The sequence below is a fragment of the Piliocolobus tephrosceles genome, chromosome 17 (assembly GCF_002776525.5).
Source record: "Piliocolobus tephrosceles isolate RC106 chromosome 17, ASM277652v3, whole genome shotgun sequence".
Taxonomy (NCBI): domain Eukaryota; kingdom Metazoa; phylum Chordata; class Mammalia; order Primates; family Cercopithecidae; genus Piliocolobus; species Piliocolobus tephrosceles.
Genome location: NC_045450.1, coordinates 36,210,302 through 36,354,480, shown reverse-complemented (window position 1 = coordinate 36,354,480; position 144,179 = coordinate 36,210,302).

Genomic DNA, 144,179 nt, shown 5'->3' with positions numbered 1-144,179 from the left:
ACAACTGCTGCCTCCAGGGTTCAAGCAATTCTCCTGCCTCAGCCTCCCAAGAAGCTGGGATTACAGGTGCCTGCCACCACACCCAACTAATTTTTGTACTTTTAATAGAAACGGCATTTTGCCATGTTGGCTAGGCTGGTCTTGAACTCCTGACCTCAAGTGATCCACCTGCCTCAGCCTCTCAAGATTACAGGCATGAGCCACCATACCCGGCCCAATACTTAACAGAGAAAATCTCACTAAAATGCTGACATGATGGATATGTTAACTAATTTGATTGTTATAATCATTAAACAATTATGTGTATGGAATCACATTGTATACCTTGAATACATACAATCTCTAATTGTCAATTAAATGTTTTTAAATTTTTAAAAATTGTTCATAATAGTCAAGGGAAGGACCATAGGTTCAAGCTTTTGCTAATTGACCCATGCTGTGCATACGAGATGCATTTTTTTATTCTTAATACTTTTAAATAATGTTTAAAATCTTTGTAATCAATCTGGTGATAAAATATTTTAGTCTATCTCACTTGAAGACTTTATGTTCTGAAACACAAGAAAGTGTAAAAATCGCAGTAATAATCACTTCTTTACCTTTACCTGTACTTCATAAATCTCAGATGACTTTGTCCTATTATTAAAGTTGGTTTAATATATTAATGTTATAATAATAGTAGTGCATATATATAGTTACTTTTTTAATAGATGGGAAAGATGAAATTTGAGATGTTACATGACTTTTCTGGAATCATGGTTAATAACAACAATTAATGATATTTAAGATTAATTATGCCTTTATGATGCAATAAATCTGGTCCATCATACTTTGTGTCATTGAGTCATAGCAACCACATTATACAGATGAGAAAAGTGAAGCTCAGTGGTGGAATGACTTTTCCAAGGTCACAGTGCGAGGGTGGAGTCATGACTTCAACCCTGGCAGATTCTAGAATCTGCTCGTTTAAGCAGCACTGATTAACCCCACTGGAAGAGGGGCAAACCAGTATTACCTACAGAACCAGAACCAAGGCCTAGGAATCAACACCAAACATACACTTGGAACTTTGTTCTTTGCCTGGTCTTATCACAGGGGCATCTTAAAAGAGCCTCTCCAAGCAGCTCTAAGGCTAGGGTGGGACTTGTAAGGCTAGGCAGTGGAGGAAAGAATGGCATGGTTCACTGGTCAGCCTTCTCTCAATTACAAGCAATTTTAACTTTCCCTCAAATCTGTAATTATAGGATGATTGCAAACTCAATATATAGATTGATGATTTTGAAGCATGCATGTACACAATTCTGACAATAATTGACAAAAATGTAAAAGGTATACCTTAAAAATGTTTAAAATGCACTTCTTAATTTTTGTGCAAGGAGGTCTTCAAACATGATTCTAAGCATAGAAGGCTTCAGGAAAAAGAGACTCTGTACATAAGCGTGTGTAGATGAAAGCTGTCTTTCCTTTTAAACTCTGGTTGCCTAAAACATCCATTTGTGTTGCAAAAATAAATACAGACATGACAGAGAAGCATTGGCAGAGAACTCTCTCATATTTAGTGAATCCTGAAAACACTGTCCCCACTCCAAACTAGTGACTGAGTTCTTGTTTTCCCACCCCCAAGTTTAGATGCTGGAGGTGGTGTTTTTTGTTTTTTGTTTTCTTTTTCTTTTCCTTTATTCTGACTGGAAGAAAAACACATTACCTGATGGCTCTTCATTGAGACTCTCCTCTGACTGAGATATATTCTGGATGATATAGGCTAGGCTTTCCCAGAGGCAGTAGAATGCCCTAGATAGCCACTCATAGTCCCTTAATTTTATTTGAATTTTGAGCTGGAAGGCAACTTAGAAGGAATTGAAATCTAACACCCTTTACCCCCTTTTTATTCAAACAGATAAGGAAACTGTAGTCCACAGAGGTTTGAAAACTTGCCCAAAACACGCATTTCATTGCAGTGAATCTCAGATCTGAGATTCCAACTGATATGGTTTGGCTCTGTGTCCCCACTCAAATCTCATCTTGAATTGTGATCCTCATAATCCTCTTGTGTCTGGGGAGAGACATGGTGGGAGGTGATTGGATCATGGGGGCAGTTTTCTTCATGCTGTTCTTGTGATAGTGAATGAACTCCATGAAATCTGATGGTTTTATAAGTGTTGGACACTTCCTCCTTCACATACTCTCTCTCCTGCTGCCATGTTAGACGTGCCTACTTCCCCTTCTACCATGATTGTAAGTTTCCTGAGGCCTCCCCAGACATGCAGAACTGTGAGTCAATTAAACCTCTTTCCTTTATAAATTACTCAGTCTCAGGGAAGTTCTTTATAGCAGTGTGAAAATGAACTAATACACAGACTCAGCTCTTAACTTGCCTTTTTGTTCTTCCGCAATAAAATTCAAGCCGCCCAGTGCCCAGGCAGAGTCTCCATACTGCCAACATCTAGAAAAGAAAGGATGAAGGTGCGTGAAAGGTCAAGTCTTCTGAGATTTAGCTAGACAGAGAGGCAGCACCTAGCTACCTGATGTTGTCTTATACATCCCCTCATTGGTCTGCAGCTGCAGATGTACAGATTCTATTAATTTACCAGTTCAAGAACAAACAAGTCTTTGCCAGTGTAGAAAAGAGGCTCATGGTAACCCAAGCACATCTAGAAAACAACAAAAGCCATATCTGGTGGAGCACCATCCATCCATAGTGCACCCCGGTGCATCTGAGGTCTTATGCCCAAAATGAATGTAAACTCGGGCTGAGGTTGGGGACAACTTCTGGGCATCTTACCCAACAGAAAAATCAGGAGCAATTGGAAACAGGGTGGGGAAAGGGTGCGTGCTTTTGTTGTTTTGTTTTTGTTTTGTTTTTTCCTCTTTTCAAAGGATCAAAAGCCAACAATCTGACACTTGTAAAAGTGTCAGCCCAAATCAGGAAGGCTCCTTGGATGACAGGATAGCTCACCCAGAAGCTCAGCATGTATCAGAAACCGAGATTCAACACCACGCTTTCTTTCTCTTCCTTCCAACAGCCTCTGTTGCTCGTGGCAGATTTAATGGTGTGATTTACAGCACTGAGAGACCTTTGTCAGGGCCAGTAAAATGACAAACAATAAATATATGGAGCAGTATGTTAACAGCCTCCACACAATACCTTGTCAGTTACAGCTTGATAGCGATACATTTTAATTTTGTCTTTCATAAAAATCTTGGCATGTATGCCTCATTTGAACACAGGCTTCCAAGTCAAGTGTGTCATCCAAGCATGCAGTTTATCACCCTCTATATTTTCTGTCCTTTTCATTTAATGTCATTCCTATGGCAACAGACATCGCCCTGGAAATCATTTTCAAAACAGCTTATTTGTTGAAAGGGATTGGGTGAGGCTAAAATATGTGTTTGGCTGGGAAGAATGTCAGAGTGTGAATATGGCTTAGTTACATTAATCATATTCTTTGAGGACTTTGTGTAATCAGATACTTGAAGAAGGTGTATTGTGGGGTGGAATTTGACATCCCCCCCCCCCCAGCTTTTTACGGTTTTGCATTTCATAAGGATAGAAATAAGAGAGGCAAACTTGCAGTTCACTCCATGGAAAAAGATCTACGCTTGTTTCTAACATGGCACAGTATGTCCATTTAGGGAATAAGATTGGTGGATTGTAGCCCTAATAAGACTGAACCGCCGTTACTATGAAGCTGATTATGTGAACCTGAATTTATTCGTTCAACATATCTTTAATGAGCATCTAGTTTGAAATGAATATTGCCTGAGAAAAGAGTGGTGAAAAAAATAGGCAAAACCTCTGCTCCCATGGAGTTTTACAGATTTTATTATTTATTTATCCATTCATTCATTATTATTGTCATTTTAGAGATGAAGTCTTACTCTGTCGGCCAGGTTGGAATGTCACAGGGCAAGCATAGCTCACTGCAGCCTCAAACTCCTGAGCTCAGGGCAAGTCTCCTGCCTAAGTCTCCTGAGTAGCTGGAACTACAGGTGTGTTCCACCACCTAGTTAAGGACAGATTTTAAATAAGCAAACTAATACATTGTTCAAGCTGGGTTCTCCAGTAACAGGATCTGACACGGGGGTTCTTGTGAAGATGTTTTATTGAAGACCCAATAAACAAGTTGTATGGGGGGCTTGTAAGTTGGTGTAGAGAGCAGAACCAGACAGAGGAAGAGGCCAAGCAAAGTTGAGTCTAGCCGCTGTCTGATCTCAGCAGGAGCTATGGAGTGCAAATGGCCCCACCAAGCTGACCCACCTTGGGACATTGTACGAGTGAGTCATTGGTTGTACGCTACCTTGTGGTGTGTGCCATCACAGCCTCCTAGCCATCCCTTGGTGAGGCAGCTCCTATTGACCAAGAGTAATGCTTGGAAGAAAGGTGTAGATGTTGGCCATTGGCCATCAAAACTCATGTCAGCTGGGGAGTGGGCATGCCAGCTGGACAAGGGAGTCAGGGCACATAGTTCCTACTACATGCATACATGCAGTATTTTAAATCAGGAATAATGCTATGAATAAAATAAAAGACAGTGGTCAATAGTAGGTGGACATGTCATGAAATGCTTTTCTAAAGAGAGAATATCGAAACTGAAGCCAGCCATATGAAGATCTGGGGCAACTGTTAAAGCAGATAAAACAAAAGTCCAAATAACCTATGAGTGGGCTCTTTCAAAGGATGGCAAGCTCAGGATATTTGAGGAACAGAAAGTAGGCTCAGGTGGTTAAAGTGCCATGAGCAATGGATGGGGTGATAGAGGAGAAAGTCAAAGAAACAAGTTAGGAACAGATTATATAGCATATAGAAGGCCATGAGAAGGGCATTGTATTTTATTGTAAGGTCTATAGAGAGCTCACTATACTCTTAAGACAGGCAGCATCACATACTGGAATCTAGAAATTAAACCACCTGCCCACATTCAGCTCCTCCCACTCTGCTAAGTGCCCTGAGAAGCAAAAGTCATGAGTATATGTTGCAGGCACAAGATCCTCCCTGTTTCAGTGAGGAGATAGGTCTTGCTAGATGGAAACTCACAAACGAAGCAGTACTTCCATGAATATGAGTATCAGCTACACATCTGACTGTCCGTGGCTTAAGAAAATACCCAATTATTGGTTCACAAAGCAGCCCACTAAAGCTTCTGGTTTTTTTTGAGATGGAGTATCACTCTGTCGCCCAGGCTGGAGTGCAGTGGTGTGATCTTGGCTCACTGCAAACTCTACCTCCCGGGTTCATGCCATTCTCCTGCCTCAGCCTCCTGGGTAGCTGGGGCTACAGGCGCCTGCCACCACACCCGGCTAATTTTTTGTATTTTTAGTAGAGACGGGGTTTCACCGTGTTAGCCAGGATGATCTCTAAAGCTTTCTTGACCTATATGATGAATGACCGGATGACATGCAGCTTTGACAGAAATCTCAAACCTTTTCATCACGCATTATTCCTATATTTGGTATTTCAGGAACACACTTTCACCAAATTAGAACCTAATGCAGTCTTTCATAAAGGCTACATTCTGCATAATAGATAGCCTTATAGAGCCTCACTACCCAAACTGTGGTCTGCAGACCTTGACCATGGGCATGACCATGACATGGGAGGTTAGGAAAGCAGAACAACACACTCTGCCCCAGACCTATCCAACCAGAATCTTCATTTGACAAGGTCCCCCCAGGTGATTTGTATGCCCATTAAAGTTTGATAAGCTCTGATGCAGAACATTGTTTCTACAGGAAAACGTGTCCTGAGGTACAATAACTCACCGATTAACAAAACAAATACTTGAGACATACAACCAAGGTGTAAACTGGCCTCTACCAAAAATATTTAAAAGTTGAACATTATAATATAATTTTAAAAGAACAAAACATGTAAATCCTTTTCACAGCACTGTCAATTGCGTGGACACCAGGAAGGTGCTTGGGAGTCCAAGATAATTCAGGAGAGACCCTCAATATAAACAGATTTGAAGGGCAAGGTGCAGGGGCTCATGCCTGTAATCCCAGAATTTTGGAAGTCCAAGGCAGTTGAATCACATGAGGCCAGGAGTTCAAGACCAGCCTGACCAACATGGCACAACATTGTCTCTGCTGAAAAAAAAAAAATAATAATAATAACAAAATTAGCCAGGTGTGGAGTTGCACACCTATAATCTCAGCTACTTGGGAGGCTGAGGCAGGAGAACTGCTTGAACCTGGGAGGAGGAGGTTGCAGTGAGCCGAGATCACACCACTGCACTTCAGCCTGGGGAAAAGAGAGAGACTCTGTCTCAAAAATAAATAAATAAAGAGACTTGAAGAAGAAAACAGTAAGGAATATAGCGCTGATGGATGGTACACAGAAAAGGAGAAATCAGCATTAGTCAAAGTGTGTCTTAAAATATTATTCCTAGAAAGTACAAGAACAGTCACTTTTCAAAAGAAGACGTATATGTGGCCAATGTGCCTGTGAAAAAAGCTCAAGATCACTGATCATTAGAGAAATGCAACTCAAAACTACAATGAGATACCATCTCACACAAGTCAGAATGGCTTCTTAAAAAGTTAAAAAAAAAAAAAAAAAAGAAAAAACAGATGCTGACAAGGTTGCCAAGCAAGCGGAATGCTTATACACCATTGGTGGGAGGATAAATTAATTCAACCTTTGTGGAAAGCAGTGTGGGTGATTCCTTAAAGAGCTAAAAACATAATTACCAATTGACCCAGCAATCCCATTACTGGGTATATACCCAAAGAAATATAAATCATTCTACCCTAAAGACACATGCCTGCATATGTTCATTGTGGCACCGTTTACAATAGCAAAGACATAGAATCAACCTGAATGTCCATCAGTGACAGATTGGATTAAAAAATGTGGTACATGTACACTATGGAATACTATGTAGCCATAAAAAAGAATGAGATCACATCCTTTGCAGGAACATGGATGGAGTGCAGCCTATTATCTTTAGTAAACTAACATAGGAACAGAAAACCAAATACCTTGTGTTCTCACTTACAAGTGGGAGCTAAATGATGAGAACAAATGAGCAAAAGGAAGGAACAACAGACACTAGGGCCTAGGGTGGAGAGTGGGAGGAAGGAGAGGATCAGAAAAAATAACTGTTGAGTGCTAGGCTCAGTACCTGGTGACAAAATGATCTGTATGGTAAACACCCATGACTTGAGTTTAGCTATGTAACAAACCTGTACATGTACCCCTGAACCTAAAGGAAAAGTTTTAAAAAATAGTAATAAAAATATATATACTGCTATGAGGCAAGACTTCCAGAATGGTGGGAATCCAAAAATCTCCTTCTTTATAAAAGCAATGAGAATACTGTCAAAATTGTTAAAATCAATAGTTTTAAGACCTCTGGAACTTAATCAAAGGCTTACAACAATCCAAGGAGTATTTATCCAAAGAAATACTAGTTCTACAAAATGCTAATAGATATTACCCCAAAGATGATACCATAGTAAAATTAGGAGCATTGGATTAAACAAAGTTACAGGTTTCTCTTCTGTAGGATCTTTTAGAGCCTTTAGTACACTAAATATTCATTGCATAGTCTGCAATTTTTTTCCAAACTTAATTGACCACAGATCCTTTTTATTGTGAGATATTCTATGGATCTATGTCCTGAGAAATACACTTTGGAACATACTAGGTGCAACTTTGAGGTTAGATCTATGGAAAGATGAAGAGTTCTAGGCACAAGAAGGAGTAAACATAATGAAAGGCAGGCATGAGAGTCCCCTGGAAACCTGGATATTTTTCTGGAATGTGGTTAGGAGAGAAGCTGGTTAAGAAGAAAAGTGGTCAAATGTTGGAGTCTTTGCAGGTTAAACAGAATGATTCAGAAGAACAGTTTCTTAAAACAAGTTACACTCAGCTAGGCATGGTGGCTCACATCTGTAATTCCAGCACTTTGGGAGGCTGAAGCAGGAGGATTGTTCTAGGCCAGGAGTTTGAAACCAGTCTGGACAACATAGTGAGACCCTATCTCTACAAGAAAATTTTTAAAAAATTAAAAATTAGCCAACTGTGGTGGCATATGCCTGTAGTCCCAGCTACTAAGGAGGCTGAGGCAGGGGTGGGGAGTGGGGGAGGGCTCATTTGAGTCCAGAAGTTCAAGGCTGCAGTGAGCCATGATCATGCCACTGCACTCCAGCCTGAGCAACAGAGAGACACCCTGTCTCAAAAAAGCAAAAACAAATAAACAAAAAAAGTTACACAAAGCACACACCATAAAAGACTGACTAATTTGACGTCATTAAGATTTAAATTTCCATAGAACAAAAAAGTTCTGTTCAACCGAGTGAAGAGACAACCCATAGCCTATGAGAAGATATTTGCAAAACACAAACAGCAAGGAGACTATGCAGAATGTACAAAGAGCAAAGGGTACTAACTGGTGATAAACAGAGAAAGAAACTGAAATAATCAATAGATATGCAAACCGATGCTCAACTTCCAGAATGATCAGGAAGTACAAATCAAGCTAAAACTATAATGAATTTAATAAAAATTCTAATTTCTACCACTACCAAATGCTCATAAAGAAACTGAGCACGCAACTCTCATATATTCTGAGAGGGCTTCACAAACTTTTTACTCACATTTCTGACACCAAAAATATGAGTGGATCGTCCTCACACCAACCAGTGTGCCAACTCTCTGGACATCAACCGGGTATCCTACAATTCAGGTCAATTCTGACACTACCTGGAGCTAGCGTCAGATTTCCCCAATTTGAGAGCTCAGTTCCACAAGACCACCCTCACTTCAGATGCCAGTTTCAAATACTGAGTACTCAGGGTAGCTACACTTCAGTTCAACCTTGCAACAAAGCTAGGGGTTGCCATAACCTCCTCCCTTCAGGTATAGTAACTTGCAAGAGTGGCTCACAGAACTCAAGGAAGCACTTGACTTATCATTACCAGTTTGTTACAACCGTTACTGATAACATAATTGTTACCAGTGTGTTCTTGTTACAACACAGGAACAGCCAAATGAAAGAGCTGCACAGGGAATGTATGGGTGGGGAAGGGTGCGTGGAGCTTCCATGTCGTCTCTGAGGTTACCACCCTGAGTAACCTCAACACCTGAATGTGTCCACCACCCCTGAATCTCTCTGAACCCCTTTGTATAGGGGTCTCTTATGGAGATTCCATTACAGAATCAAGATTTATTAAATCATTGGCCATTGGTGATTATCTGTGTCTCTAGCCCCTGCCCCCTCCCTGGAGGTCAGGAGGTGAGGATGAAAGTGCCACGCCTCTAATCATGGTTAGGTCTTCTGGAGATCAACCCTCAACCTAAAGCTATCTGAGGTCCACCAGCCACCCCAGTCATTTAACTGGCACTCAAAGACACTCATCACTCAAGAGATTTCCAAGACTTTTTAGAACTGTGTGTCAGGAACAAGGCACTAAGACCAATGTTTTAAAATTATATCATGGGATAAACTGATACAGGTTGAATATCCCTTATTTGAAATCGCTGGGACCAGAACTGTTGGGATTTTGGATTTTTTTTTTTTTTTTTTGGCGGGGGAGATTTTCAAATGTTTGCATTATATTTTCCAGTTGAGCATTCAAAATACAAAAGCCCAAAATGTTAAATGTATCAATGAGCATTTCTTTGTATCAATGAGCATTTCTCTTGAGCATCGAAACTTTCAAGACGTTTTGAATTTTGGAGCACTTCTGATTTCAGATTTTTGGATTTGGAGTGCTCAATCTGTATAAACATTTTGGAGGGCAATTTGAAAAAGTTTAGAAAATTTGGAGATGCGTGTACACCCTAGAGAAACTCCTACTTATGTGCACAAGGAAATAAGTTAAAGAATGTTACAGCACTGTTTGTGGAAACAACCTAAATGGCAATTAATAGAATAGATGAATATATCGTTGTTTAGTCATATAATGAAATATTACATAGTAGTTAAATAAATTGGGGCTATATGACTCAACATTGATAAGTCTATAAAACACATTAAAAAAGTGTGATACCAATTACAATAAAATTTTCTAAAGCACAAAATTATATTGAATATTGCTTATAGGAGCCTTTACAGATGCTAACAGTACGAAAACAGACATGGAAGTAATGCATACAAATTCAACATGACGGTAACCTCTAGAGAGGAAGAGAAGGGAATGGGAATGAATAGGGATACACAGAAGCTTCAGCTATCTGCAAACAGAAGAAATATCTGAAGCAAGTATATTTTTAAATGTTTAAATTCTACCTAGATATGTATGGATAAATAGGTGTTTACAATATTATTCTCTCTTTTTTCTGTACAAAATACTTTCTTTTTCTTTCTTTCTTTTTTTTTTTTTTGTGTGTGGCAGGGTCTCACATTGTCACCCAGGCTGGAGTGCAGTGGCCAGTGGCACAATCTCGGCTCACTGCCACTTGGCTTCTTGCGGGCTCAAGCGATATCCTGCCTCAGACCCCTGAGTAGCTGTTACTACAGGCATGCCACCACGCTTGGCTAATCTTATTTTTATTTTATTTTTTATTTTTTATTTTTAGTAGAGACAGGGTTTCATCATGTTGCCCAGGCTGGTCTCCAACTCCTAAGCTCAAGCGATCCACCCACCTCAGTCTCCCAAATTGCTGGGATTACATGCATGAGCCACTGTGCCCAGCCTGTACCTCATATTTTCTATTTTAAGGCAACTCTGAGCAAAGATGCACCCTTTTTATTTTTATTTTTTTGTAGAGACAGGGTCTCACCTTGTTGCACAGGCTGATCTCAAACTCGCAGGCTTACATGATCCACCCACCTCAGCCTCCCAAAGTTCTGGGATTATAGGCATGAGCCACTGCACCCAGTCAAGATGTACTCTTGAATAAGGAATCATTTTTAGTTCTTGAACAGAGAAGAGAAATGTCTGGAAGACTGGGAGAAACACTTCTTGCATGTGCAGTGAGGAAAGAATCACCACTGTGAGATTAGATCCAACTTTGTTGAGAAGCCGAGACAGGGTACATGCTGAGTCTGGCAGAGGCGATGCTGCAGGGAACAGGAGGAAGAACAGGGCCATAGAACAGGCCATGGATGCCGCACACCTGAACTGTTGACTTCGGAGCCTGCTTGGGGAAGGCAGAACAGAGCCGTGCTCAAGAGCCTGGGTTGGGCAGTCAGCTAGTCCTGGGTTTGATTTCCCCATTCATCTCCAGTTAGCCTTCTTGGGTTATACTTTTTTTCATTCTCTCCGTCTGTTCAGTGCAAGCAAGCATGATGCTTCTGTCATAGGATTGATATGAGGATTAAATGAAATAATCCAGGCAAAATACTTATCACAATGCCTGGCATGTAATAAGCATATAATATATGGTAGATGTCATATAATAGTGCCACTCAGGGCCTGTCAAGGAAACTGAAACCAAGGCCAGGCATGGTGGCTCACACTTTTAATCCCAGCACTTTGGGAGGCTGATGTAGGAAGATTGCTTGAGTCCAGGAGGTGGAGACTGCCCTGGGCAATGTAGTCAGACCCTGTCTCTAAAAAAACAAAAAAGGAAGAAAAGAAAAGGATTTAAAACAAAATAAGAAACCTGAAAGTACTCCCATGATTTCAAACAGTGGCAACTTCATACAAGGGACTGGTTTTGTGGGTAACTCTTTTCCAAGGGAAAAGAGCCTGATTGGCCTAGATTGTATCATGTGACTTCCCAGGGTCATGTGATAGGCATTCCTTCCAGGATCACACAGTGGGACAGGTCAGACCCCAGCAACATACATCCACTGCCCCTGCTTAACACTTAGTTTGAATGTCAGTTTAAATCTCAGTTGAAAGGTCTGGGGGAAAGCACAGAAGATGAGTGAAGCAGCTTAGAGATCAGCAACTGGCAAGATGCTCCAGAGGCAACATGGAAAGGAGGCTGCGTTCATTTCCTTGGGATGCCTAGACAAAGGACCACACATTGGGTGATTTAAAACAACAGAAATGTGTTCTTCCATGTTTCTGGAGGCTGGAAGTTCAAAATCAGGGAGGCAGCAGGATTGGTTTCCTCTGAGGGCTTTGAGGGAGAATTTGTCCCATGCTCGTCTGCTGGCTTCCGCATATGGTTGGCAATTTTTGGTATTCCTTGGCATGTGGAGCTGGGGACCCCAATCCCTGGGACCAGTACCAGTCTGTGGCCTGTTAGGAACCGGGCCACACAACAGGAGGTGAGCAGTGGGCAAGTGAGCATTACTACCTGAGCTCCACCTCCCATCAGATCAGCAGCAGCATTGCATTCCCATAGGAGCTTGAACCCTACTGTGAACTGTGCATGCGAGGGATCTAGGCTGTGCTCTCCTTATGAGAATCTAATGCCTGATGATCTGAGGTGGAACAGTTTCACCCTGAAATCATTCTCCCATCCCAAACCTGACTGTGGAAAAATTGTCTTCCATGAAACCGATCCCGGTGCCAAAAATGTTGGGGACCCCTGATGTAGAGGTATCATTCCAGACTCTGCCGCCATGTTCACATGGCCTTCTCCTGCATCTCTGTCTTCTCTTAGAAGCCCACCAGTTACAACGGACTAGGGCCCACCCTACTCCAATATGACCTCATCTTAGCTAATTACATCTACAAAGACTCTGTTTCCAAATAAGGTGACATTCACAGGTACTGAGGGTTAGGACTTGAACATATCTTTCAGGGGTGCAAAATTCAATCCACAACAGATATGGTCTCAATGAGGAGCTGAGGTCATGCAGGATGGGCTAGAACACTGGCCGATCCTGTGTTCTAGTAGAAGTCAGGACCAGGGAAAGAAGGACCCTAGGGGAAAGCTGCAGCCACAGATTCTTCCAGTCACTGCCATAGTTGCCACTAGAGTCAGACAGGGAAATACCCTTTCTCCCTTCCTCTTGTTCTTCAATCTCTCACCAGTGTCTCTTAAGGGCCAGAACAGCCAGAAAGCAACTGACATGAGAGATTGGGAAACTTCTCCTGCAAAAGTTAGCTGTCCTTTCCCCCCATGTTCAAAGCATAAACCCCAAGGATAGAGAATACTCCGTTGTGGTTGCTCTAAGCCTGTCAAGGCTGTGTGGAACTAGTTACCCTAACTGGAATAAGAGGTGGGGCTGGGTTTGAAGTGGCAACTAAGAAATAGCCAGTAAAAGATAACAAAAGAGACATGATCTGTGCCCATGGAGATGTTAGACTAGTTGAAGAGTGTATTCGTCTGTTCTCACACTGCTATAAAGAAATACTTGAGGCTGGGTAATTTATAAAAAAAAAAAAAAAGAGTTTTAATTGGATCATGGTTTTGCAGCCTGTACAAGAAGCATGGTGGTATCTGCTTCTGGGAGGCCTCAGAGAGCTTATACTCATGGCAGAAGGCAAAGTGGGGGCAGACCATCTTACATGGCGGAAGCAGGACCAAGAGAGAGCAAGGAGGTGCCACACACTTTTAAATGACCAGATCTCACAAGAACTTACTATCTCAAAGACAGTACCAAGGAGGATGGTGTTACACCATTCATGAGAAACCACCTCCATGATCCAATAACCTCCCACCAGGCCCCACCTCCAATACTGTCCCCAATGAGGAAGTATAAGTCAACATGAGATTTGGTGGGGACACAGATCCAAACAATATCAAAGAGAGAGAGATTATATAAAAATAATTTTAATTTTGAAGTTAAATGTGCTGTGAATTTAAAAAGTAGACTAAGTAAAGGAAAATAGCCAAGGCTCCAGAGTTAAACTGGGGGATTCAAGAAAGCCTTCCTTGAATGGGTGAAATTTAAACTGAGGGTTAAGCAGGGGCAGTGGACACATGTTGCTGGGGTCTGACCTGTCTCACTGTGTGATCCTAGAAGGAATGACACAAACTAGGTCAATCAGACTCTTTTGCCCTAGAAGTGAAGTTCAAATCAGGCACATGGGAAGAGGCAGCAGGGGTTGCTGAGTTCTTAGATGGCAATGCCGTAGGTCTGTCCTAGGAACCTCTTCAGAGGAGCTGTGGCAGGTTATACTTCCCAAAGATTGCTCTGACCATATCTTCCATCTCACCTGCTCTCCTTACAATGTGACTTTTGACTTGCTGCCGATGAGATGTGCCTCCTCCACCTGAATCTAAGTGACCTCATGATTATGGTACGCATGATGCTCTCTGACTTCAGAGGCTCAATCATAAAAGGGCATACAATATCTGGCCAGGTTTGGTGGCTCATGTGTGTAATCCCAGCACTTTGGGAGGCTGAGGAAGGCAAATCACCTGAGGTCAGGAGTTGGAGATCAGCCTGGCCAATATAGTGAAACCCCATCTCTACTAAAAATACAAAACTTTTTAGGCATGGTGGCATGTGCCTGTAGTCCCAGCTACTCAGGAGGCTGAGGCAGGAGAATAGCTTAAACCCAGGAGGTGGAGGTTGTAGTGAGCCGAGATTGTGCCATTGCACTCCAGCCTAGGTGACAAAGCAAGACTCTGTCAAAAAAAAAAAAAAAAAAAAGGCTCTACAATATCCATCCAGTTCTCCAGGAATACTTATTCTTGGAGCCCAGCCAGCATGGAATCCATTGGCTCTTGTTCTATGACCTTCTAGATTCCAGGCTCATAGCAATGAGGCCAGTAGGAAAAGCTTCATCACAGTGTGAAGAAGCCTAAGAGCCAAGATCTCAGTTCCAGCTGCATTCAAGCTCCCAGCAAGCCAGCACCAACTTACCAGCCATGTGAGGGAGCCATATTGAAAGTGGATCCTTCAGCCCCAGCCAGACCATGCCAGCCAATGCTACATGGAACTGAGACTTTATTCTCTCTGATCCCTGTCCACATTGAATAGTCATAAATGAAATAAATGATTGCTGTTCTTTTACACCATCAAATTTGATTACCCAGCAATAGACACTAGAACAGCAGTCCGGATTCTCCTTTTTTCTATGACCCAGGTCTTCAGCTCTTTTCATTTTTATAAACTGTCATCCTGTTGATCAATTTATTCTTAACAAAATTAAATGAAGCTTGTTTCCTTTTCTTACGATCAAAGAACCTTGATATGTAGCCCTTGCAAAGAACAAAAAGAGAAACTTCAGACTGAGAAGAAACCATCACCTGCAGACTTGTTCAGGAAAGAGCCCGGAACCTTAAGAGGAATTGGGACAGTTAGTGAGGCTGAAGTGCATGGAATGAAGGGGACTGAGGCTCAAAGTGAGGTTGGAGAAGGAGGGACATTAGTATGAACTGATTAGTATGTCCCAAGCCACCAAAAGTACTTAATACATACTCTCTCATTCATCTGCACCTCAGTAAGAAGAGATAAGTCCTATTTTTAAGTGCAACCTCTGCTTCCATTTAAGGGAAAATAAAATTGAGGGTCAGGGATTACTGTCTGACTCAGCTGTTCCTCTGATGCCTGTATTTCTACCACATCTCCCCCATGGCCCAGTAGACAACTTATGACATAGAGAGAAGAGTATGAGGAAAGCAATAGTGAGAAATTCATGAATGGATAAGCAGACCAGTTGGAAAAACCCAATAATAGTAAGAAGCCGTAAACCTCAGCTTACCTCCCCACCAAAAAATTAGAGCCAAACATAGAACACGACAGTCATTAAGGCAAAGGAGAAAGAACACTAGCTTTGAAATCATATGGATGCACTTCCCTGAGAATCCATTTTCTCATCTCTAAAATGCAAGTGCTAATACCCAAATTTCTGTCACAAGATTTGAAGATGATACTTGTAAATTGGATAGCACTTACTAGTTATCAAAATGTCACAAATAATCTTAAGTATTAAAAATAATTATAGTAACACATAAGGTTGCATAGACAGAGGCCAAAAAACATAGAGGACAAGAAAAAAAAAAGGGGAAAAAAAGTAAGGGCACATGGTAAGATGGGAGAAAAAGACAAAAGAAAGAACAAACTATTGTTAGGAGAGAGCAGGAGAGGCAAGGACAAAGAAAATCAGGTCTCGGGCTGGATGATTGTAAAGTCTCCCTGCAGAAAGCTACACTACAGCCTGAAGCAACTCCTGGTGCCACCACCCCTGCACAAGAGGCAGCAGTCCCATGCAGTCAAGCCCTGTGACCTTGCCAAGCAGCAAACGTCCATGTTCAGAGGTTAGGAGTATCTGAAACTCCCATGAAACTGTCTCCCAAATCATCCCATGATCCCTTTGCAAAGACAAAAGGCAGCCAGATCACCCTTACGTGAATCTCCTTAATTCCGTACTCTCATCAAGCTTACTGGATTCTTGGTGATTTTGGGGCTCCACATCCTGGGACACCCACTCTTTGACATTCATTAGGAAGGGACCTGCAGAAAGAAACTGAGGGAGGGAATGGAGGGCTGCCAGCCAAGGGCAGAGAGCAGAATGGCCTACACTAGGGACCGTCACACCAAGTTGCCATGTCTGCCCAGCATCTGAGGAAAGAAACTTGCTTTCAAGCCATATCACCCTCAAGTGTGGCACATAACAGGTGAAAGGAATTACAGCAGCTTTCCAAAGTCTTTCAAGGTGTGGCCAGCTTTGCTTGCACTCGGGTGCAAAGTTTCTGGACAAGGGAGGAAAGTGGATCAAAGGGAATTTCCTAAAAGGGAAGTAGATTGACATTGAGAAGATGCAGAAGAGAAATAACCCCAGAGACATCTCTCTCTTTTTTTCTTTTTTTTTTTTTTCTCTTTGGTTCCTTGCCGTCATCCTATCCTTGGTGGCCTTATTGAAAATTCCTACCCTCCCGCCCTCCAGCTCACCATACCCACATCAGGGCGGGGCAGCTTTTCATGAAGAAAAATAGAGGTTGCAATGTTTGGCATATTAATTCAGAGCATATGGCGAAAAATATTGTTTGCTATGGCTTGTGGGCTTATGATATTTAATTTAAAATAGATTTTCCTAAATAAAAAGAGACTTTATACAGATGGCCATTAAAAGCAAACCGTTTTGCTGCTCGGCATTGTTAAAATATAATGTTTTGAAAGCATTTTATAGTACCTAGGCCCTTTGGCAAGGATGCAGGACTCCGTGAAGATGGAGGCTTGGCGCAGTAACAAGACGGTCCAGATGCAATTGTCACAAGCCCTGTCCTGAGGGCCATTTTTCTTTCCATAAGTTTGATTTTCTTTGGTATAGAAATCTTTCTTCTTGCATCCTTAATTTTATTCAAATCTGAGAAAGCACGACTCTTGAGATCCGCTGGCTGAAATGATGGCAGCAAATGCTTTATGATGTCATTTCTCGTTAAATATGAACAGATTGTTTCCACAGCAAACATCTAGCAAGCACAAGGCCAGGTGTTTTCCTATTCTCCATGTCTCCTTTCAGTGTTAGTGGAGTATAGTGGGATTTTTTTCTTTTCTCTCTCTCTCACTCTCTCTCTCTGTGTGTATCCTTTTAACAATTAGGTAAGGTTAAGGGCCACCGCACAAAGGGTTCCCTGATATTTGAAGGGCATTGAGATTCTTGTACAAGTAAAGAGAGTATGGGTAGTAGTTTCCATGCTTTGGGAAGTAATGAAAGTTGCAAAATAAAAATAACTTCTGATTCATCTCACTGAGGACTTTATCATGAATGATGTCAATCCATCATGTTTTCTTCAGCTGATTCATTTTAAGCTTCAGAGGATGGAAGCAGACCTAACAGGCGGGCTCCCTGATTCCTTTAACTGTGCAAACACAACAGCAAACGACAAGGAGAGGAAACTCTGGTGTTCACTTACGGGCCACTGCTCAGGGTAGAACATTCTCAACAGCCCTGGCTTACCTCTTCTTCCTCTCCCCTTGCTATGGGCAACAGACAATGTTCTCAGCTGCAAAATGATCGGAAGAGAGTAATCAGGGTCAAATCTGTTGAGTTTGTTTTTATGATGCAATGTCAGTCGCTGAAGACTTGTTGAAAAAGCTGATACTTGAGAAATTGTTTTGCATTAGTTTGGGATAGAAAAGAAAGCTGATAGCAGTTTCTAGATTGTCAGTAATCCTTTCTTATGAGTGGCCAAAGAGAAACAGCCTACTTCCTGATTGGGGCTCTGAGAAATGTTGAGGTACAAAAACAATTGTTCCCAATGCACTCCCATCTGTAATTAGGAATGCACCAACCATGGCCTGGTTTGTTTTTCTAGTTCAGTAACTTTTAACAACACTTGTAATCAGTTTGGTTTTAAAAGTGGGGGAGAAGGGGACGGGAAAGAACTACATTACACTTAGCCCAGGCAGCACTCCTAGAGAAACGTTCAGCACCAGACACACCTTGCTACTCCGGTGACTTTCTGCGTCTTTGTTTGCAGGGATATAAACAGAGCTTAGGCGAGCCCACAGAAAGAATCTGCAATCCCGTGGGGCAACTTTATAGGGGAAGCTGTCTCCTTTGTCCCTGGAGTGAGGGATCAGGTTTGCAGGAGGCTAAAGGACTGCAACCTTGCATTTGGGGGCAGTTATTTACCTGGTTTGCACCTGGATATCTGTAGCTCAAATGAGCATGAACCTGCCAGAACTTGAAAGAGTCAGAAGATGTACCTGGCAGAATTAACAAAACTAGAAAACGCTTTTACTGAAGCAGGCAAGACCCCTACTGAGACCTTTGCAATTCGACTTCAGAAAATTCTTCAGAGGGGTTATCAATTAGCACAGGTTGGGGTGAGCCAGGAAGGTAAATATTGATTTGTCAAGTTTCTAGCTCAGTGGTTGTGTTTGAATGAACTCATGGAGAATGACCCCTCTTAACCAGAAATTAAAATTAAAGAAAAAAAGATGTAAGGCTTTTTGCTTATTAAAATGGACATTTATTTTTCTTTTAATAAAAGCAGTACATGTTCGTTATAGACAAATTAGGAAATATGACTAATAAAAAATAAAAAATAAGAAGTATCCATTATGTCAGCATTCCACATTAGCTGTTGTTAACTGTGGCATATAACATTTCAAACTTGAAAAATAGCTATTCAATTTTTAACAGAAGTCAGGGCCATAGTGTGCACACTATTTTGTAATATACCCTTGATGCTTCGGAGTCTTTATTCTGGCTGTTATTTGAAATTGATAACTTTGCATTGACATCTTTTTGCTTTCTGTTTTTTTATATTTTTTTGAGACAGAGTTTCACTCTGTCAGCCAGGCTGGAATGCATTGGTGCAATCTCGGCTCACTGCAACCTCCGCCTCCCAGGTTCAAGCGATTCTCCTGCCTCAACCTCTTGAGTAGCTGGGATTCCAGGTGCCTGCCACCATGGCCGGCTAATTTTTGTATTTTTAGTAGAGGATGGGGTTTCACCATGTTGGCCAGGCTGGTCTTGAACTCCTGACCTCAAGTGGTTCACCTGCCTGGGCCTCCCAAAATTCTGGGATTACAGGCATGAGCCACTGCGCCTGGCCTGACATCGTTTTTAATGACAGCCTCGTATTCTATCTCATGGATATATGAAGGCTTAATTAATCAATCTTTCATTCTTAGACATTCAGACTACTTCCACCTTGTGTGTGTACTGAAAACTGCTTCAGCAAACCACCTTCTGGGTGAATATTTGCGTTAAAGTGTTATTATTTTTGCGGTTATTTAAACAGACTAACTTAGGGATGCTTTAGAAATTTTTCTGAGAACTAAGATGAAGACAGAGAACTGGCATGAAAGAGTAAATTCTAACTATGTCTGAATAGAAGACATGAATAGAGTTATGTAACAGGTGTGACTGAACTAAGTAGCGAAGTAGAGTGTGTTAAAAGAAATTCTGTAAAAAATACCAGGCATTTAACTAAATTGTACAGGACTGCCAATGACCTGTTAGAAATCTGCCATCTCTCATTTCTATGCCTGCTATTCTAGGAGCCTCTGTTTTTGTAACACATAAACGCATGTGGCATCTTCCTGGGTTATTTGGACCAAGTACTGTAATTCCTTAAGATCAGCAGACTGTTTTGGGGATGATTAAAAAAAAAACAAACTGGTTCAAATGGTAATATAGAACTGGGGATGATGTCAAAATGATAGTGGTGGAAGGAAAAATGCTAGGACGGATCAGGTCCAAAGTTGTCCTTAGTGAACCAAAAATATATGATTTGATAAAAATAATCTTAAACTCTGCTTTCGACGAGGGTGTTTACAATAGGCGTGGACAACAGTTAAGAATCTTAGAAGACAGCCTCATGGATGGAGGACCAATATACCCCTCCCCCAGGTCTATTCAGGAAAGACTTGGTTATGGGATCAGAGCCCTCCCAAAGGCCATGTGCAGCCTCAGAATTCTCCTCCATCCAGGGCTCCAGCCAGCCAGTAACAACCTATTGGCAATGACTCATGAGGTGGCACTCAGTTTTTATCCCTGGCATAGTGGCTTCCTTATCTACAAACAAGGGATGTGTTGAAGGGAGGGGAAGGAAAGTGAAAAACTGATTCCCAGATGGATCAAGATAAGAGGCAGAAGGGTGGTCTGCTGAAAAAGCTGGAGATCTATCCTGGTGGCACAATCCCAAGGAGATCTGTGGGGTTTTTTTTTCTATGCAATTTAGAATTGTAATCCCTAGATTTTCCTGATATGTTTAATCATACCCCTAAGGCTACGCACAAGCACTGCAATACATTAGCAAGAAGACCTCGTAAAAGCAAAAGCCACCAACTGACAGTCAAATCATTACTCTATACACAGAAGGCACTGTCACTGTCACCATCTGGCCCGTCAGCAATGAGGGCACTTTGATAGGTCTGACTGGGCGCTCCAGGAGAAGCCTAGTGCCAGGCTACTTCCTCTTCGGAGAGCCCGAGATTTTAGGGTTGAGTCACTCTCTAAGCCAGCTTTGACAAATCCCTTGCAAACTTTATCCAGAAACTGCAATAGTGTTATAGACCTCATCCATAGACGTGGGAAAGATAGAGAAGGACCATGACATGTTAAGAGACACACACTCGCTACTTTGAACCAGAAGCTAACTCAAAAGGCAGGAAAACTAGGTTTCTGACATTCAAAGGCATCAGGCTCAAGCAGACAGAACACAGAACCTTGTTCTAAAAGAAAAACTGAGTCCTCCTACTCTGGAGTTTGCAGTGTAGAATTCTTCAGATAAAAGTCCACAGATATGGCTTATTGGACCCAATCATTTTTTGTAAACTTTCAAAATCTGCTGCCAATTTTAAAATTTGGTTGGTCTCACATAAAAACCCAGATTACTGTTTTCCCCTCAACATAAAATAAAGTAAAAAACAGTGTAGCATTGGCTACAATCAGCTGGAGCTGAGTAGCAGCCACACTCTTTATTTTATCTTTGATTTAATTTTGTTAAAAACAGGTTCTTCCTATGTTGCTCAGGCTGGGCTCAAGTGATCCTCTTGCCTCAGCCTCCTACATAGTTGAGATTATAGGTGCACACCATCACGCCTGGTACCACCCTCCTTTAGAAGGGGCCTGTACACTCTAGCTCCACTGCAGTCTTCACCTCTCTCTAGTGGTCATTTATTCCCATTGTCCTAATTACCTAACTGGTCCCTGGAGGTACCATAGTTTACAACTTCTATTGTAATTCCAATTTATCATTTGCTTTTATTATGTAAATATGGTATTTCCCAAATGTTTAAATAAGTAGTAGAGATTAAAGTGATTTCCAATAATTCATTGCCTGGTTTCACACTCTAAGGTGGAGTCGTATTCTCCAGAAATCACTAGAAGCAGATTTAGTGTTAATCCCTCTGCCTCTATCTGGATATTAGGCCTTGAAGAGTCACTTCTGTGGGCCTCAAAGAATCTCATGGTTCCTCTTAAGGTCTGGCAGTCATTCCCTATGGCAGGGTATAACCATACTTCCTGGTCCCTTTATGATTATGAGGGACCACATGATAACTTATGGTCAAAAAATGTTGACTAGAAATGCCATGTGTCACTTCTGGGCTAAAGGTTTAATGTTAGGTATGCGATGCCTAAAGCTCCCTCTCTCCCTCCATCACAGCAACCAGCAACATTCAGGATGGTGGCTGCTCCATCAGCCCAGGTTCAGGATGGACAAGGATGAGAATAGCCTCCAAACCCATAGGGGCATGAACCTCAGGATTACAGGTGGCCCACGCTGTAATCTCAGCATTTAGGGAAGCAGAGGCGGAAAGATTGCTTTAGGACAGGAGTCTGAGACCAGCCTCGGCAACAAAGCAAGACTTCATCTCTATGAAAAACAAAAAACAAAAAAATTAGCCAGACACAGCGGCATATACCTGTAGTCCCAACTACTTGGGAGGCTGAGGAGGTTGTTATTTTAACCCACAGGTCAGGAAATTTTTGCTGTAAAGGTGTAGATAGTAAATGTTTTAGGCTTTGTGAGGCATATCTCCATTACATATTCTTTTAAATAAAAAACTTTTAAATATAAAAATAACTCGTAATTTGGAAGCCATACCAAAATGGGTTGCAGGCCAGATTTGCCCATGAGCCCCAATTGCCTGGTTCATATTAAGTCAATGGTATTTTGGGATGGTTTGTTACTGTGTTCTATCCTTCCTTACGCACATGGACTTCATACCGCTTCCTGGGAATTGGGTTTGATGGATGCAAGAACTTCCAGAACAGGACCTGTGACTGAATAGGATGCTTTCCAGTTATTGCCGAATTGTGTCCTTTTTCTTTCTTTATTCTTCCCCAACTTCCTAAACCCCTACACAATAGAGGTACGACTTTTATAACAACAGCACAAAATAATCCATGCCCACAAAACTAGTGTTATCCTCTTTATGGGATGGTATCTAATCTTCTCCAGTGTGATGATAAAGATATAGATATAAAAGAAGATGTAGATAAAGAGATACAGAGAAAGATATAGATACAGGTTTAGATATAACTAAAGATATTTGCACCCTGTCCTTTTTCCACTGAAATTATGTTCTTAACTTTTTCTCTTATGATAAATTAATTTAAACATGATTTTTAAAATTGAATATTATCATATTGAAGAAATATTTATCTTTTTGGTGGACATATACATTGTTTCAAATTATACCTTTATATAATTATTCATATAAATTGTCCACATATAAGTTGTTTATATATATAAGTATATAAACGTCTAAATACAGAAATTGTTTAATTATATAACCAATTATGTAATTGTTTCTAATTATACCATTCATTTATGAACAAATATTAACTGAATGCCTAGTATGTACCACATTCTATTCGAGGGGCTGGGGACAAAGAGACAAGACAGACAGAAGCCTCTGCCTTCCTGGAACTTAAATTCTACAGAGGGAGACATACAAATAACTTAGAAGGAAGTATCATGTATTACAATTTCAGATGGTGGCCGGGCGCGGTGGCTCAAGCCTGTAATCCCAGCACTTTGGGAGGCCGAGACGGGTGGATCACGAGGTCAGAAGATCGAGACCATCCTGGCTAACATGGTGAAACCCCATCTCTACTAAAAAATACAAAAAACTAACTGGGCGAGGTGGCGGGCGCCTGTAGTCCCAGCTACTCGGGAGGCTGAGGCAGGAGAATGGCATAAACCCAGGAGGCGGAGTTTGCAGTGAGCTAAGATCCGCCACTGCACTCCAGCCTGGGGGACAGAGCGAGACTCCGACTCAAAAAAAAAAAAAAAAAAAAAAAAAAAATTCAGATGGTACTATGTGATAGGAAGAAAGTAAAGCAGGTAAAAGGAGAGGCAGTAGATAGGTAGCAATTTCATATAGGGTTATTAGGGACAGGATCTCTGAGTAAGTGACACTGAATGATGAAAGGGAAAAGTTTTACAATCTGATGGAACACTAAGTGCCTAGGTCCTGAGGCAGGGACAAGCTTATCTGTGCTGGGATCGGAATGTCCAATATGACTGGAGATAATAAGGAGAAAGGAGGTGAAAGATGACTGCTTGCTGCCAGGCTACATAGGACGTCATAGCCCATGAGGAGTTTGCATTGGATGAAAAGACATAGGAGAATTTGCAAGCAGAACTGTGAGTAACGTCATCTGATTGTGCTTAAAAAACAACAACAAAAAAAGATCAGGTACAGTGGCTCACACCTGTAATCCCAGCGTTTGGGAGACTGAGATGGGAGGTTTGCTCAAAGCCAGGAGTTCGAGACCACCCTAGGCAGCAAAGTAAGACCTTGTCTCTTCAAAAAATTAAAAACTTAGCTGGGTGCAGTGGCATGCACCTGTAGTCCTTGCTACTTGGGGGGCCAAGGTGGGAGGATCACATGAGCACAGGAGGTCGAGGTTGCAGTGAGCTATGATCCTGCCACTGCACTCCAGCCTGGGTGACACAGAGAGACCCTGTCTCTAAATAAATAAATAAATAATAAATGAATAAAACCAAAACCAAAACCAAAAGACCACTCTGGCTGCTGACTGGAGAATTGAGAATAGGCAGGGGAAGATTAATGATGGAAAGTAGAAATGTGGAAGTTTAGAAATCTGCTAGGGAGTGATCATGGAGAATTAAACATGTAACAGACAAGAGTGTCCTCCCAGGGCAGGAGTTTCCAAGCATTTTTCTCTTGTTCACCCTAAAAGGATTTGAAAAAATCATGAGCTCCTTTCCACATTTTTAAGTTGAAATCTAACCTTTGCCAATCTAGGTCTAAGTAGTTACAAAGTTCTTCTTCTTATAAATGTGGACATTTTAAAATAAACCCCTTTCAATATACTCAATCAAATCTACATACTGTAACATATTAAATGCTATCTAATGCCTGCATTGATTTTAAAAGTACATTAACATGCTCTTCGATAAGTCAATTTTTTTCATTCTCTTTTATCTTTTCATTTGTATTTTCATTCTGCTTTCCATTATATTTTCTCCACCGATTTTTATCCAAATGTAATATATTTTAATATTTGAATGTCTTTTATTGATTATCTTGGCATAATTATCTGCATCAAAAATATGTGTGGAAATGGAAATTTGTTTTTTTTTAATTTTAATGGCTATAAAGCTCTAACTACTAATTGTTTCTGATTGAATTATAATTATACTTACTAACACACAATTGGTCAAAATAACGTAATCACATTACAAATGCTGTTTAATAATGATTAGACATTTAAAATGGGTTTTATTGGAAATGTATCTCTTCAAGAGGCTTATGAGGCTTTATTCCTCTTGGATGATTTTTAGTTACTGCTACATGCCCAGTATCAATTTTTTTTGTTTTTTGTTTGTTTTTGTTTTGTTTTGTTTTGAAATAGTCTCCTTCTGTCACTCAGGCTGGAGTGCAGTGGTGGAATCAAAGCGTCACTGCAGCATGGCATTCCTGGGCTCAAGCGATCCTCCTGCCTCAGCCTCCTGATTAGATGGGATTACAGGTGCATGCCACCACACCCGGCTAGTTTGCTAATTTTTTGTACAGATAGGGTCTTGCTTTTTTGCCCAGGCGGGTCTCAAACTCCTGGCCTCAAGTGATCCTGATGCCTCAGCCTCCCAAAGTGCTGCAGTTACAGCATGAGACACTGCTCTGGCCCAGTTCTACTTCTATTTTTGTTTTTATCGATAATAAGTGTTGCTGAGGACATGTATTCACAAAAATATGAGAAAACTTCTTTACAAAAATATGTAAATAGAATGAAAGGAGTATTTTGCAGCAAAATCTGACAATTTGAACTCCTGCGTTATATGCCAAAATGTGACAAGCGAATCTATCTTCAAAATATGCTCTACTGATGTATCCATTCATTCAGTTCTTCCTTCAGTTTGGTTGAGCACAAGGAGTTGGAAACGACATAAAGGATGTCTCTATGTCCTTAGATGCCTTCCTTTTCATCCCTTCACCAAGGAACAGTAGGGGTTTTCCACTGCAGGGCAAGGTGCCCTAGTCCACTAAGGGATGGCAGCAGTTTTTCTGTTGTGATGGGTAAGAAAGGTCACAGAGGCTGGGTGCGATGGCTCACTCCTGTAATCCCAGCACTTTGGGAGGCCAAGGTGGGCAGATCTCAAGGTCAGGAGTTCGAGACCAGCCTGACCAACATGGTGAAACCCTGTCTCTACTAAAAATACAAAAATTAGCTGAGCATGGTGGCGGGCACTTGTAGTCCCAGCTACTCAGGAGACTGAGGCAGGAGAATCGCTTGAACCTGGGAGGCGGAAGTTGCAGTGAGCCAAGATCCAGCCCGGGTGACAGAGCGAGGCTCAGTCAAAAAAAAAAAAAAAAAAAAAAGGTCACAGAAAGCAAAAGACCAGAGGAGAGGGAAAGCACCAAGGCTAGCCATGAGCTCATGAGCTCAGCAGCCTTCTGGGGCAGAGTGTCCGGGGAAAGAGAAGAGGGGAGCTGCGGATATGGAAATGGATTGCCTTAAATTAATTGTTCCAGGCCGGGCACAGTGGCTCATGCCTGTAATCCCAGCACTTTGGGAGGCTGAGGTGGGCGGATCACGAGGTCAGGAGATCGAGACCATCTGGCTAACATGGTGAAACCCTGTCTCTACTAAAAATACAAAAAAATAAATTAGCCGGGCATGGTGGTGGGTGCCTGTAGTCCCAGCTACTCAGGAAGCTGAGGCAGAAGAATGGCGTGAACCCAGGAGGCAGAGCTTGCAGTGAGTTGAGATCCCGCTACTGCACTCCAGCCTGGGTGACAGAGTGAGACTCGTCTAGAAAAAAAAAAAAAAAAAAATTAATTGTTCCTCATACCCCTGGGAAAACATTTAGGTAGCCAAACAGATGCAAAAATTCTAGTTTCAAGTCCACTGATGTAGGTTTTATCAATGAGAGTGGTGAGAGGACTTGGAGCACAGGACTTGAGGGTGGAGTGGATATGGGGTATAAATGAGATAAAAGGATTCCAAGATGTTACCTAAGTGTAGTACAATAAGAGATCTGTATAAGGGAATTGATGATGCAATAACAAATAAAATTTTAATCATACTGGGCATGGTGGCTCCTGCTGTAATCCCAGCAATTTGGGAGGCCAAGGCGGGTGGATCACCAGAGGTCAGAAGTTCGAGACCAGCTTGTCCAACGTGATGAAACTCCATCTCTACTAAAAATTCAAAAAATAATAATAATAATTAGCCAGGCGTGGTGGCAGGTGCCTGTAATCCCAGCTACTCAGGAGGCTGAGCAGGTGAATTGCTGGAACCCAGGAGCCAGAGGTTGCAGTGAGATGAGATCGTGCCATTGCACTCCAGCTTGAGTAAGAGAATGAGAATCCATCTCAAAAAAATACAAAATAAAATAAAATAATAATCTCAGTGACTTATGAAATAAATGCTTATTGCTTATTTAGGCAAAGCCTCCTCTGAGCTTGGGCTGACTCTGGGAGGTCACTGCAAAAGGGGAAAAGAGAGGTGCTTCCAGCTGAGACTTCCTTGTCTGGTGGTGACCCAGAGCTAGTCATCTCATCCGAAGCCAGCTACATAAGGGTCTGGGATGTGGGGGACCACGTGAGCATCTGTGAACACTATGTGTCACCCACACTAGGTTTTGGCATATAAAACCAGATGAGACCGGGCACAGTGGCTCACACCTGTAATCCCAACACTTTGGGAGGCTAAAGTAGACAGATCACCTGAGGTCAGGGGTTCGAGATCACCCTGGCCAACATGGTGAAACCCTTTCTCCACTAAAAATACAAAATTAGCCAGGTGTGGTGGCACACCCCTGTAATCCCAGCTACTTGGGAGGCTGAGGCAGGAGAATCACTTGAAACCGCGAGGCAGAGATTGCAGTGAGCCGAGATCACACCATTACACTCCAGCCTGGGCAAAAAGAGTGAAAATCCATCTCAAAATAAAAAAATAAATAAAATAAAACCAGATGAATCATGTTTTTGGTTGGGAAGACAGTGTCGTATAGGTTTATTCAAACCAGAGTTTTGAAAACATGATGATTTTCATCTAGGGAAAAAATGGTCCAGACCAGTGGAGAAAAATACAAAAAATAAGGCCAGTGGGAAAAGACTTTCCCTACCAAATATCAAAATGTATTAAAAATCTAAAATAGTTTAAATGGGCAAGTTCAAATAAACAAATGAGAAAACCCTTAAATCAACCTTTTGTATGGATGAATTCTTAGTGTATGGTGAGAAGCAGCCTCACAGGGCACCTGTGCCTCTGTTTATACCATTACTAAAATAAATTACAGGTGGATTAAATGGAAAACAAAATTATTGGTTGAAAAAAGATCCTGATTTAAATAATCACCTATAAGTCTTTCTTTTCTTAAAATAAAATGTAGGTGATTATTTTAAACTGGGCAAGGAATTCCTTAGCATAAAAGCAATGGAAGAAATAAAATAAAAGACGAATAATATATCTGAGAAGTAAAACATCTGAGACTTTTAAAAACTGCTAGTTAGTAAGCAATATAAATGAATTAAAAGGCAAACAATAAACTCAAAAGGATGATTAAATAACTGCCAAGTAATTAATAACCTTAATTTAAATAACTCTTTCAAACTTGTGATGCCACTCACATGCCAATTTTCAAAGGCAAAAGATAATTCACACTAAAAATACAAATAACTAAGAAAGAAGATGGCATGCAATTAAAATGATACTTTTGTCCACCAAATTATCAGCTATGTTAAGGTGTTAGGGGTCAATATTGGCAAGTTTTTAATGACAGCAATAATAATATAGCCTGCTGGAAGAAGTGTGAATTGGTACAACCTCCCTGGAAAGCAATTTGTAATATGTAATCAATACTGAGACTTTAAAATGTCCACACCAATGTTCTGTAACTGGAAGATCCAAGTGCTGTAAGTTTTGCTGTATGTAATCCATGCCTCAATTTAAAGGAGGGAAAAAAGTTTGTAACATTTACATTCCAACTAAAATCATTAAAAACTTCATCCCTTTTAACCTAATCCCTCCACTCCGATGACTTATTCTAAAGAAATAATAAAATACATAGATGAAATTGGTGCATAAAGATGTTCACTACAGTGTAACTTACAAGAGTGAAACTCAGAAACAGCACCAATATACTATAAAATGGAAAAGTGAATTTTGAAATATGGTAATTATTTAAAAGGTATTATAAGCACTCATTAAATATGACGTTTTCTAAGAATATTTTAGTAATCTAAAATAAAATAATTATAATATATTTCATAATCTAGAATAGAAAAACTTCAGAGGATTTAGTCTGGCCCCATTTTAGATATATCCTTATAGTAATACATATGTCCAGGGAAAAAAATTGATAAACATGTTAAAATGTTAATAGTTTTCTGAGCAATTTTTATCTGCCTTCTTTCTCAGCCTTGTCCAATTTTTAATAAGCAGAATGTTACTAATACAAGGCCGGGCGTGGTGGCTCACAGCTGTAATCCCAGCACTTTGAGAGGCCAAGGCAAACAGATCACCTGACGTCAGGAGTTCAAGACCAGCCTGGCCAACATGGGGAAACCTATCTCTACTAAAAATACAAAAATCAGCCGGTGTGGTGGTGTGCACCTATAATCTCAGCTACTTGGGAGACTGAACCAGGAGAATCACTTGAATCCTAGAGGCAGAGGCTGCAATAACCTGAGATTATGCCATTGCACTCGAACCTGGGCAAGAAGAGCGAAACTCTGTCTCAAAAAAAAAAAAAAAAAAAAAAAAATTACTAACATGAATAGAAAAATAATTAAGTTTATATTTTAAATGTAGTCACAGGAAGAACTCCTACTCTGAAACCACAGTCCTCTGACCTTTGGAAGAATTTCAACTTTGGCCAAACTCACAAAATCATTAGGAGACCGGGTTTTATCTCCCAAACTCCAATAACCACACATCCAATATTTGGGAAGTTAGGAATAAGACCACGAGAAAATTAAGGCTATCTCTAAAGTCTCATTATATCCAATTAAAGACATTTAGCTGCAAGTAACAAAAAACCTAGACATCTAGGTTATCCACCTTAATATCTCAAGAATTTACAGACAGCCCCTCCAGAGCTAATTCAGCAGCTGAGCAACGTCAGAGCATGGATAGAATTCTCTGGAAATCTCTTAAACTTTCTCTTATGCTCCCAAGATGGTTACAATGGCTCCAGACATCATGGTTCCTTCAAGTAGGGGAGTGGAGCGTAGGTACAAGGCACTGTCCACATAAGTTTCTGTCTTTTCGTTTTGGAAGGAAAACTTTCCCTGAAAAGTTGGATTTCTCCTTCTATCGGTTTATTTCCAGTGAAAAAAGAACTTTTGCCAAGAAAAAATCACATGGCCACAGGACTTGGAACAATCATGTTTCATTCCCTTAAGCTGGACCTCAAATAAAATCAAAGTGTGTTGCCAAGAAGAATGTGGAGATGGTGCTATTTGTAAGCAATATTTAGAGTGTGTCATATTTGCCTTCTCAGTCTTCTCTTGCAGCCTCAGGTCAGTGGAAGCCTGAAGGGCATTGGAAGTCATTAAAGCAGAGTGGTTACAGACAGAGGTTGAAAAAGATATTCCTGCAAGTTAACTGCCCATGATGATGGAGTAATTTCTACCTGATCAAAATGACAAACTTTCTCCTGTAAGACAAACAAAACCCAGCCAGTTTTTCTGTTTTTTTCCTTGCCTGTAGTGTTTCAGAAGGTGGGTTGAGTTTCAAGATCCCACTGCTGTAAAACACACTGGTGATCAGTCATGGTGATAACCACCCCAGAAATTGACCTGTAACACACAAACCAACGTTTTCTGTGTTCTTGCAAATGAAAAAGTTAGTTATGGTTACCAGTAAGAAAAGGCTTATTGTAGCTAAGTCTTCCAAATTCAACGATGCTTGGGACCTCCATTATTCCTCTTGTCTTGGTATTTACCACTTTCAGTTAACTTTTCTGATGTCCAGTGTCCTAATACTGTTCCCTGGATCTACTCTTCTGGAAAAGCACCCTATTTAGAAACATCCCCTCATGTTACTTCAAATATTCCTGTTTTGTTTCCTTAATTCCTTGGCTTGTACTGTTCACAGCTAACGGAAATTGACAAACAAATCCATGGAAAATTTATTCTTACCTAAAATATATCCTAGCAGTATCTTATCATGAACTTCTTAGTGAGAGTCTACCTTAACCCCCTAAGAGTCAATCTGATAGAAAAGTTTTAGGACAAATGCCTTGAAATTTAAAAAGTCTCTAACATTCATGTAAAAAACTGCCCCTACTCTCAATTTGTAAGTTCCACTTGAATTACACCTATAGAGTTACAGACAGATAGACACTACATATTCCAAAACTCATACATAATGTGAACTCAAGTACATGTACAAATGAACTTTTAAAATAATAACCATCTAAAGATTTTAGTGAAATATGCAATGTTATCACTCATCCCAGTTACCAGCTAGAATAAGTTAGACTCAATGCTCACATTAACTGATAACACATAATGATGCATTTCCAGATCAACATAGTTTCATGCTCAAAGATTGACAAGGAATGTAATGAAAGAATATTGCCCTGAACATCAGGATTTAGGGACTAGTCCTCTTTCTTCTCTGAATTCAATTGGATTTCGAGCAAGGCCTTTCCCCCTCTCTGGGCCTTAGTTTCTTGTGGTATAAAATGATGGATCGGATCAGATAATCTTAGAACCACTTCTTACTATGAAAAAAAAACAAAAAAAAAAAAAAACCCTAAGACTTCTTTCAGATTCTCCTGCATAAAAATGTTTGCAAACAGAAAAAAAAAAAAAAAAAAATTGCCCTCCTTTTGTTACAACTTGGTCAGCTTTTCACCCATCTACCTGAAAAATAATAATATTTGGGATAGCGATGTTTACTGAACACACACTATATGCTAGGCACTAAACAGCCTTTGTGTATTATATACTTTAGTCTTTAAAGTCAGCATTTTTACTCCCATTTTGCAAATAAAGGAGTGAAAAGAGGAAACTTTGATGGCTAAACCCAGCCTCTTAACCATCACACCATCCTGCATCCATGTGAATTTAGTAGCATTCAAGCAGTATTTAAAACGACATATGAGCTTAATTGTAAGAAAGAATGAGATTCAAGGTTCCCTTTATTTCTGTCTAAAATTAAGCACGCATTTCAGGAAAGTGTTGTTTGTTGTATGTTTTTGGATGCAGTGTTCGGCTCTCCTGGGAAAATGGCATCTTCTTAATAAAGGGACAGATAAGAGAATCATCTGTTAAATGTAATCATAGAAAGACATTTTATGATTGTGCCTGTTATGATTTGGCTTCCCATGCATTGTTGTCATTCAATTCCATAAACATTCCTTTGTTCAGGAGATGACAGCACCTACTCTAAAGGTATTGTTAATATGCTGAGTAAAAACAAACTTACCCTTTGCAAGCTATGGTTTTACTTTGAAATCTCTGTAATTAACACATTCACATTTCAGGCACCGGGTATTATTGAGTTCAAAGAAACAAAGATGTATTTCATTTTTTTTTCTACAGATGATTCATCAGTTCCACTCCTTCCGCCTACAGATGTCTAAACTTCAGTTTTCTGTGAAGCTACAAAGCATGAACTGGCATCTACACATTGAGTCAGAGGACGCCAAGTGTTAAACTGTAATACCGCCAACAGTTCGGTGTCAAGCCTCTTAACCTACTTTCCGGTGTAGGCGTCATTAACAATGCTCTTTGCCCTTGGGCACTAAAAGGAAAAGACTCTGGTAACCCTACACCAGCGGTTCCACTTAAGTAACTACCTGATGCATAGTTATCTTTCCAGGCTATCCGGTGAAGGGAGTGGAAACATTTGCTTCTGGGTCCCTGCCTGGCAAGCTGGTTAACGCTTGTCAAAGCAACAGCTCACTGTTTCCGATGCTCAGTCTCTGACCCGTACTTGAATTTTTACACCCGTGATAACCAGATAATACCCTGGTTTGTGTTTGCTGGGCCACAAGACAGCACAGACATCATTGTGTCCACTTAAAACACATACACATGAAATAGTGCATTTAAGAGGAAACACTGACATGCCTTGGCTAACTTTCTAGATGCATCTGCACTAATTTGAAATATCACCCCTCGCAATCTCCAGGTGATGAGTTTAGAAACTCTGTCATCAATGTTTTCTTTATTTGTTCAAGTAAATATATTAAGTATTCAAATATTCACTATGGATCTGCTTAAAGAGCTACTGTATACATTTTTTTTTAATGTATTAAGATTGCCCCTGGCGATCAACTTGAGTCTTGACCAGTAGGGCTAGCTAATTAGGTTGAATGTTCCAGATAAATGCAAGTCCCTGCAGAGAGAGATAATTCAAGCCATTCCCTATTTTATAACGAACACTGTAAAAAGTGATTTCTTCATTAGGAGAAGAAGGGGCTGCTGCAAGGCAGTGGAAACCTGCAGGAAGTTCTCCTCCAGTTTTGCAAAGGGAATATTTTCAACAGGCATGTCCTCAACATTTAAAAATGTCCCTTGGGTACTAAGTAGGCCAACTTTTGGAAACCAGCAATTTTTCAATTCCAGATCACAAGTGACATTTTACAAGAGGCACAAAAAGAGAAAAAAGAGGAAGAAAGTCTCATCTGCTTGTGTATAAATGAGTTCTGTGTATAATCACATGCTCATATATAACTCTGACCTGAGCTCTCAGCCAGGAAATATCTGCGGCCACCATTAAACATGATATGGCCCATCTTGTCCATGGCTCTGCTGGTTCTGAGCAGCACACGGTACATTTTTGTCCCAGAGTGAAAACAGGAAAGTTCACCTTTATTTGCTGGCTTTGAGTTGACTTTGGACACCCGGTCACACTAGGCTGACAACCTTCTGATGTGTGATACTCTTAGAACTTTTCACAGATCAGGATGCCCTGAGCGTCTCTGCTTGTGCCAGACTTCCATGAATTTTGCTGAAGACAACAATGCTGCACCCTAGCCTTATATATCCCTCTGGGGACATGGTGGCATGTAGTGATCTACTCTAAGCAACCAGGTATATCCCAAGATGCTCTTGTGCACATTCCAAAGCTTCAAGTTACTTCTCCTCCTCGCTGGATAAAAGAACAGTTCAGTTCAGTCCATAAGTCTAAGGTAATCAATGTCTCATTCTGAGAGGCAGCATGACAATCTTTCTGTTATCCATTTTAAGTAAGCTTTTATTTATGCCCACCCTACATTGCTTGCAGTTAATGTCTCATTAAGCATAGAGCCAGGGAAGTTGGTTGCCCACTGACCATCTTCTGCCACATTAGGAAAGCATGCAGAATCAGAGCACAGATTACCTTCAGCAAGTTGCAACCATCTTCAAGCCTTAGCATCTACTGCATCAGCCCTGATTCCCTTGCTTAAATTTGAAGAATCTCTGTCATCTGGTCTCAAGATACTTAATCTATGCTATATAGCAAGTGATCACTTACATTAAACCCATGGCTGCTCTCCATGCTTTTCTTTTTTTCTTCTACTCTTCTTTTTCTTCTTCTTTTTTTCTTTTTTTTTAGAGAGAGACAAGGTTTCACTCTGTCACCCAAGCTAGAGTGCAGTAGGGTGCAATGGTGTAACCACAGCTCACTACAATCTTGAACTCCTGGGCTCAAGCAATCCTCCAGCCTCAGCCTCCCAAGTACCTGAGACTATAATTGTGCACCACCAGCTAATTTTTTTCTTTAGTGCAGATGGGAATCTCTCTATGTTGCCCAGGCTCATCTTGAACTCCTGGGCTCAAGCGACCCTTTTGCCTTGGCTTCCCAAAGTGCTGGGATTCCAGGTATGAGCCACTATGCTGGGCCTCTGCTTTTCTTAATATCCTAAACTTGTCATAACTATTTCTACCTCCATTACTTTCCTCTCACACTGCTTCTGGTCCTTGCTGTCAAGTGACTTCATGCTCATATCCACTGATAATTACATTTTATTGCACGTTGGATATGTGCCGAGTACAATTCTAGTCCCTTTGCATATGGTATAATGCCTTACCCTTATAATGCCCAAGAAAGGTAAGTATTTTTATCCCTCTTACACCAAACAAGAAACTGAGGCTCAGAGAGTGCTGTGGATGCTGAGGTGCCACCCCAAGCACTACTCCCTTTTCAGGACCAAGACACTCATTTTCTCATATTCCTTGCTGCTGCGGGTGTTGGCTGCAAACAGCTCACACTTTCAACCCTCCCCAGGAATTAGAAGGGAAGGGCTTTTCCTCCTCAGTGATAGCCCAAATCTTATGACTCACTGGTGCCGGGCTATGAAGGTTCAGTCCTCTTGCCTAGTTCAGGACATTGGTGAAAAACCATGACAGCTCCAGAGCTCCCCGTGGATCAACTAAGGACTCAAGCGTCACCTCATTGAGGTTCAGCTTCTCTTTCTGCCCAGTGATGCTTCACTCTCCCCTCATAGACATTGCTCCTGGGAGCACTTCTAGTAAGTTCCCCCGATACAGCTCCCACACACAGATTTCAAAACCTCAGAGTCTATTTCCTAGAGAAACCAACTTGAGAAGGAAGATGGCTGTATTTGCCCAAAATAAAGAACAAGTCTGTAGTGGAGCTGGGGCTTGAGCACATCTATCTCTAGCCCGTTCAAAGACTGTGGTATTTTCTCTTTACTGCTCTTCTTCCATTCAAAGCTTACCCATCTTTTCCATCTCAGACAGGTGTGTTTTGTTTGTTTCATGTCACTCTAAAAACAGATGGTCAGCATTTTAGAAATCAGCAGATTTCAGCTGGGCATGGTGGCTCATGCCCATAATCCTAAGACTTTGGGGGGCTGAGGTGGGTGGATTGCTTGAGGCCAGGAGTTTGAGACCAGCCTGGGCAACATTGCAAGAACCTGTCTCTATAAAAAAATACAAAAATTAGCTGGGCATGGTGGTGTGCACCTGTAGTCCCAGGTACTCGGGAGGCTGAGGTGGAAGGATCGTTTGAGCCCAGGAGGTCAAAGGCTGCAGGGAGCTGTGATGAAGCCACTATACTCCAGCAACCTAGGCAACAGAGTGAGACCTTGTCTCAAAAGAAAATAAACCCTAAAACTTTTTAAAAAGAAATAAAAACGTGCAGATTTCACAAAAAAATACAGACTTCCTACTTCATTTTGAAAATCAGAATAGCCAGTCTCACTGGTTGTCCTCTGTCGCATGAGCACAGCGGCTGCAGTGGGAGAGCGGTGGGCACTTTAGACACTTGGCATTTGCTGCTGCGTGCGCCATCCCTGGGCAATCCCTGCCACGGAGCCTAGGGACAATTGCCATTGATCATGTTGCTAGTCTGTTTTTCTTTTTTTTTTAATGAACAGTTCTCTATATTCATGTATCTACCAAAAAATGGAAAAATTAAAGAGACCTAAAAGAACAAATATTTCAAGAATAAATGGGGGAAAGTTCTTGGGGATGGGGAAGAATGAAGCTTGATTTTACCTATTAATGTATAACAGAGTGGATGAATTACAAAAATACATCATACATTCGCCACTTCCCTATTTTATGCTGTCTGCTTGGCACCCATGGAAATTAAAGTTTTGGATTCTTGATCTATGGGCAAAATCAAGGAATGATATTCCTCATCAGATGTTGCTTGCAGTCTAGCAGAAACAGCCCCAGATTCCCAGAATGAAGGGCAAAGAACACAAGGGAGGGAGAGAGGGGTTTTGTCCATTTCTGCCATGAAATGATCCTAAGGACAAACCTTGAAACCTGCTAAAGTTCATGTGCTTCTGTTAAACGAGTGCTACATTGGATAATCTCAAAGGTTCAGTCCAGGTGTAAAATGCTATGACCTAATATTCATTTGCTGGTTGCTTCATATGATTAAGTTTATCAGAGTCATAAACATATGTGGGCATAGTTGATATCAGATTTATTGATTAAATGATGGTTTTCCAGAGCTCCAAGTTAGAATGTTGTTCACAAAAAGGAAAACTAATGCACACCACAGATGTCTATATAACAAGGAGGAAAAAAAAACAAAAAAACAAAAAAAAAACAGAGCTATGCTAGAAATAGCGGGAGCTGCATACAGCCTGAAAGAAAAGTAACCACAGGTCACAAATGGAAACTGTCGTAACAATTCTGGGGAAAAACAGTCAAAATGAGTTTCCTCAAGCTCTAGTTTCTCATGAACAGAAGAGCCCCTTGGACATCGTCTGGAGGGAATTGAAACTCACTGCTCTGGAAAACCGATTCATCAGGAGAGAAAGTCATAGCTTTCAACTTGAGATATCCCTCCCACCTTCTGCTCCCTACTTTGTTTCAGAAACTTTTTCCAGAAAGGGTTGGAGGATGTCTAAGATTGATATGAATCACCCAGAGTTGGATAAGCTTCCAGTGCTTCTTCAATTCCTTGCAAATTTCCTGGCATCATTGTTTTAAAAGATTGTTCTTGAATTATTTCTTCAATTGTCTTCTTGGTTTAGGTTTATGCCGCACTGCACCCTTTGTGGTATGTTCCTCAAAAACTCCAGTCACCTGACAGCCTCGGTCAGTAATTTCCCTGAAGCCTTGAAGAAGTGTGGAGGGGTGCCATATTGCACCACAGAGCCTTTTGCCATCTTGCTGCCCTCCTATACCTTTTGGGTGTCAGCATATTCCAAAAGCCTATATTCCCACCCATGTCCTTCTCTGGCACGCATCTGAGAAGAGTAGCTTGGACCCATCGCCTTAATTGCTTCTCTTTGGGGAATGGACCATCCAAGTTGATCTGCCTGGAATTCCCAAGTGCCTTGAGTTCTAATGCACAACAATGTGTCCATCCTGCTGCACTTAAATATTGTTGCAGGTCTTCCCAAGTACCTAGCACCCCAAATATGGCACCTACATATCTTTTCTGCCTTACACTTGTATTTGATTCTTAGTCTAAAATAGTAAAGCTGAATGAAATTATTAATGATTACTTAGTTGAACTTGCTTATTTCATAGCTAGGGAAACTGAGGGCCAACACAAATTCAATTCCTCTCTCTAGTTCTTGAAGTTCAGCTATGTCTATCAGTAATTAACTTTTTTAAAAGCTCCTTGCTGCACATGGAGAACTATTGGCTTTGCTTATCTCCCAAACCATATATACTCTGTGGTATGGGTGATAGAAAGAATTTCTCAAGACAGTTTTAACCGTACCTCATTTTTGCCCTACGCTTTTTGATATTAGAGCTTAACGCCCATATAATGTGGAACTCCACTATATATAATATGTGCTATGGGGAACACCTTGAAGGGGTAACCAATGTGCCTGGGGACCAGTAAGTACAAAGCAAAGACGTTTAATACATGGCAGAAAATTCGTAGAGCTCTAGGGTCTTTAGCATGGATGCGTCATGGGGCAGGGGGTTTGTGCAGTGTGGGAGGTGGACAGATGGGAGCTGGTGCTGCCTTCCATGGCAGGAAGGAATTTTAAATTTTGGTCCTGTCGGTGATGAACAGTCACTGAGGAGGTCTAGGGAGAGGGCAACTTGGTAAATTTTTGCTTTTTACTTCCACAGGAAGGTGGAAGACCACTTGCAGAGGGATAATACTGGAATACTGGAAGTCAGGAAGACATTTATGAGATCCTTGCAATGATCCACGTGACAGAGGATGAGAGGATGTCAGGGTAGTGGCTGGAGAAGGAAGATGAGGGAATAGATGGGGACCTGTTTAGGGAACAGAACTGGCAGGACTTGAGGAACAACTGGGCACGGCCAGTGATTAACAAAAACTAGGGTAGTTAAAATGTCTGTGTCCTAAAAAGTCACTTAGTTGGTAATCATCATTCAAATTATACTAGCTTGAGTATCATTTTAATATTTAGACTCCAAATTAAAGTAATAGTACCATGCTTTTTGCTCCAAATGCTACAATACACCTTGGCCAAATTTAAACACAAATTAGTAGATGGTGCTTCCGTTAATTCTTTAGTCCTCAACTTAATCACACATAAAAATTTCCAATGGTTTCAAAATCCAAGAGTGAGTAAGGTCTAAGCCTTTTAGAGAGTTAATTTTATTGCTATTTCCCCTTATTCATGAGGCTGATTTTAAACATAGCCTTTGGATATGCTGTAAGTTGGTAATAATGCCACAAAAATATTTAGACCAATTGCTTGAGAATAAGAGTCAACAAATAACAACATGCTTGTGTCTGATTTGAGTGAATATCAGTCAATGTTTTTGATAAACTAAATAGTACATTGAAGTTGCAAAATTCAAAGGCCTATGCAGTCCAGACCAATAACATATAAAGTGGAAAAGTTTAAGTAAGTTCACATTGTGCATTTGTGTGGTGAGGATTACAGGAAAATAAAGGACCTACGCCGTGTCTAAAAAAAAAAAAAAGTTCCTACCATTCTCTAGTCTTTCACTACTAGGCAGAAAGGCTGGTCCAAGGCCACTAGATATTCCAGGGGTTTTTTAAAGAAGAGGTAACTATCTGGCTAATAAAAAAAAAACAAATCTGGTCCAAACAAACCATGTTTGTGGACACAGCCCATGAACCACCAGTATGTAGACCCTTGCTATTCAAAGGGTCTATAAAAATAAATTCAGTAGAAAATGCTTTTCAAGTAAGAAAAAATGTTTCATTCCAAATCCAGGAGGGATTAAAAATGCTTCAGACAAACAAGCTAAATGACAATAAAATGTATTTACTGCTATAGTCGCTGGCTTACCAGGGACCATATAATCTAGGGACCAGCAGCATCAGCATCACCTGGGAACTTGCTAGAAATGCAGAATCTGAAGCCTCCTCCTAGACTTGCTTAATCAGAACCTACATTTTTAACAAGGTCCCTGGTGACTGATATCCATGCTAGAGTCTGAGCAGTGTCGACCTGAATAAGCTCGTGCACAGAGCCTAGATTGCATACTTTCTTCCTCTATATCCCAGAGCAGACAGGCAGAATAATTTTCTGTTACCAAAGCAGAGCATGGGTTGTGTTTTGGAGAAGAGGGAGGTAGTATCCTGCTCCAACAGAGCCCCATTTGAGTTGACTCAAGGGAGCCCTACAAAATGTCTTCTGAAGTCCACAGGTCCATGGGTAGCATAATAAACGTGTCTTATGTAGGGACGGAACTAGGTTGAGGCCAGTAAGATACTTGCCCAAGGTGCAAATTTTACAGAGGTACTAATATATCTAGTAATCAAGATCAATAATACTTTAATGCAATAATTTTTTAATTAAAATTAATGCAAAGAAACCCAATACACAAAATATCATAATTTTCCAACTCGCCTCATCCTAGTTCTAGCTCAGCTTCTGTTCATGCCAATGTAAGTATTTCTGTAATCCATTGTCTCCTATTCATACTTGTCCCTCAAAAGCCACTGAACAAGAAGTAAAATTTCAAAGCTATAAAAATAATTTTAACAAAAAATGCTTTTCAAGTTGGAAAAAAATGCTTCATGCCAACTCTAGGAGGGTCCAAGATGCTTCAGCCAAACAGGCTAAAAGACAATAAAATGTATTTACTACTATAATTTCTGGTTTTGCAGGGAACCAGCCCGTCTCCATGTTTTGTCCCTATTATCTGCTTAAGGGACAGATAGTAAGGGACATTATCCAAATGCCAAACCAAAAGTCGGAGTTACTATTAAGGAATGAAACACGCCTTTACTGTGCTTGATATTCCAGTGACTTCGGAGGATGAGAGAGGTTTGAAATGGGGCTTTGGCAAGCCAGTTGAGATGAAAATAGCTGGGAAGCTGCCTCTGTGTGTCTCTTTTACACATAAACTTCCCTTTCAGGTCTAGAACCTGGAAGTGCCCTAGGGTACAGGAAAGAAGAAACTCAGTTGAGAATGAATGAATCACCGTTAGGCGTGTTTCAGTTCCTGTCTGGGGAGTACCAGCTGCAGATACCAAGAAAGTACTGACTTTTCTTGCCGACTCTGTGCAGGCTGGAACGGAGAAGGAAGAGCTGACAAAGTGTGCCCTGGACCGCAGCTCTGGGGAGGCAATGCCTTGATATCCCCGAGGCATTTATGTCTGCATCATTTATGCAGAACATTTCTAGGTTCTTCCGTTGCTAATTGGCTTCATGAGGGAGCAAATGAGGTCGTCAGATGAAACAGACGAGCTTTGTAGGAAAATAGATGCGGTATCAGAGTCTATCTCAACCATTCACCTGAGTGTCTGCACTATTCCAGCCATCAATGTCTTCATCCTTGCAGGACTGGTATGAGATCATGCCTACGAAATGCTTTAATCTGTGACCTAGGAGGGAACTTGAAACCCAAGAGGCAAAAAGCATCCTTCTCAACCAACGTGTAAGATTTCCAACTGACAGGAGTCCTCTGTGTTATTCCTGGTACTTACCAGTAACTTACATTTGCATAGTGCATTTAAAGTTTCAAAGCACTTTCCCTTAAAATCATTATACTGTGTCATTCCAACATTCCAATAAGTTAGGCAGGGCAAGAATTATTATTACCGTTTTTAAATGTGAAAACGTAGCAATTATTAGAAAAAGGACTCTGGCTGAGTCCAACTAATGTTTCAAATCTTTTGCCCCCTGTGTTTTGCAAATATTTAAACAACAAATATTTGTTGAATATAGACTTCAGGGACCCAGATGAAAAGTTCAGGGCCAGGCGCAGTGGCTCACGCCTGTAATCTGAGCACTTAGGGAGGCCGAGACGGGCGGATCACGAGGTCAGGAGATCGAGACCATCCTGGCTAACACGGCGAAACCCCGTCTCTACTAAAAAATACAAAAAACTAGCCAGGCGAGGTGGCGGGCGCCTGTAGTCCCAGCTCCTTGGGAGGCTGAGGCAGGAGAATGGTGCAAACCCGGGAGACGGAGCTTGCAGTGAGCTGAGATCCGGCCACTGCACCCCAGCCTGGGCGACAGAGAGAGACTCCATCTCAAAAAAAAGAAAAGTTCAAAATACTGATGACCCCTCATTCTAGATCCCAAAACTTCATTTTGTTGTGTTTTTTCTTCTGATGACAGGTTATTAAGGTGCTCAAGGTGACAGGACTTGTCTTTATAGATCCTGAAATCTCACCCAGTATCAAGAAGTGTGCTAACATAGCAGGAACCAGGGTTTGCCTTCTGGCTGATACTGTAAAAAATAATAATTGATCTATGGTTATTAGATGTTTGCATGCAATAGATGTTTGCTCATGTTTCCATGAATAAAATGAAATGGAGAATGGGCTTATTTTCATGTCAGTTGTAATCTTGTGTTAACACCCAACCCAAAACACATGACTTTCTATAGCCACCACCACTGTAGTCCATTTGAGGGGCGTCTGTCCTGAGTTGGCCAGGATCACCTCCCTTCTGCCTGGGCAGTCGGAGCTTTGGGAGTTCATCTTTCACAAACACTTTAGAAATACTGAAGCCATTCTATGGGTCAGTGCTGAATTTAAGGAGCTACATATCAACTTGAATCAGACTGATTACAACTCCTCTGAACCTAATTGGCAAAACCTAACTGCATTCATGTTTTATTAAAAGCAACTTTCATTACACAGGCAGTGCTGTCAGAAAAATAAATTACATCTGCAAGTACTTAGGTATAAAATTTTGCAGATAACTTCCAGTTGTCGGTAATTTTATATTAGAAACTGTTTTTCCAATACATGCTAAAACTTTGTTCATCAGTATTAAACACACTTTACCTACCACTCTTGGAATATTTATGGGACTTGTAATATAACTTTTTTTCTTCTTCTTCTTTAGAGATTTAGTAAACTGTTTGCTGCCAACTTTAATTTTGGCAGCCTCCCTAGGCCCTTTGGAAACTATAGATTGGTTTGTGTTTTACATTCCACTGCTTACCATTCCCCCTCCTACAATAGATTCCGATCCATTTAAAAAAAAAAAAATAGTGGTAAGTGTTGGCTGCAAAACACTTGCAAATACAACAAATGACTCATATAAACTTAGAGATGGGGAAAATTATAAAGAAGACCTAATTCACTCTCTACCACTGAATAAAATGTTTATATCCCCGCTTTAGGAAGTTTTTGTTGACTGTCCCTATAGGAGTCCCCCAAAATTCTGTTTTCCTAGTAGTACCCCTAATTTACAACAGTGCAGTCAGGTTATATTTGTCACCACAACCAGATTCCAAAATAGACCTTTGTATTACTTCAGGATGCTTTTGCTAGCAACAAGCATTGACTAGTAGTAGCTTAAGAAAGCAGAACTTTTGGCTAGGGGCAGTGGCTCCCACTTGTAATCCCTGTACTTTGGGAGGTCGAGGTGGGAGAATCACTTAAGGCCAGGAGTTTGAGACAAGCTTGGGCAACATAGCAAAACCTCGTCTCTACAAACAAACAAACAAACAAACAAACAAAAAAGAAAAGAAAAGAAAAAATTTAAGTAGCCAGGCATGGTGGCATGTGCCTCTAGTCCTAGCTACTAAGAAGGCTGAGGTGAGAGGATTGCTTGAACCTGGGAGTTCAAGGCTGAAGTGACATAATTAAGTCAGTGCACTTCAACCTGGGTAACAGAGCAAGACCTTGTGTCTAAAACAAATAAGTAAATAATTTTTAAAAATAAATTGAAAACAAAACTTTTTATTTTGAAGTGATTTAAGCTATCAGAGCACTGCTAGCATTGTACGGAGAATCCCATATACCATTTATCTGGCATCTTGTAACATTAACATCTTACATAACCAAGGTCCATTTGTCAAATATGAGAAATTGACATAAGTACAATACTATTAACTAATTTACAGGGTTCATTTGGAGTTTTTTTCCAGATTTTCCTCTCATGTCATTTTCTGTTCCAGGATTCAGTTCAAGATCCTACATTACACTTCATTTTCCTCATTTTCTTTTCCAATCTGTTATGGCAACTTAGTATTTCCTTGTTTTTTATGACCTGGAAACTTTTGAAGAGTACTGGCCAATTGCTTTGTATAATGGTCCCTAATTTGAGACTATATAGTCTTCTTCCATGACTAGACTAGGGTTATCCTTTATGGGAAGAATGCCATCAAGGCAAAGTGCTATATACCTGCAGGCATGTGATGATGTCTCATCACCCCTGATGTTAACCTGGATCACTTGGATTAGGTAGTGACTGCCAGCTTGCTCCACTGTAAAACTGCTGTTTTCTCTTTGCAATTAATACATCTATGTGGGGAGAGATATTTAATGAGAAATATCCCACTTCTCATTAAACTTTTGCTCACTAATTTTAACATCCATCAGCGGATCTTACTTGCAGTAATTATCACTGAGGTATTCCTATGGTGATTTTCTTTTTCTTGCTTCTGTCTGTCTATTAATTGGAATTTTTCTGTAAGGAAAAGGTGTCTTTTCTGCTCTATCTTTTTATTTATTTGACTATTTGCTTATCAGTAGAGACACAAGGATATTTATTCTTTAGGTTATAGCAATCATATCATTATTTATTTTGTTGCTGAAATTTTCTCCAATCATGTAGATCATTGGGAACTTTTTCAGGTTGGCTCCTGTGCCCTCCTGCTTTTTTTGTTCTTGTTTTGAGGCAGGGTCTCACTCTGTCACCCAGGCTGGAATGCAGTGGCACAATCAATCACAGCTCACTGCAGCCTCAACCTCCCAGGCTCAAGCAATCCTCCCACCTCAGCCTCCTGAGTAGCTGAGACCACAGGTGCATACCATTACACCTGGCTAATTTTTTTTAAAATGTTTTTTACAGTTAGGGGTCTCACTATGTTACCCAAGCTGGTCTCAAACTCCTGGGCTCAAGGCATCCTCCTGCCTAGGCCTCTCAAAGTACTGGGATTACAAGCATGAGTTACCATGCCTGGTCTCCTCTGCCCTTTTAACATGCACATTACTTTTTTTTCTTTCAAAGTACTTCCTTTTGCAAAAAATTTAACTGAAAAATAATAATTATATATATTGATGGGGTACAATGTGACATATTGATATAAGTATACATTATGGAATGACTAAATCAAGCTAATTTACATATCCACCAGCTTGTCTTTTGTGGTGATGAGAACATTTAAATCTACTCTCCTAGCAATTTTGAAATACACAATATAATATTAATAACTATGGATCACCATGCTGTGTAATAGATCACTAGAACTTAGTCTTCCTGTCTGACTCATTGCTTTATAGCACCACAATATGCCCCAGGCTCATCTTGATTCTTTTTGCCCTAGCCCAGGAATCAATCACTTTTCCAAAGAACCTTGGTTTATTTTATTGGAGAATGATATTTAAGTGCTAGGAGTGCTGCTTGATACTGGGACATTACCGTTTTTATGCCTTCTAAGGAGATAGAGTTAGGAAATGTAAACCTATATATAAACACTAGCCCATGTGTACACACATATTTATGTTTACTTTGTTATTGAACTATCTGCATATATATACATATATATACACACATATATATTTAAAATCATGAGTTTATACTAACAGCTCTGACTCTAAATCTCCACCACAGGGTTTAGTCTAGCTTTCTTCACTTCCTCATTTGTATTATAATTTCTTCCTCCGACCATGGGAAACCTGTTTCTCATTATCTACAATATATTTACTGTTTGTCCAGTGCTACTCTACATATAGTTTCGGAATTACTAACCCTTCCCCTGTGAAAAACACATTTGCCAACTGAGTACAATGTGTGTGGTTCCTCTTGCCTTTAGCCTGATAGTATCCAGTGAGAACACTGTATTCCAAAGTGACTTAGATCAGTTCCTTCGTCTCCACTGCCTTCAATGTGGTTATTATTCATTTGTAACAGTTCGATTCATTGTCACAGGCTGAAATTCATCTTGGGTTCTTCTCCATCCTGGTTGACTTTTTCAAAAATTTATATAAAGTAAGATTCATTTTTTTGTAGTTACAGTTCTATGAGTGTTGACAAATGCATAGAATTGTGCATTCATCACCCTCATTTATGAAATGAGGGAGATCATTTCAATCACCCTCGTGCTGTTGCCTATGTTTTCAAACCCATCTCCTCATCCCACCACCCCTGGCTATCACTCATCTCTTTTCAGCTTCCATAGTTTTGCTTTTTCCAGAATGTCATTAAATTGAATCATACGATAAGTAGCCCTTGGGGTGATCTAGCTTCTTTCTCTTAGCAAAATGCATTTAAGATGTATTTACATTATGTTAGTAAAGTTTGTTCCTTTTCATTGCTAAGTAGTATTCTACTGAACGGATTTTCTAATCATTTTCTAGTTGAAGGATGTTGGGTTTTTTCTCTTGTGTCTCATGCATTCGATGTCATATCTCAATACTTTTTGCATAAGCCAAGATTACCCAACTTTTCTCATATATTGTCTTCTAGAAGTTGTATACTTTTATGTTTTACATTTAGGTATATGATGATCAATTTTGAGTTAATTTTTGTATAAGTCATGAGGTATAGGTCAATGTTGATTATTATTGTCATTATTATAACTAATATTATTTCATATTTGAATATTCAATTGTTCCAGGCCCATTTGTTGAAGAAAAACATTCTTTCTTTATTGAATTGCCTTTGCCTTTTTGTCAAAAATCAGTCAAGTCTATTTGTGTGGATCTATTTCCAGACTTTCTATTCTGTATCAATAATCTATTGAATAATCCTTTCTCTCTTGGTTACTATAGTTTTATGAAAAGTCTTAAAATTGGGTAATGTGAGTCCCCCAAGTTTGTTCTCCTTTCATAAAATTACTTTGAGTATTCCAGATTATTTGCACCACTAAATTTTCTTATATAGCAAGATCTATAGTAGGCGAGGTTGCTGGTTCCAGGTTTGATATAGTGGTTCTATGACGTCATCAATGGTCCAGGTTCTACCTGACCTTCCTCCTGTATGTTTTCACTGCTTCCCTAAGCTTGGAAGTAAAAATATAGTTTATTATTATATTTTGTCACAGTTCTAAGCATCTCCTGTTTACATTCAAGGCAGGAAAAAGGAGCTATGTGTTGAGAAGTTCTCCTTTTTTTTACATTGGGTAAAATATTGTATTAAAGCTTTCATGACCAACTCTAAGAGCAAAAGGAAAACAGAATGAGGTTGTACCAGCTTAAATCAGTGCTTCTCAGCTAGAGGTGAGTTTGCCTCCCAGAGACATTTTTGATTGTCCATACTTAGGCTGATGCTATGCATGTATAGTGGGTAGAAGCCAGGGATGCTTCTAAACATCTTACAATGCATAAGGTAGTCCCCTGCAATAAAGAATTACCTAGGCCAAATTAGTGCCAGGGTTGGGAAACCCCCACTCAGATTGATTATGTCCCTTGCAAGTCTTTCTTGGGGCTGGGGACATTGACTCTCAAACCACAGAAGGTGAGAGCAAGGAAGACAGGGGCATAGCAAACAACTAGTTGATCTACCTTAGACAGTTGCCCACTTTGAGCCAGAGTCACAAAAAGAGTATGGGGATGGGTATATAATTATCAAAAAATTAAACTCTTGTCATCTGTATCCCAGCGTGGTGATGATCGGGACTACCAACAAACCTGATGAAAATGCTAAAGAGTATGGTGAAACCCTAATCCAGTGGGAAAAAAGTCAGCTCTCAGTGGTGGAGAATGAGAGGTGAAAAATCCAACCCAGGAAGCCCAACGAGGTGATTTCCCAGAGGAGAAGGGACCCACAAAAAGCATGCTGTGGTTCAAACCTAGGGGTGGCAGATGGGAAAAGAATAAGTTCTGTCTTTAACAGCATCTTCTGCACTGAATAGCAGAACATTAAGATAATAAAACTATTCTCGAGTCAGCTTAGTCTAAGAAGAGGCATTCAGAATGCTGGAAACCACAATGGCAGAACCACTTCCCTTGGGTTTATCTGTGACTGTTCATGCATGTGTGTGAGTGTGTGTGTGCACGTGTGTGTGTGTGTGTGTAGAAAAGACAGTGGGATAAAGACAGAGGACAGAAAGATGATTAAGAGTGCTTGCTCTGCCTCAGACCTGGGTACCAGCCCTCGATCCGCCATGTCTCAGCATAGTGAACCTGATCACCTCAACAGGACTCATGGAATCTCTACTTACTTACCTCCAAAACGAGAGTAATTTATGGACTCACTATATAGTTAGCCATGAGGGTTAAATTCTTGCAAAGTGTGAAACACAGTCTTCTGACTACGGCAACCGCTAACCAAATGTTAGCTGGTCTATTATATGATTATATCCAAAAAAATGTTCATGTGGGTTTTGTTGTAGTTCTCAGTAGTGAATGTGGAAAATAATTTACTGACTGTCTCAGTAGCAGAAGTATTGCAATCACTGGAGAAGACTTATTCCATTTTTCTCCAAGAGCTTCCAAGGGGACCTGACTGCGAGCGCATGGAAACCCCAGGACAGAGACCCAGGTCCCCTGTGGTCATGTCTACCTCAGGACCAAATAGCCTATGTTCTCAAATAACTGCATGCAGCCCCACATAGTAACTGTAGCACTTTGAGCAGAGAATGACATCAAGAATACTGCTTGAGACAGAATTCTCAAGATACATGTGCAGTTTAGCATGGGGATCAGGCGAAGGGGCAGGGTTTCAGAGGCAGCAGATCAGGGAAAGTCAAAACCCATCCCCCTCCTTTTTCCCATATCCAAGCCCTCCCTGGACTCTCTAGATTTGACTTAAATCCACTCACTTCTTCTTGTAGCCTCTGCAAAACCCTCTGCCAGCTCACTAATGCACCAAAATCTGTATTTGTTTCTTAGAGCTGCTTTAACAAAGTGCAACAAACTGGGTGTCTTAGTAAATAAAAATGTGCTGTCTAAAGTTCTGAAGGCCAGAAGTCCATGATCGAGGTATAGGCAGGGCTATCTTCTCTTTGATGGTACTAGAGCTAAGGGAGGATGTGTCCCAGACTCCTTTTCTACCTTCTGGCAGTTTTTTGGCTTGTAAGCAAAAAATAATAAATAAATAAATAAATAAATAAATAAATAAATAAATAAATAAAAATAAAAAATAAAAGCATAACTGCAATCATCACATGGCATTATTTCTGTGTGCCACCATACCAAAATCTGTGTCAGAGTTTTCCAGAAAAAAGAACCAATGGGGCCAGGCACAGTGGCTCAAGCCTGTAATCCCAGCACTTTGGGAGGTCGAGGTGGGTGGAGTGCCTGAGGTCAGGAGTTCGTGACCAGTCTGGCCAACATGGTGAAACCCCATCTCTACTAAAAATACAAAAACAATTTGCCAGGTATGCTGGCGTGCACCTGTACTCCCAGCTACTAAGGAGGCTGAGGCAGGAGAATTGCTTCAACCAGGGAGGTGGAGATTACAGCGAGCCGAGATCGCGCCACTGCACTCCAGCCTGGGCGACAGAGTGAGACTCCATCTCGGAAAGAAAAAAAAAAAGAAAAAGAAAAAAAGGGCCAATGGGAAATATATTTTAAAAAAATTTTTTTCTTTCCTTCTCTCTCTCTGTCTTCCTCTCTTCATATATATAAAATTATAAATATATATGTAACCATATATAATTTATATATGTAATTATATATAATTATAACTCATATATATGTATATACATATATGAGTTATGTATGTATACATATATATGAGTTATAATTATATATAAATTATAATTATATATCTGCATTATTTCTCTCTATATATGTAACATGAGGAATGAATATATTTAATTATATATACATATGTATTATACACATACATATGATGCACATATGGGTACTATATATACATATATAATTATATATTCACCTCATATATTTACATATAAATATATAGATGTATATAGATAGATATTCATATACAAATTGGTGAAGGCAGCCATTGCTACTAAAGTCTCTTCATGCAAGTGGCCTACCTGAAACACTGAGGCTTCGAGGAGTTCCATGCATCATCCCCATCATAGGCTTGTGTGAGGGGACCCTTCCCTCATGGCTTCCTATCTCTCCATTTTATTAGGGTTTGACATCAGTGACTCCATTTTGATGCTGATAACTTTCACAATATATACAAAATACACATATTATATATAATATGGATAAGTACATATATGGGTGTGTGTGTGTTGTGAGTGTGTGTGTGTTGTGGGTGTGTGTGTATAATGTTTGGGTTCAGGACATACTACCCCAAATATGAGTATAGGAGACCAGATATGCCACCCCAAAATATATTTGCTTCGCATATTTGGAACTGGTTTTTCTGAAAAACTTCAGACACAAGAGTAGCTCTGAAAAGCTGTTTTTTTAATAAAAGAAATTTACATCTATAAAGAAAATATGCATTAGTATCTGTATCAGAAAGAGCAGCTCCATTACAACTTTTATTACCCGAAAGACTTACCTGCATAACAAGACAAATTGTATTCACTATACTTTCCTCCTCTCGCCCTTCCGTAAACTTGTCTCTGCCGCCCCTCAGAAGCCAAAGCCCCTATTCCTTTCTATAGCTCGGGATATTAAATAAGCTTCAATCATCTGGCCTCTCCTGGAGTCTCATATATTTGTGGGACTCCTGTGCTCACATACGTAATAAATATGGTTTTGTTCCTGTTGATCTGTCTTGTGTCCATTTAAGTTGTAGCTCAGCCAGGGAACCTAGAAAAGTAGAGGGAACCATTTTCCCTCCTCCACAATACATGCATACATAGTAAATACATACCTACATATATTACCTACTCAAACTTAGAGAGAGAGAGAGATTTTAAGGAATTGGCTCATGTGACTGTAGGGGCTGGCGAGTCTGAAATCCACAGGGCAGACTAGCAGGTTAGAAACTCAGGTAAGAGTTGATGGCATAATTTTGAGTCTAAAATTCTCAGAGCAGCAGGCTGGAAACTCAGGCAGGCTTTCACTGTTGTAGTCTTAAATAGATTTAGTCCCCACTGGTCTGCCCTTATCTTTTCTTGCCTTCTTCAATCCATTCCCCACATGGCAGTCACGGTGAGTTTAAAATGCAAATAGGGTCATGTGACATTTCTTCTTAGAATACTTCAGTGAATCCCTTATTGATTGTAGAATAAATTACAAACTCCTAATGGCCTGAAAGGGAGGGCCTCAATTTGTGCAGAATAGTTCTGGTTTCAAAGTGTTATTCTGGTTTTCAATAGCACCTTCTTCCCTCAGACATGTCCCGGGAAGATGATAAACCATATGATCAGCCTACCTCGGCCTGGAGTGGCCTGATGCCTGCAGAATCTCCAGCCAATCTCATGCCAGTGTCCCCTTCTACTCCTCACTCAGACCACGCTGATCTGTCAGTCCCTCACTCCACCAGCCTCCCTCCACTCTTGAAGCCTTTGCCTAGGCCATTGCCTCTGCTGGGGACTCTCTTCCTTCCAAGCTTCCTATACTTGTTAATTTCAAATATTTCTTGGATCTCAGCACCATTGTTACTATTACCCCAACCCTTTTCTAGAGAGATCTCCCTGAGTGTATTAGAATTCTCAGAAGACACAGAACCAAAAGAAAGGCTGTGTATATACAGTCATGTGCCACTTAGCAATGGGGGATACATTCTGAAAAATGTGTTTTTAGGTGATTTTGGGGCTGTGCAAACATCCTAGAGTGCACCTACCCACACTTAGATGGTATAGCCCATGACACACCTAGGCTCTATGGTACGGCCTATTACTCCCAGGCTGTGAACTTGTACAGCATGGGACTGTACTGAATACTGTAGGCAGTTCTAACACAATGGTAAGTGTCTGTGTGTCAAAACATATCTAAACATGGAAAATACACAGTAAAGACAGAATAGTGTAATCTTATGAGACCACCATTGTATATGCAATTCATCATTAACCAAAACATCATTAGGCAGCCCATGACTATCCACGGCTTACTCAATTATGGAGGTGAAGAAATCAGTTCCAAGATCTGTAGTCAGCAAACTGGAGATTTAGGAGAGCTGATGTATAGCTAAAGTCTGAAAGCTGACAAGCTTGAGACCCAAAAAGGGCCAAAGTTTCAGTCTGAGTCTGAAATCTGGAAAAGACGTAAGTCCCAGCTCAAGCAGTCAGGCAGAAGGGGTTCCCTCTCACTCAGCCTTTTGGTTCTATTCAGGTTTTCAATTGTTTGGATGAGATGTGCCCACAATGGGGATGGCAACCTGCTTTACTCAGTCTACTGATTCAAATGTCAGTCTCATCCAGAAACACTCTCACAGACACACACAATAGTGTTTGGCCAAATATCTGGGCACCCCATGGCTCAGTCAAGTTAAAATATAAAAATTAACCATCATACTCAGCTTTTCAACCGTGTTTGTATGAGCCAGTAGCAGAAGGAAGAAGTGAATATGAAGTCAAGGTTGCTGGCCTGAGATATCAGAGGGCATGCAATTGGAAAAACCCAGAAATAAGCCAATGCAGCACAACATTGTGAGTAAAATGAAACTGAAAGCTCTTGACTCAGATACACTGGCTGGTTTCTTTTCTTCCCTGTAGTCATTGGTTACTGTCTCAGTTGAACTTTTAAGGATTGGGTGATGACCCACGGAAATGAGGGATATATGGGGTCTGTTTTTGACCATCTTCCTCCATACATTTCCATGTGTGGCTTGTTTCTGCATGATTGATTTATTGACTGGGAGGTGTCTGCAGGTGTGATGTTTCTGTCTCTTTCCTGCCAGCCTTCTCCCCTCCCCTCCCTTCTCCTCCACTCTTACCCCTCTCTCTACTGCCCTTCTCTCCATCTCTACTCTTTCTTTTCTCTTTCATTTTCTCTTTTCCATTTTAATTATTTAATGCATTCAGGCAAAGCTCCAGGAGACTAAAACAAGAGGGTCAGATTTCTCTAAATCTTACACCAGAAAACTAGACTCGGTCCTCTTCGGCACTCTGCTTTTCCCAGGTCCTGGCAATTTTCTTTTGAAGCCTCTTTCTTACTGCCTGATGTCCTTGCCCTTCCTTACTTGATTCCAATGACAGCTTACAAGTAGCACCCTGGTTTCCAGCACCCTACCATCAACTTCCCCCCTCCCCAACTCCTCTACTCCTCCAACAGAGGTGAACACTCTCAGCAAACTGATCTCTTCCCTTTGATGCAATTGACAAAATGCAGAAATAAGCCTATATAGCACAACGCTGTGAGTAAAATGAAAATTGAAAGCTCTTGACTCTCTTTCTTTCTCAAGAGCCTACTGTGACTCCCTTTTGCCCAACCCATCAGGTCTGAATGTTTCTACTTTGATTTCAAAGTTTTCTATGTTCTATTCACCACCCGCCTTGTCAGCATGAGCCCCCACCAGAGCAGGGCATGAGGCATCTGCTGAGGTCTAAGCTCCTCAAGCTATTCTTCTCCAGCCTCCATCCTATCTCCAGGCCTCTACATACCCTTCAGGAACCCTTTCCCCCTGCTCTTCCACTCAGTCACATCTTCTGCGGCCACAATGACACGTCAGCTGAAGAATGATCTGGAGATGCTCATCTCTCCTTGTCCTGGCCTCTGTGTCTATGTAGCAGTCTTGGGTTCTCTTATCTCATCAAATAATAGATTGCCACTCTTTGAAGGTAGCAGTTGTAACTTTGGGTTTAGTTTATCACTGTGTCTGGCACTCATAACATAGTGCCAAATGCAGATACATAATCATTGTATATATTTATGGGGTACATGTGATATTTTGAAATATGTGTATACTGTGTAATGGGAGCCAAAGGTGGAGCAGCCCCAGCTCCCTTACTCATCCCCGGAGTGGAAATTGACAGGTCTCAGTGCACACTCTTCCACAGGGCTCTCTCCTGCCACTTGGAGGGAAGCAGAGCTCACCCACCGAGGACTCCACGGGTCTCTTTCCATCCTGAGAAACATGCATTTTCTGAGTCGTGGAGCTGTGACGCAGCAGGATTACACATGTGCTGCTGTGAAACCTGAAATCAGAGCCAGGCGGGACCTCCCCTGAGAAAGGCTGCCTATAAATCGTAAAACCCTTAAATGAATAGCTTAGGGGCACAGGGTTGCCTTGGGTTGGGGTTAATTGGGCCGAGTACAAAGAGTTTTATGTTCATAACTTACTATCCATTTACTCTTCCTGATTTTCTGAAAGTTATTTTGCTCTGGGGCAAATTTATATTTGCTTTTCTGACAATGATGAGTTTGAAGCTGAACCCTTTTCAGCTGTTGGGAACTTGTAAGTTGCTCAGTATCTACCAGATTTTCTCTTTCATGCATCCATTTTGGATAAGAAGAGAGGAAGGGTTTTGTTTATTTAAGTTCTCCTTCTCTACGCAGAAAATTGCTTCAAACTAATCTGTGCTTTGCTCTTTTAATGCCCTGAAAACATTTTTCGTTTTTGATTATTTATTCCCTAGTATATCCTAGGTTAACACTCTAGCCTCTGTTTCTCAGTATTAAGCTGGGGGCTGAAGCCCAGACTATGTTCAGTTAGACTTGAGCCCACATACCTGGTCTGTCACTATTCACTTCGTGACTTGATTCCAGCCATTTAATCTCACTGAGCCTCAGTTTCTTCACATGCAGGTTGGTTCCAACTATAAGTCACGGCTTTTGTGTAGAATTTAATGAAATAATATTGTATGCACAAGGTGCTACTGTATTCCGGGCAAATAGTTAATGCACTAATGCTACCGTAGAATACTGACTGGAATAGTGGTTAAGAATGCAGGCTCTGAAGCTAGACTTCCCAGGGGTTCAAATCCCAGTTCTATTTTGGACAAATTAGGTTAAACTCCCTGTATCTCAGGTTCCTGGATTGTAAATGGGAGCCCATAATTATACTGTTACATTGGATTTTTGTGAGGATTAAATGAGCTGATACGTGGGAAACGCTTAGAGTCCTTTCTGGCATGTAGCACACTATCAAAAAAAAGTGTTAGTTGTTAAGATTACAGTAGTCACAAGACTTCCCATCTGTGAAGCTGTTGCTTTCCAAATAACCTGCTCATCATCAAATCACCTTTTCTTCTGAAATGAAACACACCCAACCCATCATTCTGATCACTCCAGTTTTCTCTCCTTCAGCAAGGGTAGCTTGCCTGAGCACCTGCAAATGGATTGGTAGAAGGCAGCATAGAATAAAATCCTATGAAATGTCAAAATGTGGCCGGGCTCTGTGGCTCAAGCCTGTAATCCCAGCACTTTGAGAGGCCGAGACGGGCGGATCACGAGGTCAGGAGATCGAGACCATCCTGGCTAACACCGTGAAACCCCGTCTCTACTAAAAAATACAAAAAACTAGCCGGGTGAGGTGGCGGGCGCCTGTAGTCCCAGCTACTCCGGAGGCTGAGGCAGGAGAATGGCATAAACCCGGGAGGCGGAGCTTGCAGTGAGCTGAGATCCGGCCACTGCACTCCAGCCCGGGCAACAGAGCAAGACTCCGTCTCAAAAAAAAAAAAAAAAAAGAAATGTCAAAATGTGAACAACAAGAAGCTGCAGGAAACACCATTCACTGCTTTACAGGGAGGGTGACCCACACATAGTCAATTTGGACTGGATTAAAAACGATGGGAACACCACTGTCCCCTCCGGATACAGCTAGAATTTCTTATTTGCAACTGAGAAAACCGACTGATCAAATCCACAAAAGGAGATTCATAGAGATTTCATAGAGAGAAACAAAATGGAGACACCACAACACCCTAGGAGAAACACTGAAGTACTCCTGACTTGCCAAGTCCTGATTCCCATTCATATCTCCTTCTGGGAGACATCCTTGGATCCTTTCAAAAGTATCTCTGGTATACTTGGGCTGTTCTGAGCAGATTTCTGTTCCTTGTAGGCAAAGAGGCTTGATGAAGCCAATCTTGATGGACACGTTGGATGGGACTATGTTGCCATCTCTTAAATCCCTGCAAGGTCTTACAGCTCCTCAGAAACCACATGTTCAATGAACGGTGGACTCTAGCCCCATCACGCACGTGCACACTCACAAAGATAATAAAGCCAAGTTTACATGTGGAAGAACATATTGAGAATTTTCTCTACCAAGAATCACATATAAGGGATTCTTTTTTCTCACTTTCTCAGGCTGATGCACCTCTAAATGTTCTCGTTAGCTCTAGCTCTGATATCGTCATGATGGAGGTGGTGAGCAAGCCCCTTCTTCCAACCAAAAAAAATTTTAAAAGACCGAGAGAGGAAATCCATGAGGGGACAACTTAAGAAACAATACAAAATACACTAGTTTACAAACACTTGATTTTTTGGAGCTCTTCCTTCATTCCTCAAAACCAGAAAGTGACATTTGTCAGAGAAAGACCCTGGGATGGCAGAGTCCCAAATCAGCTCCTCCCATGAGTCACACCCCAGAACTGACAAAAGAAGGGGTCATGACACAGCAGATAGAGCACTGGTCTGGGTGTCGGACCACCTGGCTTCAGGGTGGGAGTCCCCACTCTCTCACTGTGGACCCTTGGGAAAATCACTTCTCCTCTCAGACTTCAGTTTCTCTCTCGCTAAAATGGGGAGGTTGGGTTTTCACACCAACCTGTGCCTCACAGCCACCTCAAAGCTCCCCCCATACCTCATGTCTCAAGAGCTCTGGAGTCTGTAGGAACTGGGGGCTCATGTAATTTATAAAGACTTCTCTACTTTTTTGCCTTGTCCTAAAACAATTGGCTCACATGAGACTTTGTCCAGTCACCAGGGACTTGGAGATTCTCAGTGTGAGTTGAAGTGAGGTAAAATGTACTATCTAAGAGGCTAACAGTAGCTTTACTTTCTGCTGAGAGTCTAACTTTTCCCTTGCCTTATTCCTCAGAAACACATGATTGAAATTGAATTTTGATTTTTAATAAATGCATCATTTCTCAATATATAATTAATTGTTAATGATGGCATGAAATTTAGAAAATCATGGATTCTGATTCTAAATCCTAACTGCAGCCCTTTGGGTTATTTACTTGGGAAGTGATTCCGCGTCCCCAAACCCCAGTTTCCTTGTGGGTACAATTGGGAGAGTTTGGACACATGCTCCCGAGCGTTAAGGCAGATAATTCATACAAAGCATTTATTCCTCTGACTTGCACAACATTAAAGCTCAGGGCATGTCAGCCACTATTACACTCTTCTTCTGATACTGATAGAGTCCCACGCTGACCCCACCGTGGCCTTTTAATAAGACCGCCAGAGGCTATTTGGTGTGGGACCCTTCCTTTTACTGGAAAGTGAATACCTTTTCATGACCCAGAAACAACCATCACACACTCCCAAGACCCGTGATTTGGGTCATGGGAAGAGACACTGAAACTACTGCATTGTTTATCTCCAAGGCCTTATGCAATGTTTTTCCCACTATTTTTAAGCTCCCCAGCCTTGCCTTTCCCCTACTTCAACTCCCTAACGCTCAGCCCCTTGTTCAGTTCAGCTATTTCAGTTTTGGGTTGAATGGTCTAGACAGGAACCAAAAAATGCACAGTCTGCATACGGGTCCCCCTGTGGGCCCCACAATTTTTCCAAAAAGAGTATAGGGACATGGGGCTGATTGACAGAGAAACTTTAATTTGATGAACTAATCCATCTAACACACACACCACGGAACCTGGCACACCATAGTGCTCCATAAATTGTGAAAATACAGTGTTATGTTTATCTGTAGACTTTAAATCCTTTGGCTTTTATTTGCTTGACCTTCTTCTATTATTAAGAGAATATCCTGGAACCATGGCCAATAGCTCAGCTACCTTGGAGCAAAATAGGAAAGACAGACAGTTCAGTCTGATTTGGGTGGACTTCTCTGACCCTTGACACATTTTGTTACAAACCTCCCCAGTAGTTTGCTGTAGCTGCACAACACACAAACACAAAACCTCAGTGGCATAGAGCAATAGGCACTTACTTAGTTCACATGCCCGTGAGCAGCTGATCTCATCCTCCCTGTGGCGTCAGTGAGCTAGTCTGGGCATGTCTTTCTCATAGTCATGGGGGACACACCAGAGTACACTTACACAAACAAGCACATGAACACATTTCAAGTCCCTGCTACATCCCGTCTGCTAAGATTCCATTGGCAGACACAAGTCAGGTGATGATACTCAAGATCCAAAATGAAGTATATTTCTCTCATGGAAGTGTAAGAGAAGGAGCAACTATTTCTGAAAAGGAATTCTTTAATCCACTACATCACTCCAAATTCCATTAATTCCCACAGTACTCCAATATGCACTTCTGACATTCTCATATGTGATGCATGTTGGGTAGGTACAGAAAGGGGGAAATGGTCCTTTTCTGTTCCCAGACCAGCTGGAAGGAAGTCCCTCTCTCTACCTCCTCCATGCTGCCATTTTGTATTCATTCTGCAGGCAGCTGCTTCATAATCTCTGGCAGTTGCATATATAGACATCTTGTATCTTTTGTTAAGCTGAGAAAGTCAACCAAAGCTTCTACTTATTTTGGGTCTTAGAGAGCCCTGGAGTGGCTTTCAAGGCGTTGCTAACTTTATCTCTCCTTGGAAGATTCCCCAACAATGACAATCCCCCATTGCCAGAAGCCTGGGTCCCGTTCCTGTGGTCTTGTTGCATCCTCTGCACTCTTCCATTAGGGCATTTCTGATACAGTCACTATTATGGTTGGCTCATCAGGTCGTGTGATCAGTGTTTCTAAAAGGATGAACAGTATTCTTCTGAATCAGAATTTTCTGGGGTACTTGATATAATTCCGGTTCCCAGGCCTCACCATCAAAGGTCAAATATAAAACATTTAACAACTGGGGGGAATGATACCAATGAGGCAGAACGTCACTTGCAGCCATAAGGGACTTCAGAACACTCAGCTCTGCAAAATATTACTCTTTCATTCACTGGGGATTTGCAAGGAGTCCTGGGTTAGGGTCAGGACAGTTAGTCGGATTAGGAGGTAGACAAATGTCAGAGGGACTGTGACATTTGGTATTTACCAACAAATAAAGAAGTATTTTAATATTTCAATAATCAGTTCATCTGTCCTGATATGTTCCACTTGAACCATCTCTGATTAGTCTTATTAGTCAAACTTTCTGGGGGTGAGGTTCAGGAATCTGTATTTTCAGCAAGTTTCAAATTTTGTTCAGCCTGAGGAGTAATTACTTATCTACTTATCTTGAGCAATGTTTTGTTTTTAAGTTTGATAGACACCAAAAAATTACAGATATAATAAAGATAAACCTCTTTGCATTAACTACTAGAAACCTCATAGCAAAAAGTATGACTTGCTTATCTTTAGCAAGTGGCCTACCTGGTAGTATTTTGCTGAGGTCATGAACCTGGTTCTGACCAAGGAGCTGTGAGTGGTTAGTATGCTACCTCTGAACGAAAGCATTTAATTGCTGATTTGAGACCCTCCAGAGCTCTCTTCCCCTCTGAAAGCAACACTTGAGAAGGTGGTTCCTCCATCATCCTGAGTTCTGGTACAGGCCTGTGAGAAAAAGAACCCCTAACCACCCCTCAGTGGCCACAGGCATCGATTAGAAATACACTTTTGTTGTGTTAAATCACTGAGATCTCAGGGTTCTTTGTTACTACAGCAAAACTTAACCCAATTGAACTGATAACCTAATTGAAATTTAGGGTTCAGACACAATGTTGCCTTTCTTCAGAGCCCTTAGCCACTGCTTAATATATCATAATAATCCTTAATTACCATCCACTGCACAGATAAGGTCAAATATAAGAAGACACACAAAAGTGCTTTGTAATCTATAAACATTTTACAAACATTTTGGAAAAGCAAGTGATTCTGCCAAACTTAATGATATTGATCTTGTCCCCTCAATAAGGCTAAGGTCTTTAGAAGAAGAGATTCTGTCCTTGAGGACTTTGAGAGCTTAGATATTTCTAGGATATACCTACCATGTTATAGGACTCCTGACAAGTTCTTAAAGAATTCTTCCCAGTCATGTGGAACTGTAAGTCCAATTAAACCTCTTTTCGTTCAAAAACAAAAAAAAAAAGGATTCTTATAGAATTGCATTTAATGGGTGACACAGAAAATCAAGAAAATAGCTTTGTGACACAGAGTCCCTTTTTTTATTGGTTCTCATAATAATGGGAATTCTCCTGTTAAATTTTTAGAAACAAATTGCTTCCCTTTATGTGGGACAAAAAATGGGAGCTTTCTAGCAGCCAATGTTTAGCTCCTGAGGAAGGTATGAGAGGACGGATGGAGGTCAGAATGGACTGTCCCTGACCCCAGGGACGAGAGATGGAGTAAATCATGAATATGATCACTACTGAAGCTGAGAAAGAGCCTATTAATGTCATGTAATGAATTTCAAAAAAGATACAGTTGCACTTAGGGTATTTAAACCTTGGAGGTTTAAACTAAATCATACTTGTCACATGCACACAGTGTCACTAATGAGCTTATGTAAATATTTAATCTTCTCTATTTGCATTACTCAGCCCAGCCTACCTCACCAGTCCCTTCTCCCAGCCTTCTCTAACACCATCATCCAGCCTCCTGGAACTTTGGTTTTTGTAATTTGCCATGCACTTTATGCCTCTGGCCATAACATGTATGTTTCGCTCTGTCTGAACTTCAATCTTGCATATTTCCTTTTCTACCTACCAAAAACCTACACATCCTTCAAGGCTCAGTTCAAATACATCCTCCTCTTTGGGAAACTTTGCCTGAACCATTTACAACTCCCCTACCCTAGCAGAATTTTATTTTCCTCCTCTATGCCCCTATTACCTTGCGATCATTCCATAATTCTGGGTATCCCCTCTATTTATTCAACAAATACTTATGAAATCTTGCTGGGTGCCAGTCCTGGGGCCAGGTGCTGAGTGTACAGAAGTGAATAAAAATTCTCATTATTTGTAACTGTGAGTTCATGGACAGCAAGTGTCTTATCTATTTTTTTTTTTTTTAACTTCCAAGGATAATGTGTTTCTAGTCCTAAATAAATAATAAATACAGAATGTGTTCTCCTTATATCTCTTTAATGGGTGACACAGAGGTTCATGAAAATAGCTTTGTGACACAGAATCCCCTTTTAGTCCACATTCTACTTCTGCCTATATCCATCAGGGCTGTTTCAGCTGGAAGTAACAGAAATGAAATTCACACCACTTTAGCTACAAAAGGGAAAATACTGGCTCATGGATTCCAGTAAAGATTGACCATTCAAGCTGGGGGAAGGTCAAAGAAGGTGACCAATTTTAGGAACAATAACAGTAACAAATAGCGAATGCTATTCAGAATCTCTGTGTTTTACCTTTCTGTTTCTCTTTGCCTCTTCTGTTAATTTTCACTGTCTGCAGCCTGGTTTTCTTGGCATGGCAGGAAACATGGTCTTCAAGAACATCCAGGTTTTAAGTCTTACAGCTCCAACCACTGAGGACAGACTGCTGATTTCTCCTGCTTACAGTCTGCAAAGTTCAAGGGAAGAATTCCAATTAGTTCAGCACCAACTATTTGCCAATCCTGGAGCTACCCAGTGTTACCAGGAGATTAGAGGATGATGATTGGATAGGTTGTCTCAGATGTCCAACCCCAAACCACCAACAAACAAAGGCTTTGGGGGTAATGTAGCGCCATCAGTTTCTCAAAAGCAAAGGAAAATGGTAAACAGATTGTCACACTTTTCTGTCACTGATTCCGTCAATCAGTTAACATTCGTTGCATACATATTATGCTTAATGCATCATGCTAGGATGGACTGAGAAAAAGAAACAAATAATAGGCAATTACTTATCTGGTCATCTGGTAGGAGACACTAGACAGGGATTGTGGCATAGTGGTTAGAAACTTGGAGTCTAAAGCCAAAACACCAGGATGAAAATCCCAGCTATATGATTTATGTGGCTGTGACCTTGCGCCTCTCTGATCACAGTGTCCTTCTCTGTAAAATGGGGATAAGGCTCACATCGTCTCAGGTACCAGTTGTGAGACTCAGTGAACCACACATGAAGTATGTAATGTAGTGCCTGACATGGAGTGAATACTCAGTGAGATGTTCACTATTCATTTGTGCATTCTCATACATCAGGACAGAAGGAATTATGTTTCAGAAGGAAGATACATAGAGCTCAAGATTCAACAGAACTCCAACCATTAACACTGACAATGGGGTCCAGAGAGGAAGAAGAATTTGGTTTAACCTTAGCAGATAAGCAGCATTTTAATACAACAGAAGATAAATGGCATTTAAAAATAATGGACAGGCCGGTCGCGATGGCTCATGCCTGTAATCCCAGCACCTTGGGAGGCTGAGGTGGGTGGATCACAAGGTCAGGAGATCGAGACCATCCTGGCTAACACGGTGAAACCCTGTCTCTACTGAAAACACACACACACACACACACACACACACACACACACACACACACAAAGAAAGAAAAAATTAGCCGGTCATGGTGACAGGCGCCTGTAGTCCCAGTTACTTGGGAAGCTGAGGCAGGAGAACGGGGTGAACCTAGGAGGCAGAGGTTGCAGTGAGCAGAGATTGCGCCACGCCACCGTACTCTAGCTTGGGCAACAGAGCGAGACTCCCTCTCAAAAAAAAGAAAAAAAAAAAAAGAATGATGGACAATTCAGGAAGAGGGAACAGCATGGACTAAAATAAGGGGATGTGAAATGAGCAGAAGATCCAGAATTTCTGATTTGTGCAGGGTTTCTAGAGCCTACAATTCACAGATGTGTAGGGTAGGAGGTGTGGCTGTCAAGGAAGCTTGAATTGGGACTGTGAAGGGGCTGAATGCCACATTAAGGGAGTTGGACTTTATCTCATAGATGGTGGGGAGCCATTGAAGTTTCTGGAGCTGAGAACTGAGTGACAAGATCTAATGCACATTAATCATTGAGTGTAGACTTACTAGAGCTTTAGTGGCCAGAAACATAAATTAGAATTCCCTTTTAATCCTCCCTTTTTGCCCCATTTTTTGTTAGAGAAATAGTTCTCTTTCATTAGAAAACAGAATCATATGGACTATTATCAATGTCAACCAGTACTCGGTCCCAGTATTGAGCAGAATAGGAGATATGGGGACTGTGGCAAATTAGAGGCCATGTACCCCTCAAAAGGGAAAACTGCTTCTCAGCTTCATTCAATATTTACCAAGTAGGACTGCAGGCCCAATGTTAATAAATATTATGATGATTCTAGAAAAGTGTAAAATCCATGTTTTTATGTAAAATATCTATTTTCGTTTTGTTTTTCTTGTTGTCTCAATAACAACTTTTAAACTCAAGTATGTCTGTGGACTTAATTTGTCCTCAGGGCCACCAGTTTGAGATCGCTGGATTCCAGTTAATTCAGAACATGTATTAATCTGGATACCTAGACACCTTTACTCTGTGATCATTCCACATTTTCTGTTGAAGGACTCAGAAATAAAAACAAAGAAAGAGAATGCCATGGGCAAGAAGTATTCCCAGTTAATCAAAGAAGATATTTTAAAAGCTGAAATTTTCTAATGTAAAATAAATAAATAAAAACAAAAACAAACTAAAACAAATGAACAAAAAAGGTACAGAGGGAGTTCTATGAGAGCCATGGGTGGGTTATTCACAGTTAGATTCGTATGCTAGGAGTAAGGTTTTAAATTCTAGCTGACATTTTTCACCAAAACTACTTGATAAAGGCTAATATCTAGTACAATGGAAAGAATTTAGGCTTTGCAGTTGGAAAATCTGCAAATTTCTAATTTGACAAGAAGATAGAGCAGCTTGTATCACTTATCTATTGCTAAATAATACATAACAAACAATTACAAGATATTAGCATTATATAACAACAAGCATTTATAGCTTGTGTATTTACAGGGTTCAGCTGATCTTGGTTGGCTTTGTTCATTTATTTTCAGGTTTACTTCTTTCCGTATCTCTCACCCTCCTCTTTACACTGGCAGCCTAGCCTGCCTTTATTTTTCTCATGGTGATGGGAGAGCTGCAGGAGAGGAGGGAGAGACATATAAGCCCTCTTGAAGCTGTGGCTCACACCCGGCAAACCACTGCCTTTGAAAAAAATTACCCAAAGTAAGTTGCTTGGCAGAGGGCCTGGACATATAGAGGTGTGAACAATTTTTGCAATCTACATCACAAAACAAAACTGAAGATGGCTTAGAGTCAACCAAATTAGAATGGGGAAATAAATCAGGTTGCAGTCTCAAAGTGAAACACATTACAGCAGTAAAGAAAATGAATGCACCACAGCATCATTCAGCAATATGGATGAATCTTACAAACCTATGATTGTGAAAAGACAGGCAAATTCAAATAAATAAATACAATATGCATCTATTCCTGTAACATTCAAAAAGAAGCAAAACTAAACAGTATTGTTTATGAAAACTCATATAGGTAGTAAAATCATAAAATAAAGGAAGAAAATGGCTACCAGAAAAGTCAAAACAGTGCCTCTATCTATTCCAGGTGTCCTGATTAGAAAGGAGAACCCAGGGCAGATGCAGATACCTATATCTTGACCTGACAGTAATTCAGGCAGTGACTTCACAGTTATTTGTTAAACCGTGCTTTCATATTTTAGGCATTTTTCTGTATGGGTGTTATAGTTTACCACAGTTGGATTTTTAAAGTTCAGATCTAAATCAAAATGCAAAAATAAAAGTTATGGGTAAAAACATCCAATTTTGCTATTTAACCCTGATGTGCTGGGAGGGGGTACATCACCTCTGAACATCTGTTTTGTCTTTGGTGACAGTAGAATGATAATAGTCTCACTTGAGCTTATTCCAAGGGGTAAATAAAAAGATGCCTAGAAGAGAATTTTTTTTGATACTGGTAAACTAGATGCAAAGGTGGAAAATACTGGTATTTGACATGTAGATGAGAGGAAGACTTTAGTTCTGAATTCTGTTTCCTAGTAATGCTCTTGGCATTTTCTCTTGTTTGTTTCAAGGAGAGAAAGAAGGTAGTGGAAGAACTCAAACCCAAGCCTATGTGATTCCCAAGGAACTAACTCAAGTGGAAGGAGGGTCTGGATATGCATAAAGCATCCAAGTCTCTAAATGTGAGCCACATTGCTCTCTCTGCCTCAAGCCTGTGTGGGAGCCCCCTGGTAAAATTGGGATTCAACTGAATACCCAGTACTTGAGTGATTTCCTGAGATCACAGCCTCTACCACCCCTATGTGAGGAAGATGGGGCTGGGAAGCTCCTAACTGTGAAAGTCAGACCCATCGCAGTGGTTATTTACACTGGGACTCGCAGCGTGACTCTGGGGTCCTTAAGCTGATGCAGGAGAGGAGCTTGGCGCAAACAGCCACATGACACTGGGCTTCTTTCCATTCTGCCTGTCAGATGGACCTAGGTCCCAGTGGGAGGTCTACTCCCAGAGCAAATGGTTATCTTTAAACCCATCCTTCACCCTCTTATCAGTGGAGGAATGTGGGAAGACTGCAGGCATTAGCTGTGTAGGCATTTGGGATTTTGTGCGGGTAAGTGTGTGGGAATGGGAGGCTTATAGGCCTTCAACACATTCGCAAATCAAATGAGTGTAATCTGCCCCAGCAGAGGTCCCTGAAAGAAAGTGTAACCTTCTCAGACTGCACAGATACCGCAAACAAGAACTAATATTTTTGTGTCCTTGCTTTGTGCAAACCCTGTCTTAACAGACTCACGTGAACAATCTCACTGAATCTTCACCCAACACTTTTTAGTCAGTAGTAGCCAGGTACTATTGTTACCCCTTTTTAACAGAAAAATGAGCCAGGAGGAATTGACATAGAAGCCTGAGGTCACACAGGTAGATGGCAGATTATGGATCTGACAGGTGTATCCATGCTGTGGACAGCCTTGGTTTGAGCAGCAATGAGAGGGGGAACACGGAGAAGTTGGAAATGGGTACAGAACGATGACTGTCGCCAACTTTCCAGGCCTTTATTTAGTGGCTTTACTATTGTATAGGCATCACACACATACACACAGACAGACACAGACACAAACACAGACACATTTCCAAATTTAAGTAGAAAACCCATTCCAAAACCAACTATACAGAAGTGATTCTTTGATTCTCCCACTGTTTCAGATCATTGGCTCCAATATTTACTGTCTTTGGTGCATAAAATAGAGAAATTGAGATATAGAATTTGCTGTCAACCAAGGTTATGCATTATTTTCCAGCCCATTTTGGGTCCATGAGTTATATGTCATCTGCTTTCAAGGGTTCCCTTTCTTGCTAGAAAGGGAGTTTTTGGAATAATCATTTAGAGCAGGTAGGACCCCACCCCTACCCCCAAGCTCATGCGGGCTGCAAAGCCTTCTTTCCCACCCCTCACCCTCCCCACCACAGCTGCGGGGGCCTGGTCCTCTCTGCTTTATAGAGAAAGGGAATTCCAAGGAGAACCTCGGCTGGTTTATTTTTAATTGTTGACCTCCAAGGCCTTCTGTTTGCATCTGTTTATTAAATTGCGAGCTCAGCTGTGAAATGCCCTTTATGGTGTTGTTTTATTGGTGGACCATTCAGGGACCCAGCGCCACACAAACAGGATAAATATTTTTCTTTGCAGCACACACCCCACGTTGGGGGCCACGGAACAAGGGAAGCGAGGATCTCGTTTGTTTACGAGCTCCGATTCATTCATTACTTGGCGAGGAGCTGTGAAATGTAAACCTCACATTCCGAAGGACAATCGCAGGGCCAGCTTGAACTCATTTGGAGGTGTGATGTTCCACTCCAAAGGAGGCTGTTAATTTTATTGACCAAATTTGGAAAGTGGGAGCTCCAAAATTAAATAGAGCCTTTGGAAAAGAAATGAACGTTTAGGTTTCTGAAAGACCTAGAGAATGGTTCATGGTCTTGTTTTTTGGTTTCTTTTCCCTGTAGGAAACTTCAGAGGCCAGTGCTGTTTAGAAAGCATGAAGTGAAATTGCTGTCCGCCTCATCTTCTAGTTTTAAAAGATTTTATTTCTCTATGAGAGGTTTGTTCGTATTAATTATAGCAACCTCCGTAGCGCATTTAGCACTCTGCTTTAAACATATATCATCGGTAGTAATTCACATAGTTATTATCCGAAGCTCACATCATTATTGACCTCGTATTATAGTTTGGAAAACGAAGCTCAATGCAGAGAAACCTTTGCCTGGAGCCCTACAGCTAGTGTGGACAGAGAGAAAACTGAAAACTAGGTCTACCCTGACAGGAGAACCTGGGTTCCTTAACCACCCTACTCTCCTGCCTCTCTCTCTGCCGTTCTTATGTAACGAAAAATTTGACTTTCCCAGTGCTTTAGAGAGAACTAAAGTTTCCAACAGTTACTAAGCAGCTCCGGGCTGCAGATACCCCCTGCTTTGATGAGCACAGAACAAAAAAAGCCTGACTTACTGAAAGATTTCAAAAGACATGCAGTGTCTTCACTGCCACTGTGCCCCCAACCATATAGGGTCCTCAAGGAAAAAAGACATTTAACTCCAAAAGTCTCCTTTGGGGTTCCCAGACCTCCGTTTTACTCTCTTTATGCCTGGAACGAAAGAGTAAAATCAAACCCAGTGCGGCAGATTCACGCGCTCAGTTTGAGATGGCACAGCTCATTCGGGACTTAAGGGGGGTGTTTACCCAAAGCTAACCTTGAACTGGGCCACAGAATCAGTGGGTTCATGTCAATATTTGGACTTTAAGAAGGGCTGGTTTATAACTGTTCAGAATTGTCTCTGAATTGGGCTTTGAATCACACATTTGCCATGTTCTTCCAAGGCCTTGTTCTTTTCTGAGGGGCAAAGGCTGTTTGGCGAGATTTTCTTTAGAAGGGTTGCTGGGGGCAATGACAGAAAAGGAGCGCAAATTCAGAATATCACAATGTGATATGGAAAAAAATGTAAACCATGTTACAAAAGCTCTGTCATCAAGAAATGTTATTGTTGTTTGAATGGTAGGAACCATCTGGGTCTCTCTTAATGACCGAGGGCCCCTCTGGGGTACAGATGCTTCTTTTGTTATTGGTGTGATCTTGTAAATAGTTAAAATATTTACCAAGGCACCTCTGAGCTGGAGCTATCCCATTTTATTATTTATACCTTTTCAGAGGGACAAAAATGGAGGTGTCCACTAAACGTGATGGATTAGGCTTATAAACAGCCATTATGGCCGTCAAACCTCACATGTCAGCTCCCCCTTTGTGTCTGCGCATTTCTAAGCTAACCAGTGATCCATGCATAAGATAGAAGGTTAAGAATGCGCAGAGAAAAGGAGTGTTGACTCCAAGCAAGATGTATCTTCTGCTGATTAGAAATACAGCTGTAGAAAGTGAGGGGGATGCTGGGCAAGAGGCGAGAAAAAGGGACTTGTGTGTGCATGAGTGTGTGTGTATGCATGTGTGTGCGTGTGCGAGCGCGTGCGTGTGTTTGCAGGCAGAAGGGAGAGAACTGCGGAGGTGCAGAAGTCACTGCAACCTGACACGCTGCATTTCAGTTCTCACAATCTGAGGATGAAAACCTGCAAGGCCTCTACCTGCCAGCATCCTTCAGCTGTTTCCTTAACTGACTGCAGCTGGCTTTTGTTTTCCCAAGATAAAAATCAGGAAATGCAAAAATTAAATGGGATTTGAGAGGAAAAAGGATGGGCCCTGGGTAAGAAGAAAAAGAGCGAGCCAGCAGGTACCAAGACTTGTTGACAGAGGGATATCCCATCTTGTCGTAATTAAGTTTTAAAAAATCTTAAAATAGGGTGAGGCGAGTGGCAACCCATGTGGCAGGTGATCCTGTGCAATGCCTAGGAGCTAAACTGGAGTGACTTATTCACAGAAGTGAGATTTGAAAATCCTAGATAAAGTTAGATGGAAGGGAACAGGAGGTATTTTTAAATCAAACTACTTTATAATTCATAAAACCATGCATTGTCAATCCAATTAATGAAAGGAACCAAAGTAACTTGTCTTGCAGGTAAAGAAGTGAATGTAAATTATGTTATTTTTGGCCATGATGGCTGCACATGTGTTGGAAAAAGTTTCTGTCAAAAACTGGCTTCCATTATATTTTTACCCTTAAGTCCCAGTTCCTTTAATCTCTGAGAGTTTGTCTCTGATTTCCTGCCATGCCACAAACTCCAGCCTACAAATTCATCCCTCACTCTCTCTCAAAGAGAAGCTGTGGAATTAATAGGCAAAGGAGCTCATGCTTTTGAAAAGATCAGGCGCGGAGTGGCTGAAATATCATCTAGCCACTCTAAATGTAGATTGGAATTTTAATTTTGGTAAAGTATTTCCTAGCCATCTCCTCTAGAAATCTAAATAAGAAATGATGACCTCATTTATGTATGTATTTATTTATATAGTTATTTATTCACTGTGGGACTTGGATCAAAACTTACTGATGTAACAAACAGAAAATTATATTTATCTGCCGTTTTGCAAAGAAAGGAGAAAAGAACATTTGGAAAACACAAAGACCTAAGCAAACTTCCTCTTTTGTCTCAGGGGGCTGTTCCATCCTAAAAGTCTCTCTTGGGGTCTCTGGTCACCTTAAAGCATCTCCTAAAGAAAGCCCCTCCTCTAGCCCCTCTGCCTTCAGGCTGGTGTCTGCCACATTAGTATGCTGGTGCACCAACTAATTTGCCTCTATAAATGCTGGGATCTGAATCACACCACTGTTGTGGCCAGAGACTAAATTTCTCTCATCACTCTCTTTGAAGGAAAAGAAAGAAAGAAAAAGAAACACACATACACACACACACACTCACACACACACATTTTCTAAACAACATTCTTACTCAAGCTACACTCACTGACATTACAAGCCCAGTGGATCATGATCTGGCTCATTAAGAAGCACGGTCTATGAAATGAACACTCAATAAATCTCCCATAAGACAGTAATTTTACTTTTTGTTCACAATTATAAGTAATAATAATAATTCTTATCAGCCCACCCTCACATAACAAACACAAAAGCCTAACGAGGCTCACTTGATGGCCCCTTTGGCAAATTCTAAAAAGCAACCACAGGCGTATGCCTTATAGCTGATTCCTCCTCCACTTAATCTCTCCCATTCATGCATGAATTCGAATTTTCTGTAACTCAGAATATGTTAATTAAGCAAGAAGAACTTGGAAACTTAAACTGTTATACCAGGCAGTTTGGCTAAATATTGTATATGTTTATACAAAAATGAATGGCATATATGTTGTGCATCACATAGCTCATAGGACCCTCAGATGTATAGAAGCCACTAATTGAATTGCTCCCGTGGCCCCTGCTCTCCTAACACACACACACACACACACACAAAACTATATTGAAGCCTAAAAAAACCACAACACCTTCAGAAGGCATATTTTTCTGTCCTCTTAGCCACAGGCAGCTACTTTAAGAATGGCTGTCACTATTTTCATAAGAAACAGGAAAGACTTGAGTTCCCATTGACACCCCTTTCTCTTTCCATCTGCTCTGAAGTTCTCAAATATTTCTGAGAAGAGCCTTTCTGCTTGCTTGTCTGTTTGGTTTGAGACAGGGTCTCCCTCTGTCACCCAGGCTGGAGTGCAGTGGCAGGATCATGGCTCACTGCAACCTTGACCTCCAGGGATCAAACAACCTCCAACCTCAGCCTCCTAAGTACCTGGAACTACAGGCATGAACCACTATGCCACCACACAGAGCTTATTTATTTATTTATTTATTTATTTATGTAGCTACAGGGTTTCACCATGTACCCCAGGCTGGTCTTGAACTCCTGAGCTCAAGCAATTCTCCCATCTCTGCCTCCCAAAATGTTAGAGCTACAGATGTGAGCCACCATGCCAGGTAAGAAGAGCCATCTCTAGAAGCCCGTCTGGCCTCTGTCTACTTCAGGGATGCTGGGCATCTGACCAAATCACCAGTTTAAAAAGAAAAATCCTCAGATAGGATTGTCAGATTTTGTAGATAAAAATATGGGATGCCCCAGTTCAACTTGAATTTCAGGTAACCAAATATAATATTTAGCGTATACTTCTCTAACTCCACTACCCTGAGAAAGCCCGAGCGTGGTGACTCCAGGAGAGTGACTCACCCTGGCATCTTATTTCTTACTTTGTGATTTTAATTAACAAAGAAAGTGCTGAGTGACACCACAGATGTCCAGGTTTCTCAATGAGACACAACAGCTCTCTGAGGAAGGTGTCTCAATGTGGGGCAGGAAGACAGAAGCAGACCATTGGAAGCTGCCCCCAGCAACAAACCAGAGCTCACACCTAGTTTCAAGTATTGCTCACAGCCCAATGAGGTCAGACTTTTATTATCTCCATTTTATAGATAAGAAAACTGAGGTACAGTTTCCAAAGCCAGGCAGCTATAGCACAGAGATTTTGCCCCACAGAGTCTGGCTTGAGAGTCTACACTTAAAATACAAATAATACCAAGCCAGAACATAAACAACTTAATTTTCCAAAGGACCTAAACTGCACACGTATGCTACAATGGAAATGGCTGCAGCATCATTGCCTGCACCCGCCCCTGCCTCTCCCCGTGAGCTGTGAGTGCCTGGACCATGCTCGACCAGCCCAGTGAGGAATCCCGTCCTGGAAACATGGTGGGGAGAAACATGCCTGAACCCCAGAGAGGAATTGGACAATGCGGGGGGTGAAGGGGGGTGCCCTCTTATGCCCCCACCAGAGTCCTCCCCACCGCCCACCTCATTTCTCCCAACCTACAGGGGCAGAGAGCAATGAAAAATATTGAGAATGCAGGCTTAAATGAGGAACTCTGGCAAAAAAAATCTTTTTTCTAATTTAAAGACCACCCAGGTGTGTGCTGGTCTGTCCCCATTTTAGGGTCTTTGCCTCTTGCTTTTCAGCAAGAAAAGAAACAGATGTGATCCCCATTCATCCCTAATGGAGACAGAAGGGGAGGGAGGACCCGGGCAGTGGGGGGTGGGGGGAGCGCAGGGCTCGAGGCTGTCTCTGGCCTGGAAATTCTGTCTTATAGGAAGGGGACAGTAACTTCCACAGGGTTTAAGCCTGCCTGTATCTGTCACCTGTCAGCTCAAAGTCCAACACCTAGTAGGCAATCAGTATGCATCTGTTCAATCACCTTAAAATTAAATAATGCAATCAAAAGTCTTGGTGGTGCCCAGGGCATGGGCTGGTGACTGGCCTGGCCTTGGGACTTCGAGCCTGACCACAGGAGTCTCACTTGGTTGGAGTCACCAGTTGGTGGGTTGGGGGTGGGGTGCTGGCTTCCCCTCACTCCCACCCTGGACTGGGTCAGCTCTGAGTGTCCTGAACAATTATCCCCAAAGGGGAAAAAAAGTCCTGTTCAACAAATCCTCAACTTTTGTCTCCTCTGGGGCTGCAGACCGTGGTACCTCTTATTCAGCCCTCCCTCTCCCCCATCCTGTGCCTGGGACTCTCTGTGGTTATGAGTCAATGATCAGACAGGAAAAGGGCACGCTTACTATAGGGGAGGAGGATTCAGCAGGGCTCTGGGCTTTGATGCCGGTTCTTTTACATCCTGAATGCATGAAAGGCTATGGGAGGGAGAGGAAGAAATATAAAAGCAGAAAGGAAGAAAATGTTATTAAAAGAAAGTTGAAGGGGAAAAGAAGTGCCTGGCTTGAAATGTTGTTAAGTATCATCGACAAATATCTCCGGGAGACAAAAGCTAGTTAAAAACTGAGTTGAGATAAGCCATCTCCTTCAGTGACTCATCTTCCTAGCGAATAATGGCAAAGAGGCGGTGTTTAGGAGGGAACTGATGTGCAAATAGCAGTGTCCCTGAAGCTGGGGTTAATTACAGGAAGGACTTCCAGGGTAATTGTGGATACATAACACTGGCAGCAGAGCCTTGCGTCACAGGCTAGGAAGGCAGCTCTCCGCCATTTGAAAAGGGTCCCCAGACACTGTCCCAGAGGCAGGGGGCTGGCCGCCTCCCCGAATGGGTTCTTCAGAGAAGCCTCATGCCCGGGGCCGTGTTGCTTTGTGGGCTGACCCGGCGTCCCTACCACCCTAGTCTGAGAATGCTCCCGCTCACTCCAGCCCCTGAAAATGTATCTGTAAACAAACCAAAAATAAAATGTTCTTTGCCATGCTGTTGGAAATTAACAACTTCAGTCCAAGGATTGGCAAGCAGCACCTCCAAACCATCAGGTAAGTCAAGTCTGGCTGTGGAAAATGAAGATTATTATCTTGGAGAAACCATTTTTGTGCCAGGAGGTACCTCAAGCAGCTCTGCCTTGCATCATGCCTCCCGGCCTGCTTTTTTTTTTTTTTTTTTTTTTTGAGATGGAGTCTCACTCTGTCACCCAGGCTGGAGTGCAGTGGTACGATCTCAGTTCACTGCAACCTCTGCCTCCCGGGACCAAGTCCCTCCTGTAGCTGTAACTACAGGCGTATGCCACCACGCCCAGCTATATAAAAATTTTTTTGTATTTTTAGTAGAAACAGGGTTTCACCATGTTGGCCAGGCTGGTCCCGATCTCTTGACCTCGTGATCCACCCGCCTCAGCCTTCCAAAGGACTGGGATTACAGGCGTGAGCCACCGTGCCCAGCCACATCATGCCCCCTTTAAGAGATGAAATCATGCATTATATCCATACGGGCAAGCACAACTTGTGATAATTGAAACTCACCCCATTCTGGGCAGGTTTGCAATGGGGACAAGATACCTGAATTAGAAGGAGGAGGCTGGGAAGCACTGAGAACTGTCCATTGAAAGGAAGAAGAAGGCTACGTGAAAAAACACCCACCAGCCAGCTCCCTGTGCAGTGGCTCTCTGATACACACTGATAAAATTTCAAAGGCTGCTGAAAGAGCTCAGCCTCCTCTGCTCCTCCTCAGAAAGATAAGGGTGGGGGCTTTTTCCAACTCTCCACAAGCATCTTTTGACAATTCCGCAAAGGCAGTTCCTCAGTGCGGGGCATAAAGCAGATTCTGAGATCAAAGGGCTGCAGCTGGTAAAAACAGAGAGAAGATGCAGAGGAAGTGGCCAGAGTGCTAAGATCAGCCACCAACCTCCTGATCCAGGCCTCAGTTTCCCCACCTATGAAATGATGGGCTAATCAAGATGATGTCTCAGCCCTCACAACTGATTTTCTGAAACTTGGGAGCTCCTCAAACAGGTGATCTGGCCCTGAGGGCAGGGACCTATTTCACAGTCTCCTTTCTCTCTCCTACCACCTTGAATAATGCCTTTACCATAGTAAGAACTTAATAAATAAATATTTTGAATGGATCCATGCATGTGTGATGGGGTGACCTCTGTGGCTCTTTCTTTGTGTTTTAAAATGAAAGATTTATGGGCCAGTATTTGGGGAGGTGGTACTTCTCTTTCTTTCAGTCTTACAGAGTTGCTTCCAAAGACGAAATAAGAATGAATGACTGTAACAGCTAATATTTTTTGTGCTCAAGCACATTGCATACTTATTCTATCTCGAAACTTTCCTGTGTGGAGTGGTTGCTATCATCCTCATGCCACAGGTGAGTAAATGAAGACACAGAAAGACTAAGGGAGGAGACATTCCGCAGTGTGTCAGACCTAGCTCCTTTTGATGAAGAGTCCTTGTGTTTAAGCATCTTCCTTGACTGCAGGGAGTCTTGCTGTGACCCTACCACTGGCTTGCTGAGTGCCTTGGGTAAGTCAGTGTCCCTACCCAGTTAAAAAGTGCCCCTCTTGGCCAGGCACGGTGGCTCACTCCTGTAGTCCCAACACTTTGGGAGGCCAAGGTGGGCGGATCATGAGGTCAGGAGTTCAACACCAGCCTGGCCAACATGGTGAAACCCCATCTCTACTAAGAATACAAAAATTAGCTGAGCATGGTTGTGGGGGCTTGTAATCCCAGCTGCTCAGGAGGCTGAGGCAGGAGAATCGCTTGAGCCCAGGAGGCGGAGGCTACAGTGAGCTGAGATGGTGCCATTGCACTCCAGCCTGAGTGACATAGCAAGACTCCGTCTCCAAAAAAAAAAAAAGTGCCTCTCTTGAGCTAGTGGATATCCCTGCTTCCTTCCCAGACTGGCATTTCAGACTTCTTTGTTCACCCCTCAGTTCTCAGCTCAAATGGGCCCTCCTTAGGAAACTCTTCAATTCTGCCATGCCCCATCCACTTCCAAGTAAGGCAGACCCTTATTGTAGACTGCCCTTTTCACTTATCTGTCTACGTATTTATGTGAGTATTAAATTCATGGTGCTCTTTTCCACTACACTGCAAGCCTTCCTGGTGCTCATGTCCGTCTTGTTCGTCACTGTACTACATCCCTGGCGATTTATCTCCAGACAAGTGCCTGCCATGAAGCCAATGCTCAAAAAATATCTGTTAAACCTTTGCAGAAGCCTCCAATGACTATGAAACGCACAGACCAGGGAGGGCCAGTTTCCATGCCATGAGGAGGTGCATAGCCCTAACTTGTTAGAGCAGCAAACTAAGAACCCCTGAAACCTTAGAAGAGGATGTTGACAGTTAAAAGCAAGGCAAAACCAAATCACTTTGCAATCTCTTGCTTAGGAAGAGATGAGCAATATTTGTCTAGAGGGGAGCGAGTTCTCCTGTAGATATTCCTCAAGCGTGGTGATGGGAGAGCTGCTCAGTTTATCTTTTTTTTTACACAGGCTGAGATGCAGGTGGAACTTGGAAGTGTCTGGTATCAAAATGCTGCTTGGGTAATTGAGCTACCCAAGCCTGTCTGGCGAGGAGGGGAATGCCATTCGGGATGCACACCATCCCCCAGGAACAGATCGTAGCAACCAAGCATGCCCCGAGGAGGGGGGTGCCTTTCTGGTTGTACACAAGAGCCAATAATGAAACACAATGAAGAGACCTCCCTCCCAGCTGGTTGTGCACGCCCCATTCAGTTGGCTGGGATGGCCGTCTCCCTTTTAAGCGGACTCTCTCCCCCCTCGCCGCCTCCTCCTTGCTTGGTCCTTTAGTCACATACCAGACACGTCTCACAGAGCAGACCCGAAACTCCAGGTGGCAGAATCACTGTTTCATATAAATTAGGCGGGGTAATGCTGTTCAGACACATTTTTTTGTCTAAATCATGCAAAAATAGAACTTTCTCAGGGGCATAAATCTGGCCCAAATCTAAACCTGAATGTGCAATTGACTGGTATAGTTTATAGTACAAACATGGAATTATCTGGAAGTCTTCTACTTCCAAAGACCATAGCCCATTTTTTATCCAATCTGAAAGAAATGATTTATTTGCCATCTTTAAAAAATGCAAAAGTTGGTGCACGGCAAAGGGACCAGATGCAAGCCGTGATTCAACAGAAAAACGTGTCCTGCCCCAAACAGACACATACATCGCCCAGTGCGAAGTAACATGAATCCCACAACTATGTACCAAGGGCACAGAAGTTTGGGCATTTAGCCTCTTTAAGGTAGATGCCTGCTCCGTTTTTCAAAATGGGAAAGAAAGGCAAAGAGAGGAAAAAAGTTGAAGACATTGCAGAAGAAAAAGAAACAAAAAAATAGCTTCACGACACAGTCAACAAAGAATCTAACACCCTCTAAATAATTGCCCATTAGGTATTATATATTACATACTATTACATATATATTGTGTATTATAATAAGAGCATTGTTTTGCTGAAATCAAAGGAAGACAGTTTCTTCAAAACTTTATTTTTTTCACTTATCCCTATCCCTTTACTTTCGAAGTCATTGAGTAAATATGATGATCTTAAAGTTTTGATTCTAGGGTAGAGAGAGCTGTCTTAGTTCTCATGAAGTTTACATCGCGATTTGGGAGTGTAAGCACCCACATTGAAGGACAGTCATCACTAATCAATACCTTTTCCCCCCACTCCGTGGGATGGCCTTGGGAAATTTAAAATGATGAAAAAAAAAATGGTAATATCCTCTCTCACAAGTTGTTTAAATTATCCTGGCACTTTGCCATCAAACTAGTTTCATGCAATTCACAGTGACTTCAAAGAGTGCAGAAGAACAACCTGAGGGCTGCATTTCCGGAAAGGAAAAAAAAAAAAAAATATATATATATATATGTCATCAGTAAGGAGGTGGGGGAAATGTTTCCTTAAGTAGAAAGAAAAGAAATGGCAATAGCCAAGCCCTAATGTTTGCCAGAAGGTTTGATATGCCGATAAGTTATTTTTTAATATAGCATGTTCCTAATTCTTATTCAATGACAGTTGAAAATTGGGCTTTTAGGTATAAAAATAAAATACAAGGAGAAAATAATTAGAACTTACAAAGGACCAGAGTAGGTGAGAGATGTCAGAGGATTTGGAAACAGTCCTTAGAGAGGGTGAAGTTGAAAGATAGTGATCTTTAGTAAAACACAAAAGAGAACTAGTTTGGTAAAATGTTGGAACTGGGTCCAACAGGGGATGAGATAGGGTTAAGAATATGAAGTATCTCCTTAAATTATTCCAACAACATCTTACAAACTCTCCCAGCTCCCTTCTTGCCTCTTTCCAGTCAGTTCCTATCAGGGTGCCACGTTTCTAATAAGCCAATTGAATCAACCATACAACCATTCCCATTGCTCTTTGCAGACCCAAGAATGCCCTACAGGATGCAGCCCCTGCCTGCCTTTCCAGGCTCATTGCTCCTCACTCCCCACCACCCAACCACTTATAGTACAGAGTCTACACTCCAGCTCTCAGAAGCAACTCTCTGTCCTTCTTCCAGTAGATACCTATTTTCTGCATTTGGATTAAAAGCCACTTGTTCATGGAATTCTTCCCTGACCCCAGGCTTCATCCAGGCAATCATCTTGTTTCGTTTTTGTTTTGAGTCCAAATTTTTAAAAGTTGTGTATTTTATATAACAATCCAGATTACCAGCTCCTTTTTGGAAATCAGAAGATACATTAATGCTAGACCCACATCCCACAGAAGTTTGGCTAGAGGAATCAGGGAGGGTGGTAGTCTCACCAGACACTCCAGAGGATAGTCTCCAAAAGTAGCATCTTTTCAACTTTTTTTTTGAGACAGAGTTTCGCTCTTATTGCCCAGGCTGGAGTGCAACGGCACGATCTCGGTTCATCGCAACCTACACCTCCCTCCCAGTGGGAATCACTTGAATCCCAGGTTCAAGTGATTTTCCTGCCTCAGCCTCCTGAGTAGCTGCGCCACCATGCCCGGCTAATTTTGTATTTTTAGTAGAGATGGGATTTCTCCATCTTGGTCAGGCTGGTCTCAAACTCCCGACCTCAGGTGATCCACCCACCTCGGCCTCCCAAAGTGCTGGGATTAAAGGCGTAAGCCACAGCACCCTGCCTTTTCAACTTTTTTTTAAAGAAAATATGTTAGCATGGCTGTGATTTAAATTATTCTGGAAGCAAGACCAAAAGATTCTTGAGTATTTAGTTACGTGACAATGTCTGTCTGTTGTGAATAAAGAGATGATGATTTCTTCATGACAGCAGTGACTTTGCCCACAAAGAGGCATGGACTGATTAGTTTGCCATAGCCCCCAATTCTTGAACTTATGTACCCCATCAAAATATGCATCTGGAAGTGCCAGCTCAGACCTAGCCTCATCACTGCTGATTCATTGTACAAACAAGAACAGGAATTCTCTCCAAGCCAAAGGATCACTTTGAAAATCACTTGTAATACCTACTAGGACAAAGACCCTACTTGACCATTTACCTGCCCTGTGATCTTAGGCAAGTCACCGAATTCCTCCTTACTTTATAAGTATGTATAATGATGATAGTGGTGGCAATAATATTAATGACCCTTCTCTCACTCCCTGAGCTTTAAAGGAGAATGTCAAAGTAAAAGTACTGTGTCAACTCAAAATGGTAACACAGTCTTTGGTTACTGTTTTGATTATGGTAACTAGTGATTATTTACTACATTCCAGGTGCTATGCCAGCCACTTTACAGACAATCTCTCACTTAAGACTCATAATTACCTTATGAGTCAGGTACTGAGATTATGCCCATTTTATACATGAGGAAACTGAAACTCAGAGAGGTTATATAATTTATCTAAAATCAGTAGCTATTATAAGGCAGACTCAGATCTGAACTGAGTTTGGTCTAATGTTTCCAACAGCATCACAATGCTTAAGAACATCACAAAGTGGTCATTGTAGTAGTGGTTGAAATAATTATTTGTACTAAGCTATCTCTTGTATCATAAGCAAATCTCTATCTTCAGCATGTCACATGTATTAACTCTTTTAACAACAATCATGAGGTGGGAAGCTATTTTGTTTTCTGTTTTTCTTGGATGGCTATGACAAAGTATCACAGGTGACTCAAGAGAAGTGATGACAAGTTGAAAATAATTGAAGTTGCTCTAAGTACATGACTACCTTATTGTTTTAATCTCCAATGTATTTGCAATGTCTAATACGGGCTTGATTAATATCAATTAATATCTGTAGGCATCAATATCTACGGGACAAGTGAATGAATGAGAGAATGAATGGAAATTGATTACTCTTCAGAGGTGCTGCAAACATGATTTGATAGAAAACACACTTCTACTATTGCATATTCTACACTCCTCAACCTTTGCTCTAGCCTGCTATGGAGACCTCTTTGTAGTTTCCAGATTTTTCACCGGAATAAGATAAAAATGAGTAACTCCTCAGAATCAAATCCCTATTAACCCAGGGGTCTTGCTGCAACCAATGTGGGTTTACTATGTACAAGATACATGCATTCTATTTAATCCCACTAAATATATTATTGTCATTTCCATTTTTCCACAAAACATATGATTATTACCATACTGTCCACTTTTCTGACAAATATGTCAGAAACTGAGAAGGGTCAAATTTAAGTAACTTGCCTGAAATTCCATATCCCTAATAAAGAAGGAGCTACCATATGAATCTAGGTTGGGATTTTGGAGGGCCTTTTCTGTTATTTTGGGAGTTTGAGGGTTTTTTTTTTTTTTTTTTAATTTTTTTTTGTTGATACAGTCCCACTCTGTCACTCAGGCAGTGGTGCAATCATAGCTCGCTGCAACCTCGAGTGCCTGGGCTCAAAGCATCCTCCTGCCTTGGTCTCCCAAGTAGCTAGGACTACAAGCATCCATCACCACACCCAGGTAATTTTTTAAAAATTTTTTGTAGAGATGAAGTCTTGCTATGTTCCCCAGCTTGTTCTCGAACTCCTGGGCTCAAGGGATCCTCCTACCTCAGCCTCCCAAAGTGTTGAGATTGCAGGTGTGAGCCACTGCAAGTGGCCTTAATCCAGGTTTTTGCTTGACTTCAGAAACCATGTTGTTGACCAAAATGCCACATCTGTGGGTTGACACAGCTCTAAAATTAGGTGCTAGAAATTTGAAAGGCTAACGCTGTGCCACATGAATGGACATCTGCCCACTTGAATCTGGAAAACTTTTTAAAAGTTCTGCTAATTCCCAACTTCCTTTCAAACTTTTGGGGGGGGAAATACATAAGGCATTATTTTACACTCCTCTGTATTGTCAAGATCCCTAGAATTACAGGCAATGACACCTTGTAAAAACAGTTCTATTGTATCTAGCTCTATTCTGTTTGATATGACTTCAGGGTCTGACATAACTTCATATCAATCAGAATTTTCAAAAATGGTGGCTTGTGATAGCTTGTGCCAAGGCCTTTGTAAATAATTATACAGAGAGGGACATCTTTCTAATTAATATGGTAACTTCCCAATTATTCAAAACCATTTAATTGAGAATTTGTAATACTTGATACAGGATCTGGTCAAAATTTATATTCCAGAAAAATTTTAAAAAGCTAGTAAGCATATCACTAATGTAAATAAGTTTACAAAAGGATCATACAAGTCTCTTAAGAGAGCAAACTCTTTTCCAGCAATTTAGAGACACCCTGTCATTAGGTTGGTGTGCTAATTACAAATCATTCTAATTGATTCAATAGTCTCCCAAAAGACTTCCATAATGTACTAGACAAATACTTTATTAGCCAAGCTGAGTTACTGTAGGTTCTTAAAAGGAAAAAAAAAAAAAAAAAGCTTTCTTGAAAACAATATCAAGTCAGAATTCTCACTATTATAATAGGGCCCTTTCCTTGATTTTATTCTCCGTGTTTGTTTCACTGTTTTGACTTCCTGCTTTTATTTAATAAACGCTAATGTGAGACAGCAAAGAGAAAATGGACTTGGTTCTATATCCATCTTGTCTCCCTTTGTAAAAAAATAAAATAAAATCTGTTGTTCATTCTTGACCAGGATAAATTTCCTTCTTTTTTCTTTCACAGTCCTGATTTTTTCCCCCTTTTGGGAGTCACCACATCACACTGTCTGTGTGTGAAGGTTAGATAGATTGACCCCCACCTTCCTGGATCCAGGATGGCCACTTAGAAATGTTCTATACCTACCTTGTTCACAATAATGGCTACGGGAATGGGCACGTGTCCCAAGGCAGGTCAATGAGAAGACAGGCTGGTAGCACCTGAATTGCTGAGCTGTAGGAAATGGGTCGGGAGCATGATGGCCACCACATGGAAGGACTTGCCAGAGGAATGAAGTTGGTACAGAGGTGGAGACAGAGATAGGTAAAGTCGTTCTTGACCATGTTATTTGAAGCTCTGGATTAGGTTGTACCTGTCATCATTTGTACCCCTGAGTTTTCCACTCATACAAACTAACATATTACTTTTATTTATTTTCCTTTTTAAGCCTTGTTTAGGTTGTATTTTTATTCACTTGAATAGAATTTAGGCTGGACATGGTGGCTCATGCCTATAAGTAATCTCAACACTTTGGGAGGCCATGGCTGGCAGATTGCTTGAGGTCAGAAGTTTGAGACCAGCCTGGCCAACATAGCAAAACCCAATCTTCACTAAAAACACAAAAAATTAGCTGGGCGCAGTGGTGCACCCCTGTAATTGCAGCTACTTAGGGGGATGAGGTGGGAGGATCCCTTGAACCTGAGAGGCGGAGGTTGCAGTGAGCCAACATCACACCACTGCACTCCAGCCTAGGCGGCAGAGCCAGATTCCATCTCAAAAAAAAAAAAAAAAAAAATTTAAAGTGAATTTTATTTTCTTAAGGAATCCCTTAAAATAAAAAGAAATATTTTATTTCCTTGCATATAATTTTATCTTCTTGTACAACACTGACCTCCTTCTCTGAGATTACTCAAATTGAAAAGGCCAATAGTTTACTTATACCTGAACTAAAGGCTATCCATCTAAATTTTGATCTAAAGACTCACTAAGAAAAATATTTCACATTTTTATTGTTTCAGTCATCTTAATTTTTATTCTGAGACTCTATCTATACTCCTTCCTAAGTCTCTTGGAACTGCTTTTTAGTTGAGAAGCAATCCTTTTATCTTCATGCTGTGGGCTCCTCAAAGAACATGAGATTTTTGGAAACTAAAGCCAGGAGGCTCTGCCACAAACCATCCCAAAGCCAAGGAAACACAGAAACTGCTTCCTGCCTGATGGGGGAAGGTGAATTATTCAATAATACAATGTGCAAGGAAAAAAATATAATTCAATGAAAAGAAAAATCTCACTGTAACTACTTCAGAAAATTAATTTTAGCCCAACAATAAACAGCTTGGCAGCAGCAAGTCAGCTTAAGATTCTGCAGAAAAAGGTGATGGTAATACCCTCAAGAACAAGACTAAACATTTGAATCTTATTCTAGTCTTGGGTCTAAGATCATAATGGTCATTTGCTATTTCTGGGTCTCTCTCTTGCCATCTGTAATGTGCAGATAAGCAGACTTACTTATTCAAATGCATAGCAAAGATATGAGAGATCCTTATCTACTTCCCTGCCTACAAAAGTTTCATAAAAATTTAATCCACTATCCAAATCAAATCAGTCTTCTACAATGGTTCCTAAGGAAGCATATTTTGCAAGCTTTCCAAGTGATTCTGAAGAACAGGCAAGTTTGAGAACCACTGTTTTAGATGAAGGAAGCACTAGTGCTTTTATTAAAACAATGGCTCAAAAGATGGTCTAGATTCACCAGCGAAGCTTTATATAAAAGGAGATATCCCTGGGCCACACCCTCAGGCTCGTCAGGATAAGGCCAGGGAATGTGTCTGTTCAACAAGTAACACTGGTGACTCAGAACCTCTGTCGGAAACCAAAGCCATTCTGATATTCCAGAATACCTTCTGTTCCTGTTTGCTGACTTGGTCTTCGTTGTCCTAAGAAGCCCAGGCCTCACTCTCGGCTGCCTCAGGAAGTCCATCCAGAGACCTGGACCGGTCACGTTGACCATGACAAGGCCAAATTAGCCTGCTTGGTCTTTGTATTAGTCCATTTTCATGCTGCTGATAAAGACATACCCAAGACTGGGTAATTTATAAAGAAAAAGAACTCTAATGGACTCACAGTTCCATGTGGCTGGGGAGGCCTCACAATCATGATGGAAGGCAAAAGGCACATCTTACATGGCGGCAGACAAGAGAGAATGCGAGCCAAGTGAAAGGGAAAACCCCTCATAAAACCATCAGATCTCATGAAACTTATTCACTACCACAAGAACAGTATGAGGGAAACCACTCCTATGATTCAATTACCTCCCACTGGGTCCCTCCCACAACATGTGAGAATTATGGGAGCTACAATTCAAGATGAGATTTGGGTGGGGACACAGGCAAACCATATCAGTCTTCAAGGATAGACAAAGAGACTCTCTGGTTTCCACAAAGGTAAAGTATCAAAGTGTTTTTGCTTTGGGTTTTGTTGTTGTTGTTGTTTTTAAAGTGTGAGGGCAATTGTTCGGTTGTCCTGGGCCTCAGGGGAACTGTAGACATTTAGTGCCTGTCCAAAATGCCAGTGGCACTCCCACTGAGAAGCATTGGCCAGGGGAGGGACTAGTGTTCTCTATCTGGGAATGGAAAGCTCAGAGGACAGTTAGAATATGCACAATTGATGAGAATCTTTGTTCTTTGAAGATTCGGTGTAGTATTCAGTGAGACGCCACACAGATCCAGTAAAAGTACATCAAAATTTTGAAAGAGCTGAGACAAACATACAGGAAATCTAACAGTGGGTTTGAGAAAGAACACTGTTGTTTCTGTTGCCTTTGTGTCTTGGGGTTATGTCCAGCATCAACAGCAGTAGCAACATGGTCATCACAAAAATATTCCACTTGGTTTTGCTTCTGTCAACAGGTTGCAGACTATAGGTCACATCTTACCCACACCATTTTCCAACGAAACACATACAGTATTCTAAAAGCATTCGTACAATAACTATTTCCAACATCTAGAATTCTTGGGATTTCACTTTAACAACCATATATTTTCTTTTGAAAAAATTCAGCGTTGGCAGCAGGGGCCTATATGTCTGTGCAGCAGCACTGGTGGTGCCGGGTGACTTCGGCCCCTTGAGATAAGTCCCTCGTTCTCTTGTCCCCGCTGCCCTGGGCTTCTGCTTCAAGCTTGGCCTCTGTAGGCACTTGCATTTCTGAGCCTCATATAGTCATTCCCTTCTTCTTCAGAATCCTTTTTCTGTAATTCTTCCATGGGTCCACCTCTGTAATCCAGCGAGGTGGGCAGGACCAGCAAGACAGGTCACATTTCACAAATGGGGAGACCAAGACCCAGGAAGGGGGCAGGATTTGCCCTGGATCAAAGAGCAATTTTTCCTACCATAGTGACTTCAATAAATCAGACCACAATCCCCTTCCATCCAAACACCACCCCCCACAACCTATTTCTAAGGGAGCTTATTTCTCCCAGCTTAGTTCAGGTGTTCCTGGCTTTGTGTGGCTATAAAAGAATTGGATTTAGCTCTGTTTGGCTTCCCTGTTCTCTTCCTGACAGTGCTATTTAATGGACAAACTGTTTGTTTTATTTATCTGACAGGGTTTCTTCACATTGTTTCGGGTTATCAGCCCTCCCTTGCAGATCATATTACAGCTTGTGCCGGGTTCGACCCTCGGTAGGGTTCACTCTAAATCAGATCCTTATCCTCACTGCAGTGATAAATGGAGCGGCCTGGAAGCCCACAGCCAGGTTATTTATTTAGTACCTCTGTGGATCATGTTTTATACAGCCGGGACTTCATGTCAGGCCTTTACGGATCCAGCTTAAGTTGCATTCAGGAACTAAAACCCAAAGCCCCTTAAATAATGTTAACTTAATAGCTGACATTTTTATGAAATAAGTCTGTGTGGAGGGGGCAGAAAGGGGGCCATGCAGACAGAGAGCTGGAGCTGAGTTTCAGTGTGTGTGTGGCAGAGGTGTCTGAACACAGGTGGAGATTGGAGAGGATAGGGAGGCTTTGATTCTCTGGCTTATTCCAAAGTAACAGAGAATACTTAACTTTTAAGTGAAGTCTCTCATGGAGGTCTATAGTTGTTTTTTTGTTTGTTTGTTTGTTTGTCTGTTTTTAATGAGATAAACAAAAAAGGAAGAGTCGGAGTTGAGATAATGTTTCTTAGGGAGCCAGACAAATTAGGGATGGGGGTCTTTCACTGGGGGGCAATTTATTTTATTTGTTTATTTTATATTTTTAAGACAGGGTCTTGCTCTGTCACCCAGGCTGGGGTACAGTGGCACGATCACTGCTCATTGCAACCTCCTGCAGCAAGCGATTCTTGTGCCTCAGCCTCCCAAGTAGCTGGGACTACAGGTGCACGCCACTACACCCAGTTACTTTTTGTATTTTTAGTAGAGATGGGGTTTTCCCATGTTGGCCAGCCTGGTCTCAAAGTCCTGGCCTCAATTGATCCTTTCATCTCAACCTCCTAAGGTGCTGGGATTACAGGTGTGAGCCACCATGCCGGCCAGGGGGCAATTTATGTAGTGGTGGAGGGAGGAAGCATTCTCTCTGAGAGGCATCTTGTCAGAACCATCTGGCTGGGGGCGGTGCACAGGAACCATCTGCTGGGAGCCTCATTTCCATCCTGTTCCTTAAATGCAAACTTTTGACATTATCCATAAATGAAGTCACACACACAATCACTGTAGTGTGTGTCCACTAAATGTGTTATTTTGACAAAAGTTAACATTTAACATACTCAAATTTATTTATTTATTTTGCAATTGACTTAAGATATTTCTCCATTTTTGAATACACTAGAAGTCAAAAACCAAAAAAAACATGAGCCTCTTTCAAATTTTGAGGATCCAGAGGGGAGGAAATGAAAACATCTGCCTTCATAAAGGTGCTGCCCTTTCCTTCCAGGATTCCCCAGGGCATCCTTGGGGTGCCCCCAGTCTGAATTGGAGAGAAAAGGTATGGTCCTGTTGAAATCGCCCCCAAACTGAGCTGCACCTTCCAACTGAGGCAGAAAGAATCGCCTTTTGATACGTTCTACAATTGGAATGCAAATTCTCTCCCATCTCCCAGACACCTGGGCCTGCCCCCATTTTTCTTGACTGTAATCTGTTTAGCTTGTGTATAGAATGGCAAAAACAAAGAGTCTTTCTGTAAAAGAAAAAGAAGAGGAAAGAAAGTAGATTCTGTGTCCTCTTCCTTAGTTCTTGCCAAATCTTTGCTCCCAGGCCTCGGCAGGTGGCAGTGTACATGAGTCATGCAGTCTATCTTTCTGTTTTGTTATTAACCGCCGAAATGATGGCACCATTCCTGGAGTTAGGCCTTCAACCAAAGAACCGGGCCATCCATGGCAATGCATCCCAGGCTTGGGAGCTGGGAAAAGGCCCCGGGAGCTAGGGCATCCTGATTGTTCTTTCAAAGAAATCCCTCTTGTTCTTAGTCAACACGCTGGATACCAGCTGAAAAATGCAAAAAGATCTTCAGGCAGAGATGGCACAAGGACCCCTGCTGAGCTGTGAAGCCTGGCTGTGAGGATCCCTGCACGGAAGCATCAACATGTTGCCAGATTGGTATACAACTCGGCACCACACTGGTATGTAACCAGCTTAGAGGTCTGGAGGTTTTAGAGAAGCTGGGAGGTATTATTGCATGTTAGAGCTTGAGAACACAGGGCAGGCCAAAAGGTAAGGTTCTTATTCGTGTGAAGTTTGAATACCCGGCCCAGCACCTAGACGATGCTTCAGCTTGGCTTGCAACCAACAGGACACAACAGTGAAAGTACCCATTGCTGGGGAAAGAGGAGTAGGAGGCTGTGGTCATCATGGTTGGGAAGGAAGCCATAGTTGAAACCACATATAAATAATTAAGAAGAAAAAAGACCAAGGTATCATATGGATTTGTAAATGTCTAAAAATGAGGATGGTTGGGGTACTGAAAAGAATTAAGTCCTTGTCATGAAATGCTTTCCTCCACTGTCCATTAATTTTATTTAAAAACTCTTATATAGGCATTTACTTTGTATCAGGCACTGTTTTGAACGCTGTGCAAGTATGAGCTCACCTAGGCCTCATTACAAACCTATAAGCTAAGCACTTTTAGGTCATCACTGTTTCAGGATCTGGAAAATGTGGTCCTGGAAGGTTAAGTCACTTACCTGAAGTCACCTAGCTTCCACGTGGGATTCACACGCAGGCAGCCCTGCTTGAGTTCACTGCCTCTCTCCAAGACTCAGGCAGCAGATCTTGGATATAAAGTGCTTAGAATACATTGCTTTCCCAGGAGTCACATTCAAGATGGGCTCATGTAATTTTTTGCTGTCCTTTTCAGCATCTGTCCTTGCCTCCAAGGCCCCGAATCTTCAGTTTTCATGCTTGGCCTCTGCTTATTTGATCTGGGATGTCTGCTGTGCAATGATGTCCAGTCTTTCTAGTTCTTGTTTGTTGGTCTGGTTGGACCACAGGCCTCTCTTTGTGCCCTTCATTCCTCTCTGCTCAGCTGGTATCTCTATTTTTGGAGGGCAGATGTGAATCCTTACACTCAGCTCTCATGGTCATTCATTTCTTCCATCTTCCTGCTCCTGATACATGATAGTCTCCAGCCTCCATCACCTGTCTGCAGATAGCATTGTTACCAAAGTCTGTTGGGTAATGGATAGATATTCAAGGAGTGTTTGTTGAATGAATGCATGAGTGAATAAATGACAAATAAACTAAGCCTCTGCCAAAAGTCAAGCCCCTACACCTGCTCTCCTGTGGCGAGCTCCCATTTGAGACAATTATCCAAACACATTAATTCCTGAAAGAAAGAGCAACCAGGAGTTCATTCCTTAGAGTAGAAAACACAAAAGGTTAAAAGTGGCTCTTTCTTTGAGTCCCCAACTGTGATTTCAGCACAGAGTACAAACTCATTCCAGCTGGAAGGATTCCATTGTTGACATCTACAAAGCATTTGGAAAATCCTCATGGAGAAAAATGCTGGCAAAATCATGTAAGAAAAAAAGAATGAAATATATAAATTTTATTATAATCACATAAAAATGACATTTGTTTATGGCCAAAGACTAGAAAGGAATATGAAATATCAAAATGGCTTATTATTTAGTGTATTACAATTTGAATTTTTAAAAATACCTACTGATCATTGTTGTTGGCATGTGTGTGTGGGTGTGTGAATGCATGCTCATGTGTGAGTGTGCGTGTGTGGAGAATAACAGGCTACGAAAAGATTGTACCATCATCCAAGTGAACTTTGCAGTAAGTTATCAATCCTGACCTGTTCTTCAAAAGTAAGCTGATTTCTGATTAAATTGTCCAGGTGATTGCCCAAGTCCTAACCTCACAATGGCAGTGGTAGTCAACACCAGGTTGACACAGTTTCTATATTGGGTAAGCATTGCACTTTGGGTCATAGGTAATCATCTTGTTGATAGCACATGGAAGGCATTTGGCAGCTAAAAGGCAACTGAGCTAACATTGCACCTGGCTGTTAAGAACATATTAGAATGATTAAGAGAAAAGCAAGATAAATCTGTTTATTATTGTTATTATTATTATTATACTTTAAGTTCTGGGTTACACATGCAGAACGTGCAAATTTGTTACATAGGTATACACGTGCCATGGAGGTTTGCTGCACCTATCAACCTGTCATCTACATTAGATGTTTCTCCTAATGCTATCCCTCCCCTAGCCTCACAACCCCTGACAGGCCTTGGTGTATTATGTTTCCCTCCCTGTGTCCATGTGTTCTCATTGTTCAACTCCCACTTATGAGTGAGAACATGGGGTGTTTGGTTTTCTATTCCTGTGTTAGTTTGCTGAGAATGATGGTTTCCAGCTTCATCCATGTCCCTGCAAAGGTCAGGAACTCATCCTTTTTTATGGCTGCATAGTATTCCATTGTGTATATGTGCCACATTTTCTTTATCCAGTCTATCATTGATGGGCATTTGGGTTGGTTCCAAGTCTTTGCTACTGTGAACAGTGCTGCAATAAACATATGTGTGCATGTGTCTTTATAGTAGAATGATTTTTAATCTTTTGTATATATACCCAGTAATGGGATTGCTGGGTCAAATAGTATGTCTGGATCTACATCCTTGAGGAATCACCACACTGTCTTCAACAATGGTTGAACTAACTTATGCTCCCACCAACAGTGTAAAAGCATTCCTATTTCTCACATCCTCTCCAGCATCTGCTGTTTCCCAACTTTTTAACGATCACCATTCTAACTGGCATGAGATGATATCTCATTGTGGTTTTGCTTTGCATTGCTTTAACGACCAGTGATGATGAGCTTTTATTCATATGTTTGTGGGCTGCATACATGTCTTCTTTTGAGAAATGTCTGTTCATATTCTTTGCCCACTTTTTGATGGAGTTACTTGTTTTTTTCTTGTAAATTTGTTTAAGTTCTGTGTACATTCCATATATTAGCCCTTTGTCAGATGGATAGATTGCAAAAATTTTCTCCCATTCTGTAGGTTGCGTGTTCACTCTGATGATAGTTTCTTTTGATGTACAGAAGCTCTTTAGTTTAATTAGATCCCATTTGTCAATTTTGGCTTTTGTTCCAATTGCTTTTGGTGTTTTAGTCATGAAGTCTTTGCCCATGCCTATGTCCTGAATGGTATTGCCTAGGTTTTCGTCTAGGGTTTTTATGGTTTTAGGTCTTACATTTAAGTCTTTAATCCAACCCGAGTTAATTTTTGTATAAGGTGTAAGGAAGAGGTCCAGTTTCAGTTTTCTGCATATGGCTAGCTGGTTTTCCCAACACCATTTATTCAATAGGGAATCCTTTCCCCATTGCTTGCTTTTGTCAGGTTTGTCAAAGATCATATGGCTGTAGATGTGTGGTTTTATTTCTGATGCCTCTGTTCTGTTCCATTGGTCTATATATATGTTTGGCACCAAGTATCATGCTGTTTTGGTTACTGTAGCCTTGTAGTATAGTTTGAAGTCAGGTAGCATGATGCCTCCAGCTTTGTTCTTTTTGCTTAGGATGGTCTTGGCTATATTGGGGTCTTTTTTGGTTCCACATGAATTTTAAAGTAGTTTTTTCTAATTCTGTGAAGAAAGTCAATGTAGCTTGATGGGGATAGCACTGATTTTATAAACTCCTTTGGGCAGTATGGCCATTTTCATGATATTGATTCTTCCTATCCATAAGCATGGAATATTTTTTCATTTTTCTGTGTCCTGTCTTATTTCTTCAAGAAGTGGTTTGTAGTTCTCCTTCAAGAAGTCCTTCACAGCCCTCGTAAGTTGTATTCCTAGGTATCTTATTCTCTTTGTAGCAATTGTGAATAGGAGTTCACTAATGATTTGGCTCTCTGTTTGTCTATTATTGGTGTATAGGAATGCTTGTGATTTTTGTATCTTGATTTTGTATCCTGAGACTTTGCTGAACTTGCTTATCAGCTTAAGGAGATATTGGGCTTAGACGATGCGGTTTTTTAAAACACACAATCATGTCATCTGCAAAGACAGATAGTTTGACTTCCTCTCTTCCTATTTGAATACTCTTTATTTCTTTCTCTTGCCTGATTGCCCTGGCCGTAACTTCCAACACTATGTTGAAAAGGAGTGGTGAGAGAGGGCATCCTTGTCTTGTGCCAGTTTTCAAAGGGAATGCTTCTAGCTTTTGCCCATTCAGTATGATATTGGCTGTGGGTTTGTCATAAATAACTCTTATTATTTTGAGATACGTTCCATCAATACCTAGTTTATTGAGAGCTTTAGCATGAAGGGGTATTGAATTTTATCAAAGGCCTTTTCTGCATCTATTGAGATAATCATGTGGTTTTTGTCATTGGTTTTGTTTATGTGATGGATTACATTTATTGATTTGCATATGTTGAACCACACTTGCATCCCAGGGATGAAGCCGACTTGATCGTGATGGATAAGCTTTTTGATGTGATGCTGGATTTGGCTTGCCAGTATTTTATTGAGGATTTTTGCATCGATGTTCATCAGGGATATTGGCCTGAAATTTTCTTTTTTTTGTTGTGTCTCTGCCAGGTTTTGGTATCAGGATGATGCTGGCCTCATAGAATGATTTAGAGAGGAATCTCTCTTTTTCTATTATTTGGAATAGTTTCAGAAGGAATGGTACCAGCTCCTCTTGCTACCTCTGGTAGAATTTGGCTACGAATCCGTCTGATCCTGGGCTTTTTTTGTTGGCAGGTTATTAATTACTGCCTCAATTTCAGAACTTGTTATTGGTCTATTCAGGGATTCGACTTCTTCCCAATATAGACTTGGGAAGGTGTATGTGTCCAGGAATTTATCCATTTCTTCTAGATTTTCTAGTTTATTTGCCTAGAGGCATTTATAGTATTCTGTGATGGTAGTTTGTATTTCTCTGGGATCAGTGGTGATACCCCCTTTATTGTTTTTTATTGTGTCTATTTGATTCTTTTCTCTTTTTTTCTTTATTAGTCTGGCTAGCAGTCTATCTATTTATTAACTTTTTCAAAAGAAAAACAGCTCCTGGATTCATTGATTTTTCAGAGAGATTTTGTGTCTCTATCTGCTTCAGTTCTGCTCTGATCTTAGTTATTTCTTGTCTTCTGCTAACTTTTGAATGTGTTTGCTCTTGCTTCTCTAGTTCTTTTAATTGTGCTATTAGGATGTCGATTTAAGATCTTTTCTGCTTTCTCTTGTGGGCTTTTAGTGCTATAAATTTCCCTCTAAACACTCCTTTAGCTGTGTCCCAGAGATTCTGGTGTGTTGTGTCTTTGTTCTCATTGGTTTGGAGAACTTATTTATTTCTGCCTGAATTTCGTTATTTACCCAGTAGTCATTCAGGAACAGGTTTTTCAGTTTTCATGTAGTTGCACAGTTTTGAGTGAGTTTCTTAATCCTGGGTTCTAATTTGATTGCACTGTGGTCTGAGAGACTGTTTGTTATGATTTCCATTCTTCTTATTTGCAGAAGAGTGTTTTACTTCCAATTATGTGGTCAATTTTAGAATAAGTATGATGTGGTGCTTACAAGAATGTATATTCTGTTGATTTGGGGTGGAGAGTTCTGTAAATGTCTATTAGGTCCACTTGGTCCAGAGCTGAGTTCAAGTTCTAAATATCCTTGTTAATTTTCTGTCTCATTTATCTGTCTAATACTGACAGTGGGTTGTTATAGTCTCCCACTATTATTGTGTGGGAGTCTAAGTCTCATTGTAGGTCTCTAAGAACTTGCTTTATGAATCTGGGTGCTCCTGTATTGGGTGCGTGTATATTTAAGTTAGTTAGCTCTTCTTATTGCATTGATCCCTTTACCCTTATGTAATGCCCTTTTTTGTCTTTTTTGATCTTTGTCGGTTTAAAGTCTGTTTTATCAGAGACTAGGATTCCAACTCCTGCTTTTTTCTTTTTCTTTTTCTTTCTTTTTTTTTTTTTTTTTTTTTTTTTTTGCTTTCCATTTGCTTGGTAAATACTCTTCCATTCCCTTATTTTGAGCTTATGTGTGTCTTTGCTTGTGAGATAGGTCTCTTGAATACAGCACACCAATGGGTCTTGACTCTTTATCACATTTGCCAGTCTGTGTCTTTTTAATTAGGGCAGTTAGCCCATTTACGTTTAAAGTTAATATTGTTATGTGTGCATTTGATCTTGCCATTACGATGGCAGCTGGTTATTTTGCCCATTAGTTGATGCCGTTTCTTCATAGTGTTGATAGTCTTTACAATTTGGTATGTTATTGCAGTGGCTGATACTCGTTTTTCCTTTCCATATTTAGTGTGTCCTTCAGGCACTCTTGTAAGGCAGGGCTGGTGGTGACAAAATGTCTCAGTATTTGCTTGTCTGTAAAGGATTTTATTTCTCCTTCACTTGTGAAGCTTAGTTTGGCTGGATATGAAATTCTGGGTTGAAAATGCTTTCCTTTAAGAATGTTGGATATTGGCCCCCACTCTCTTCTGGCTTGTAGGGTTTCTGCCGAGAGATCTGCTGTTAGTCTGATGGGCTTCCCTTTGTGGGTAACCTGCCCTTTCTCTCTGGCTGCCCTTAACACTTTTTCCTTAATTTCAGCCCTGGTGAATCTGATGAATATGTGTCTTGGGGTTGCTCTTCTCAAGTAGTATCTTTGTGGTATTCTCCATATTTCCTGAATTTGAACACTGGCCTGTCTTGCTAGGTTGTGGAAGTTCTTCTGGATCATGTCCTGAAGAGTGTTTTCTAAATTCGTTCCATTCTCCCCATCATTTTCAGGTACACCAATCAAATATAGGTTTGGTCTTTTCACATAGTCCCACATTTCCTGGAGACTTTGTTCTTTCCTTTTCATTATTTTTTCTCTTTATTAGTCTGGCTAGCAGTCTATCTATTTATTAATTTTTCTTGTCTTCATGCTTTAACTCATTAAATTGATCTTCAATCTCTGATATCCTTTCTTCCACTTGATTGATTTGGCTATTGATACTTGTATATGCTTCAGAAGTTCTTGTGCTGTGTTTTTCAGCTCCATCAGGTCATTTATGCTCTTCTCCAGACTGTTTATTCTAGTTAGCAATTCCTCTAACCTTTTTTCAAAGTTCTTAGCTTCCTTGCATTGGGTTAGAACATGCTCCTTTAGCTCGGAGGTGTTTGTGATTACCCATCTTCTGAAGCCTACTTCTGTCAATTCATCAAACTCATTCTCCATCTGGTTTTCTTCCCTTGCTGGCGAGGAGTTGTGATCCTTTGGAGGAGAAGAGGTATTCTGGTTTTTGGAATTTTCAGCTTTTTTGTACTGGTTTTTCCTCACTTTTGTGGATTTATCTACTTTTGGTCTTTGATGTTGGTGACCTTTGGATGGAGTTTCTGTGTGGACATTCTTTTTGTTGATGTTGATGCTACTCCTTTCTGTTTGTTAGTTTTCCTTCTAACAGTCAGGCCCCTCTGCTGCAGGTCTGCTGGAGTGTGCTGGAAGGCCACTCCAGACGCTCTTTGCCTGGATACCACCAGCAGAAGCTGCAGAACAGCAAAGATTGCTGCCTGTTCCTTCCTCTGGAAGCTTTGTCCCAGAGGGACACCTGCCAGATGCCAACTGGAGCTCTCCTGTGTGAGGTGTCTGTTGGCCCCTGCTGGGAGGTGTCTCCCAGTCAGGAGGCATGGGAGTCAGAGACCCAGTTGAGGAGGCAGTCTGTCCCTTAGCAGAGCTCAAGCACTGTGCTGGGAGATCCAGCTCTCTTCAGAGCCAGCTGGCAGGAACATTTAAGTCTGCTGAAGCTGCATCTGCAAGCCACCCTTTCCCCCAGGTGCTCTGTCCCAGGGAGATAGGAGTTTTATCTATAAGCCCCTGACTGGGGCTACTGCGTTTTTTTCAGAGATGCCCTGCCCAGAGAGGAGGAATCTAGACAGGCAATCTGGCTACAGCAGCTTTGCCAAGCTGTGGTGGGCTCCCTCCAGTCCAAACTTCCCAGAGGCTTTGTTTACATTGTGACGGGAAACCTGCCTACTCAAGCCTCAGTAATGGCAGATGCCCCTCCCCCACCAAGCTCGAGCATCCCAGGTCAACTTCAGACTGCTGTGCTGGCAGCAAGAATTTCCAGCCAGTGGATCTTACCTTGCTGGGCTCTGTGGGGGTGGGATCTGCTGAGCTAGACCATTTGGTTCCCTGGCTTCAGCCTCCTTTCCAGGGGAGTGGATGGTCCTGTCTCGCTACCTTTCCAGGCACCACTGGGGTATGAAAAAAAACTGGGGCTAACTCGGTGTCTGCCCAAATGGCCACCTAGTTTTGTGCTTGAAACCCAGGGCCCTGGTGGTGTAGGAACCCAAGGGAATCTCCTGGTCTGCAAGTTGCGAAGACCATGGGAAAAGTGTAGTATCTGTGGCTGGAGTGCACCATTCCTCACATCACAGTCCCTCATGGCTTCCCTTAGTCAGCGGAGGGAGTTCCCCAACTCCTTGCAATTCCAGGGTGAGGTAATGCCCAAGCCTGCATTGGCTCTCTCTCCATTGGCTGTACCCACTGTCTAACTGGTCCCAGTGAGATGAGCCAGGTACCTCAATTGGAAATGCTAGATATCAACCACCTTCTGCATTGATCTCCCTGGGAGCTGCAGACTAGAGCTGTTGCTATTTGGCCATCTTGCCTGCAACTCCCAAATCTGTTTTTAAAACGGGAAAAGAAGGATGGGTGCGATGGCTCATGCCTGTAATCTCAGCACTTTGGGAGGCCAAAGTGGGTGGATCACCTGAGGTCAGGTGTTCAAGACCAGCGTGACCAACATGCAGAAACCCCATCTCTACTAAAAACACAAAATTAGCTGGGTGTGGTGGTGCACGCCTGTAATCCCAGTTATTCAGGAGGCTGAAGCAGGAGAATCACTTGCACCCAGGAGGTGGAGGTTGCAGTGAGCTGAGATTGTGCCATTGCACTCCAGCCTGGGCAACAAGAGCAAAACTCCATCTCAGAAAAAGAAAAAAAAAAAAGGAAAAAGACAAGCTGAGTTTAGCAAGAATCCTACTCATATGGAAGTCATATTAATTGAGCGCTTCCTACATGCAGAGTTCGATATTATTTATTGTTCCTTAAAATAATGCCCAACATTGCTCAACCATAAATGTCAATGACATTTGATGGATGGATGATCTAATGAACAGGCATTTGAAATATCTTTGTAACTTCCTATTTAATTATGTTTGTACATAATTAACTCGTGTTGTTATCTAAATAATAGAAACATGAACTTTTACTTTAAAAAGGGTACATATCAAGAAGATCTTGAGATAAAGGTGTGAGTGCAAGTGTTTGATTTGAGAGGTGATCTCACGAGACACCAGTAGAGGAGAGTGAATGAAAAGGCAATCCTTGGGACATAGATGAGGAGGTTTCCACTATAGATAAGCAGGAGTCAGTGTCCATATGGGAAAACATGTTTCAGAGTTGGCCCACCCAAGAAGTTGGGAAGCTGGGGTGTGCACCAACTCCCATTTATTGGTGGCTGAGGGATGCCCAGCAATTCCAGTCTGCCCTGGACTCTAGCTCAGCTGTTCCCATTTCCAGAGCCATACTACCAGCAAGACTTCTTTAGTAGGAATGGTGAGTGTCAAGGTCGTATGGATGAGGCATCTTCTGTACCTGCTACTGACAAGCATATCAAGTAATTTTACTACTACTTTTTTGATATCTACATCAGACATGCCTCTGTACTGTTGCTTAATCTGTAATCTCAGCATAGGACACTATTATCTCTCTCTCTCTCTCTCTCAATTCACAGGCGTCATAGCTAGGAAGCCTACCACAGAGTAAATAACCCATCAATATTTTTTAAATAAACAAATAACATATCACTCAAGGCCCAGTTCAAATCTCACTTCCTTCAAGAAATGCTCTCTAAGTCAGCATGGTGGTTCACACTTGTAATCTCAGCACTTTGGGAGGCTGAAGTGGGTGGATTGCTTGATCCCAAGAGTTTGAGACCAGCCTGGGCAGCATGGCAAAACCCTGTTTCTACAAAAAATACAAAAATTAGCTGGGTTTGGTAGCACATGCCTGTAGTTCCAGTTACTCAGAGGCTGAGGTAGGAGGATCACCTGAGCCTGGGGAAATCAAGGCTGCAGTGAGTGGTGTTGGTGCCACTGCACACCAGCCTGGGCTACAGAGTGAGACCCTGTCACAAAAAAAGAAATACTCTGTAATTTTCCCTTAGAAATACTTTCTAAGTTTCCCAGAACACTTTGCACTTCAATTATAGCCCCTTGCTCTTCATCTTTTCTTCTTGAGAATAATTTGCCTGTTCCTGGCCCCACAGCTTATCAGCAAGCATCTGGTCAACACAGGCAGAGTGAGAGCCAGCAGTTTTTAGCTATCATCTGTGACTAGGTGGGTGAGCCTAATTTTCAGGTGCAGTACTAGGAAACTTCTTGCTCCTGTGTTCATGCTTCTAAGCCATGTTATTCCAGTTCAACTTTCACAGCAACAAAGCCAATCTTGATTTGTGTGACTTCTCTGCTTTTGTCAATTGGTTCTGAACTCAGGTGGGAAAGAGGGTTCTTATTTATTGTGTCCCTCTCAAATTCCTACCCATATATTGCAGAGACTTCAAGCTTCCAAAACAGTATTGGAAGGAACACTTCCAGAATCCAAGGCATTTAGGATTCTCATGGATAATAACCCCTGCTGAAGGTGACCTCTTGATGAAAATGCCTACAAACTGATGAAGAAACAAACCACCATGAGGGAGAGTCAGCATGTGCCACAATGAGAGAATGCACTGCCCTGATCCCAGAGAGAACAGAAAAATCTGTATATGACATATGTGCTCCTTCAAATATAATCCCAGTCTACTCTCTGCAGGGTAGAAAGAGCGATATTATCAAAAAACACAAATCAGATCCCTCCCACATCCCACCCCTGCTTAATCTTCTGCGATGGCTTCCAATTGTGCTTAGAATAAACATAAGCTTTCTAGGTTATCCTGCAGGTGTGGGCCCTACCAACCTCACCAGTTGGATTCAAAAACACCTGCCCACTCCATCTCCTCACAACAAGTTTTTCAGATTCTAGAACACGTCATTCCTTGCGCACATTGGTTCTTCAGCCCAGAACTCCTTCCTGGTTCTTCTTTAGGTATCTAGTTCCCCTATACTTATATTCTCTAGAATTCACCTCAATCATTAATTTCTCACAGAAGATTCCTCTGACCATCCTCCTGAGGTCAAATCTTTTTATTTATTTGTCAAATCTTATCACATGCATAGCACCAAGTTCCTTTTCTTCCCCATATTTATCAGAATTGTGTGTCTACCATTGTGTGGTCATTTCATCAAGGTTATTCAGTGGAATGTTTACTCTTTTAAGTCAAACTCTGTTCTTTGGCTGGATGTGGTGGCTCACGCCTGTAATCCCAGCACTTTGGGAGGCCAAGGCAGGCAGATCACGAGGTCAGGAGTTCGAGACCAGCTTGCTCAATATGGTGAAAATCCGTCTCTACTAGAAATACAAAAAAAATTAGCCAGGCATAGTGACATGTGCCTGTAGTCTCAGCCACTTGGGAGGCTGAGGCAGGAGAATTGCTTGAACCTGGGAGGCGGAGATTGCACTGAGCTGAGATTGCACCACTGCACTCCAGCCTGGATGACAGAGCAAGACTCTGTCTCAAAAAAAATAGTCTGTTCTTTGCATCCTCTGTACCTAATATTGTCCTCAGTGTCGTGAAGGTGCCTCTTGAATGTCTCTTGTATGAGTGGGTAAGTAGATGTCTCTTGAATGAATGAGTGTGGTAGACCCATTTATCAGCTGCTGTGAGTGTGACCTGATCGTGGCTCACAGCTGCACCCCTTCCCTGGAGAATTGCCTTTGGCTGATAAAGATCACCTCAGTGGAAGAATAAATGCCCTAGAGCAGTCTGAAGCTAATGACTATTGATATGAGTACAAAAAGCTGGTTTCTCACAAGGAGATGTCACTTCCCACCCTCTAGGATGACTACAATGAAAAAGATAGATAGCCGGGCGTGGTGGCTCAAGCCTGTAATCCCAGCACTTTGGGAGGCTGAGACGGGCGGATCACGAGGTCAGGAGATCGAGATCATCCTGGCTAACACGGTGAAACCCCGTCTCTACTAAAAACACAAAAACTAGCCAGGCGAGGTGGCAGGCGCCTGTAGTCCCAGCTACTCGGGAGGCTGAGGCAGGAGAATGGCGTAAACCCAGGAGGCGGAGCTTGCAGTGAGCTGAGATCCGGCAACTGCACTCCAGTCCGGGCGACAGAGTGAGACTCCGCCTCAAAAAAAAAAATAAAAAAAAAAATAAAAAGAAAAAGACAGATAATGACAAATATTGGTGAGGATGTGGAGAAATTGGAACCCACATTCATTACTGGTAGGAATGTAAAATGTGTGGCCACTGTGGAAAACAGTTTGGTAGTTTCTCAAAAAGTTAAATATAGAATTATCATATCATTCAGCAATTCTACTCCTATGTACATACCCAAGGGAATTGAGAGAAGTATTTAAACAAAAACCTTGTACACAAATATTTATAGAAGAACTTTCAGGAGTGCCAAAATGTGGAAACCACCCGAATGTCTGTCAACCAATGAATGGATAAACAAAATGTGCTGGGGCATCGTGGCTCACGCCTGTAATCCCCTCACTTTGGGAGACCGAGGAGGGCAGATCACTTGAGGTCAGGAGTTCAAGACCAGCCTGGTCAACATGACAAAACCCCATCTCTACTAAAAATACAAAAATAGCCAGGTGTGGTGGTGCACACCTGTAATTCCAGTTATTCGGGAGGCTGAGGCATGAGAATCACTTGAACTCAGGAGGTGGAAGCTGCAGTGAGCTGAGATCACACCACTGCACTCCAGCCTGGGCAGAGTGAGATTCTATCTCAAAAAAAAAAAAAAGTAGTATATGCATGCAATGAAATACTATTCAGTCTTAAAAAGAAATGAGTACATATGCAAATCCATAGGGACAGAAAGCAGATGAGTGGTTGCCAGGGGCTAAAGGGAGGAGAGAATGGGAGTGAAAACTAATGGATACAGCATTTCCTTTTAGGGTGAAGAAAAAGTACCAAAATTAGATAGTGATTCTAGTTGCACAACATTGTGAATGTACCTAATGCTACTACTCAATTTTACACTTTAAAATGGTTAAAATGGTATTTTATCTTACCTATATTTTATCACAATTTGTATTTTTTTTTTAAATTTTTTTGTTTTAGATTCAGGGGGTACCTGTGCAAGTTTGTTACATGGGTATGTTGTGTGTTGCTGAGGTTTGAGTTTCTAATGATCCTGTTGCCCAAGCAGCAAACCTAGTGCCAGATGGGTAGTTTTCAACCCTTGTTCCCCTCCTGCCCTTCTCCCTTTTAGAATCCCTAGTATCAGCCGGGCACGGTGGCTCATGCCTGTAATCCCAGCACTTTGGGAGGCTGAGGTGGCAGATCACGAGGTCAGGAAATCGAGACTATCCTGGCTAACATGGTGAAACCCTATCTCTACTAAAACTACAAAAAAATTATCCAGGTGTGGTGGCACACACCTGTAGTCCCAGCTACTTGGAAGGCTGAGGCAGGAGAATCACTTGAACCCAGGAGGTGGAGGTTGCAGTGAGCCAAGATTGCATCACTGCACTTCAGCCTGGGCAACAGAGTCAGACCCCATCTCAAAAAAAAAAAAAAAGAATGCCTTGTATCTGTTACCCTAACTTTGTGTCCATTTGTAACCAATGTTCAGCCCCTACTTATAGGTGAGAACATGTGGTATTTGGTTTTCTGTTTCTACATTAATTTGCTTACATCCACGTTGCTGCAAAGGATGTTATTTCATTCCTTTTTATGGCTGTATAGTATTCCATGGTGTATATGTACCACATTTTCTTTATCCAATCCACCATTGATGAGCACCTAGGTCGATTCCATTTGTTTGCTATTATGTGACAACTTTTAGAAAGAGCTGGCACTTTGCTGCCTCAAGGCAAAGATGGCCCTGTGTTTGGACACATGCTCCAGCATCCCACACTGATCAGGCCAACTTTAGACCTTACTTGGCACATCCTTGCTCGGCTCTTGCCTCTCCCCTATCTGGTGCTCTTCTCTCCCTTTCAGGTTTCTCCTAAGAGCAGTCCCTCCCTCAATTAAAAAAAATGGCATTTTAATCCTTCTCTCAGACTCCACTTTTATGGAGCATGACCTAAAACCGTAAGTGCACCAGTGGATAAAATAAACGTGTAAATAACTTTTCAAATTTTTTATTTCTTTATTTTTCTTTATTTAGTTTAGAAATGGGGTCCCACTGTGTCACTCAGGTTGGTGTGCATTGGCATAATCATAGCTCACTGCAGCTTCCAACTTCTGACCTCAAGCAAACCTCTTGCATCAGCCCCCAGTAGGTAGGACTACAGGCAGGCACCAACTCACCTGGATGATTGTTTTTTTAAGTTTTGTAGAGACAGGGTCTTGCTATGTTGCCCAGGCTGATCTTGAACTTCTTGGTCTCAAGCAATCTTCCCACTTCAGTTTCCAAAATGCTGGGATTGTGGGCATGAGCCACTGCATCCAGACTACATAATTTTTGTAAATGCTCAAGCCCACTAAGCTTGGAGCTGGGATTCAAACCCAGATGAGGTTAACTCCAAAGCCCACTCTCTAACTGCTGGGGTGCCTTCCCTAATGAGTTCACTGAGGAAAATACGGCTTTGTGTGGACAAGACTGTGGAGCTGATGATGTTCCTTTAGGGTCCACACCTCTGCCCCTTTTCAAGCAGATATTCTTTGAATATCTGCACCTCAGACTAAATGGAAAGCCTATCTCAGTGGTTTTTTTCTCTGCAACTTCAAGCCCTGTGTAACTATTAAAACACACACACACACACACATACACACAATGAAAACAGCCCATCCCCCAGCCCTTCCATGTAACAGAGAAGTTACTGTATCTAGAAATCCAGCTGTCCAAACTGAGATCGCCAGTCTCCAAGCATATAGAAAGATTGGATTAACTCATTTGTCCTTGTGAAGACATTAATATTGTTCCATCACTGAGCAGCTGAAACCCCTGATAAATCTCTATTTAAAGGCAAATTTGTAAATGCCTAAGTGTAGTCATAATAATAGTGTTGTAATTCTTATTGAACATGCTCAGAGCGGTGGATTATTTATAGCATCGTGTTCAACGTCAAACACTTCAGAACACAAATTATAAACTCTTAGAGTTTGGGGGAAGTTTATAGAAAAGGAGACAATAGAAGTAAAATCTAATTTGGGGGAATAATGGTGAGAAATTACTCAACCAAATTAGAAATCAGTTTTACTCACTTCGTGGATGGTGTCCAGACTGACAAAGGAGAAGGAAGATGGATGGTTTTCCCATAAATGCCACTAGCAGACAGAAACAATCTAGTATGTTCCAATTCCTCATTCCTCTAGGTGGCTAGATGTGAGTGAGAAGGCATCTTTGTTGGCTATTGCAATGTAACAAAGAGCCATAAAATCTCAATGGCACTTAATAATAAGCTTTATTTCTCACTCATCCATCTGTAGTTTGATTGGAGCTGAGCTGATCTTGTCTGAACCTAGCTGGGCCTGGTTCTGGGCGACAACTTAGATTCAGGTATGTTTTCCATTTCTCTACTCTCCTGAGGCTGGCAGGTACCTGAGACATGGTCTTCTCGTGGTGGTGGCAGGAGTTAAGACCGCAAGCCGAACACACTGACACGTGTCAAACTCCTATGCTTGTCACATCTACCAATGTCCCATTGACCAAAGTAAATCCCATGGTTAAATTCGAGGTCAAGAAGTAGGTAAGGCTACTCTGTCCATTTTAAGGACAAAATAAGGCTGTAGTTACACGAATTTACTATGGAATGTATCAGTCCCTTAAGTTGCCATAACAAAATAACATAAACTAGATGGTTTATAAATTACAGAAATTTATTTCTCACAGTTGTGGAGGCTGGGAAGTCCAAGAGCAAAGCAGATTCGGTGTCAGGTAAGGACCTACTTTCTGGCTTAGACACAGTGCCACCTTGTGACATCCTCACATGGTGGAAGTAACAGGAGATCCCTGTCAGGTCTCTTTTGTAAGAGCATAAATTCCATTCATGAAGGTCCCACCTTCATGACCTAATTACCTCCCAAAGGAAACACCTCTGAATATCATCATTTTGAGGGTTGGGATTTTAACATAATAATACTGGGGGGACACAAACATTCAAATCATAGCCTGGAGGAATGAGGACATGGAGAAATAATTAAGTCTATTGCAGAGAGCCAATACTACCCAAATAGTGCTATAGTGCTTTTTTTTTCTTTAGACCCAGAAAATAGAAAAAACATCATTAACAAGAGTTTTTGTTTGCCTAATTCTGATAATAATAGCTATCTCTCTTTGGGGAACTACCCGTCCCCTTTCTATATATAATTTAGTTAGGGCTGATCTTCTCTGGCCTCTAGGAAACAACAAGAAATGGGAGACTGGCCATTCAGAGGAATTCATCCTCTTGGCCATATGGTTTCATTCAGGGAAGAGCATGTGACCTCTCATGAGGCAATAGAAGCCAAGCTTGGGACTTTGGATAAAGCTACCTAAAAAGCTCTTTCTGAATCTGCACAGCACGTTAAAGTTTGAAAATAAAATTTAGTAACTGTCTTGGTTCATTTTGTGTTGTTAGAATACCCAAGGCTGAGTAATTTATAAAGAAAAAAGGTTTATTTTTGGATCATGATTCTGATCCAAAAAAGAAAGTTAAAGATTGGGCATCTGCTTCTGGCAAGGGCCTCAGGGCCTGTTTTTCAAGCCTTTCCAACCTCTTTCCCAACATACACATCACTTTCTGAGAAAAGTTTCATATGGCACTATCAGTCTGGGTTTCTCTCTAACTTCTCAGTCATGAAGTGACTTCATTCTTACAGTGTTACCTCTTGAACTCAGAAAATCATTTTAGAAGCATCACTATTGTCATAGCAACATTAGTTAAATTAAAATGTTCTAAAGCTTTAAAGTATTACCAGTTTAGATGGAAGCCAGAGATATTTCTTTAAAATGCTCTAAGAACCAAACAAAAAGGAGATTCCAGAAAGTAAATTAAATGCATAAGTGCTAACATTGTTTGTGCTTGAAAACCAAATGTTGGATGCTAGATGATAAGAAAAATGGGTAGTTATAATATAAAAGGTTGATAAAAAAAAGATTGGATATTTCTATAATCTACTTTCCTGCCTCTCCAATTAATAGTAAATTTATTATGGTTTTCTTCATGATGATTTAGAATGCCAAGTTTTCAGTCTTAAAACCTCAGGGCAGATAAACATTTTAGGTGATTAAAACACACACACACACACACACATTTAGAAAATGATGTTCTCAGAGGCCTGCGGAAAGAAATTCACACCATTCTTTACAATTTCATTACAGAAGATGAATAAATGTCTGTCAAATTAGCTTTGCTCAATCTCATAAATGGTGAAAATGCAAAAACAAATGCAAATAGCAAAGCACAATTTGTTTCCCTTCAGCCGAGTGATTGGAAAGATTCTGGTTTCTCCTATATGCAATGCAAGGTCCCATCAGAAATGTCAGCTCTGGATCCAGCTAGCATAATATTCATCCCTAAGGCAATTATATGTGTGTAGGGAAGAGGTGGGAGGAGGAAAGGGAGCAGGGCTGCAATAAGGACTCTATGTTTGCCTCTGGAATTTCCTAACTCTGTGCCTTCATGAAGTAATCTTGAAAGCCCCATGTCCAAAAATCACAATTCTAGAAGTGTTTGATCTACATTCCAGCAACCAAGCTCGTTACCTAGATACAGGTGGTTTAAGTTAATGTAAGCATGATTATCACTGTTAATTGTCTTATTTAGTATATCAGCAGTATTGCTATGTAATAGCTCCATGGCTCAGTGGCTTAAAACAGCCACGAATGCCTGGGAGTCAGCTGATCTAGACTAATGGGCTATAGGCGGCTCTGCACCACAAGTCTCTCATCCTCTCCTGAGAGCAATGGGCTATCCCAGGCATGCCCTTCTCATGGCATTAGTAGAAGTGAAAGGGATCAAGCAGAAACAATAGGGCCTCTTGAGGCCTGGGTTTCAACCTGGCACATCATCACTTATGCCTCATTCTAGTGATCAAAGTAAGTCACGTGGCCAAGCCAAGCGCCAAGGGTTGCAAAATATATGTCTCCCCTTTTGTGGAGGAACCTCAAAGTCACACAGCAAAGGACAGGCAGAGAGGATAAAATGAAGAATTGCAGCTATTAATTCAATCTATTACTTTATTTTAAAAATATTTATTCATATATTTATTTCCCCTGATTCATTCTTTTTTATTCATTCTTTCAATAAATATTTACTGAGCAGAAAATGTAACACATGAGCCAGGTGTGGTGGAATGCACCTGTACTCCCAGCTACTCTGGAGGTTGAGGCGGAAGGATCACTTGAGCCCAAGAGTTCAAGTTCAGCCTGGGTAACATAGCAAGACCGTACCTCTAAACTTGCATTTTCATACAATAATAAATAGGTAAACAAATAACTAAAACAATAGAATGTCATCATAAGTTCTGTGAAGGAAATAAAGAACATTGATAAAAATAATGCAATAATGGAAGAAATGAGGTGGCTCATTCAAAAAGTGTAGTAAGAGAAGCTCACATTCCCTATTCCATTTATCAGCTACCAGATTCATGTATGTAGTGAAGTCATGAAAACCCAACCTTTAATGCTGGCTGTACACCACTTTATTTGATGCCAGTCCTGAAACATGTTGATTAACCCAGGAGTATTAAAAATATTAAAAGCCCTCATAGTTATCTGATGCCTTACATTTACAATATGTTTTTTCAACTATTGCATCATTTCAGTTTCATGGTGTTTCTTGTCAATAGTCTGGGTAGGAATTAGATAGCAAAGCATGGGTAATAGAGGATGATGTGAGGCATAGGAAGAAGGATGGTCCCAAGAGGACTAAAGTTTACTCTCCAGGAGAGAAAGAAAATAATGAGAATCAGGTAATGGATGAGAGGTAGAGAAGATTTTGTAGGTTGGCAAGAGGTATGGAAGCTAATGCATCAAACACGTGGTTGTTGACATCTAAATACCCCTCCCACACAAATCATCAAAGGGGAAAAGGCAGTGTGAAGAAAGGATGGAAGGAAGATTTGCTGGCTTCACATATTACCCCTTAGTTATTATTAAGTTTTATCTTTTCGCAGAATTACCATTAAATCCAGCAATCCCATTAGTAGGTACATACGCAAAGGAAAAGAAATCATTCTACCAAAAAGACACATACACTTGTATGTTCATCACAGCACTGTTCACAATAGCAGAGACATGGAATCAACCTAGGTGCCCATCAACAGGGAACTGAATAAAGAAAATGTGGTACGTATACCCCATGAAATTCTACATAGCCATAAACACCGAACAGAATCATGTCTTTTGCACCATCACAGATGCAACTAGAGGTCATTATCCTGAGCAAATTAATGCAGAAGCAGAAAACCAAATACCACATATTCTCACTTACAAGTGGAAGCTAAACATTGAGTATACATGGACATAAAGAGGAGCACAATAGACACCGGGGGCTACTGGAAGAGGGAGAGTGGGAGGAGGGCAAGGGCTGAAAAATGGCCTATCAAGTACTATGCTCACTACCTGGGTGACAGGATCATTGTGTACCAAACCTCAGTAACATGCAATGGACTCCCTTGAACCTAAAATAAAAGTTGAAAAAATAAATAAATAAATAAAAGTAAATCAGGTCAAACATGAAAAATAATTTATGTTTTCTTTAAAACATAATATAGTGACATCATTTTACCTTTTTTTCAGTAAGAGTCAGTAAAATGCATACAAAAGAAAGATGACTACCTGGTCTCAAAGAGATGAAATTCTTAACTGAAAAGCACAATGAACAAAACAATATAGATAGGCATATATAGTTTGGGGGCTTTTTTGTTTGTTTTTTGTTGTTTGTTTTTGATACGGAGTCATGCTCTGTTGTGTAGATTAGCGTGCAGCGGCCCCATCTCAGTTCACTGCAAGCTCCACCTCCCGGGTTCACGCCATTCTCCCACCTCAGGCTCCCCAGTCGCTAGGACTACAGGTGCCCACTACCACACCCAGCTAATTTTGTTTTGGTATTTTCAGTAGAGACGGTGTTTCACCGTGTTAGCCAGGATGGTCTCGATCTCCTGAACTCATGATCTGCCTGCCCTGACCTCCTAAAGTGCTGGGATTACAGGCCTGAGCCACCATGCCCAGCCGGTTTTTTTTTTTTTTTTTTTAAGATTGGGAAATAGCAATTCAGTGCAGTGAGATGATGGGAGAAAGGTCTCTGGTGTCTGAGCATTATGGGCTCCATGCCTCTTCCCTGTGGTTGGCCTCCCATTCCACCAGAGATGTGAATTGTGGAATCGAGGCAATTTATGTTTGGGGTGCAATGTCTATTTGTTTTAAAATCAGAAGTGGCAGGAGTGTTGTGGGTTTCCCCCCACCCTGGGAATGTTGTGTGTGGCTTTTATTATTTTATTTTTAACATGTTCAGATTACAGTTTCCCTTTCTTCTGTGCCCCCTAAGAAGAGGAGGCAGAATTCAACTGATACTGACTTTTACTAAGACAAATTCTAGATTTATTGACCTGAGAAATAAATATTAATAGAGGTTAAATTGGGGTCAATTTTTACTCCAAGAGATGATAAATCTTGATATATTTCTCATGGTTGGTTTGTCAATGTGTTCTCTGTGCTGTCCATGAACTCCCCATCATCAGATTCTCCGGAGAAAAAGGCTGGCTCACAAGAGGATGCCAGAAGAGTGACATCTCCTTCATCAGCCCTTTGCCTTTTAAGGTACTTAGGACACACAATTGCATTGTATCCTAGCTTGTTGTTTATAAGGCTTTGACCACAGCCCAGGTCAAATCATGTGTCTAAAAAAATAATGACACCACACACATAACACAAACACACACACAACTCTCTCTCTCTCTCTCTCACACACACACACACACATTTCATCCTCTCCAGGCCACCCACTGCAGTAAGACAAAGGTATAGAACCTGGTTAGTGCATTCTATGACTTTATTTAAGGAAGGAATTTCTGCTTGCTCATCCACTAAAACTCTGAGGATGAGATTCTCTCCCTTAGTCTATCCACCTATTTTTAATTTACTATTAAAAGAATGGTGATGGATAATTCATTTGACAAATACTGACTTCCGAGTAATTACTCTTACCTCACACTTATATATGCCATGCATTTTAAAACCTTTTCATATATAACTCATTCATGACTCACAACCACCCTGTAAGCAAGGCACAATTATTTTGCTTCTTCATCCCATATGCATGGGATGAGGAAACTGAGACACAAAGAAGCTAAGAAATTTGTCCCAAGTAACACAGTCAAGATCTATCTGAACTCTGGTAGTTGGGTTGCGAGTATATAAATCGTCAGAACCTCTTCCCACAGCACATCTCACAATGCTTGGTACTGAGAGTACCGCAATGAGGGAGGCATTTGTGTGCTTATATATGTGCTTGTATGCATTCAGAAATGATGGGAAGAATACAGAAATCTCAAAGTTAGCAGCTGTTACATTTAACTGGTAGGAACCCAGGTTTTTGTTCCTTTTTCTTTGCCCTTGTTTCCTACACTTCCCTCAGTTATCTTTGTAAGGTAATATGGATAGTCCAAGAAATGTGCAAATAAGTGCAAATGAGTAAGGAGGGAAAATGCATTATAGTGCATTACAATTTTTTAAAGTGTACAATTTAATAAGCTTTAACATGTATTTGCACATGTGACACATACTCATCATGGACCATATCCATTGCCCGCAAACATTTCCTCGTGCCTCGTTGTAATCCTTCCCTCTTGCCTCTATAAGGATTAGTTTGCATTTTCTAGAATTGTGTATACATGGGATCATACAGTGTGCATTTGCAATCTGGCTTCTTTCACTCCATTATGTTACTTTTGATCGATCAAAGTTGCTGTCTGTATCAAAGTTCATTTCTTTCTATTGCCAAGTAGTACTCTACTGTATGGATTACAATTTAAATTGCCACTCAGAGATTAAGTTTGAGAGTCAGAAATGAGCGAGAGGATGTTCAAGGGACTGCGAGAAAGGATGCTTCCTTTAGAAGAAATCTAAAGTCAGTGCAGGAAGAGTTTCAGGACACAGTTCCATTATCAATTAGTAACACCTCTGAATAAGTGAGGAATTGATCCAGTTGCTAATAATAGAAAACTTGACCTAGCAGTAGCTTAAACAGAAGTTAGTTTGTCTCTCTAGCTATCTGTCCACTGATTTATGTTTTTCCATAACAAGAGATCCAGGGAGAGGTGAGAGCTTGTGTTGGTTCAGAGACTCAGAAATACGACCAATGCTGCTCTCAGGAACTAGCTCCTATTGGTCTGCAGCTCTGTCCTCAGCACATCAGGATTAGTCTTATGCTTTGTCATTGCATGCATCACAGCTCCGATCATATGCCATCAACAATGTCAACACTTGGTACTGTCAGAGTTATTTTTTAGTTTTAGCCATTCTGGTGACCATGTGATGATATCTTATTGTACTTTTTGTTTTCTTGTTTTGTTTTGTTTGAGATGGAGTCTCGCTCTGTTGCCCAGGCTGGAGTGCAGTGGCGTGATCTTGGCTCCCTGCAAACTCTGCCTCCCAGGTTCAAGTGATTCTCATGCCTCAGCCTCCCGAGTAGCTGGGATATCAGGTACTCACCACCATGCATGACTAATTTTTGTATCGTTAGTAGAGACAGGGTTTCACTATGTTGGCCAGGCTTGTTCCGAACTCCTGACCTCGTGATCCATCCGCCTCGGCCTCCCAAAGTGCTGGGATTACAGACATGAGCCACCACACCCAGCCCTTATCATGATTTTAATTTGAATGTATCTGTTGTACAATATGATTATTCGTTATTTTATATCTTCCTTTCTGAATGCTTGTCCCATCAAACATTCACAAATGAGAATTCAGGTCTTTTGCCCATTTTATGTTTTGTTTGGATATTTTTGCTTATTCACATGTGGGAATTATTTATTTATTCTGGATACAAATCCTCTATTGAAAATAACTTTACTGTCTTCCATGTACACTACACCAACAAAAAGTATACAAAAATTAATATGTATTTATAAATGTGTGATTATACACTCATTCAAGTATATTGCCTCACTTCATTTAGGATTTAGCAAACAGTCTGCATGTTGAATAAAATTCTAAGTCTTTGTCTGTTACCATATGCATAAAATAATATAAGGACTACTTTTTATTGTCAATACTCATCATTTGTGATACATTTAAGAGAAATTAAATTAAGCTATAAAGTTTTAAGTTGATTATAAAATAATATTTGTGTCCCTTATCATGAAAAGATAAAAAGTGATGTGGGATTTGCCCTAGCCTCTATTTGGAATGATGCCTAACTCCAAGGATAACTCACTCGTGGGAGGAAGATGATAGTTTAGTAACTGGAACTTCCATTATGTTAAGGCCGATGTTCTGTGATTAAAATCAGGGACAACTCACATAAGAGGTTGAGATTTCTTTTTCCATCTCCAACAATTTAAAGCTTTGAAGTTAAGTATAGTTAAACGAAAGGTCTATGTGTAGCAGCTTTACCATTTGACCATGCATGATAAATATTAGTGGAGATATGCCCACGCTAATAAGGACTGTATCTCTTTGTTAACTTCAAGCCTGCTTGTCTTCTGAAGAGGCACATTGGCACACTGCATGTATATACTCTGTGGTCAGTTCTCATCACCAGTCTGTGGGTTGTAACTACAAAGCATGAGAGATGCCTTGTAAAATAATAACAATACTACTTTATTTCTTGCCCTCTGAGTCATTAAAGGAAACAGAGTGTGTTTTGAGGCAGTTTTAATATGTGCATTTTTTAATTTAAAAAATGATTATTTGTTTACAGTGTGCACGTGAATTCTCAGTTTCCTAAAATATTAATTGAGAGCTATTTACTGACCATCTACCGTATGCTCAGAATTGTGCTGAACAGAATGAAAGACATAGAAAAAGTATATTGAAGGAAAGAGATGGCATTAACATTTTTCGAACAATTGGAGAACAAATTGGTAAGATTTGTGATAGACTCTAACTATGATAGAAGTTCAACAAAGAGAAAATCCCAGTGTAGAGAAGCAACGGGGAAAGGTGGGACTTAACTCGGTCTTAAATCTGAGACAGAATTGGTATTAAAGAATGGGGAAAAAAACAGGAGTAAAGACCCCCAAATTCAGTAGCTTAAAGGAGACTGAAGATTATTCTCTTGCATAAAAGTCCAAAGGAGAATGGATCTCTATATCATGGGTAGCTCTGCTGCATGTGGTCATTCAGGGACCCAGGTCTCTTCCATTTGTTGCTCCACAATGCCATAGGGCAAAGGTTCTTAAACTGTGGTCCTCGGGAGCTTGTTAGAAATTAGCTAGAAACTGAGTAGCAAGTCTATGGGCTCTGGGGCTGAGATCCCTGAACATACTCTCCTTAAGCTGAAGGCAGAAAGGAAGAAAACTGACATTTTCTGAGGGGCTATGTGATGCAGCAGAAAAAGAATGACTTTGAAAACGTGTGTTTACATTTCAATTCTGCCATTATGCTGTCCATCAGACCCCACTGATATAATTTTCTTATTTGTCAAATTACTGTTCTCCCTCATATTTCAATTTATGTTTTATTTTAAGTAAAGTAAGTGGTACAAAGTTAAATACATAATAAGAGCCAAACAAAAGGTAGTTATTATCATTGAACACCCCCTAAGGGCCAGGCACTTTGCTAGATGTCTCACATGTGATTTCCTCACAAATATTAGCAATGATACTGTGATTATGATATTTTCATATCAACTTTACAAATAATAAAACCAAAGCTTAGTGAGTAAGTATCTTGTCCAATATCGTACTATAAGTAGCAGGAAGAAAACCCAGACTGATCATGCCACAAATTATATGCTTTTCTATTATGTTTTCACTTTAGTCTTATGTTTTGGAGTTAATGCCTCTGAGTCATGCAAACTATTGGGCCTTTTGATGGCCTTTGGCCATCAACTCAACAAAGCAACTAAACTCATTCCTCAAGGATATTTTCAAGGGGCTTATGGATCTAGATTCAATATCCCAATTCCTTTACTTCCAGCAGAAGTTCCTGGTGATGCCATTTCTCTCTGTTTTCCAAGCAGAGCTAACCATATAAGCCACAGAATTTCTCAGGAGGCTTCCCACCTCCAAATCCCATGAGCTTACCAAATTTCACTTGGCTTTGACCTCTTGAAAATAAATTCAAGTGAAACTCTTGAGTTCCCAAATATTTATTAAGTTCAGATCTGTACCTAGTGCTAAGCCAAAGGAAAGCAATTTACATTCCAGTAGCTTTACACTAAATTCTAAATAATCTTACAGTGAAGTGATGCCATTTTTACAATCATCCGCTTTACTCACAGGGAGACCAGAAAACACATACAAATACAAACTTACACGTATTGTTGAGAAACTCATGAAAGTCTCCATATTAACATGTTCTATTTTTATTTTAATCCCAATGTTCCTTGGTGTACTGGATAGTATTCCGTAGTCACAGCTTAATATGGGGTGTAACTCCTCTTTTACAAGGTGTTAGCAGTAATTATACCATGAAACCTCCCTTGATATAACCCCAGTCCATGTCTTTACCCATTTATGGCAATCAGTAATTTTTAGGAGAAAACTACTAATCATCTAAGCCTGAGAAAAGTTGGCTGAGACTGCGGAAGGATTCACTGGGTAACCTCTTGATTATTTTATAACATCTCTTGCATTAATCTTGTATTTCAAAAGCCCAAAGAATCACACATATCAATGTCTAAGAGTTCCTAAAAGTGAGAAACTGATTCATGACCACTAACACACACACACACAGTTGAGTTACACACCAGAACACTAATTTGAACCATGATAATGTCATACATTTGGTCATGTATTTAACATATATTTATTAGCTGCCTACTGACAGTAAGACACTATCTTAGATACTACAGACATAGCAGAAAACAGAAAATAAAACAGACATTGTCATTACCTTAATGGAGACAGCATACTAGTTGGGGTACAGGTATTAATCAAATAAGAGTTGTAACAATGACATGTGCTGCTACAGGAAGGTTCACAACACCAAGACAGCCTAGAGATAGAGCGACATGGCTCAGTCTCGAAGTCAGGGAATGCTTTGAGGAAATGGCCTTGGAGCTGACATCTGCAGAAAGAAGTAAGCTCAGCGAAGACGGAGGGAAAGACATTCTATGCAGAAAGGTTATAGCTGCAAAGGCTATTTTTAAAAAATGCCCAAAAACTTGGAAGTAAGGCAAAAGGATAAATGCTTGTCTTTTCAAAGTCCCAGTGGAGTGCTGGCTAAAAGGCTCACCTGAGGATTATTTAATTCTCCAGGGCAGGACCAGCAAATTTTTTATGTAAAGACCCAGAGAGTAAATATTTCAAACTTTATTTTAAAACTGAACCATATGTATTTCTGTGAAGTATTCTTCTTTGTTTGGGGGGATTGTTTGTTTGTTTATTTTGAGACAAGGTCTCACCATCACCCAGGCTAGAGTCCGGTGATGCAATCACGGCTCACCATAGCCTTGACCTCCCCGGCCTAAGCCATCCTCCCACCTCAAGTTGTCAAGTAGCTGGGACTACAGGGTGCACACCATCATGCCCAGCTAATTTTGTTTTTTGTGTTTTGTGGAGACAAGGTCTCACTATGTTTCCCAAGCTGGTCTGGAACTCCTGGGTTCAAGCGGTCCTTCTGCTGAGGCTTCCCAAAGTGCTGGGATGACAGGAGTAAGCCATGGTGCCTGGCCCGTTTCGCAGGATTGTCTTCACAATCCTTTAAAAATGTGAAAAAAATTAATAAATAAAACATCCTTTGCCCTCAAGTTGTACAAAAGTAGTACACAAGCTTCATTTGGCCTGTGGGCCTTAGTTCGCCAACCCCTGTTCTAGGAGAACCCCCCTTTGTTTGCTATTTTCTTTACTATTGACTAAGGCCCAGACTCCGGGAAGTCGTGATTAATTTGAAGATATTTTTGTCTGCAAGAGATGCAAATGATTTCTGCTGGTGGAAAAAGAAAATAAAGGTTATGGTTTCATAGTGCTGTAGTCTTAATCCATTAACCATATTTTTACCTAAACTAGCAATCTTATTCTAACTTTTTTTTCCTGTGCTGATAAATACACAGTTCTCAAACACTGCTTGGGCTAGCTTATAGGTTTCCTCCTTAATGAGTTAAATAAATCTTCGTACCTGTTTACTTTGTATTTGCGTAAGAACCTTGTTCATTGCTTTTATAAAATGTTACTTTGACAGGCCCTATAGCAATAGGGGGGATTGTTTGCACAAGGAATTGAAGATCAGGGTGGCTGGAGCAGAGACAGGAGTGTATATAGGTCTATAGGTAGTGGCCTGCCCATATAGGGCAGTATTGACATGTTAAGCAAGTTTGCCTTGAGCTTGAGAGCATTAGAAGACATTGAAGTATTAATCACATATAGTGGTGTGGGAGCTGTGTGTGTGTGTGTGTGTGTGTCTGTGCATGTTGAGGGCGCAGGGGTGGCTATTCATATAATCATGCCACCCACAGTACAGAGAACAGACTGAAGACATCCAGGCTGGAGGTGAGTCCAACCATTAAGAGGCTACTGAAATAGCCCAGGCAAGACAGTAAGTTCCCTTGATAAAGGTTATAGAGACGAGGACAACGATCATATCGGAGCAATATTTGGAGCTTTGTTTTTGGAGAGTTCATAAGAGAGAAGAGCTGCCAAAGATGCTTGGTCATTCTTTCCATCTAGTGGAGCTTAATGTGATCCAAACGTGTTTTGATTCATTGACCATGCAAAGTCACCATCACAGGGATTCAAAACACTTGAATTCCTCCTTAAGATTAGCTCATTTCTTCTTTGTTAACATATTTATGTCTCCACATGGAAGTCGTATTATAGTCAGAAGACTTCTTGGTGAAAAGAAGAGGAGGACTTATGATAGACAATGGAGACTTGGAAGGATGAGAGGATGAGAGGCAGTGGATGATAAGAAATTACTTAATGGGTACAATGCATGTTATTTGGGTGATGCATACCCTAAAAGCCCTGACTTCACCACTATGCAGTTTATCCATGCAACAAAATTGCGCTTGCACCCCCAAAATTTATACACATTTTTTTTAAAAAAAGAAGAAGAGGACTTCTGTGAAGTTAATATCTATTGGCATTGGATTGAGACTGCCAGAAATTTTAATTTGCAGTAATGATTGTCATCCCTAAGGAATGGAAAAGTCAAAAAGATAAAGTCAAGTTTATCTCCCAAAGTGTGTGTATGTCTCTGCAGCATTGAATTACATTCTAGAGCCCTCCTCTTCAAAGCTTTCATTGCTGATCAGCCTTTTAGGGGTAAAACACTTTTTCTTTAGATGCATAAAAATCTCCAAGTTAAGTCTCCTCTGGAGGTTCTGGGAGCTTTTTTGTCTTTTGCGGTTGACTTCGCCTATTGCTGCTCTGTTGTCAGAGGGTACTCTTTCTTCATTTTCAGATCCTCAGGGCCGTCTAACTGTAGTCCCCAAGTTCTACAGCATTTGTTTTAAACACTGTTCAAACTGGCAGTGCCATCAGCCTACACTATGCACTCCATGCAAAATATCCTTAGCAAATTATGGAATGCCTCTAGTAGATAAAACATATTTTAATGAGTGAAGAGGTTAGTATTTCATAAACCCAAGAAAAGTGTAAACTGACTTCCACTATCAACAGTTTAAAATCAATTTGGAGGCATTTGGAAAGCATTTTAAAGAGCAACTAGGCATCAATAAAATTTAATTAATTGGTTCTATGGATGCACATGTAAATTGGGTGTTAATTATGCTAGCAATGCTCTTCCATTAAAAATTAAGCTCACGATTAGTAACTGAGAAAAACAAGCCGTCATTCTATAAACAAGTCTCATTCTGTTGTATTTGAACCCAACCTTTCGGTAATTAAATCATAACTCTACATTTACTCAGATGAATCTGAGCCCTGATGGATGGATTGTGAGTTAGCCAAGTGATCTTCCCTGGGCTGTTCCATAAAAACAATTGATAACCGAGGAGATAAGTTATGTGCAGTTGAGCTGCCCTTTAATACAGAACTATTGAATTATTGAAAATTCTTTCCTATCTAATTGACACCAAACAAAAGAATGGTCAACAATTGCAAGAGATATAGTGAAGATTAGTGATCATTTCAAAGCTGATGACATTTGAAGATGGAAGGCCTAGAACAAAAGGTTATAAGCTGGAAACTCCAAGTTCTTTCTACAATCCTTCTCCCCTCTCCCCATCCTCCCTCCACACACCAAATTCTTGTGTTTAGAGATAAGAATGCAGTGGGGGTTTTAAAGATATATTATAACTAAGCTATCATCCTTTTGGACTTCCTCAATTTATTTTTCTAGACTCCTTGGGAGTCAAAATATAATGTGGATCCAGAGCTGATATGAATTCCCAATGGGCTTCCTTAATTGACAGAGAATTAGAGCTATATTTCAGGATTGGAAAGAATAAAATACTGAAAACACTTTACCCACACCACTTGGTTTTCTTTTTCCCAGTAGATTTTTCCAAGGGAAATTGAGTCCATATGCTTTGATCTATCTTCTCAAGGATCATCAAGATGCTGTTTTATTAGCACTATTTGATGGGGCATTTTATCTATTTCAATGAGCCCTTTGATGTCCCATTTCTTAGTCATGGAAAATTGGGTATGGAGAAAAGACAAAGATACACCCTCTCACTCCCCACACCCAACAAGAAAAAAAAAAAGGGAAATGCTTCTAAGCCACAGAAAAGTTAGGGAAATTGCTCAGGGATTTTCCTAACTGAATAAATTACAATGCCTTGGCTTAAAAAAAAAAATCAAACATCAGAAAAGCTTTAGTAATAGGATTCTGCTTTAGGTTGCTTTTTAAGAGGATGTCCTCATTTTCCTTTGAGACTGGCCTTTTTCATCTATTTCGCCTTTCTAAAATGTTACGGTGAGGGGGTGGCTGGTACCTGGTGGGAGAGAGATTCACATGCATAGGAAAACATTTAAGGAAGGAGGAAGGAGGAAGCAGCCATATTTGGATGATTTTGAATTTCTGCATTTCACTGTATTTTATTTCTATTGGTCCTTCATGAGACTAAGCCTTCCATCCCGGATTGTGTGTCATGTAGAGACCCTGGAGCTCAGGCAAATTTGAATCACTGTCTTGACTATCATTTAATTATATCACATGCATAGAAACCGACGCATGCTTCTGTGTACAAACATACATGTGAGTATGTATATGTGCTTGTTCTCATGCAGACATGCTGCTCCCAAACAGTGCCTTTGAATCAAGACCCAGTCATCATATTTGAAGAGAAAAGAAATATCCCTGACCATGTTGGGACTTCACAGAGGTACTGCAGACATGGTTTCTTCATCTGTTCATAAAAGTTCTGTTGACCCATTGTCTATAGACCAGGATAGGAGTAAGAGATTGAAAGATTTACATAGTCCTTTGGTAATCTGGCTAAACAAAGACTATTCATTACCTTTTTCTTTTAACTCAAGTCTATTCTGTGAGTGCCTCCTGTGTGGCTGTTTCTGTGCTAACTGCTAAAGTGCCTGGTGTAGAAGAAAACCTGTTTTATCTGCCAGTAGTCAGAGTGGAGGGGAAAAGGAAGCAAGTGATAAAGCCCAAAACAGTCAGAAGATTGTCTGGGAATGTGTTTTGGCAAAATTGTGAAAATTTATACAAATGAAAGGTCATAATCACTCAATGTGCAAAACATTTTAAGGAGATCAACAGGTTAACTTACAAAGTTATTGCAACAAGGTTACTACGAAGGTGAGATGAGTGAGATGCCTTCGGCACAAAATTTAAGGAAGTGCTCACTCTCAGGCATCAACCCTGTACTTGCAGGACTCACAGGGAGCACCTATTCTCATAAAGTGAGGGAAATTATCACCCAATTTACAGTTGAAGAAGAAACTGAGGCTTGGGGCTGGGGGAGTGGCTCAAGAAACATTTTTACTAAATGACAAATTCAGAATTGTATTATCCTATTTTCACATTGCTATAAAGAACTACCTGAGACTGGGTAATTTATAAAGAAAACAGGTTTAATTGACACAACAGTTCCACATGGCTAGGGAGGCCTCAGGAAACTTACAGTCATGGTGGAAGTTGAAGGGGAAGTAAGCACCTTCTCACAAGGCAGCCAGCAGGAGAGAGAGAGAGAAAGGAGGGGAGTGCCACACTTTAAACCCATCAGATATTATGAGAACTCACTGTCACGAGAACAGCAAAAGGAAAATTAGCCCCAATGATCCAATGGTCTCCCACCAGACCCCTCCTCTGACACATGGGGATTACTATTTGGGATGAGAATTGGATGGGGGACACAGAGCCAAATCATATCAAGGGCTTTGGGTCTCCAGAGATTGCCTCTTAACCAGCATGGATGCTGAGTTATGACCTTCAGCTACTTAGAAAAGGTGACTTAGAGATGGAAAGTAGAAAAAGTAGGGAAGGAAAGGCATCTGGAGAGGAGAAAGGAAAATAATATATATGCCAAGTCAGTGCCAAGAAAAGAAAAGAATCCCCATGCTGCCAGATGGGATGAGGAAAAGAGATTGCACACAGTCCTAGGGTAACTGGAGTTGTATCAGCTTCTGGGCAGTCCTTTTATTGATCGAAGAGTCTTTCTTCTTTCCTCATGTCAGCTACCCAAACCAAGGAGAATAACAATGTGAATCATCTTTCCACCTGTTGTGTGGGGCCAGCAATTATTTTTTTAGCTTGACGCATTAACCCACGTGCTCCCTGTGGCCCTGGAATGCTCTGCCGCCCCCCATGGCTGCCAGTTCACTTAGCGTAGACTTATGGCAGAGGGATGTTAATTTTGCTTGAACTGCTCAATCACTGCTGACATTTCGTTAACCATCCTATGAACTTCTCAAGCCTGAAGTAGCAGCAACTTGTGCCCTTGAAAACTGAACAGAAAACAACCATATTGATTTTCTACTATCAACAAGGAAAAGACAATTTCTCTTTGCCGAGAATGTTCATAATGCATTTCACACCACTTATTCTTGGCAGTCCACCTCTTCCTGATACAGTGTTGGGCCTCTTTAAACCCCTGCTGTTTTAGACACTGCTAGAGTTAACCCTGAAATACCAGCACCATCTCGAGGCCTTCCAGTTCCCAGATAGAAATGTTCATCGGTGCTGAACTGACAGCCTACTTAGGCAAGGGAGCTGTGATCATTTAGAAATTACGAAAGAACTCAGGCCTGGATGAGGGGATTGGGGTTGGTACCCCAGAAATCTCTTTTAGTAAAATTCTCTTTTAAAAGAACATATCTCTTTGATTTATTAAAAGCACGAATGATGTCCAAACGAGATTTTGGAGATATATCTGTGTATACACTGACCAAACTGATTGAATAGGAAGATCATTATTCAGTAATTTTTTACCACTCATGCAACCATTCTAGCTAAGTCAAGGCCCAAGATTTCATTTGTGAATGATTATTCCAAATTACCAGGCCTTTCTTTTCTTTTTCAACCTGCATTTAAAAAACTAAAATAAAAAAAAAATCTATCAGGCATGCCCTAATAGTTGCATTTTTTTTTTTTTTTTTTTTTTTTTTTGACATTTCCAACGTACCAAAAAGAGACTGCAAGGAACCGAAAGAGATTTAAGAAGCTTGAAAAAGCAAGCCTGACCCTCTGGGACAACTGTAGTGTCAAAAGCAGTCAATATTTATGCCTAGCAACCTTGACAATATCCTTTTAATTAAAATCAATGGAGAAATAAAACATGCATTAGAATGCACGTGGGATCACTCACCTCATGAGACAGAGAAGGCTCCGATATTATGCACGGTGTGATTATGACGAGACACAGGAACTTCTGTTTGAGACATGGCTTCTGGTGTTTGCAATTAGATCTCTTCTGTTGATGGTTGTTTTCATTTAGTGTTATTATTTTTGTTTTTAGTTGTTTGTTGGTTTCTCATTTGGTGCAACTTTCTTGAGACACATGTTAAAACACACACACAAAACAATCTTAGTTGGGTGTGGTGGCTCACTCCTGCAATTCCCAGGACTTTGGGAGGCCAAGGAGAGAAGGTTCCTTGAGCCCAGGAGTTCGAGACCAGCCTGGCCCACATGGCGAAACCTCATCTCTACCAAAAATGCAAAAATTAGCTGTGCGTTGTGGTGGGCACCTGTAATCCTGGCTACTCAGGAGACTGAGGCAAGAGAATTGCTTGAATCTGGGAGGCAGAGGTTGCAGTGAGCTGAGATCGTGCCACTGAACTCCAGCCTGGGTGATAGAGCAAGACTGTCTCAAAAAAAAAAAAAGAGAAAGAAAGAAAGAAAAGAAAGAGATTTAAAGAATTTGCTGGGTGTGATGGCACATTCCTGTAGACCCAGCTACTCAGTAGGCTGAGGTAAGATGACCTGAGCATGCTGAGGCTGAAGGGAGCTATGATTGTGCCAGTGTGGGTGACAGGGCAAGACCCTGTCTCAAAAAGAAAAATTAAAATAGAAACTTCTTAAAAAGTCAGATAATATGTTCATCAAGTACAAACTAAAACCTAGATTTGATGTGGCAATTGAAAAAAACAGGACAGAAGACCACAGAGTTTAGAAGAATGGTGTTCTCTTGGTAGCTCTGCCGCCACTAGCCGTATGACCTTGAGGGGTGAGTAGGGGCATCCTAGGCAACATCTTTGAGTCTCAGCTGCCTCTTCTCTAAAATGAAATGGTTAGTCTCAATTCTATGAGGTTTTTTTTTTTTTTTTTTTTGGCTTCCTGTAAACATTCTATTAGACCAGTGATTTTTAAAGTAATAGCAACTATTGTTCATTGAACACGCCCCATGTATAATGCAAGAACTCTCTCAGTCAATCTTTACCACAAACCTATGAGATAGCAGGTCCCATTATAGTTTCCATTTTATGGATGTGGAAACTGAAGCTGAAGAGATGGAGTCATTCTCGCATGTCACCAGCTGGAAGCGTGAGTGTATTCAAAGGCCATGAGCATCACCATTGTCTCACACCACCTCCCTGGAATCTCTGGAATGCAGAAGAGGCTTAGGTACGAGAGATGGCCCTAGTTTCCCTCTGTAGACTTTGAAGGGTCTTCTAACTGTGCCTTCCAGCTAGCAGATTTCTCTAGAGCTCACTTGGCTTGGGGACACTTCACTTAACTTCAGGCCACTTCCACTGGTGCAGAGTTCACCTAACCTGAACCAGGACAACTTTTCTATACATCCAGATTTTGTTTCAAAGGCTCTCATGCAGGCAGGCTTAACAATGACAACTTAAGTTTCCCAAGAACAGAAGGCAATTTAACACTGTCCTCTCTGGCAGGGCCAGGCAGATTAACCATCAGATATCAGTGCTTTATAAAATCCAAGCATCACAGAGGTATTTTTGTTTGTTTTTCTCATGTGGCTGGGCTCCTCTCAGATTGCAGAGAGCCGTCTCTCTGGAGCTTGCAGGACGACTGTCATGTTGTTAAAAGCTTCTCTTCCTTATCTCACTTCCTAATCACCAAAGAGCGATTTGAGAGCCTTCAACACTGGTTTTTCCTCTTCAAGGATCTGCTAGTGCTGGACTAATTAATGGAAAGGGCCCGGAGATGAGTTCCCTCAAAAATTATGGAATGTTCTAATCAGACGGGTAAGCAAAAAGCTTGACCTCTAGGTCAGAGGGTCACTCTCAAATAATACTATGGATTCAACTATTACTGTCATTTTATGTTACTCCAAGAGGGTGAGAACAGAGGTTAAAGTAGGCCCTGAGGGGCAAAGCAACGCCCATGTTTCTGCTATAGAAGTGATCAGTTAAAGAACATTTTTCGTGTATCCCCAAAGTCTTAAAAACCTGGCTCTGCTTGTAAGCAGTTGTTACCTTGTCAGTTTCCATTACTGGAAACTGTTTCACCAGTTCTCTCTTCCATGTGCCTTCTTGTCACTGTTGCTGGGCCTTTGTCCCTGTCTCCATCAACCTCACTGCTTCCCCACTCCACCTAGTATTAACCCCCAATTCCCCAAAATTCTTGTTCACTTTTTGGTACTTATTTTGATTATAAAATATTTGAAATATATGTTTGTAAGTTTGGAAAGTTTCTCCTGTAGAGAAGATGAAGCAGATGAACATTTCACTATTTTTGCTAATTACAGCTAAAACATCCTTGGGCATTATATATGACACCAACATACAAAGACTGTAAAAGTTGAAGAGAAGAAGGCAGATAAGCTAGAGACTTTAGGACCCACAGAACAACGTGGTGGCAAGTTCCCTGGGCTATCTCTTTGCCTTGTATACCCCAGACTTGAAGCTGAAGAAGCCAGCACCCTGGAATGGTCAATGGATACAGATGAAAACAATAAAAACAAGTTGTTGTTTCTAGCCAAAGTGATCGCAGCACACGATGGCTGCAGCAGGGAGGCACGGCTGGGTCTGTACACTCCATGGAGCCAGTGGAAGCCCCACCCCTTCTGAGTTGGGGCAGGAGATCCTAGGGTACTGCTGCAGCTGCCCAAACCACAGGTTGCAGACCCCAAACCGCAGCTGTAGCTTCCCAAACTGGCTGTGAATCCCGAGCTTCTCTGTGCTCTTGTGGGGAACTGGGAGTACGCAGGATCTGCCCTCCTGGGTGCCTAACCCACGGCTGCAGACCTGGGTCTCGCATTCCACAGAGTATACAGGAGCTGGGGACAAGTGGAAGCCCTGTCCCTTCCGAGTTTGCAGAGCAGAAGCTCCCTGGGTGCTGCTGCAGCAGCCCTCCCAGGCACAAGGCCTGGGCATCTCTGTGGCCTATGCCCTCGAGGACCAGGAAGGGCCTCCACATCCCTGCAGGCTCAGGGGTGTCTGCTCCTGCTGCCTGGCCTCTCTCCTTTCCCTGTGCTAGCTCCAATCTTGGAGCCAGGTTGGCACTGAGCCCCAGAAGCCATGAATGACAGCAGAAATCAGATAGATTACTGGGTGGAAAATAGTAGTCCAGGGTAAGGCCTCACCTTCAGGCCAGGGAAAGGCTGAAGGCTGGGGGCACGACTGCCAGTCCACAGACTCAAATAGGGAGTTGTAATGCCTCCTGCTGCCTGCCTGTTCCCCCCCTTGGATCAATCTGCATGCACTTCCTCCCTTCTGAGGTCCATAAAAGCCCTGGGTTCAGCCAGACCAGGGCAGAGGGCAGAGGACAGAGAGATGACAGGATGATCAGGTGCAGAGAGGAGCTACCCTCTCTGCTTAGAGTTTCAGAGACCTGCAGAGTGGTCCAAACGACTGGCCTGCAAAGAGGATTTACCCTCTCCAGGGCCTCCTCTCTGCTAAGAGCTGAACACTTGACAGACAACCTGCCTACAGGGAGGAGCTACCCACTACGGGTCTCCTCTGAGCTGTTCTAACACTAAAGAAAGCTCCTCTTCATCTTCTTCACCCTTCACTTGTCTATGTACCTCATTCTTCCTGGATGCTGGACAAGAACTCGGGCAAAGATGCCACCAGCCACAGGGTTTTCTGGGTAGAAAATTGACACTCCAAAGATCCCATAACAAAAGAATCAGGAAGGGGGTAGTCAGAAAGAAAAACTTTTAGACGGTGACTACTCTACTCTAACTAAACAACACAGAGAAAATGGTTGCCCCATCTCATCTACACCAGCAAGGGCTAAGGGGGGAGCTAAGATATATAGCTGGAATGAAACACTCCAATACTTTCATAGGGCTGGCATCAGAGAATGTCAAGTAGAGCACCAGAACTTTCCTCCTTACCAGGTGGAAAGGAACAATCCTCTTCCCCACACCATCACAATGTCAGTGGGACCAACACAGAAAACCTGGATTTTCAACCCTTTCCAGCAATAATAGACACTTCAACCTCTCTCCTCTGGGATGGTATCAGAGGACCCTAGTGGAGAGTCAGGAATTTCACCACTGCACAGCAGTAACAAGCCCAATTTGCTCCACTCTGGTGTTGGTGGAGACCACGTGGGAAGCAGTAAGGACGCATTCCTACCCTTCCAGACATTGAGGTATCAGTGAAGGTCTAGTGGGAAGCTGGAACTCCCACTCTCACCCAGAAGGAACTAGGATTCATACACATACACATTCAGAGGTTAGTGAAGGCAAGCAGAGAACCTGGACTTCAACCCTCACCTGGCAATAATAATAAGGTGGCATCCTCCCTTCTCCTGCAGAGCAGTGTCAGGGGAAACTGAGTAAAACAGAAGGTCTAAATGAGATCCAAAGTCTTATAGCATAATACATGAAATATCTAGGTCTTATTAAAAAATTACTCATCATATCAAAGAGAGCAGGGTGATCTCAAATTGAAAGTAAACGGCAATGAATATATGCCAATGCCAAGATGACAAAAAATTATCTGGCAAATATATTTTAAAGAAAGCATGATAAAAATGTTTTAACAAACAATTACAAGCATGCTTTAAGCAAATAAAATAGAAAAATATAAGCAAGAAAAAACCTCATCAAAGAAACAGAAGATGTAAAGAAGAACCAATTGGAAATTTTAATACTGAAAAATACAGTAACCAAAATAATAAACTTAATAGATGGGGTCAATAGCAGAATGGAAGGAACAGACAAAAGCATCGGTGTACTTGAATATAGAATAAAATAAATTACCCAATTGAACAGAGAGAAAATAGATTTTTAAAAATAAAAAAACTCTTAGGAAGTTTCAGGACCATAACAAAATATCTAACATTCATGTCATGTAAGTTCTGAGAAAAAAAAAAAAAAAAAGAGAGCATGGCTAAGAAAGTACTCAAAGTAACAGCTGAAAAATTCCCAATTTTGGCAAAAGACACAAATTACATATTGAGGTTAAACCTAAAGAAATTCACATCAAGACACATTATAATCAAACTTCTGTAAACAAAAGCTAAAGAAAAAAATCTTGAAAGCTGTAAGAGAAATAATATTTTACCTACAGAAGGAAAACAATTTTAGTGAAGCATATCTCCCATCAGAAACAATGAAAGAAGTAGCACATTTTTCAAAAGTTGAAGGAAAAGAATCATCCCAGGATTCTATATCCAGTGAAAATATTCTTCAAGAATAAAGGGTAATCAAGGCATTCCCAGACAAAAAACCTAAGAGAATTTGTCACTAGTAGACCTAACATGAGAAAATAGCTAAAGGAAGTGCTCCAAACAGAAAGGAAATAATAGAAAAAGAAATATTGGAATATTGGGAGGGAAGAAAGTACACATTAAACAAAAATCTGGGAAAATATAACAGATGCCTCTTCTACTCTTGAGTTATCTATATTATGTTTGACAAATATAAATTACAGCACTGCCTGATGTGATGCTAAATGTACGTAAATATTTACAATAATTATATCATAAATATGGAGAGTAAAGAGATATGAGGGGTATAAGATTTTACACTTTTACGCATCACTTGAGCTGGTGAAATAATAACACTAGTAGACTATACGTATGTGTATTTGTATACATGATGTAATATTTAAAGCAACCACTAAAATGCTATTAAAAATAGACTTGAAAATATTATAGATAAAATGGAATTCTAAATTAAATGCTCAAGTAACCCATAAGAATGCAGGAAAAGTAAAATAGAGGAAAGAAACAGAATAAACAGAAAACATAAAATAGCGAAATTTTTATTTTTAAAAAGGCTGCACATCAATAATTACACTAGTTGTAAATGGTCTAAATATACCAATTAAGAGACAGAGATTGATAAGTTACATTGTAAAACATGGCCAAACTCTATCTTGTCTACAAAAACTCACTTTATTGATAATGATATAAGCATATTAAAAACAAAATAGTGGGAAAATACATCATGTAAATATTAAAACAAAAGAGAGCAAAGTAGCTATATAATATCATATAAATTAGACTTCAGAGCAAAAAAAAATTATCAGAGGTGGAGAAGTACACTATACAATGATAAAAGGGTCAATTCACCAAGAAGATGTAGCAATTCTAAATGAGTTACAAAATAACAGAGTTACAAAATACATGAAACGTATTTAATAGAACTAAAGGGGGAAATAGCCATAGAAATAGAAATGGTGAAAGGCTTCATCATCACTCTACTAAAAATTAACGGATAACTATATAGAATGTCAGGAAAGAAAGAACTCAATAGCACTATCAATGTGCATTTATAGAATGATCTACTCAACAGTAGCAGAATATACATTACACATTCTTTTCAAATGTTTATGAAATACATACTAAGATGTTGGCTGGGTGTGGTGGCTCTTACCTGTAATCCCAGCACTTTGGGTGGCCAAGGCAGGTGGATCATTTGAGGTCAGGAGTTTGAGACCAGCCTGGCCAACATGGTAAAACCCCATCTCTACTAAAAATACAAAAATTAGCCAGGTGTGGTGGCACATGCCTGTAATCCCAGCTACTTGGGATGCTGAGGCAGAAGAATTGCTTGAATGTGGGTGGCTGAGGTTGCAGTGAGCTGAGATCATGCCACTGCACTCCAGCTTGAGAGACAGAGCAAGACTCCATCTCAAAAAAAATAAATAAGTACATAAATAAAAAAAACATATACTAAGGTGGGTAATATTCTAGACTACAAAAAAAGAAAAACCAACAAACTTTTTAAACATAGAATTTATATGGAGACCATGTTTTCCAACCACAATGGAATCAAACAGGAAATCAATCACAGGAAGATGAAGTTAAAATCTTCAAACACTTGAAGACTAAAAGACACACTTCTCTCTTAAATAATCCATAAATCAAATAGGAATTCTCATGGGAAATTTTAAAAATGTCAAACTGAGTAAGAATGAAAATATGACATCATAATTTGTAGAAAATAGTTAAAGCAGTGGTGAGAGAAAAGTTTACAGCATGCATTAATCTAGATTAGAAAAGAGTGAAATTCTCAAATAACCTAAGTTCCCATTTTAATAACCTAGAGAAAGAACTGCAAAGTACATCCAAAGCATGATAATGAAAGAAATAATAAAAATAATAGCAGCAATCAATGAGATTAGAAACAGAAAAACAATATTGGAAATCATTACAACTAACAGATGGTTCTTTGAAAAAATCAATAAAATTGACAATCCTCCAACAAGACCAACACAAATTATCAGTATCAGAAATTAAATAAGGAATATCATACAGACTCTGTAGACCTCAAGAGAATAGTAAGGAAATACTAGAAACGTCTGTATCCACATAAATTTGACAACTTAGGCAAAAATGGAGCAATTCCACAAAAGTACAAAGTATTGTATCATCTAATATGAAATAGAAATTTGAATAAAACTATAGCTATTAGGAAATTAAGTTGATCATTTTAAAGCTGCCCCTCCCCCAACACTTCTCCCCCCCCCCCCCCCCCCCCCACCATCAACATACCTTGTTCCAGATGGTTACATTGGAAAATTCTAGGAAACATTTAAGGGAGAACTAACACTATGTCTACCTAATCACTGCCAAAAATAAAAACAAAAAATAGAAAAGGAGTAAACACTGCTGTATTCATTTTATGAAGCTAGTATTACCCTGATATCCAAATTAGACAAAGACAGTACAAAAACAGAAACTACAGAGCAATATCCCTCATAAACATAGATGCAAAAATCCTTAAGAGAATATTAGCAAGTAGAATTTAGCAATATATAAAAAGAATTATATGCCATGGTCTTTGGGGATTATTCCAAGGAAGAAAGCCTGGCTAGCTCAATTTTTTAAAATCATCAATATAATACACCACATTAACAAGTGAAAGAAATAAATTTACATGATTATATCAGTCAATGTGTAAAAAATATTTGACTAAATTCAACATTCATTTCAGATTTTAAAAATCACTCATAAAATTAGAAATAGAGGAAATTTCATCAATTGATAAAGTGTGTAAGAAAATCTATACCTAATATTATATTTAAGTGTGAATGACTAAATACTTTCCTCTCTGATTGGGAAAAAGTCAAAGATGTTCACTCTCCCCACTCTTATTTAACATAGTGCTGGTAGTTCTAGCTAATATAATAAGGTGGAAAAAGAAATAATAAGTAAATTTGGCAAAGTTGCAGGATACAAGATCCACTTACAAAACTCAGTTATATTTCTGTATGCTAATAATAAAAAGATAGACACCAAAACTAAACATACAATACCATTCATAATTGCTTGAGAATAATTTAAATGATTAATTATAAATCTGACAAAATATGCACAGGACTTTAATGCTGAAAACTATAAAACACAGATGAAAAAAAATCAAAGAAGATCTAAACAAATGGCAAGACATATCACATATATGGGTTGAAAGATGCAACGTAAAAATGTCAATACTCCCTAAATGGATGAAGAGATTTAACCTAATTTCTATCAAAATGTCAATAACACTTTGTGTAGGTATAAACTAGATTATCTTAAAATTTATATGTAAGTGCAAATAAACTAGAATACCTTTTCAATAAACACTGCTAGACCAGTGGACACCCATAAACAAACAAACAAACAACAACAACAAAAAAGAAAAAGCAAAAGAATCTTGATCTAAGGCTCATAACTTATAGAAAAGGATAAATAAATCATAGAGAGTGATGTCAGCAAAAATGGTGACCTAAGAGCCACCAAAAGTTTGTCCCTTTATAGAAGAGCAATGAAAAAGCTAAGAAAAAAAGTGGTCAGAATCAACTTTTTCAGAACTCTGGAAATTAACCAAAGGCTTGCAACAACCCAAGAGATGTTTAGGCTAGAAAAATTGCTGAATCTTAATAAAAACAGTGAACTGTGTGGCATTTTCACTTATATTAGTCCCATTAACCACTCTCCAGCTCTTTGTCAGCCTAGAAAAATGAAGGCATTGAATCCCAGCACCAGATGAAATAGAACTACCATATTCCCTCAAAATTTATAGTTTCATCTGTTTAAAGGTTTCCTAAAATACCCAAGTGGAAAGGCTGGTCTTTTGGTGGGGCTTACTCAAATTTGCCCAATGCTAAACACCTCTTTCTGGGGGCATTTGTCAAATGTCTTAACATCACAGCTGCCTGAAGTGATGGATAACAGTTGCGGCAAACAATAAACTAACAAAAAAGCTTGACAGGAAAATCTGAAAAATGAAATACTTTTAGGGTCATTGACATATTTCTGAGAAGCTAGAAGTCTACATATATGACCAGGGCTGTGCACAGCTGTGCACATGCTTACGAAAGACCATTGTAGGTTCTAATCTCTCACCTTTGACCTCAAGTCTCTGCCCAATCAGGAAGTGAAGGCTAAGGCAGAGTTGTAATCACCTGGCTGAGTGTAAAGGCACTCCCCACCATCTACACAGAGCCACTCAAAAAAGACTGGGAGACTTATTAGCTCCAGGCTTTAAGGAAATTTTTGTCCAATCATTAGCTGACCATGAAGCTAATTGAATAGAGATTTCAATGACCACACATAACAAAGATACAGACTTTACAGAATTAGTTCAGAAACATATAAACAAAAAACAGTAACAACTACAACAGGAAGCAACAACAAATCTTGGGAAATAGGGATGGTCTGATTTCCAGAGTCACACATTATATAATTGGAAATGTGTTCTTTTCAACAAAAAAATTATAGAACCTGTAAGTAAACAAGAAATCATGACCCTTACATAGAAAAATTTAAAAATGCAATCTATAGAAACCATCCCTGGGAAAGCTCAGAGGCTGGACTTACAAGAAGAAGACATTAAATCAGTCATTTTAAATATGTTTGAAAAGCTAAAAGAAGTCATGTCTAAAAAGCTAAAGGAAATTATGTAAATAATGTTTTACCAAATAAAGACTACCAATAAGGAGACTGAAATGATAAGGAATCAAATAGAAATTTGGGGATTGAATAGTAATTTTGTAAACCAAAATAAAACTAACATAAAAAATTCACTGGAAAGTCTCAATAGCAGACTTCAGCATGCAAAGTAATAGGTAAACTTGAAAGTAGGCAAATTGAGGTTATCCAGGCTAAGAAACAGAAAGAAGAATAAATAAAAATAAACAGTCCGGCAGAGACTTACGGGACTTGATAGTTGTACACTATCAAGTGTATAAACATGCATAATGGAAGTCTCAATGGGAAAACAGAGAGGGGGTAAAAAGAATATCTGAAGAAATAATGCCTAAAAACTTCCCTAATTTTATTAAAAACATTAGTTTACTCATTGAAAAAGCTCAGTGAACTCCAAGTAGCATATATTCAGAGATCCACACATAGACTCATTATTTCAAACTGCAAAAATTAAAGTCAAAGACAGAATCTTGGAAACAGGCAAGAAACAATTTATTATGTATAAAAGACCCTCAATAAGATTAACAGTTGGTTTCTTAGCAGAAACCATGGAGGCCAGAAAATATTGAGATGACATTTTTGAAAGAAAAAAACTGTTTACCAGGTTTTTTATATCTGGTCAAACTTCACAGAGAAAGGAGAAATTAAGAAATTCCCAGATAAACAAAAACTGACAGAGTTTGTCACCAGCAGACCTGTCTCACAAGAAATACTAAAAGCAGCCCTTCTGGCTGAAATAAAAGGACACCAGACAGTAAGTTGAATCCACAACAAATGGAACACCAGAAAAGCAGCTATACAGATGAAGACAAAGTATGAATGTATTTTCTGTTTTCAACCTGATTCAAAAGACAACTTCATAATGTAATAAATGTAAAGAAGGGCACATAATATATAAAGATTTAATTTATGAAAATAACAGCAAAGTAGGAGAAGAGGAATGAAGCTATATATGAGCAAAGTTTTAATATTCTATTTAAATTCAGTTGGTATTAAAACAAATCCAATTTTTTAAATAAATTAAGATATTAATGGTAATCCTCAGGACAATTGCTAAGAAAATAACTCAAAAATCTGTAGTAAAGAAAACAAGAAACTTTAAATGGTATGCTAGAAAATATTTATTTAACACAAAAGAAGACAACAGTGGAGGAACTGATGAACAGAGAAGAAAGACATAGAAAACAAATAACAAAATGCCACCTAAAAATCCTATCATGTCAGTAATTACATGTTAATTGATTAAAGTTTTTAATTAAAAGTCAGATAATAAATGATGCTGGAAAAAACTAGATATCCACATGCAGAAGAATAAAGCCAGACATCTGTCTTTCGCCATACACAACAATCAACTCAAAATGGATTTGAGGTCTAAATGTAAGACCTCAAATGGTAAAACTACTAGAAGGAAACATTGGAAATGTGCTTCATGACATTGGTATGGGCAAATAATTTTTGGATAAAACAGCAAAGCATGATGGCTCATGCCTGTAATCCCAGCACTTTGGGAGATTGAGATGGGAAGATCACTTGAACCCAGGAGTTCACGTCCAGCCTGGGTATAGTGAGACTCTCTGTCCACAAAATTTTAAAAATTAGCTAGGCATGGTGACATGTGCCTGTAGTCCCATCCCAGCTAAAGTAGAGGTTGCGGGAGGCGGTGATGTGCGAGGATTGCTTCAGCCCAGAAGGTCAAGACTGCAGTGAGCCATGTTTGCACCGTTGTGCTCCATACCTGGGCAACGAAGCAAGACTCTGTCTCAAAAAATCAAAAATAAAAATAAAAAACAAAATAAATAAAAATATTTTTGGATAAGGCTTTAAAAGCACAGGCAGGCCAGGTGCAGTGACTCATATCCGTAATCCCAGCACTTTGGGAGGCCAAGGCAACTGAATCACCTGAGGTCGGGAGTTCAAGACCAGCCTGACCAACATGGAGAAAGCCCATCTCTACTAAAAACACAAAATTAGCCAGGCGTGGTAGCGCATGCCTGTAATCCCAGCTACTCAGGAGGCTGAGGCAGGAGAATCACGTGAAACCGGGAGGTGGGGGTTGCAGTGAGCCAAGATCATGTCATTGCACTCCAGCCTGGGCAACAAGAGTGAAACTCTGTCTCAAGAAAAAGCACAGGCAATAAAGATAAAAATAGGCAAACAGGATTCTATCAAGCTAAAAGTCTTTTGTACAATAAAAGAAACAATCAATAAGTGAAGAGACAATCTACAGAATAGGCTAAAACTATACACCTGACATGTATTCTAATATCCAGAATATATAAGGAGCTCAAATAACTCAGTAGCAAAACAACCAAATAATTCAATTTAAAAATGGCCAAAAGGCCTCAGTAGATATTTCTCAAAGGAAGGATAAGTACACGAAAAAATGCTCAACAACACTAATCATCAGGGAAATACGAATCAAAACTACAATGAGATATCACCTCTCCCCATTTAGAATGGCCACTATCAAAAAGACAAAGAATAACAAATGCTGTCATGGATGTGAAGAAAGGGGAATACTTACATACTGCTGGTGGGAATGTAAATTGGTATAACCGCTATGGAAGATGTATGAAGCTTCCACAAAAAATTAAAAGTAAAAATATACATTCCTGCAATCCTACTATTGAATATTTATCTAAAGGAAATGAAATTAGTATGTCAAAGTATGCATTCTTATATTTATTGCAGTATTATTTATAACAGCCAAGATATGGAATCAACCTATGTGTCCATCAATTGATGAATAAATAAAGAAAATGTATATATACACAATGGACTACTATTCAGCCATTAAAAGAAGGAAATCCTGTCTCTCATGGCACATAGATAAACCTGGAGGACATTATGTAAAACAAGCCAGACACAGAAAGAGAAATACTGAGTGATCTCACTCATATGTGGAATCTAAAGAAATTGATCTCACTGAAGTGGAGATTAGAAGAGTGGTTACCAGATGCTGGGAAGAGTAACAGGAAGGGGAATATGGAGAGACTGCTCAATGGGTACAAAGTTACAGTTAGAGAAGAGGATAAGTTCCGATGTTCTATCACACAACAGGGCAACTATGGTTGACAATTTTGTATTATACATTCCAAAATAGCTAGAAGAGAAGATTTTGAATGTTCTCACCACAGAAAATGATAAAATATATGAGGTGGTGTGCTAAATACCCTGATTTAATTATTACACAATGTATACATATGAAAACATTGCACTGTACCCCATAAATATGTACAATTATTATGTCAATTAAAATAAATAAAGAAAAATGTAAAGGCAGAAATTGGTAGAATGAATATTTTAAAATTAATGAAGCATATATGTACCTAATAACAAAGCCTCAAAATTTATAAAATCTGACAGGTTTGAAGGGACACACACAATTCAACTGTAATAGTTGGACACTTCAATCCCTCACTTTCCATAATGAATAGAACAACTAGACAGATCATCAAGGAAATAGAAAATTTGAACAACACTATTAACCAACTGGAACTAACAGACATCTAGTGAGGACTGCAACCAACAACAGCAGAATACACATTCTTCTCAAATGCATATAAAACGTTTTCCAGGCTAGACCATAAGTTAGGATGACCATAATACAAGTGTCAATATGTTTAAAAGGGTTAAGGTCAAGGTATGTGTTACAGCCCCAATGAAATGAAAGTAGAAATTAATAATAGAAGGAAATTTGGGAACTTAAACAACATATTCCTAAATAACCAAGAGGTTAAAGAAGAAATCACAGGGTAATTAGAAAATGTTTTCAGATGAACAAAATGAAAACACAACATATGGAAACTTATAGAATGTAATGAAAGTAGTTCCTAGAGGAAAACTTCTAATTGTAAACTCACTCAAATCAACAACCTAATCTTCCACCTTAAGACACTAGAAAAAGAAGAATAAACTAAATCCAAAACCAGGACATGAAAATAATAAACATTAGAGTAAAACTAAATAAAACAGAATAGAAAAAATAGAGAAAATTCACAATACCAAGTTGGTTGTCTAAAAAGATCAACAAAACTGAAAAGCTTTTAGCTAGAATGGCCAATTAAAAAAAAAAAAACCCGGCCGGGCGCGGTGGCTCAAGCCTGTAATCCCAGCACTTTGGGAGGCCGAGACGGGCGGATCACGAGGTCAGGAGATCGAGACCCTCCTGGCTAACACGGTGAAACCCCGTCTCTACTAAAAATACAAAAAATTAGCCGGGCGAGGTGGTGGGCGCCTGTGGTCCCAGCCACTCAGGAGGCTGAGGCAGGAGAATGGCGTGAACCCAGGAGACGGAGGTTGCGGTGAGCTGAGATCCGGCCACTGCACTCCAGCCTGGGCAACAGAGCAAGACTCCGTCTCAAAAAAAAAAAAAAAAAAACCCTCTAATTACTAAAATTCAGGAATAAAAAAGGAGACAGTACTATGGACTTTACGTAAGTAAAAAGGAATATAAGAGAATGCTATGAAAAATCATATGCCAACAAATTAGAGAGCCTAGATGAAATGAACTTATTCCTAGAAAGCCACAAATTTTCAAAACTGACTCAAGAGGAAATAGAAAATTTCAATAGGTTTCCAACAAGTAAAGAGATTCAGTTAGTAATTTTAAAGATGTTATACAAAGAAAGCCCAGGACCATATGCTTCACTGGCAAATTCTGCCAAATGTTTAAAGAAGAATTATCACTAATTCCTCAAAAATTCTTTCTAAAACATAAAAGAAAAGGGGACACTTTCTAACCCATTCTATGATGCCAGCATTACCCTGATGCCAAACCCAGATAAATACATCGGAATAAAAGAAAACTATACAATTCCCTTATAAATATAGGTAAAAATTCTTAACAAAATACCACCAAATCAAATTCAGCAGCACATAAAAAGGATTATACATTATAACCAAGTAGGATTTATTCCAGGAATGCAAAATTGGTTTAACATTTGAAGATATATATATACCATATTACATGTATATACCTATATATATCACTACAATATATTATATTAATAGAATAAACAGGGGGCCACATAATTATCTCAATTGATGTAGAAAATGCACTTGACAATATCTAACACCCTTTCAGAATGAAAACACTTGGAAAACTAAGAATAAAAAGGAACTTTCTCAACCTGATTAAGGCCATCTATGAAAAACCCACAGTTATATCATACATGGTGGTAAAATCCTTCCCCGTAAAATCAGCACCAGTACAGGGAATCTACTCTCACTTCTATTCAACATTGTACTGGAAGTTTTAGTCAGGGCAATTAGGCAAGAAAAAAGAAAAGACATCTAGACTGGAATGGAAGAAGTAAAACTATCTCTCTTTGCAAAACTATCTCTCTCCTAATTTGGTATATAGAGAACCATAAAGAATTCACCAAAAATCTATTAGAGCTAATATATGAGTTCCACAAGTTTGCAAGAAACAAGATTAATGTATAAAGTTAATTGTATTTCTATACACTAGAAATGAATAATCTGAAAATGAAACTAAAAAAACAATTCCAGGCCAGTCATGGTGGTTCACACCTGTAATCTCAGCACTTTGGGAGGCTGAGGTGGAAGGACTGCTTGAGACCAGGAGTTTGAGACTAGCCTTGACAACATAGTCAGACCCCATCTCAACAAAAAATAGAAAATTTTGCCGGATATGATGGTGCATGCCTGTAGTCTCAGCTATTCCAGAAGCTGAGGTGGGAGGATCTTGTGAGCCCATGAGTTTGAGGCTGCAGTGAGCCATGATCATGGCAGTGCACTCCAGCCCATGTGACAGCAAGATCTTGTCAAAAAAAGAAGGGAAGAGAAGAGGAGGGGAGGGGAGGTAAGGGGAGGGGAAGGGATGGAAGGGGAAGTCAGGGGAAGGGAAGGGGGAGAGAAAGGGAGGGAAAAGGGGAAGGGAAGGGAAGGGAAGCAAAGGGCAGGGAAGGGAAGGGAAGCAAAGGACAGAGAATGGAAGGGAAGCGAAGGGAAAAAAGCAATTCCATTTATAATACATAAAAAATAATACAATACTTAGGAATCAACTTAACTATAGAGGTGTAAGACTCTTATGTCTCATACACTAATAGCTACAATATATTACTGAAAGAAATATAAAACCTAAATAAATGGAAAGACATTTACGTTTATGTATTGGAAGACTTAAAATTATTAAGATGCCAATACTTTACAAATTGATATACAGATTCAATGTATTCTCTGTCAAAATTCCAACTTCTTTTTTTCCAGAAATGGATAAGCTCATTTTAATATTCATGTGGAATTTTTAAAAAACCTGAAAAGTAAAACAGGCCAGGCCTGGTGGCTCACGCCTGTAACTGCAGCACTTCGGGGGGCCAAGGCAGGAGGATTGCTTGCATCCAGGAGTTTAAGACCAGCCTGGGCAACATAGCAAGACCCTGTCTCTGCAAAAAAAATTTTTTAAATAACCAGGCATGGTGGCATGTGCTTGTAGTCCCAGCTACTGAGGAGGCTGAGGTGGGAGTATCACTTGAGCCTGAGGTTGAGGGTACAGTGAGCTGTCATCATCTCACTGCACTCAGTCTGGGTGATAGAGTGAGATCCTGTCTCAAAAACGAATAAATTGATTTAAAAGTACAATAAAGTTGGAAGACTCACCATTTACAGTTTCAAAACCTACTCCTATTTTACAGTAATAAAGACAGAGTGGTAATGGCATAAGGATAGACCTATTGATCAATTTGTTAGAATCGAGAACCAGAAATGGGCCCATACATCTATGGTCAATTGATTTTTGACAAAGATACCAAAACCATTCAATGGACAAAGATTATTCTTTTCAACAAATGGCAATAAGACAATTAAGTAGCTGCATGGAAAAAAAAAAAAATCGCACCACTACCTCATATCATATATAGAAAATAAGTCGGCCAGGCGTGGTGGCTCAACCCTGTAATCCCAGCACTATGGGAGGCCAAGGTGGGTGGATCACAAGGTCAGGAGTTCAAGACCAACCTGGACAACATAGTGAAACCCCGTCTCTACTACAAATACAAAAAAAGTAGCTGGGTGTGGTGGTGGGCACCTGTAATCCCAGCTACTTGGAGGCTGAGGCAGGAGAATTGCTTGAACCCAAGAGGCAGAGGTTGCAGCAAGAGGAGATTGCGCCACTGCACTCCGACCTGGGTGACAGTGCGAGAGTCTGTCTCAAAAAAAAAGAAAAAAAAGAAAAGAAAGTAAAAGGAATCAAAGATCTAAATTTAAGATCTAAAATGATAAAGATGAAAACATAGGTTTAAATCTTTGCAACCTTAAATTAGGCAACAGTTTGTTAGATACAACACCAAAAGCACAAGCAACCAAAGAAAAAAATAGACATGTTAGATTTCAACAAAATTTAAAACTTTTGTGCATCAAAGAACACAATCAAGAAAGTGAAAAGATAATACACAAAATGTCAGAAAATATCTGCCAATCGTATCTCTGATAAGGGTCTAGTATCCAGAATTTATGAAGACCTTTTACAACTCAACAATAAAAAGGAATAAAATAAATTTTAAAATGAACAAAGGATATGAATAAACACTTCTTCAATGGTAATTTACAAATAGCCAAAAAGTATGAAAAGTTGCTCGATATCATTTGTCCTTAGGAAATGCTAACCAAAACCACAACAAGACACCACAGTACATTCCCGAACACAGCCACTTATAAAATAAACAAAACAACCAGAAGATAACAAGCATTGGCAGGAATATGGAAAAAATAAAGCCCTGATACCCTGAGAATATAAAATGGTGCTGTCACTGTGAAAAGCAGTTTGCTGGTTCCTCAAAAGAATAAAAGATTACCATATGATCCAGCAATTCAACTCTTGATCTATACCCAAGGGGATTGGAAACATATGCTCATACCAAAATGTATACATGATGTTCATAGAACATCATAGAACATTATTTATGAAAAACAAAAAGTGGAACCCACCCGAATGCCCATCAACTGATGAATGGATACATAAATATGGTATAGACATACAATGGAATATTATTCAGCCATAAAAATGAAGCATCGATATATGCTATAGTTTACAAACATTGGAAACACGCTAACTGAAAGAAGTCAAACACAAAATGCCACATATCATGTTATATAATTCTATTTATTTGAAATATCAAGTAATAGAAAATCCATAGACACAGAAAGTGACTTACTGGTTACCAGGAGTTGCGGGGAGGAGAGTGGGAGTGACTGCTAACAGGTGTGGAGTTTCATTTCGGGGCGAAAAAATTGTTCCAGACCTAGATAGCGGTGACGATGGCACAATCTTGTGAATACACTAAAAACCACTGGATTGTGTACTTAAAAATGGTAAATTTTATGGTTTGTGAATTATATTTCAATTAAAATTAATAAATGTACAAAAACAATGAATCACAAACTTAAATGTAGATGTAAAACTATGAAACATTTTTTGAGACAGAGTTTTGCTCTTTTTGCCCAGGCTGGAGTGCAATGGCATAGTCTCAGCTCACTGCAACTTCCACCTCCCAGGTTCAAGTGATTCAGGCGCATGCCACCATGCCCCTGATAATTTTTTTATTATTAGTAGAGACAGGGGCTCACCATGTTGGCCAGGCTGGTGTCGAACTCCTGACCTCATGTGATCTGCCCGCTTCGGCCTTCCAAAGTGCTGGGATTATAGGTGTAAGCCACTGTGACTGGCTGACACTTAAAAAACAAACAAACAAAAAGGCTATAACCTTTGGGATCTAGGGATGTTCAACATCATCAGCCATTAGAAAAATTACAATGAGATATCACTACACATCTCTCAGAATGCTACAATTAAAAGGATGACGCCACCAAATGCTGGTGAGGATACAGAGAACCTAGGCCATGCATACATTGCTGGTGGGGATGTGAAATGGCACAGCCAATCTGAAAAACAGTTAATTTCCTTAAGAATGAAACATGCAATCACCATAGGGTCTAGCAATTGCATTCCTGTGCATTCATCTGAAGATTAACACTACTGTTTACACATACCGTACGCAAATGTTTATAGCAGCTTTGTTTATAACATCCCCAAACTGAAAGCAACCTAATTATCCTTCAACAGGTGAATGGTGAAACTAAATGTGGTATATCCATACTATGCAGCTCTACTCAACAATCAGAATGTACTATTTGTAGATGCAACAAGCTGGATATGTTTCTAGGGCAATATGTTGGGTGAATGAAGCCGATTTCAAAAGAGAATATGGGATATCTCTGTATTATTTCTTATAATTGAATGTGGCTCTGGGATTATTTCAAAATAAAAACATTCAACTTTAAACAAAGTTTGGAAAATAACATAACAGACTCCTGTATATTCACCACTGAAATTTTATAATCACTGCTAGTTTTTTTTTTTTTTTGCTTCAGAGCTCTCTTTTTTAAAGTAAAACAGTATAGATATACTTAAAGCAGCACCCTTTCCCGATTTAGCCCATTTCTCTCCAGAACTAAGCACAGATTAAATTTCTCTGTGAATATTCTGATACTTCTCTTTCATCAGTATTGTCATAGCAACAAATAATATTGCTTTATGTACTTTTTTAAAGATGGCATAGATGTTTTCATAAGGTACCATGCAATACATATCATTTTACAACTTGCTTTTTCTTCTCAACACTAAGTTCTGATATTTAACAATGTGGCTGCATGAAGACCTAGGATTTTTATTTTTACTTTGATTATTCTATTATAATAACAATAGTAAATCACATGTGATACTATATACCAGAGACTGTTCTAAATGCTTTACACATTAACCTTTTGTTCTTCATTAAGATACATTCATCCTACGCTATTATTGTTCCCATTTTACAGATGAGGAAAGTAAAGCACAGAGCAGTTTGATAATGTCCTCGGTTGTACTGTTAGCAAATGGTGGGACCTGGATTTGAACCTGAAGGGTCTGCCCCAGCGATTGTATCTTTATAGTATAAATACCACTGCTATATATCTAGTGCACTATCCATGGACATGTAGATTGTTCATTTTTTTGCTCTCCCCAACTATGAACATCCTCTTTCTTGTCTCCTTGTGCTGTACACCTAATGAATCTCTTTAACATGTGCACCAACAAATGGAACTGTTGGGTTGTAGTACATGCTTAACTTCGATGGCTGTTTCCAGATTGCTCTCTAATGTGAAGCGAATTCCATCAGCAATGTTTAAGAGTTCCCATTTCTCCATGTATTTCCCAGCACTTGACACTGGCAGACTTCACTAACTTTGCTATTTTCAAAAACGTGCATTCCCTTTATTACTAAGGATGCTGAATATCTTTTCATGAGTTCATGGGTCTTTTGAATTTTCTCTTCTGTGAATTGCCAGTATATCTTTCATGATTTGTTCATCTATTGAGTTGTTTCTTTTATCTTAGGATTTTATATATCATCTATTGGTGATATTTATTGAAAATATATTATCCTGGTCTTCAGCTTGTCTTTTAACTTTGCTTGTGCTGTTTTACGTCATATTAAAAATTTTAATTATATGTTGGCAAATCAATCTGTATGTATATGTATTCTATCTGCATGTGTGTGTGCATATGCACATATACACATAATATATACAGAATAAATATACTTTTCAGGCTAAGGTTTCAAAATTTGAAATCTGGACTTTTCTATAGCTTTTTTCATCATGGATTCTTCATGGATTGTCAAATATCCTAACATCATTTACTTTTTGATCCCATCATCCACTCCACAGATTGGAATGCTACTCCAGTTATAAACCAGGTTTCTTCTTAGTGTGTGGCATTTTCCCATTCTTGTCAATGTTGTGACATTGGTTTATGCTAAACTACAAAGTACTCATTTTTTTCTTCTCTACTTATTAAGAAAGATATTCTAAAAGCAAAATAGGATCATACTTCTCAGGCTGTATTATGACATGCAGACATGCATTTTTCCTTAAAGACATGTCCAGAATTTCTTTCCATGTGGTTGAGGACATCATTTTTAATATCTGCAGGGTATTCCTTTAATTTACAAATATCATAATTTACTTAACAATCTCCTAATAATGAGACTTTAGGTTATTTCTAAAATTACAATTAACATCATATGTAAGTATATATGTATTGATCCATATTTATCAGTTTTTCATAATTTATTTAGAGCAAATTATGAAAAGTGGAACTTTGAGAGTCAATGAATAAGTAAAATTTCAATTTTGTTACATAATGTCAAACAAAGCATTCTCTGGAATGATGGAGCCAATTTAGACTTGTCCTTTCACAGTACACGGAAGTTTCCAACAACAGGAACTGACAAGATCACTTCCACATTTTAGAAAGCTTATCCTCATAGTGGTGCAAAGGAATATGCAATACAAAAGCAGCAAATAAATAAACAGTGTTTTGGAAGACTTGAGCAACAGATTAAAAAAAACAAACAAATGTTTTGTGAATGTCGTGAGTGCCACATAGCACGCTAAGTGGCTGGGTGGCTGGGTCCCTGGGATTCTCTCCATCTAATCTGAGGGGCTTCAGTTAAACAGTCCAATGTGGTAACTGTGAAAAGAACATGCAATAGCGGCTAGAAGTTTTGAAGGCATCTTGGGCTGACTTCATTAAAGAAGGATCTTCATTAAAGATCCTAAAGTATAGGATCCCTTCATACATCACACACAAAAATCAAATGCATAGCTACTTTAATGGTGCCATCTGATGAAATGAACTTTTTTGTTTTGTTTTTTAAAAAAAGTAATTGGCTGGCTGCTATCAAGTTTTTGTTGTTGTTTTGTTTGTTTGTTTGTTTGTTTGTGTTGAGACGGCATCTTGCTCTGTCTCCCAGGCCAGAGTGCAGTGGCGTAATATGGGCTTACTGCAACCTCTACCCGCCAGGTTCTAATGATTCCCCCGCCTCAGCCTGGCAAGTAGCTGGGATTATAGGTGCACACCACCACTCCCGGCTAATTTTTTGTGTTTTTAGTAGAGGTGGGGGTTTCACCATGTTGGCCAGGCCGGTCTCGAACTCCTGACCTTAAGTGATCGCATGCCTCGGCCTCCCAAAGTGTTGGGATTACAGGCATGAGCCTCTGCACCCGGCCTATCAAGAAGTCTTGAGACAAGAACTCTGACTTGTGTGCATTTAAAAGAAGAGTTTTGTTTACACGCAGTTCAGAGCTTTGGTAAACTTGAGTACAGATGCTTGGGGGAGCCCCAGCAGTGGCTAGAAGGTTTCCTGAAACACACTTTCCTTCTGTCCCCCCTCGCCTCATTCCAAATGGTGCCAAAGCTGGGAAGAGACCCAGTTTCCTAACATTGCTACACCAGGAAAGAACGGACAATCCACAAACATGCTGTCTTCCAAACTCCGTTTCCAGAACTCAAAACCCAGATTCTTTCTCTGGATAATATTAAAAAGAGGGAAAGCATTTTGCATGAAAACATGTTGTAACTGTACTTGTAACATTCAATAAATAAATTACAGGTTTTATATCATTCAGAGAGAGCTGCCAGTGATTTATTCAGTTATTAACTTCACACGCTTGGAAGAATGAATTAAACGCCGGCCCGTATTGAAGGTTTGGGGATTATGCAGCCAGAATATGCCACTGAAAAGTTTGGGCAGCTCTACAAGGCATTTTAGGAGAAGCAAGGAGAGTTTGGGAGAAGCCAGGGAGGTCAGATGATTCTGTCCTGTCCATTTACAGAAGCTTATAAATTCCATAAAAAGGAAATGAATTATGCATTATTGGGTTTACATAAGGTCATCCAGTGAACTTTGACCCTTCTCTTTTCTCATTTGGCTCAATTATTAGATGAAATGACAGATTTGATCTCTTTTCAAATTGTATTAGAAAGGGTCTCTTTATTTCACCCTCTAGCAGCAATCAGCTGACAGGACTGGGCAAGTGCATTAATTATGATTGATTTAGAGTGTCTATAGGGTGATTATTTCTAGAATTCTACTCCTGAGCCAAAACCTTTTGACCTAGTTCAGGCCACACAGCAAATTAATCCATAAGAAGATTTAAGGGGAGACTTCAGGACAGCAGTTTCCCTCCTGTATTTGCAACCAAAACATTTAAGACACCCAGAGCAACTCAGAGGGATTGAATTACTGGAACACTCCATGGCAAAGACATTTAACAACCTGACAACTCGGTTTTAAAACATCTTATGCGTGATAACCAAAAATGGCTCTGAATTAGCCCCCAAAAGAGGAAAAGATTCCTAAGTCTCTCTACTCTGAGCTAATAGGATAGCATAGGAAAACAAATCTTTATTATGAGTTTTTAAATTTGTCACCATTGGAGTTTCAGAATAACATGTCTGTTGGGATATTCAATCTCCCATTCTTCTTTCCAGTGGATTAAAAATGACAGTACTAATTAAAGAAGTAAAGAAAAGAGACCATTGTCAGAAGCAAGGTACAGACTTGAATTATAATAAGGCTCAGATGAGAAGGAGAAAGAAAAGTTGGAGAAGTATCCTCATTAGGAGTTTCTTTCTAAGTATCGAAAAACATCCTGAAGATGAATTCTCTTTAAAAAGAGGGTGTTAACAGGGCTGGGCACAGTGGCTCATGCCAATAATCCCAGCACTTTGGGAGGCTGAGGCAGGTGGATCAAGAGGTCAGGAGTTAGAGACCATCCTGGCTAAGATGGTGAAACCCTGTCTCTACTAAAAATACAAAAATTAGCTGGGCGCAGTGGCAGGCACCTGTAATCCCAGCTATTTGGGAGGCTGAGGCAGGTGAATCGCTTGAGCCTGGGAGGCAGAGGTTGCAGTGGGCTGAGATCATGCCACTGCACTGTGCACTCTAGCCTGGGTGACAGAGCAAGACTGTCTCAAAAAAAAACCAAACAACAACAACAAAAACAAACAAACAAACAAACAAAAAAAAACAAGAGAGTGTTTAACCAAAATTACCACCTCTGAGTTATTAGATCCCAATAGAGATTAAAGGGAAGAATCATCTAGAATTGATGCCAGCAGATCAATTAACTCAGTCCTACTACTACCTGCCGTCCAATGCCCCCACATGGCAAAGAAAGAGTTTAGGTCAGGCCTGAGTAAATTCTATCTGCAGCACTTACAAGCTGTGTGACCCAGGGCAAGTGACTTGACCTCCCTGATCTCTGTTCTTTTTTTTATTCTATGAGGTAGAAAAAATACCTATCTCACTGTAAATCTGTAGTGAGGATTAGAGACCATGTGTGTTTAGAGGAACAAAACTGTTTTGTTGCTATTACTTATAATCATCCATTGTCATATTTATAGAGAAAGGTCCTGAGAACTGAAGAATTTTTTACTTGCTGAGCACAAACAAAATTTCCATCCTCACACTTGAAGATAGTATTAAGTGGCAGAAAGAGATAGAAACTGGATTGAAAGAGATAGAAGCTGTGTCGCTCAACATAAGAAAAGAGGACAGAAAAGCCCAGGGAAGGCACATGGAACTCTGGGGTTGGAGAGGCTGACATAAAGAAGGCTCAGGGGAGACACCTGGTCAGTAGTGGGCAGAGGAGTGATACTAGGAGGAGAATATACATCTGGGGAAGATTCCTAAGAGAAAGACTGGGTCCACTATGACATCAGTCCCTTTTTCTGTCTCCATTCCAAGATCTTCAGTAAAATCTACAATGCTACAATGCTTTGGTGGGAGTGAGCCCTTCCAGATGAAGAAGAAGTTCTGCAGGTTTGGCCAGGGACAAGGCCGAGGCCATGGCAGATGACAGCTGGCAGGCACGTGAGTTCTGTGTATCAGGATCTGGCATTCTTAACAAACGATGCTACCATGATTATTATAGTTCTATAGCTTTTATGCTTCTCAAAAGAATTCTGAGGTGGGCAGATCACCTGAGGTCAGGAGTCTGAAACTAGCCTAGCCAGGCTAGAGGCAGAGGTTGCAGTGAGCCAAGACCACACCATTGCACTCCAGGCCTGGGCAACAGAGCGAGATTCCATCTCAAAAAAGAAAAAAAAAAAATTCCAGAGAAGTTATCTCTTTTGAGAAAACCAGATGACAAAGACCATGTCAACAGATACTCGTGGGTCACAGATGGTTTCACGTTACTTGGCCTCACAGACTCCACTTGGAAATGTGGGACGACAATTTTTTTTTAATTACACTCTCTTTTCCCTTTCAGATCTAAACTCCATGGTTCTGTGTCTCTGTAATTAGTTTTCATATTTTTAGAGGAAGCACTCAGCTTTTTAGCTGTAAACCCATGGCTTCAGAGACCAGGCAGGCCAACATAAATGAATGAAGCAGACCAAATGTCAAACAAAAGG